The sequence below is a fragment of the Lolium rigidum genome, chromosome 3 (assembly GCF_022539505.1).
Source record: "Lolium rigidum isolate FL_2022 chromosome 3, APGP_CSIRO_Lrig_0.1, whole genome shotgun sequence".
In the NCBI taxonomy this organism is placed as follows: Eukaryota; Viridiplantae; Streptophyta; class Magnoliopsida; order Poales; family Poaceae; genus Lolium; species Lolium rigidum.
The window spans coordinates 15,401,071-15,545,249 of NC_061510.1; the positions used below are offsets into that span (position 1 = coordinate 15,401,071).

At 45.8% G+C, this 144,179-nt stretch overlaps 8 protein-coding genes and 2 pseudogenes across 8 annotated transcripts; all 10 read right to left on the reverse strand.

Annotated features, from left to right (window-relative positions):
* Positions 1-21,604: 21,604 nt before the first annotated feature.
* On the reverse strand, positions 21,605-23,542 carry LOC124694748 (remorin-like). Its single transcript, XM_047227698.1, has 5 exons — positions 23,256-23,542; positions 22,680-22,712; positions 22,497-22,584; positions 22,178-22,259; positions 21,605-22,096 (listed from the first exon to the last, which is right to left on the reverse strand). The coding sequence occupies exons 1-5, from the start codon at positions 23,371-23,373 to the stop codon at positions 21,896-21,898; spliced, it is 522 nt and encodes a 173-aa protein (XP_047083654.1). The 5' UTR covers positions 23,374-23,542; the 3' UTR covers positions 21,605-21,895.
* Positions 23,543-33,963: 10,421 nt separating this feature from the next.
* LOC124694749 (non-specific lipid-transfer protein 2G-like) lies at positions 33,964-34,254 on the reverse strand. The gene has a single exon (XM_047227700.1). It carries the CDS (start codon positions 34,252-34,254, stop codon positions 33,964-33,966), a length of 291 nt encoding a protein of 96 aa, XP_047083656.1.
* Positions 34,255-35,830: 1,576 nt separating this feature from the next.
* LOC124694381 (quinone oxidoreductase-like) lies at positions 35,831-38,148 on the reverse strand. Its single transcript, XM_047227374.1, has 4 exons — positions 37,968-38,148; positions 37,064-37,290; positions 36,280-36,537; positions 35,831-36,142 (listed from the first exon to the last, which is right to left on the reverse strand). Exons 1-4 carry the CDS (start codon positions 38,146-38,148, stop codon positions 35,831-35,833), a joined length of 978 nt encoding a protein of 325 aa, XP_047083330.1.
* A 7,834-nt stretch (positions 38,149-45,982) lies between these two features.
* Positions 45,983-46,262, reverse strand: LOC124694382 (annotated as a pseudogene).
* Positions 46,263-49,680: 3,418 nt separating this feature from the next.
* Positions 49,681-49,974, reverse strand: LOC124694751 (non-specific lipid-transfer protein 2P-like). The gene has a single exon (XM_047227702.1). The coding sequence runs from the start codon at positions 49,972-49,974 to the stop codon at positions 49,681-49,683; it is 294 nt and encodes a 97-aa protein (XP_047083658.1).
* A 7,310-nt stretch (positions 49,975-57,284) lies between these two features.
* On the reverse strand, positions 57,285-57,578 carry LOC124694752 (non-specific lipid-transfer protein 2P-like). Its single transcript, XM_047227703.1, has one exon. The coding sequence runs from the start codon at positions 57,576-57,578 to the stop codon at positions 57,285-57,287; it is 294 nt and encodes a 97-aa protein (XP_047083659.1).
* A 9,039-nt stretch (positions 57,579-66,617) lies between these two features.
* LOC124694753 (non-specific lipid-transfer protein 2P-like) lies at positions 66,618-66,911 on the reverse strand. Its single transcript, XM_047227704.1, has one exon. It carries the CDS (start codon positions 66,909-66,911, stop codon positions 66,618-66,620), a length of 294 nt encoding a protein of 97 aa, XP_047083660.1.
* Positions 66,912-82,759: 15,848 nt separating this feature from the next.
* Positions 82,760-84,171, reverse strand: LOC124694755 (heavy metal-associated isoprenylated plant protein 39-like). The gene is made up of 3 exons (XM_047227706.1): positions 84,062-84,171; positions 83,820-83,898; positions 82,760-83,260 (listed from the first exon to the last, which is right to left on the reverse strand). Exons 1-3 carry the CDS (start codon positions 84,068-84,070, stop codon positions 83,016-83,018), a joined length of 333 nt encoding a protein of 110 aa, XP_047083662.1. The 5' UTR covers positions 84,071-84,171; the 3' UTR covers positions 82,760-83,015.
* A 4,738-nt stretch (positions 84,172-88,909) lies between these two features.
* LOC124694386 (peroxidase 2-like) lies at positions 88,910-90,034 on the reverse strand. The gene is made up of 2 exons (XM_047227378.1): positions 89,831-90,034; positions 88,910-89,731 (listed from the first exon to the last, which is right to left on the reverse strand). The coding sequence occupies exons 1-2, from the start codon at positions 90,032-90,034 to the stop codon at positions 88,910-88,912; spliced, it is 1,026 nt and encodes a 341-aa protein (XP_047083334.1).
* A 52,169-nt stretch (positions 90,035-142,203) lies between these two features.
* Positions 142,204-143,344, reverse strand: LOC124694387 (annotated as a pseudogene).
* Between the last annotated feature and the right edge of the window lie 835 nt (positions 143,345-144,179).

Here is a 144,179-nt window from a genome sequence, read left to right on the forward strand (position 1 = left end):
AATGATCCTTCAAAGAGGAAAGCATCGATTGCTATATTTGTGCTAGAGCTTTTATTTTGAAAACATGAAACAATTTTGTCAACGGTAGTAATAAAGCATATGAGTTATGAAAGTTATATCTTACAAGTTGCAAGTCTCATGCATAGTATACTAATAGTGCCCGCACCTTGTCCTAATTAACTTGGACTACCGGATCTTTGCAATGCACATGTTTTGACCAAGTGTCACAATGGGGTACCTCCATGTCGCCTGTACAAAGGTCTAAGGAGAAAGCTCGCATTTTGGATTTCTCGCTTTTGATTATTCTCAACTTAGACATCCATACCGGGATAACATGGACAACAGATAATGGACTCCTCTTTAATGCATAAGCATGTGGCAACAATTATTATTCTCTTACGAGATTGAGGATATATGTCCAAACTGAAACTTCCACCATGAATCATGGCTTTAGTTAGCGGCCCAAAGTTCTTCTCTAACAATATGCATGCTCCAACCATAAAGGTGGTAGATCTCTCTTACTTCGAGACAAGACGGACATGCATAGCAACTCACATGATATTCAACAAATAATAGTTGATGGCGTCCCCGAAACATGGTTATCGCTCAACAAGCAACTTAATAAGAGATAAAGTGCATAAGTACATATTCAATACCACAATAGTTTTTAAGCTATTTGTCCCATGAGCTATATATTGCAAAGGTGAATGATGGAATTTTAAAGGTAGCACTCAAGCAATTTACTTTGGAATGGCGGATAAATACCATGTAGTAGGTAGGTATGGTGGACACGAATGGCATAGTGGTTGGCTCAAGTATTTGGGATGCATGAGAAGTATTCCCTCTCGATACAAGGTTTAGGCTAGCAAGGTTATTTGAAACAAACACAAGGATGAACGGTACAGCAAAACTCACATAAAAGACATATGGTAAACATTATAAGACTCCATACCGTCTTCCTTGTTGTTCAAAACTCAATACTAGATGTTATCTAGACTCTAGAGAAACCAAATATGCAAACCAAATTAACAAGCTCTAAGTATTTCTTCATTAATGGGTGCAAAGTATATGATGCAAGAGCTTAAACATGAGCACAACAATTGCCAAGTATCAAATTATCCAAGACATTATAGCAATTTACTACATGTATCATTTTCCAATTCCAACCATATAACAATTTAACGAAGAAGAAACTTCGCCATGAATACTATGAGTAGAGCCTAAGGACATATTTGTCCATATGCTACAGCGGAGAGTGTCTCTCTCCCATAAAGTGAATGCTAGGATCCATTTTATTCAAACAAAACAAAAACAAAAACAAACCGACGCTCCAAGCAAAGTGCATAAGATGTGACGGAATAAAAATATAGTTTCGGGGAGGAACCCGATAATGTTGTCGATGAAGAAGGGGATGCCTTGGGCATCCCCAAGCTTAGACGCTTGAGTCTTCTTAGAATATGCAGGGGTGAACCACCGGGGCATCCCCAAGCTTAGAGCTTTCACTCTCCTTGATCATAGTATATCATCCTCCTCTCTTGACCCTTGAAAACTTTCTCCACACCAAACTCGAAACAAACTCATTAGAGGGTTAGTGCATAATCAAAAACTCACATGTTCAGAGGTGACACAATCATTCTTAACACTTCGGGACATTGCTCAAAGCTACTGGAAGGTAATGGAACAAAGAAATCCACCCAACACAGCGAAAGAAGCAATGCGAAGTAAAAGGCAGAATCTGTCAAAACAGAACAGTCCGTAAAGACGAATTTTAAAAGGGCACCAGACTTGCTCAAATGAAAATGCCCAAATTGAATGAAAGTTGCGTACATATCTGAGGATCACTCACGTAAATTGGCATAATTTTCTGAGTTTCCTACATAGAATTAGACCCAGATTCGTGACAGCAAAGAAATCTGAAACTGCGCAGTAATCCAAATCTAGTATTTACTTTACTATCAAAGACTTTACTTGGCACAACAAAATATAAAACTAAGATAAGAAGAGGTTGCTACAGTAGTAAACAACTTCCAAGACACAAATATAAAACAAAGTACTGTAGCAAAATAAACACATGGGTTATCTCCCAAGAAGTTCTTTCTTTATAGCCGTTAAGATGGGCTCAGTAGCTTTTAATGTTGCGCTCGCGAGAAATAGTATCCGGAGCAAAAAGAGAGCATCAAGAAGCAAATCCAAAACACATTTAAGTCTAACATGCTTCCTATGAAGAGGAGTCTTGTACACAAATGAATTCATGAAGAACAAAGTGACAAGCATAAGAGGATAAAACACGAGTAACTTCAAGATTCTCAACATAAAGAGGGGAAACTTAATATTATTGAAATGCATATAACCATATTTCCCTTTCTCATAATAACTTTCAGTAGCATCATTGATAAAATCCACAATATACCCATCACTTAAAACATTCTTATCATGGTTCATATGCATAGAAGTATCATTAAATTTGGCATAAGAAGAGTTATTCTCATTAATAGTAATTGGAGTAAGATTATTATCAAGAATTTGAACATGGTAAACAAATTGCATATTAAGGGAATTGTTTTTAGTAATCCAATCATGACTATGACAAGTTTCATAAGGATAGTTAGAACCTATATCATAGCATTCTTTATAATAATCATCGAGAGATCGGGGGCACGAGTGTCATCATAGGAAATAGAATAGTTATCTCTCACGAGTCGGTTTATCCGTGTCCACACCATCATTGTTATTAGAAGGAGATGTATCAAGAACATAATGACCAGTAGCTAAAGGATTTTCAAACACCTCTTCCCCAAGCTTAGAGCTTTCTATATCATCATGGGAGGAAGCATGGATAGTACTGACACTATGGCAATTATTATCATCATTTTCAGAATTAGTTTCCCAGAGATTTGTAATATCAAAAGTAGTGTGCTCATTCAAATCATGATCGCTAATGTATGTAAAGGGCATAGGAAGATCATCGTATTCAGATTCATTGTCACAATAATCATTAGGAGCAACATACTTACGGTTACCTAGCGTTATCTCATTCACGCGGGTATACGCCGTTACCTCTTTCTTTTTATTCTCCTTCTTCTTCTTCTTCTTCGTTCCCTTCTTCTTCTTCTTCTCTTCCTTCTCCTCGTTCCCCTTGTTAGGAGGGAGAGGCTTGAAGGGTGGCTTGTCCGCATAACCTGATTTACTTTCAGAAACAATAGAAGAAACTTGGGAGGATCCCTCCTTTTCATTAATTAGTTGAAAACACACAGCGGTCCTATCATATTTTGGCAAGGTGTCATCTTCTAAAATATTTTGTATGTAAGTATTTGTATGGCTATTATCAATGCAATAAGAAAAACACCCATGCAGGACATCATCAATATCAAGATCACTCATATGTAACAAAGAGATTTTTCTCGACAGTTCTTCACACCCCAAAAATAAAGTAAGTTCATCATGCTTGATTAGGAGTAATTTCATCATCACAATACAAATTTGCAGCACTTATTGGGTTCAAATTATCATTGGAGGAGCATTGAAAATTAAAATGACCCACTTCATGGCAAACTTCACAAATAAAAGGATAGAGGGCACAAACCTTTTTACCAAGATCATCTAGAGCCCTAAACCACTTTCTAGTTTTTTCATTAGCATGATGGATACAATATTCATCTTTGATTTGATTAATTCCACAAGGTCTATGTATTCCACAAAAATTAACATGCTTATAGGAAATAACATTCTTAGGAGTTTGAGCATGCTCATTACAATAATTAACAACAATTTCATTCTTCATGCAAGCCTCTTTAAAAGGTTCATGATACTTATCAAAATTCTTTTTAGGCAATTCTAAATGAGAAGCAAAGGCTTTATAAAGATTTGCAGCAACTTGAGAGTCAAGACCATAAGTAGCACTCATATTTTGAAATTTATCGGTATCCATAAAAGTTTCAATGCATTCATAATCATAATTTATACCTGACTCTTTACCTTTGTCGTTCTCCCAATCTTCAGCGTTCTCCTTAATCCGATCAAGAAGATCCCTTTTAAACTCTTCTTTGTTGCGCGTGAATGATCCGGAACAAGTAGCATCCAAGCAAGGTCTTATCTTGAAAAGAAAGTCTTGCATAGAAATTATCAATGATGATATTACCCGGAAGCTCATGATTGGGGCATTTGAGCATTAAAGACTTCAATCTCTCCCATGCTTGGGCAATACTCTCTCCATCATGAGGCCAGAAATTATATATTCGGTTTCGGTCTTTGTGAATTTCACTTGGAGGATAGAATTTAGAATAAAATAGAGGCACAATATCCTTCCAATCAAGAGAATGCTCATCTTTTAGCAGTTTATGCCAATGCGCCGCTTTACCAGTCAACGATATAGAGAATAATTTCTTCTTCACTTCATCCATAGAGATACCTGCACACTTGAATAACCCGCATAATTCATGCAAAAACAGTAAATGATCTCCAGGATGCACAGTTCCATCCCCTTCATAGCGGTTATCCATAACACGTTCAATAATTTTCATAGGTATTTTATATGGGATACTTTTAGTAGGTGCATTTAAAATATCACAAGCATAATTAGATTTATCGCATATGGGAGATAAAGTGTTATCAGAGCAAATTTTCTCACCTGAAGATGGGAAGCTAAAAAGATCACAAAAACTAGCTTCCCCAAGCTTAGACTTCTCCATAGCATTAGCAGGTAATTGCATTCATACTAATAACATCGCTACTAGCATGCAAATGAGGTTCCATTGGTTTTTTAATGTTTGCACCAAACAATTCTAAATCAGGAAAAAGATTAAAAAGCTCACTAATTTTTTTGTTGTTTTCCATTATGCCTAACTAGTGAAAATAAAAACAAGAAACAAAAAGATGCAATTGCGAGGATCTAAAGGAAATAGCTTCGAGCACTCACACACCGGCAACGGTGCTAGGAAATAGCTTAGTAGTCGGAGGATGTGAATACCTTTTACCTTACCTCCCCGGCAACGGCGCCGGAAAAGTACTTGATGTCTACGGGAGCTTCTATTCTTGTAGACAGTGTTGGGCCTCCAAGAGCGAGAGGTTTGTAGAACAGCAGCAAGTTTTCCCTTAAGTGGATCACCCAAGGTTTATCGATCTCGGGGAGGAAGAGGTCAAAGATATCCCTCTCATGCAACCCCGCAACCACAAAGCAAGAAGTCTCTTGTGTCCCCAACACACCTAATAGGTGCACTAGTTCGGCGAAGAGATAGTGAAATACAGGTGGTATGAATAAGTAGTAGCAACGGCACCAGAAAAGTGCTTTGCCCAGGACGAGTAAACAAGCAGTAGTAACGCAGACAGTAGTAACGCAAAGAAACAAGTAAACAAGCAGCGATAGCGATATTTAGGAACAAGGCCTAGGGATTAGACTTTCACTAGTGGACACTCTCAACATTGATCACATAACGAACGGATAAATGCATACTCTACACTCTTGTTGGATGATGAACACATTGCGTAGGATTACACGAACCCTCAATGCCGGAGTTAACAAGCTCCACAATAATGCTCATATTTTAGTAACCTTTAGTGTAAGATAGATCAAAAGACTAAACCAAGTACTAGCATAGCATGCACACTGTCACCTTCATGCATATGTAGGAGGAATAGATCACATCAATATTATCATAGCAATAGTTAACTTCGCAATCTACAAGAGATCATGATCATAGCATAAACCAAGTACTAAAACGGTGCACACATTGTTACCTTTGCACACGTGCAGGAGGAATAGAACTACTTTAATAACTTTGCTAGAGTAGCACATAGAATAGTGGTGATACAAAACTCATATGAATCTCAATCATGTAAAGCAGCTCATGAGATTATTGTATTGAGGTACATGGGAGAGAGATGAACCACATAGCTACAGCGGAGCCCTCAGCCTCGGGGTGGATTACTCCCTCCTCATCATGGAGGCAGCGATGGCGGTGAAGATGGCGGTGAATACGGCGGTGGAGACGGCTCCGGGGCAATTCCCCGTCCCGGCAGGTGCCGGAACGGAGACTTCGTCCCCCGAATTGGAGTTTCGCGATGTGGCGGCGCCCCGGAGTCTTTCACGGAGGTTCGTCGTTTCTTCCGATGTTTTTAGGTCACGACGGCTTAAATAGGCGAAGAATCGGAGTCGGAGGGGCCACGGGGTGGTGCCACCATAGGGGCGCGCCCCCTTGGGCCGCGCGGCCGGTGGTGTGGGCCCCCGGCACCCCTCCGACTCTTCTCCGGTGCTCCGGAAGCTTCCGGGAATTATAAGGCCCTCGGTCTTGATTTCATCCGATTCCGAAAATATTTCTTTACTAGGATTTCGAAACCAAAAACAGCAGAAAACAACGAATCGGCACTTCGGCATCTTGTTAATAGGTTAGTTCCAGAAAATGCACGAATATGACATAAAGTGTGCATAAAACATGTAGGTATCATCAATAATATGGCATAGAACATAAGAAATTATCGATACGTCGGAGACGTATCATAGTGCTTAGTTGCACATTCATTATTACTAAGATGCATACCGCCTAGTGGTAAGTTTCATGCCCATAATTGCTAAGTTGTGTACTTCTAATGCAAAGCTGCGTATTCCATATATGGAGTTGCATCTCGAGTACTTAGCCTACAATGGGGATGGCTACCACTTCGTTGAAGTTGCCGCTCACGTAACAACACGCCTAAATTTCCTACCGCTAGTTTGGCTCCATTATCATGAACTTGTGTATCATCATGTCTAAGTTACCTGCTGCTAGTACTAAATCAGCCAGCATCATTGTTTGTATAAATGGTGTACCGTTATTATCCTGAAGTTGCATATCGATGTACCAAAGTTGCGAACTGTTTGATATGAAGATTTCCATTGCTACTAAGTTGTGTACATCGAAAATCAAGTTACTAACAATACTAGAAAGTATGATTGGCAACCAGGAGAGCAAACTTGATGTCTCAATACTAGTGCTGATGACAATTTTTGCTAAGCGAGTATCATAGAAACTAAGTTGGCACAAAATATACAAACAAAAAGTAGTGAAACCAACTCTTTATATGAAGTTGCTTCGCCAGGATACTAGAGTTGATTTTCCGCAATAACTAAGTTGGTTTTCAAAAAAAAATTTGTCAAAACATATACAAATGGGATCTAGTTTCGAAGATCTCGTTGTAAGAGGTCCAACGACAAAAACGGATTGCTATTCGACAAATGGTTTAAAAGTTATGACTTTTTTGAAAAAAATCACATAACATTAAATGCATGTATAATCTTCATGTGCTAAACTTTCTATTTTTAGAGGGAGTGCTTTGGTGGACTAACTAGCACCCGAGTGCTCCCTAGCCGCGTCCATAGAGAATGGGAGCTCCTCGACACCGACCTTTTTTTTTTTTGAGGGGGCCTCGACACCGACCTGGTCGGCGCATGGAGGATGTTGCACACCCCCGCGCGTCCTGGGTAGTTAGCTGGGCCGTGGCCCAACATCAGGTAATACGTTTTTTTCTTTTCTGTTTTTTTTTCTGTTGTTTCTTTTCTTTTTCAAAAAATATGTTTTTTCTTTTCGGTTTATATTTTCTTTTAAAATATGAACATTTATCAAAATTAAAAAACTTTTCAAATTAAAAAGAAATCACTTTATAAAAAATCTGACCATTTTTCAGATTTGAATATTTTTAAATTTGAACAAAAAATGTATTTTGTTTCTATGAACAATTTTCGAATTTGAACATTTCTAAATTTGTACAAATTTTATATTTGAACAATTTTCGAATCTGAACAATTTTCATATTAGAAAATTTTCGAATTTGAACAAATTTCATATTTGAACGGTTTTCGAATTTGAACGGTTTTCAGATTTGAACATTTTTTAATTTAAACATTTTCTCAATTTAAATAATTTTCAAAAATTAAAATTTTCGAATCTGAAAAATATAAACACAACCAAAAAAGAAAAAAAAAACAGAAAAAACCAGAAAAGAAAAAGAAAAAGGATAAACAGACACAAAATGGGCCTAGCCCATACCCGACCGGGGGGTGGTCGGTGGCTGGTAGCTGATACGTCCAAAACGTATCTACTTTCCCGAACACTTTTGCTATTGTTTGGCCTCTAATTTGTGTATTTTGGATGCAACTAACACGGACTAACGCTGTTTTCAGCAGAACCTGCTCCGGTGTCTCGTTTTTGTGCAGAAATCCAACTTTCGGGAAAAACCTCGGAATTTATGCGAAGGCCCTATTTTCCCGGGAAACTAACGGAGCCGGAAGGGCAATTGAAGTGGAGGCCCGAGGGCCCCACACCACCGGCGGCGCGGCCCGGGGGGCCCGCGCGGCCGGGTGGTGTGGCCCCCTCGGCCGGCCTCCGACGCCCTCCTTCGGACTACTTATTCGCCTCGACCTAAAACGCCCGGAGAGAAGTCGAAGTCGCCGGAAACCCTCCGAACGCCGCCACATCGCGAAACTCCGTCGCGGGAGCCGAAGTCTCCGTTCCGGCACTCCGCCGGGACGGGGAATTGGAGGAGATCATCACCGCCATCACCGCCAACGCCTCTCCATCAACCGAGCAATGTTTCCCCCATCCATGTGTGAGTAATTCCCCCGCTGTAGGCCGAAGGGGATGGTAGGGATTGGATGAGATTGGTCATGTAATAGCATAAGATTGTTAGGGCATAGTGCCTAGTGTCCATAGATGGTACTTTTATGATATTGTTGCAACTTGTTACGCTTAATGCTTGTCACTAGGGCCCGAGTGCCATGATCTCAGATCTGAACATGTTATTGTTTCATCATGATATTCATTGTTTATGGTCTTACCTATAAGTTGTATACACATGTCGCTGTCCGGAACCAATGGCCCCGAAGTGACGTAAATCGGGACAACCGGAGGGAATGGCAGTGATGTGAGGATCACATGTGTTCACGGAGTGTTAATGCTTTGCTCCGGTACTCTATTAAAAGGAGTACCTTAATATCCAGATAGTTTCCCTTGAGGCCCGGCTGCCACCGGCTGGTAGGACAAAAGATGTTGTGCAAGTTTCTCATTGCGAGCACGTACGACTATAATTGGAACACATGCCTATTGATTTATTAGTACTTGGACACCGTTTTATTATTATCCGCAAATGCCCCGCTATGATTGTTACATGAGTTTCTCTCATCCATGCAACGCCCGTCATCCGTCCCCGTGCCTACGATATTTTAATCCTGCTCGTTTACTAAAATCACTACCGCTGTCTTTGTTACTCTGTCTGTCGTTATTTCACTATCGCTATCGCTATAAAATCAGTTACTATCGATAAACTCTTGCGAGCAAGTCCGTTTCCGAGTGCAACTGAATTGACAACTCCGTTGTTAAGGCTTCCAAGTATTCTTTGTCTCCCCTTGTGTCGAATCAATAAATTGGGTAATACTTCCCTCGAAGACCGTTGCGATCCCCTATACTTGTGGGTCATCAAGACTATTTTCACGGCGCCGTTGTCGGGGAGCATAGCTTTATTTGGAAGTTCACTTGGATTGATATTGTTCGCTGCAAATTCTCCATCATGGGTAAAACTCGCGATACTAAGATCGCCATATTACCATCCACTACAAGAAAAGGTACAATTCTGAGTACCTCCGCTACACTTGATTCACCATCTGTGATTGATAAACTTGTTTCACCGCCACATGCTTCGCATGCGGGTACATCTGCTGAATCTGAACACTCTCATAATACTCGATAATATTTCTGCTGTGCTTGATGATAGTGGTTCATTGGGAACTTTTCTAGATGCTTCCATTGCTAGGTCTAGACAAATTGAAAATGCTGAAATTCCCGATGTTACTACACTCGTTAATTCACCCGAACTTGAATATTCTAGTGATGATCTTGATGAAGATTATGTGGAGCTTGATGATGATTTTATTGAAAAATGCCATGCTACTACCGATGCAAGAAAAATTAAAAAGTTGCTTGCGTAACACACCGTTAGATATAAACTGTCTCCCGATCCTAAATTTGCCACATCTCCTATAAACATTAGGGATAAAGATTATGACTTTTCTCTTGATCTATCTCATATAGCTATTGTTGAGAAAACACCTTTTTGTGGTACCGAAAAAGAAAGTGCTTGTTGAACACATGACTGAGTTATCTACTTTGAGTAGCTTGTTTTCTGATGATGTTAAGAAGCGTACTTACTTTGTTGCTAAAATATTTCCATTCTCATTAAAGGATGACGCTAAAACTTGGTATAATAATTTGCCACCTGGTTCTATTAAAAGTCCAAAAGAATTGCTTGCTTTTTTCTTTCGGAAATACTTTCCTGCTAGTGCTCAACATGCTGCTTTGCAAAGAGTTTATAGTTTTGATCAGGGAGATGAAGAGAAATTGCCTGAGGCTTGGGCAAGATTTTGCTCTCTTATTAGAGCTTTGCCTGACCATGATTTAGAAAAGCATGAATTACTTGATATATTTTATAGTGGACTAACCATTGATTCTAGGGCATACCTGGATAGTTGTGCTGGTTGTGTTTTCAGGAAAAGAACTCCGGACGTACGCTGAAGAATTATTGGCTAAAATAGGCCGGAATTATGATGATTGGAATACGCCCGAACCAACTCCAACGCCAATAGTGAAGAAGAGGGGTTTAATTAAATTGAATGATGAAGATATGAGGGAAGCCAAGAAGTCTCTCAAGGAGAAAGGTATTAAATCCGAAGATGTGAAGAATCTACCTCCTATAGAAGATATATGTGAGATAATTCCCCCTTCATCCATGATTGAGGTAAACTCGCTTCAACGCTTTACTAGGGAAGATATTCCATATTCGAAACCTCCTGCGCAATGCTTAGATGAGTTTGATAATTATATTGTTAAGCAAGAAAATTTTAATATGAGAGTAGAGAATCATCTAATGGAAAATTCTCAAGCTATTAGTCAATTGCATGATATTGTGGAGAGAACCTCCAATGATGTTAAGATGCTTGTTAAACATTTTCAAATGATTCAAACTCAAATTGATCAACTCACTAAAGTGCAAAATGACTTGTTAGGGAATAATTCTAAAGAGAAACATGCTTATGAAGTAACAACTAGAGGTGGTGTCTCTACCCAGGATCCTCTATATCCCGAAGGGCATCCCAAAAGAATTGAACAAGATTCTCAACGCATTGAACCTAGTGCTCATTCTAAGAAGAAAAAGAAGAAGAAACATAAAAATGTTGTAGAATCCTCTCGAACCCGTTAATGATCCTAATAGTATTTCTATTTCGATGCTGAAACCGAAAGTGGCAATGAACATGATAATAATGAAGATAATGATAAGAATGATACTCCTGATAAAGAAGAGGTTGAAAAGGAACCCGAAAAGCATGCTAAAAATAAAAAGTATACTAAAGAAGATTTTATTACCGAGAAACATGGTAATGAAAGAGAACCTTGGGTGCAAAAGCCAATGCCTTTTCCTGCTAAGAAACTGAAATCAAAGGAAGAGGAACACTATAATAAATTTTGTGATTGGATGAAACCTTTATTCTTGCAAATCCCTTTAACTGATGCTATTAAATTGCCACCTTATTCCAAGTATATGAAAGATATTGTTACTAACAAAAGGAAAATCCCCAATGAGGAAATTTCTACTATGCTTGCTAATTACTCTTTCAATGGCAAAATTCCAAAGAAGTTGGGCGACCCGGTATACCTACTATTCCTTGTTCTATCAAGAATAATTATGTTAAAACTGCTCTATGTGACTTGGGAGCCGGTGTTAGTGTTATGCCTTTTTCTCTTTATAAGAGGCTTTACTTAGATAAGTTGATACCTACTCGATATATCTTTGCAAATGGCTGATAAATCTACTGCTATTCCTGTTGGTATATGTGAGAATGTTCCTGTTCAAGTTACTACTAACTCGCTTGATATTAACTCGATTTTGTTGTGTTGGAAATGCCCGAAGATGATAATATGTCTATTATTCTTGGGAGACCTTTTCTTAACACCGCGAGGGCTGTTATTGATTGCAATAAAGGAAAGGTTACTTTCAATGTTGATGATAAGGAACACACCGTCTATTTCCCCAAGAGGATTGAAAAAGCGTGCGGAGTTAATACTATCTCTCATGTGAGAACTATCAAAGTGGGAACCATCGATTGTCCTATATATGAGCCTAAAGAAGAATATCAAACTCTTGTGATTGGATCCATATCAATACAATTCAAGGTAACATGATTGATTTGAGGTTTATTTCTTCATATGCTATGTAAAATTTATTTGGTGGCAAGACTTGATCAACCTTGTTAACAAATACCTTTTATATGCATAGAGGAGGTAAACAACATCTCTTTCTTTCTTCACTTGCTTTAGTTGCTGTAGCACTTTTACTTTGCAAAGTTTCTTAGTTGATTAGAGATTTCAAAAATTTTCCTGGCCAGTAATAATAAACTTAATACCCAGAAAATGTGCATTTTTCAAAGTTTTCAAAAATTCGCGAAAATTATACCGTTGGTCCTATTTTTCGACGAGGCACTGGGAGCACCGGAGGATGACTCGTGGGGCACCGGAGGGCGCCACACCACCGGCCGGCGCGGCCTGCAAGGTGGCCGCGCCACCATGTGGTGTGGGCTCCCCTCCGCCCCACTTCGTCATCTCTTTCGCCCTGAACACTCTCTCTCCCGAAAAAACTCGTACCAAGTTCATCTCTCTCGCGTTTTTGCTCCGGAGCTCCAGATTTTTCGATCTCTTTGCTCAGCCCAGATTTACGTCCGAAATTTGGCACATTTGCTCTTCGGTATGTGACTCCTCCACCCATCCAAGTAGAATTTCGTTTGGTTGAGTATATCTTGAATATTTTGCTGCTGTAGGTAACATGTTTAGTGAGCTTGCATGCTTGTTCTAATTGGTAGAAATTAGTTTCGATGCATGATTAGTACTCTAGCAAGTTCCTATGGTAGTTTCCCTCAATTATATGTCACCAAATCAAGTTTAATATTGTTTGTTGAAATTTCAGAAAATGGAACGGAATAGATACCACTTGAACCAAGCAAGAGTTGGAAGTCCAACAAGTTATGATAGTCAATCGTGAAGAGGGAGTATACCCCTCTTACTACCCGTGCGCGGATTTCATGAGAAGCGCGGGGATATTTGAAGATGTTCAAACTCTAATTTCTCGTGCAGGGGCTGAGTGACTTTGTTGAAGGAGAACCAAGACAATATGTAAAATTAACTATGGCTTTTGTGCAGGACTTCAAGTTTAACTGGTCGCGATCTAACCCCACGGTCCGATGATAAAATTTACAATAAAACTGTCAACTTGCCATTTAGTGCTTTTTGTGCAAGCAATTAGAATACCGCAATGGGGGTCGTGCGAGAAGATAAGGGGATCGCCGCAAGAACTCTCGGATCTTTACAAGATGATTTGCGATGGAAGGAGTTTCTCAGGTGAAAGTGGTAAAATCACTAGTATTCAACTCCCGGCTATCCGCTACTTTGCTTATTTTATTACCAAATGCGTTCTCGCTAAAAGGATTGGTGGTAAACTTTCTATCCCGGATTTGGCTTTTCTAGCTGCAGCACTGCAAAATAGTAGGTCTTATAATTTGGGGGCATTAATAGCTTATAGACTTGCTACTAACCGTGAGAAAGGTGGAATGTGTGGAGGCCTCATCGCCTCCCGTTTACTAGCTTTTCATAATATAGAACCTCATCATTTTGATATTCCATTCCCCGTAGAAAAACTTGACATAGCCTCTATGATTAAACATGAATTCGTTTCAGATTCCTCCAACTTGGGTAACCTGTATTATAAGATGATATTTTATAAGAAAGTTTGGAGAATAACTAAGAAAACTGAGAAACTAGTAAGATTGCCTGCGCCTGTTTTGTCTAACCTTGATTCCAGGGGAGATTGGTCGGTCACGAAGGTGCACTAGATGCACATATAGAGAGAGGAGGCCAACATGCAAGAGACGACATAGAGGTCGAGGAGCACCTCGACTCATCATCCGATGCAGCAAGTTCCTCGCGCCAACATGATGGATATGCGGAGCCTCCACGCTTTTCTTCACGCGCAGGAGCTTTATTATGACTATTCCACATATGATCCACCGGCATGGAATCCGGACCCTCGATGGGGTTGAACTCCACTTAGGCCAAAAGCCTAAGCTTGGGGGGAGGTATACCGGCATCACTCATTCTTTGCATATTATGATTGCTGGATACTTGCACATACTTGCTTTGTTCGTTTGAGTGGTTTTCTAACAAGAGGAAGATGATATTTGGGGAAGTGCTACCTGAAAACAGATTCTGGGCTGTTACCGTAAAAATTCGTGTGCACAGCCAGAACGTTATTTTAAGTTGAAAATTTTTGTGCATGTTCCCCAGGTTGTTATCTAACTTTCATTAGTTGAACACTTTTTGAACTGAGCAACGTAAGATTTTTGTAAAAATCGATTTCTGTACTGCTGTCAGGTTTTGGCAGATTTCTGCCATCTCGCTTTTCTGTGTTTCTTTTAGTTTGCTATTTCTTGTTTTTGCTTTGTTCCTTTCCAAAACACAAAAAGACCAAAAATATTTCTGTTGTTTCTCTTCACCATTTCTTTATCTTGGTTTTTGCATTTGTTTCGCTTTATTTGCTATTGCTAGTTTGCTATAAGAAAACCCAAAAAGATTTTGCTTTGTTTGCTTGATTCCTCTTGTTCCTATTTGCAATTTGAAAACACCGAAAATATTTGCTGTTCTTCTTTGGTTTGTAAAGTTCTTTATGAGTTCAATGGTCTTCGGTGGCTGGAGCGTGGTTTTCATTTCATATTATCCAAGCTACACAAGTAAAAAGGCAATAATGACGATCTACGACAATCTGATTGTGGTGAGAGGCTGGTATGAACTCTATTCGTTTTCATTTTTGTACATATACTCATTCATGTGAGCATGCTTAGTTGGTTCATGTGAGGTATATGTCATTTAAGAAAGTCTAGTGGTTTATGATCTCTCATGATTAGCTCCAATTGATTAATATGAGTAGCATGTCATGGATGTTTGCTTGCATTGTTTTATTCATAAGTAAGTATGGCATTGTGGTATCCTCCTCTGAATAATTCATTTATATCGACTTGGCACATGCTCACGCATGCATATGACTGAACAAAAAGTCAATTAAGCCTCGATGATCTATATTGCTTCGAGTTCTTGTATCACTTTTATGCCTCTGTTAATTTATTTTGCCGCAAGCATGATTATGACGAGTCATTGCTCTCTTGATTTGTCGCTCCCTAGTCTTTTTGCTAGCCTTCACTTGTACTGAGCGGGAACGCTGCTCGTGCCTCCAAACACATGAAAACCAAGTCATTCCGGAGTGTCCACCATAAATACCTATGCATGGCATTTCAAACCATTCCAAGTAAATTCTCATGCGCTACCTTTAAAACCTTCAAAATGCTTCTTAATTTGTGTTAATGTTTCATAGCTCATGAGGAAGTATGTGGTGTTTAGCTTTCAACCTTGTCATTTACTTTTGACGGACTCTCATATGGAATAGTGGCACATCCGCTTATCCAATAATTTTGCAAAAAGAGTCGGCAATGGGATTCCCAGTCCCGAATTAATTAAACTTAAATAGACACTCCTCCATGGTTTGTGATTGTTGGACGGCACCCGAAGGATTCGGTTAGCCATGGCTTGTGTAAGCAAAGGTTGGGGGAGTGTCATCATCATAATAAAACTAAAATAAAAAGGCACTCCTTCATGGTATGAGATTGTTGGCAGGCACCCGAGGATTCGGTTAGCCATGGTTTGTGCAAGAAAGGTTGGAAGGAGTGCCACATAAATATGCAATAATTCATGGGAGCCGCTCTTGAAAGTCCGGTTGGCAAGGTAGTTAGCGTACCCATTACCATTCGTTGACAACAACAAACACCTCTCAAAATAATTTTACTCCTGATTTATAAAAACGAAAAGCTCTAGCGCATGTTAATCCTCGCTTCCCTCTGCGAAGGGTCAATCTTTTACTTTTATGTTGTGTCTCCATTATTTCTTCGAGTACTTTCTTGAGAGCACAAGCTGTCATTCTTAGTATAATATGCTTGTCTCAAAATATGATTGATTGTGGTATAACTTTGATGCTTTTATCTTTGACAATCACTACTTCTAGTCTTTCTATGAACTTCAAAGGTGCCCGGGCATTTATGTTTTGCCAATCAAATACAGGCAAGCGAGATACCACTTTATCATGCTCTCTTATGAACATTGCAATCCTGCTTATATACATGATTCATGATGCTTATTATTAATTGTTGGTACCTCTCCATGATTGACATAGCTGATCTTATTTGCATGTGTCTCATCATGAACTGCTTAAGTATTAGCCATAGCATGAGAATATATACATCATATGAGCAAATGTGTTCGTGAAAGTTCTTTTATCGCTCAGTTGTTAACTGAATTGCTTGAGGACAAGCAATAAGCTAATCTTGGGGGGAGTTGATACGTCCAAAACGTATCTACTTTCCCGAACACTTTTGCTATTGTTTGGCCTCTAATTTGTGTATTTTGGATGCAACTAACACGGACTAACGCTGTTTTCAGCGAACCGCTCCGGTGTCTCGTTTTTGTGCAGAAATCCAACTTTCGGGAAAAACCTCGGAATTTATGCGGAAGGCCCTATTTTCCCAGGAAACTAACGGAGCCGGAAGGGCAATTGAAGTGGAGGCCCGAGGGCCCCACACCACCTGGCGGCGCGGCCCGGGGGGGCCCGCGCGGCCGGGTGGTGTGGCCCCCTCGGCCGGCCTCCGACGCCCTCCTTCGGACTACTTATTCGCCTCGACCTAAAAACGCCTGGAGAGAAGTCGAAGTCGCCGTAAACCCTCCGAACGCCGCCACATCGCGAAACTCCGTCGCGGGAGCCGAAGTCTCCGTTGCGGCACTCCGCCGGGACGGGGAATTGGAGGAGATCATCACCGCCATCACCGCCAACGCCTCTCCATCAACCAGCAATGTTTCCCCCATCCATGTGTGAGTAATTCCCCCGCTGTAGGCCGAAGGGGATGGTAGGGATTGGATGAGATTGGTCATGTAATAGCATAAGATTGTTAGGGCATAGTGCCTAGTGTCCATAGATGGTACTTTTATGATATTGTTGCAACTTGTTACGCTTAATGCTTGTCACTAGGGCCGAGTGCCATGATCTCAGATCTGAACATGTTATTGTTTCATCATGATATTCATTGTTTATGGTCTTACCTATAAGTTGTATACACATGTCGCCGTCCGGAACCAATGGCCCCGAAGTGACGAAATCGGGACAACCGGAGGGAATGGCGGTGATGTGAGGATCACATGTGTTCACGGAGTGTTAATGCTTTGCTCCGGTACTCTATTAAAAGGAGTACCTTAATATCCAGATAGTTTCCCTTGAGGCCCGGCTGCCACCGGCTGGTAGGACAAAAGATGTTGTGCAAGTTTCTCATTGCGAGCACGTACGACTATAATTGGAACACATGCCTATTGATTTATTAGTACTTGGACACCGTTTTATTATTATCTGCAAATGCCCTGCTATGATTGTTACATGAGTTTCTCTCATCCATGCAACGCCCGTCATCCGTCCCCGTGCCTACAATATTTTAATCCTGCTGTTTACTAAAATCACTACTCGCTGTCTTTGTTACTCGCTGCTCGTTATTTCACTACTGCTATCGCTATAAAACCAGCTACTATCGATAAACTCTTGCGAGCAAGTCCGTTTCCAGTGCAACTGAATTGACAACTCCGTTGTTAAGGCTTCCAAGTATTCTTTGTCTCCCCTTGTGTCGAATCAATAAATTGGGTAATACTTCCCTCGAAGACTGTTGCGATCCCCTATACTTGTGGGTCATCAGTAGCCACCGACCTGGTCGGTGTATAGGTTTCGCCATAGAGAATATCTATCTCATCTCAACATGTTGATCCTAGCCAAGTTGAGATGAGATTTTATCATGTGTTTGGCAGCTCGTATACGTTGAGATATGCTTAGTTGAGATGTTGTTTGGTAGCATCTGTGCTGAGCTGAGAATATTACATAGCAGTTTTGCAAAGAGATCTAGCTATTTTTGCAAAAAAAAAAACCCTGGAGAAGAGGAAAAGAAAAGCAATCGGGTCCCATTTATCTACAGGGTACATGGAAGATCCCACCGGCGGCCAGCGGAGAAGCGATAACGGTCTGCGGCCATGGAAGGGGTAGCAGAGGGCGGCGGCCAGGGGAGCGTTGCCGGCGAGCGATGACCAGGGAAGGAGAGGCACGACGACGGGCGACGACCAGAACAGGCAGGGCAAGCGTGACGGACGGCGGCGGCCATGGGGGCTTCTGCACGGCGGTGGGTGGTCGGCTGGGTCGAGGATATCCGATTCCCAGCCGTCTGGTCGCCGACGAGTGTCCAGGGAAGGGCGGACGGGTCGCTCGTGCCCGTTCCTGCGCGAGGGGGAGGGGCGGCAGGGGAGAGGCGTCCAGGGGAGAGCGGCGGAGGACGGCGGCCATGCGAGGAGCGGCAGAGGCCGACAGCCATGGGTCGACGACGGCCGACGGCTACGGGGCGGCGGTGGGCCGGGGGCCAGAGGAGGGGCACGGGAGTGGGAGCGGGGTGCGAGAGAGATGTGTTGGAGCCTGCGGGAGCAAATGCCAGAGACGGGCGGGGGTCTGGGGTGAGCTGCGGGATTCCCGAGACGTCTTGCGGGATGGACTCAGCCAAGCTGGGTTGTGAAGCTCGATTTGAGCTTCACAACCTTGGCCAGGCTGGGAGCCCTTATTCGCACGATGTGCACTAAGCTCTACTCGCTCCACCCGAGCTAACAAACACAATCTGAGTTGGAAAAGTGGGATGAGAAGAGATTTTCTGAGTTGACTCAGGTCACCAAACACACCCTAAGTTGACGTCGCTTTCGACTGAAGGAGGCGGATTAACTAAGGGCATCTCCAACGGGGCGACGGATTTCGGACGCCCAAAAGTGGTCGCGAGCGTCCGTTTACGTCGCTCCGCGGACATATTTTGTCCGATTGTCCGTTTGCGTCTGGATGTGCGTCCACCGGGGCGATACATTTTTAGATTTGCAACGCATTTAAAAATATAAAAATTAATACATTTTAATGCATAAAAACTATACAATGTAGATCTAGAAGACTAGACTACTTGCTTCCGGATGGGCCGGCACCGTCGTTGCGTCGCTCCATCGTCTGCTTCTCCGCCGCCTCCCGTGCGGCTGCTATGGATTGGTGCGCCGCCACGTCCTCTTGCAGGCACTGCTCCAGCCTCGCGCTCGCGGCGTCGTCCTTGAGCGTCTCGAAAGACTCGACGATAGCCCTCTGCTCCGCCGCCCTCTCCTCCGGCGTAGGCGCATCAGGGTCATCGGAAGACCAAGATATCTCGGAGTCGGAGTCCTCTGCGGCCGCGGCGGCCGCCAGCCTGCGCTGCTCCAGCTCGGCGTCCAACGCCGCGTGGCCCGCCAGCTCCTCCTCTGCTTCCTGCGCCGCGAGTGCCAAGGCCTTGGCGTCCCTGACCGGGTCGAGGAGGTCGCCCGTGCTGTCGTCGGAGTCGAAATCCTCGTCGGAGCTCGAGGCCGTGGGAGGTGGAGTGGGAGGTGGAGGTGGAGGTGGAGGCGTGACAGCCTGACCGCGGCCGGCGTTGCTCATGGTGGATGTGGCGGAGTTTGAGCGGCAGCGGAGGTTGTGCGGCAGCTAGGGTTTTTGTGGGGAGGAGATGAGATGCTAGCGCCCCTGTTTATATATATCAGAGGCAGGGCGACGGCCGCGGCACGCGCGACAATGCCATTACTTCGTGCGCAGAGGTAGGCGACGGCCGCGCGCCACGCGAGGACGGCCGCAGACTGCCGAAGCGACGCCTCGGCGCCAGTACTGGCGGAGAAGACGCATCGATGCTGCGTCACTGCCTGGTGGGCCAGACAAAACGTCCGCCAAACGCGAGCGGACACTTTCCGTGTCCGTGTCCGTGGAGCGTCCGCGGAGACGCATCCCAGACGCATATTTGGGCCAGGTTTGCGTCTCCGCGGACTGCCCGGTCACTTTGCGTCGCCCCGCTGGAGGTGGTGCCAGACGCGTTTCCGGTCACGGCGGACGAAAACGGTCGCTGAGCGACCGTTTGCGTCGCGCCGCTGGAGATGCCCTAATAGTAGCGCACTCATTTCGTTCCCTTCAAAAACTAGCCTACCTCTCTATTTCCAGATTACACATTTTATTTTTAACATTAATTAGTTACTACCAAAATCCACTAGAGAGTAACTTTGCTGGACGAATGGGGCTGGTGTTCTGCATTTCCACAGTGTTAGCCATTGTCTGGTTGATTGCCCTGCTGTTCTTCCAGGTTGAAATTGTTGATTTGATGCACGCCATTCAGGTCTGCTAAATGCTCAACTGCTGATAATGCCTGTTGAGTTCGTCTGCTGTATTTTTAACAACCTCAGCCGCATTTTTTTTCGGCTCTGAATATTGTTTTTGGCACACGCCTACAAAAAAAAAAAAAAAAAAGAACGCGACTCTTCTTCCTCCCCATGGAATATAAGATTCACGATATCTGATAGGTGAATGGTTAGTCGTGCAGCATTTGCACTAGTATCATGCATAGAGGTTTTATTTTTCGGTCAACTGGATTCATTCAGGAAGTCAGATGGGCACTCATCTGTACTAGAAAATAGCAAGTAGGTGTACTTCTGCCATTTTCTGCAATGAGTGTGTTATACACTTGTATGTAGGGTTCCACGATTGGGAATATTTCTCTACATTGGAGAATTTGACAAGTTAATCCATAGAAAATGTCATTTGAGGAAAACAATTCAATCATATAATAGTATGAAGCCTGTTTTACAACTAAATTACTAAAATTATTGGAGCATCTTTGGGAGCCGTGGTCAGACACTGTTCAACTTCCCAAGTGTCTACCCAGGCCTTTTCTTTATGCAGAAGTGTTTGTTAATTTCATTTCTTGTAGCCGGCCATTATTCAGACGCTGTCCAACTTCCCAAGTGCTATATATTTTTTCAATAAAGAAGTGCTATATATCGTCTGGCAGTTTCCTAGGCCGGCCATTATTCTGACACTGGACCTGTCACCATTGGGAGCAATTTGACTCGATAGGCTGCTTCTTGTAGCCATCATTTTGTTATATGTTGTAATTATCTTTGGAAAAAATCAATCTCTATTTAACTTATTTCTTTTGTTTCTATTTCCTTGTTTGTAGGTGTACGAATGAGTGAGAACCTGCACAGAGATGAAACTCACCAGACTCTATCGTGTCAGTGATCTCAGCTTAGAAGAAACACTGTTAACGTGGCAACGGAATAATTGCCGCTACATATGAATTTTCAGCAAGTATGTATGCATGTACTCCACTTTTGTAATTTTCTTTGCATTCCTAATGAATGTTCATCTCTTGCCATTCACCTCTGAAACATTGCTCTGCCCCTAGTTCTCCTAGCTTCTATATTTTTCTCTCTGTCCAAAAAGGACGTCTTAGATTTGTCTAAATTTAGGTGTATTTATACACTAGAGAGTGTCTATATACATCCAAATTTAGAGAAATCTAAGACATCCTTTTATGGACAGAGGTATTAGAAATCTCTTGTGCTCAGGGATGCTTCCTTTCAACAAAGAAATGGGACAAATGGAACAGTACTTCTCAAATGCATATGAACGAATGGTTCAACGAACAAAACTTAATATATCAATCGATCAGACCTGCACTCCTATGCTTATACACAATTACTTTACAAATTTAACCAAACAACAAACCTTCCAACAAATAAAAACACACACCAATGGCCTTCAAAATACATGTACACACCACTAACAAGTCATGCATCAAATCTGTAAGTCACAGACTAGCGGTAACAGTCCAACATATGTACACTCTGCAGAGAGTGTTGATGCCTTCCTCGAATCACAGCTCTCATGCTTTCAAGAGCCCAAAGAGCTTCGTCGGACCCTCTCCTTTTGCACGGTACTTGGCAGCCATTTCCTCTGCGAAGACTATTTCCTCCCCACGCTTCGCCTCTGCCATCGCTCTCTTCTCCTCGGCCGACTTGTGGAGCGCCGCGAGCTTGTTCTTCAGCTTCTCCTTATACGATGCTTTCTTCTTCTCCAGTTGTTCCTGCCATGATAATTGACTGTTAATAACTGTAAAATTTGCTCCAAACTACAGAGATATGAACTTGTCACCCTGTTTGCCTACCTCCATCTTTTTCAGTCCGGCCTCCAACTCGGCTTCCTTGGCGTGCTCCCATGAAGTGATGAAGGAAAGATTCTTGGCGGCCCTGATATTATTCAACAGAACAAGAAAGGGGAAGAAGTTAGTTGCACATAGTACATGATTTTGGTAAGTGTGAAGACTTCATGTAGCAGATATGGAAGGTACGCATTGAGTGCATCATAAGGTAGCTCCCCATTAAATCTAGCCAAAGGCGATGTGCCATCTCAATCATATTGTACAAATCGTACTGGTGATTCTTGTGACTTTTAAGCAAAACTAGTTAGATGCCCTGATTAATCACCTGTTCTCAGCTCTCGCTTTCTCGCTCTCCTCCCAGGCGTGGATCAGCGTCAGCCTCTTCTCGGACATAATCTTGGTGAGATAAGCATCTGAAGAACGGCAAAATGGAACGGTTGGAAAATTAGGACGAGTCAAAGACTTGTTTGCACGGTAGGTTGAGAGTTTAGCTTCTTTTGATTTTTACCTCTTTCGGATGAACCTTTGTGACCTTCAGCATCTGGTGGAATAAAAAGAGACGAGTCAGGATTTTCTGGAAATTCTTTCAGGTGTTTGAATATGATAGTTTTGAGTGCCTAGTCAGTAACTTCTGTGGCTACTTGGATGTTATTTATCACGGTGATTAGTAAAAAACGGAAACAGCAGAAGAATAAATATTGTGCGCCAGAAAATTGTTTCTTCTAGGAAGAGTATTTTTTACTGATTCAAATTGATTGTTGGAGGAACGGGAAATTGTCTTGAATTTTTTCTGTGTAGAGGAAAAATTGAAGTAGAAGCTGCTCTCTTTATGTCTTGTCTCGGAAGACCATATGAAGCAGTGAGATGAAGCCAAAACATCAAAGTAGATAAATGATCCTTGATCTTCTACCTAGACACTTTTAGTCTATGGTGCACCAACTAAAACTGAAATTGGTTGTTGTTGGGAGGGAATGAACAGAACCAATCAAGAGGCACAGTGGGTCGCTAGCTAGTGGCCATGGAAAAACAGGGGATCAGCTGGGAGCTCATCCTAAACACAAATAAACCACAACCACAAACGTACCCTTGGTAACGGCGACGATGGCCTTGGAGTCATCGGCGACGGGCACGATTGCCTTCTCCTCGGCGATGTCCTTGGTGGCTGCCTCCACCTCCACCTTCTTGGCCTCCCCAGCCGCCATCTGCTCTCTCAACTTCGTTTTGACGAAAGGGGCTCTACAGGTTGCTTAAGCTGGTGACGGAAGATGCAGTAGCTCACAGAGGAAGGTAGACAGAGAGGCAGACGCAACCGCTTGTTATGCTCTCTGCACCTGACCGGTCTGTCGACTATATATGTGGTGAGAGAGAGAGAAAGGTGGAGCGAGGTAGCTAGTGTTGTATGATAATCAAGGTGGCTTAGTTAACTAGCAAAAGAGAGGGCGAGAGAGAGAGACACTACACAATCAAGCGATGGATATCGGCTGTTCCAGGCAGGCGGTGAGCTGGTGTGGGTGCAGCAAGCAATGTTCATCGATCGAGTGCGCTGGAAGAGAAAAATTAAGGTGGAATCAAGCTAGGGGTCCAAACCGGACGTGCTGCTATGCGTTTCGGTGAGCAGTAGAGCATTACTATTTGGCATTTGGTGGCTGGTGCGTGTCGATGGCGTCACGGCAACTCATGGCCGTCCGATCGACCCGGCTCCAGTGGCAACCAACCATCGGACTCGTCCGGGCGGGCATGGGTCCGGCCAAGTTAGCTAGCAAGGACGGCTAACTTAGGTGTTCCAGGTTGCCATATGGCCCGCGCCCACAGCCCCATCGTCCTATTATTTTTCCTCCGAGAAGATCCGGATATGTTACAGGAGTCACTGACAGGAGTTCATGAGAAATACAAATCCCTCTAAACATAACAAAAGTAATATGGAGGTCATTGGACCACCTAATTACCACTATAGCGGTCAGAGCGAGACTTGCCGTTGTCGTTGCTCCCCTATCAGAGTCGGCCTAACATTTTTTATGACGGCTGAGATATTTACGTGCATGTGCCCGTAAGGACAAGCGCCTTAGAGCTAAAGTTGTCGACCTTGAACCCTTGAATCGATCTGAATCTCTTTGCACCAAACCTGCAACACACGTAAACAAGACAAGATTCACCGCTCCATGGAAGCAATGAACACACGATTCTCCGCCTTCTTCAACGCCACTAGCAAAATTGCAGCCGATATGGTGAACGAGGAGACGGAGAAACCTTATTCTTCTTCTTCCACATATCATCGCCATAGCCAGCATAACTTCACGCTGCCAGTTGACCAAAAACTAAATTTAGGGAACCAACTATATCACCACGTGTGTAGGTCCGACTCCCCACCCTTTCCCGCTGCCGGAACGGAGAGGAGGTGGGGACCCTTCAAGATGGGCGTTGCGGCTAGGGTTTTCTCCTTTTTTTGAGGCAGGCGGCTGTTTAACACGAGTAAATCTTGTTGGTCCCACGCCATATTGTAACAATACATAATGTGCATCGTTGGTGAAAGCTTTTTCATCAGGTTGCCTTTTTCCCTGTGAGAATCTTCGACCCATGATTAGTGTAAAGATATTTAGGTGAGATATTTATCCAGGTAGTGCTAGTTGCAACTAAGAGCATCTCCAGCAGACGCGCTATATCGCGGCGCGCTAAAACCAAGAATCCGCGCGCGGTAAACAGATATCGCGCGCTGTGACGTTTTTTCCTCCGCCGGACGCGCCATTTTGCAGCGCGCGTTGGCGCGGTAAAATAGCACCTCCGCCGGACGCGCCATTTTGCAGCGCGCGGACGCGGCGCAAACAAGCAAACACACACAAATATGCATCCAAGAAGATCAAACAATATATAAAAATTCATAAATATATTGTACCATCCAAATACAATACATTGTTCACAACAATACTTCACACCAAATACAACACATACAACAATACAACATGGTTTTGAGACAATACAACACATAATTTTCAAACAAATACAACAAATATGGAACTATTGTTGTCCATTCCAATTCCACCATTCTTCCATGAGATCTTTTTGAAGATCATCATGTGTGTCGTTGCACCGAATGGCATGGTATGAGGCAATGAATTGGGCAATCCTATGTGCGGACCTCGTCACTTGCACGGGAACCCCCATCAAGTCGTAGTGGGTATGATCCACATCTTTTCCGCGATCATCCTCTATAATCATGTTGTGCATGATTACACACGCGGTCATGATATACCAAAGGCATTCTTGATCCCAAAATCTAGCCGGTCCTCTAACTATGGCAAATTGGGCTTGCAAAATCCCAAATGCTCTCTCTACATCTTTCCTAGCCGCCGCTTGTGCATTGTGGAATTGAGTTTGCTTTTTACCTCTTGGTTGAATAATTGGCTTCACAAATGTTTGCCACCTTGGGTATATGCCGTCGGCGAGGAAGTAGCCATAGTTGTACTTGCGGCCATTTGCTTCAAACTCCACCAATGGACCTTCCCGCATTGCAAGTCTTGTCATTAGTGGTGACCGTTGAAGAACATTGATGTCATTGCAAGATCCGGGCATTCCAAAGAAAGCATGCCATATCCAAGTCTCTTGGTCGGCCACCGCTTCAAGTACTATGGTGGCATCCTTCTTGTAGCCTTTGAATTGTCCATGCCATGCCGCTGGACAATTCGATATGTTCTCCTCTTCTTCTTGGTCGAACTCGTCATCCGATGAATCATATGAGGAACTCTACAAACATATGTATCATATTAATTCACTATAAACTATTGTAGCTACTTGACGAGTAGAGGCCGGCCGGCGGAGGTTCATACCTTGCGAGCAAATGGGCGAGCACCATGGGCGCGCCAAGTTGCAAGCAAGCTGCTCGAGGACGACGAGGACGACATGTCGACGCCTGCGTGGAGGAGAACGCGACGGCGGCGCGAAGGGGCGGCGGAGAAGGACCGCCGGCCGCAACTCGTCGGCCGACGGCCGCGCGAGCGACACGAGCCGCGGCGGAGCGTCCGCCGCCGCCGGGAGGAGGTGCGGGCGACGCGGATCTACGACGCGGCGGCGCGCGAAGCGGGGGCGGCGGCGGAGTCGACCGGCGGCGGCTGGATTTCGCGCCGGCGGTAGGTGGGGAAATGAGGGCGCGGGCGCGGGGAGGAAATTTCCAGCCGTTGGCTTTTTCGCGCTTGGACGAGCGATGCCGCGCGCTGTAGCCAACGCGCCGGATATGCCGCTCCGGATTGTGCAAAAGCCGCGCGCCCTAAAAATTTACTGGCGCCGCGCCGTTTACCGCGCCTGCTGGAGCGCCTGATTCTGTCCCGCGCGCGCTATATCGGACGTTTTTATGCCGCGCGGCCTATATAGCGCGTCTGTTGGAGATGCTCTAACCAACTCACTAACAGTATCTGTCACACTTTTCTCCTAGCTAGTACTCTAGTTGGAATTAACAAAAAGATAGATGCTTGGCTAGTGCATCTGCCCGCTGGATCATTAGCTGTTAATCCTCGCTTTCTCTTCCTCCTTTCTTCAAAGCAAATGATTGACGTATCCCTAAACAAATTTGACCGAACAGAATACGATTAAGCACGACACGAATCAAAAGCAATGGCATCATTAACTAATTCTACGTATCGATCGACGTCGATCTCTACGACCTATTAGTTGTGGTGTGCGCAGGCTGTTCCAAACTTCCAACCAGTTTAATTAGGAATCAAGCAATGCAGCTGATCAGCATCGGCTAAACTAGCGTAGCTTTTGTTCGCTGTGCATGCACATCTATGCATGGGTGGCCGGCGACAGCGACGCTCGACGGCGACGACAGCGAATCGGAGCTGTACGTGATCGATGATGGCCCCATAGGCCATAGCTCCGCCGCTTTTATGGTGTGGTGGTGCTAGGCTGCTAGCTACTTAAGCTAGCTGTTGGTTGACAACCACATACGGGGTGGCGCATCATACCTTGCTAAAAGTTTAATTAGGAGACCTGTCTCGGCATGATTAATCTAGACCCTCTGACTGATCGATGTGTGTGCACGATTGGCGTATGACATATGAGCATTTTGTTCCTACTAATCCATCGCTACATGAGCACACGTAGTATTATGAAATGAAAGGCAACCATTCGCATCGTAGTTTCTTTGGTTAGCCATTTCTTGCATATTTGTACATCTTCTTCGTCTTCGTGCCTTTGTTTTTCGATAAAAGGCTTTATTATTACTCAATGTTTAAGTAATACACCCGGCCTCTGCATAGCAAGGATGCACACAGCCGCTGAAAGTTCCAGTTACAAAAAACAAATAAAAAGGGAATCACACTCGTACTATGACTGATACAAGCATAAACTAGACTGTAGGAGGCAAAATCCTTGTACTATGCAGCCACCCATGTTGGGTAATAAAATCTTTCGCCGTTTCCTCCAAGCGTGAAGACACCTCCATAAATAGGTCGCGGTTCTCCAACCGCTGAAGCGACGACCATGAACGGGGCAACGCCGTACATCGGTAGATGACCTGCATAAGAGAAGAATTTTTATTATCAAAAACCTTGCCATTTCTACATAGCCAAAGCGACCATAATACTGCTATCGCTGATAAGAACTTTGTACCTAGCATCTACTCCATTTAGCCAAAGTACATCATGTAACTTCTTCGCTGACCCATCTCGCCCCCTATCTCTGTGTTTCCTCCTACTTACAACGCCATCTCGCCATTACATAGGCCACCGACGACCCAATTAATCAAGGCATCTCTCTATAAGATCAGTTGGCTACTCGCTAGACACCTCTTTGCTCTTTCCCTCCCTTTCACCACCTTCATATCCTCCCCACATCGCTTCTTCTCCCTTCTAGTTTTACATGACTGCTCGCCCTATAAGCTAACACGCAAACAACTGATCATTATATTCTTGTTACATATACATATATCTGGGAAACACTCCTCAAGAGAACGTATATTTAGCTCAAAGGATCTATCTCAGATTCTTTGGAAACCAGGAGATTCACATTTTTGGGCAGGTCTTATGGATACAAAGAAGTATTTTTTTCCATATTGATCTTTCTCTACTAAGGATGGGTCGAAAATTCGTTTCTGGGAGGATAAATGGCTAGGTAATGCCACGCTCCGAGAACAATATCCGGGATTGTACAATATAGTGTGCCACAAAAGCGATACTAGCACTAATATGTTGGAAACTTCCCCACCTAATGTGGCATTCAGAAGAAGTCTCATCAGACCTAGAAAACCTCTTGGCATGAATTGTTACATTGTCTTGAGTTAGTTCAGTTGACGCAGGGGTCGGATGTGTTTCGTTGGAACCTCACTGGGAATAGTTCATTCTCAGTGGCTTCCATGTACAATGCTTTAATTCAATATGTCATTCAAATTGATAATAATTCAAAAATTCGGAAGATGAAGATACCGCTTAAAACAAAAGTGTTTGCATAGTATCTTCGTCGTGGGGTCATTCTTAATAAAGATAATCTTGCCAAACACAATTGGCATGGAAGTAAAAAGTGTGTCTTTTGTCATCATGATGAGACTATTAAGCACTTATTCTTTCAGTGTAAGTTTGCTAGGTTTATATGGTCAGCCGTCCAAATGGGGTCTACCTTATACCCACCACGCAGTGTTACCAATATATTTGGCAACTGGTTCAATGGTGTGGATCTTAGGTTTAAGCGTCTTATTAGGATGGGAGCGATTGCAGTTATTTGGTCGCTGTGGCTATGTAGAAATGACAAGATTTTTAATAATATTTCTTCCTCTTTTATGCAGGTCATATACCGGTGCACAGCTATGCTCCGCTCATGGGTGCCACTGCAGCGGGTGGAGCATTGAGACCTCTTTATGGAGGTGTCTTCATGGTTAGATGATACGGTGAGGGATATTTTTTCCCGACATGGGTGGCAGCGTGATCTACGACTGGATCCACCTAGCTAGTCCCTTTTAGTTTTCGAGAACTTTGGTTTTTTTTTTTGCATTCGGATATTAGTGGTGTTTTGTAATAGATATTTGTGAGGCTGTGTGCATCGTAGCTATGCAGAGACAGGATCTATTGGTTAAAGTAATAAAGTACCCATTATCGAAAAAAATACATCTATAAACCATAAATGTACGTATATTTATGTGGCAAAAGGATTGAATTCCCACTAATTAGTTGGACTACAGTGATGAATCACTTGTTTCACCTGCCTTCAACAACTTTATCAATTTACCTTCTGCACATCTATTTGGTGGTTCTAATCGTGGAAGTAAAACCCGTGTAGCTTGATGTCCCCAGACTCAAACTGTGCATCCAATTCAGGCCAGTAGATGAACGACATCACTCGAGAGTCGAGAAAAACATCACATAGGTGGTTACAATGTTTGTTGTATTGTTAACATACTAGAGGCTGCACAGGCTGCACACGACATGGCTGGTGCATGTGCGAAACACACAATGTAGCCTCTCCAACCGGAACATACTAGAGGTTCATCCTCAAATTTGACTCCATCTCATTAGTTACCACTGCGAGTTTTATTTTCTAAAATAATGGACATGAAATAAAAAAAGGAAGTGAGTCTAGCTCACACTGCTTGAGGGAGTGAATGTGTAAACTCAACACCTGAGTTCAAATTTTCATAGATGCAAATTTAGATTCATATTTATACTTGAGGACCACGCTCTCCTGATACTCATGAAATTTATCCTAAGAACCAGGCTTGGTGTATAACCAAGATTAAAAATCATGTTACTCATGTTGAATGGTTGTATCCATCCTTAGTTATCGTAGAGACTGGAGAAGTGAAATTCTCCCCCAGTATGATGGTTGTGGTCGGGTGTTTTAAAATTATGGCGGAGAACTGTTTTGGTTGTGATGAAGACTATGTTAGACAAGATCCTCCTGTATGGTTTTATGTCGGTTGTTTGGTGACTGGTAGCAGTAGCCTTGACCCTCAGCACATGTGGACTGCATTTTTGCTGGTGCTCCACAAGTACCATGCCACGATTTTCAGGGTGAAAACCCAAGGTCCAGCATTCATTGGTAGTACCTCGCAATGGTCTTGCTGTGAGCATTGTCTTGTGAGCTCGGATATTCTCCAAGGTGACAATAAAAATTCTTCGATCGAGCGATGACAACGGTTTTGCATTGTTTCTTTCTTGCATGTGTTGCTTTTGGAGAATCTTTTTTTTTGGTAGTCTGGGTGTTTTCTTTCGTGGTGGTTAGAGTGCCGCTGTTACGAGTGTTTCAACACCGTGATGGGGTCTTTGTTTTTTGGTTTTTGGTTTTTGTTTTATTTTTTCTTGGACGTGTGCATCATAGATCTATGTGGGCATCTTATTGGTGTAAAAGTTGTGTGTAATTGGTATCTTTGTAATATTAATATATTCTATTTATCAAAAAAATTACATGTTCATATATTGTACTTGTTGTTTCCCAAAGTGAGTGCCAGCAAAATAAACTAAAACTAGGAAAGTTTCATGAAAGGAAGGTTGTGCGATGTGCGTGCGCCATGTGGTTGAATGTGGAGCCACAAAACCGATGAAAGGTTGTCTTTGTGCTCGCCGCTTGTCACAAGGAGAATCAATGTGGGGATGGTGGATAAAAGAGAGAGAGAGAGAGAGATGACCACACGGTAGGGTGAGAGTTCTCAGTTTCTTTTTTTGAGAGAAATGAACTTTCAAAACAAAATATCTAGAGAATAGTTTGATCGTCCAAATTACGAACCATTTTTTCTTTCGATATCAGATCTTCAAAATACATGCAATGTTCATAGGTTTTAGAAAACTCCATTTTGTACTTCCAAAACTACAAGGTTTGTATTGTGGTTTTGTTGTACGTGTAGTCGTGTTTCAGTGTTGTTGTACTTCGTACTTTGTATTTTAAAATTTATAGTGTACTTTTACTTTTGTACTTCAGTGAACTTTGACGTATGTCGATACGTCACCTGGAATTAGAAGTACGATGTTGTGTATTCTGGAGTACAATCGTGTTGCGATTGGAAGTATGCCCGCAGTGAACTTGAAAGTACGTCGGTGTCAGACTTGGATGCACGTCGCTCTATAACTTGAAAGCACATTGGTGTTGAACTTGAAAGTATGTCGCTCTATATTCTAAAAGTATGTTGGCGTATAACTTGAACGTACATTGGTGACTTGGTGTTGAACTTGTATTCTCAAAGTGAGTTGGTGTATAACTTGAAAGTGCGTTGGTGTTGAAATTGAAAGTACCTCCTATGTACTATGAAATCACATTGATGTTGAACTTCAAAGTATGTCGCTCTGTATTATGAAAGCACATCGGTGTTGAACTTGAAAATACGTCGCTCTATATTATTAAAGTACCTCGGTGTATAACTTGAAAGTATGTTGGTGTTAAACTTGAAAGTATGTCGGCATTACACTTGAAAGTACGCCGCTCTGTATTCTGACAATACGTCGGTGTTGAACTTGAAAGTAAGCCAATGTTGAACTTAAAAGTACGTTGGTGTTGAACTTGAAAGTATGTTGGTGTTAAATTTGAAAGTACATCGGTGCTACACTTAAAACTTGTAAGTACCTCTATTTTGAAAACCACACCGTGTAGATGTTGAAGTATACAACTATGCGTTTTGAAAGTGAAGCACACCCGTGATACCCAATGAAATACATCGCGGCGCGGAAGTACACTTGTGTGGGGAAAGCTCCCAGTGGCAGGGGCGGGCCCACTTCAATTCAAGGGTATTCAGTTGAATACCTAAATATTTGAAAAATATACCAATATATCAATGTTCTAAGGAATGTATAGAATGCAAAACTGTCGTACTATGTTAAGAATGTTAATCTAGGTCAAATGGTTTGGAAGGGACTGTTTTGTTCAAATCCTGTGCACGCATTTTAATCTTTATTTTTGAAATAATTTTTTTGCATGTATTTTTGTTATAGATAGATAATATAGTGTTTGGTCTACACTTACATTTTCATGTTCACTCCAATTATTAGAAATTTGTAAGGAATTTACATATTCAAGGCACTTTTTTTGTAGATTCATATGTTTCTCAAGCAAGTATCACTCATTATGGGGCTTTTTCAAGAAAATATGAGATGTGTGGGATTCAATATTTCCCTCGTTTGTACTCAAATATGATATATATGTGTGTGATCGTTAGTTTCGTATTCAAAATATTTTATAATCTTGAATACCCATACTCAAAAGTCTAGGCCCGCCCCTGCCCAGTGGGAACATGCTACACCAATACCCAAATGTCAACTCTTTATTATCTTTTAAAACATCGTTTTTTACCCGCGTTGGCTGATAAGCGAATCAAGCCCATATTGTTTCTAGACGGACATCCAAATCCAGCAACAGCAACTGCTTGCTTACCTGCTTGGCCCAATAGAATGCTTGGCCCAATATATAAGAACAGAGGCGCTTGAAATCATAAACCAATAGGCTAAAAGGCCATACTTACGCAGCCCAGGCACCTGAGTGACTGAGTCCTAGACGAGACGAGGCAGTAACTTATACTACTCGATGGATTCGCATATTCGTGTTTCTTTTTTGGTCCGTATGTATTTCGGTTTTGGGATGATGTGAATCCATCGAGTAAGACTTTTTTAAAGTTATTTTTTTTAAAAAAATAATTAAACTTTTAAAAAAATCGTTAACAAGGACAATACAAGATTAACACAGTTAGATGCATCATGAAATATTTTTTTATGTGATAACTATATGATTTTGTAGTTATTGATAATTTTTGCTAAAATTTTGATCAAACACCCCTTAGCTTGATTTTACTTAAAAGAATCAAGCCTTGCTTACTGGAACGGAGGTGGTATTTTTTTTTATTGAACTGAATTTTGGTACCTAGTGCAATCAGGTGTGTTTGGTTACTTTTGATTTTTAGACTTTCACCTAAGCCAAAAAAAATGTTAGGTAGTTCCAAGGGATAATGCAAAAACAACTCAAAAATAGATACATTCAAATTTAGATAAATTTTAGATATTTAAAATAGACAGAGGTAGTACCAAGGTTTAAAATAGCGTGCTAAATGAAATAGCGTCGGCCTCCTTCAAACGCTATGGCCGCTATATCGTGCTAATTGCGTGCTATATTTCAAATAGCGTATTGAAAAAATATTAAATATAGTCTAAAAATATAAGATTTTGCTAAAAAGGTTAGATATTTAGTCCAAAAATAACCGAATCATGCATACATAACCACATGCAACAAATAGATCTGCAATTTTTTAGAAGGCTAACATCAGTATTCCATAAGGCAACAACATATTATAAATTCTTTATTAAGAATCATCGGCATTAACGATATTAAGTTCTAATCTACAAGAGGAATCAACATATTGCAGTTCATTACCACCGAAAAGTGAAAGCAACTTAGTTTGAAAAAATAGCGCGCTAACGCTATGAAGTTTTAGCACGATATATCATGTTATTTCACAAATAGCGCCATAGCGAGAAAAATTACAAAAATTTAGCGTAGACCCTCCAAATATGCTATTGCGTGGTATTAGCGAAGAAATAGCGCGCTATTTTAAACCTTGGGTAGTACTAAACGCTTTTGTTTGGCTTTAAGCTGGCCAAAAAAAAGCAGAAAATAAACCAAAACAAACCGACTACTAGACAAAGATTCAACACAAATTAGAGCAGGCAGAGGCGAGCTGCTCAACGGCATAGCAAATCATCATTTTATTCCAATAATACGAGCATATAGCACGCAACACCACATGCGAGTACGCGCTCACTCACTCAGCTAGGCTTGCTAATCTCGTCACAGACAGACGGATATAGCAAGAGTATGTGGGTGCTAGGCTCAGGCGCCTAGCAGGTTGGGACGGCGATGTGGCAGGACTCGAGAGTCTTGCGGGCGTTGGGGCTCTTGATGTAGCGGCCGTAGGCGGGGTCCTTGGCGTACTGGCAGAAGCACCCCTGCTGCGCCTTCAGGTTCGCGCAGCACACGGTGGTCGGCGGCTTCCCGCCGGTGATCGCCGACACGCACACCGCCAGCTGCGACGCGTCGCACGCCGCGCGCGCCCCGCTCGGCGCCGCCGCAAGCACCACCAGCGCCAGCATCAGAGCCGCCAGCACCGCCTCCTTCCTCAGCACCGCCATGGCCGTCCTTGGTCTCACTCACTCTCAAGTCTCAAGTTGTGGCGATGATGGAGTAGGAGTACTGTGCTGTGCTGTGATGGTGGTGAGGAGCTTACTGGGGTATTTATAGCCGGCCGTGCTCCGAGCTCGCCCTCCTCCATGCGGCGACACGTACATGCGGCCGCCGATGCAGGTGGTGGGTGATTAATGCAGGGGCCGTCGACGGCGGACTGTACGAGGTCCTGCCCAGAGTACTGCTCATTAACGCTGAGTGTTCTTTTTCTTTGTTACTCCTTAATGAGTAATAACTCAGCAGAGTTAATGTCATGTGTAAAGTTGCACTATCTCGTCGATCGCTAAGATTATGGTCAGCAAAGCTTGGATCGATCACCGCTCACCGCGTGGTCGATGGATGGAGTACGTGCTGCATTGAAATGGGATAGGTGGAGGTCAGCCGGGTAGGTCGCCGGTGTTTGCTGCCGGCTGGCTCGCTGGACGGTAGCCAGAACTGGACAATGGCATTGAAGCGAATGATCCAAATTCACCTGCTCCGCTCGTCTATTGCATCGCCCTGATGTTTTCTGTCTGTTGTTTCGACATGGACCTGAGGCGACCATGTCTGGCGCTGGCGCGCGGTGACTGAAGATAGCTGGCGTCGTGTGCACATCGCGAGCTCGGAGCGTGGCCGCCGTATAGCAGATACTCACTCAGTGTGGAACTCAGGACGGTAGTCCCATGCTTCAGACCTGGACTTACTTGATGCCATTCTCAGAATAAATTGACAGCCATCTTCGGAGCTTGGGATCGAAATCTAAAAAAAAAAGACCTTTAATTTGCGAAGGTCTGGGCTCTCTCTCCGCACGATACGCTAAAAGATATATAAGAATCCGATGAACTGCTATAAAGTGTACTGAGCGGGAGTTATTTAGTTTCCTCTTCTTCTCTACCCAACAAAGAAAGAGACAAGTACAATAACACAACGATTTTACCGGCAACGGTACCTTCCAGTGCCACATCTACCATTAACTCCCTGCTTTGAGATTGGTGAGCCTTTTGGAATTTATCTAATAAAACTAATAAGTGAAACATAAGTGAAACTTTTATGAAACTAAAGTGATACATGAAATATGTTGTCAAACATTCTGATAAAAAGTGAAAGTGATGTCGTCACTGTTGACGTCACTTTGGTTTGTTTCACAATAATATTCGTGTTTCAATTATGTTTCCGATTTGTTTCATAATTTTGTGAAAGAGTTGGTCAGCACATGGTTGATGCCACTACTGACATCACTCCGGTATGTGCAGTTGCTGTTAAAAAGAGCTTTTCGACAAGTACAATATATCACATGAGGCAGCCTCTCACCTCGCAACCAACCAATAACAAACCACATGACATATAGATAGATGATCATACACAAAGGTACTTACTCCACACTGATGTGGGCAGCAGGACCACAATTGTACTACTACTGCCACACGCTCATCCTTACTGAATTCAACATATAAACAGATCACACCGAGAGGCTTGCACACACAGATATCATCCCCTGTTTATTCATACGCTATGACACGGAAACTAAAAAAAAAGGATATTTGTTTAGTTGTCCGGGATGAGCAATATAGACCCTGAGGTCTTCCTGGTCTCGAGGTCGGCATGGGCGCGGGCCGCCTCGGACAACGGGTACGTGTGGTTCACGCGGATGCGCAGCACCCCGCTGGCCAGGTTGGCAAACACCTCACCTGCTGACTGGAGCAGCTCATCGCGGGTGCCCGTGTAGGTCAACATGCTGGCCGTTGTTAGGAACAACGACTTGGGAGACAGGTCGCCAATCAAAATTGGATCAGGTGAACCTGAGGACTCCCCAAACGACACCAAGTAACCATGGAAAGCCAAGGATTCCAAAGAAACCTACATACATAAACATATTTGGTGTCACTACTATTAAAATGTTATGCAATTAGCACTTCTTTGCAAAGTATCATTGGGAGTGTACTACAAGTTTGCAATTGAATCAAACATTCAAGGACCTACCACACCAGCCTTACCTTGTATGTATCCTTTCCAACAGAATCATATACCACATGTACACCTTTTCCATCAGTGATCTCCTTGACTCTCGCCACGACATCTTCCTTGGTGGAAATGATCACATGGTGACACCCATCTTGAGCCGCATGCACAGCTTTCTCTTCGTTAGAAACGGTTCCGATGACCGTGGCCCCAAGGGCGTTCGCCCACTGACAAAGGAGCGAACCAACTCCACCAGCAGCGGCATGGAGCAGAATAGTGTGTCCAGGCCCAACCTGCATGGTAATCGTTAATCAATATGTAGTCAAGTTCCCTGCCATGGCAATGAGGTAAATCTTGAAGTAATGTTAAGCCCTGAGCATATATTTAATATACACAAAGAAATAACATGGCATTGTTGAATGTAATTGATTAGTGTCTTCCATCAAATCAGTCTTTTGTTGAACTGGCTAGAGCATGCATTTCACATGGTATCGGAGGTACAAGATTTTGGGTTCAAATCCTAGCCACCGCGGTATTTAAAATAAATATTTGCAGCCTCCCCAATAAAATATCTAACGATACACGTCTAAGCTCCATGCGAGACCCAAAAGGATAGAAGTACATTTTTGAAGCTATATGCTACCAGCAAGAAAATTGAAATACTATCATACTAGATTGCATATGATAACAAATAGATGCATGCGTATATAGCATGCTCCCATGAGATATATGCTGAGACCGAACGGAGTGGTTATTTGAATGAAGCAACTTACAAACGGGTGGTGAGAAACGCGAGGAAACAAGAAGGCTGGATTATACCTTAAATACACGGCGGATCAAAACATGGACAGTCATCCCCTTGAGCAAGATAGCAGCCACAGTGTTATGATTGATTGAAGACGGGACAGGGACGGCGACACTGGCCGGTATGATCTGTTCTTCAGCGTAGGAACCCATAGGCATGCCGGCGTACGCGATAACGTCCCCGACTTTCATGCCAGTGAGGCCAGGCCCTACGGCGGTCACCACGCCAACAGCTTCCATACCTGGATCACAGATCATGAAGCTTAGAGCATCTCCACTCATGCCCCCCGGTAGCCCCCCGGGGCCTCTTTTTTTCATCCGGGCGGACGAAACTGGCCTAGTCACGCCCCCAGCTTCTCGTTTTCATCCGGATTTGGCCTAAATCCGTCCGGACTCCCAAGGCCATCCTTGGTTTCCCGGGGTGTTGCCGGGGACTCCGGATGGAGCAAATTCCGCGATCTGGCCTGCGTGTCAGTGAAGATTCCATGCTCTAGCCCGCGCAAATTCCCCGGGACGGCTGGAACTTCGGCGCTCCCAGGCCAAATTTTCCTCCAATCCGGACGAAAATTTCGCCGGATTTGAGCGTGGGGAGCGCCAACGAGTGGGGATGCTCTTAGACCGTAGAACTGAAACATCAGTACAAGCAACACTCCAATTGTCTGTAGTATATGTCTGGCATGATAAATTGATAATACGACGGACATCAGTTTTGGAGCAATAAACTGAACTGAAATATTTTGGACCTATGATCAGTAGTACTCTGTACGTAGTGTTTGCTAGCATTTACTTACGAGACTCAAGCTAGGTACCGGGCAAGTGTTTCTTCAATTTTACAGGCGTTACTCTCGGAAGCACCATCAGTTCAGTACTTCAGTTGAACAATGTAATTTGTATTTAAGTCTGCATTGCTCTGCTGTACCGGGTGTGAAGGGGAGGGGCGCGGAGTAGACCCCCTTGCGGAAGTAGACGTCGATGAAGTTGACGCCGACGGCGGTGTTCTTCACCCGGATCTCCCCGTCTTTGGGCTCCCCCACCTCCACCTCCTCCCATCGCATCGCTTCTGGGCCGCCCACCTCGTGGACCCTGATGGCCTTCACCATATCCGCCGGAGTGTCGAGGGTGGAGGAGCGGAGGCGGCGGGGAGCAGGAGGAGGTCACGAGTTGAGGTTGAGGGTGGAGAGGAGAGGAGCGGCAGGAGGGTATAAGGAGGGAGGTCGAGTGTGATGATGAGAGCATGGACGTCATCGATTACGAGTTCTCACGACGCCGACCTCCCCGTCTACCATCCTCGTAAATGTAAATTTGATACGCATTGGCAGCTACATCACATTACAAAAAATCGGTCAACGGACGACTTTGTTGCAAACTTCAACCATTCACAGAGTCGCGACTCATATGTCACTCTCAGTTGCAGCAAATGCACTGCCCGACTTCAACTCCAGAAGCGATCTGCGTCATCTGAAAGTTCTAAAATACTGCATTCCAAACGGCCGGTGTGTCGCTCTCATGAGGGCGATCCCTCCTTCTCGGGAGTGCACGCGACTGGGTGATCTGGTCCCTGTTCAATTTGGCAACTCACTGCTTCGCGAGTTGGGACGATGCATCAAAGCACTTGAAAAAAAACAATCATTAAGGATTTTGAGATGATATCGCCATAGTATCGGCTTGATCTTTCTGTCCGTTGCTTCTAGTCTAAGGGCATCTCTAATGGGCCGATGCATTTCAGACACCTAAATTGACTGCATGCATCCGTTTGCGTCGGCCCGTAGCCACGAAAATATTCACGCGTCATTTTGGGTCGGGTGTCTCCAGCGGCCCAACGTATCATAGCTGCAGGCTATTTTTCTGAAATATCAAAAAACAGGAGAAAAAATCAAATTGCATAAACATATGGCCATCATATTGGCTCAAACTGAGATCTCAAATAAGTTCATCATATTGTGGACAAGATACGGCACAAAATGTAGTCCAAAAGATGCCTAAACATGCCCAGAATAGCAAATATAGTCCAAAAGGAGGCCATGGTGCTTGACAATGGCACCGCAGATCAGGTGTCTCGTGTGCAGATTTCAGCACAATTCTTCAGCATGCTGACCAAGTCGACCAGCATGATCGTTGCGTGCTCTGCCCGGATCTTGGCAGCGGCGCCACGTATTTTGGCCTCGGCGTCTGCCCTTTTTGGCCGCGACGTCCATCCTTTGGACCTCAATAACCTCTTTGGTGAGATTGAGGTAGATAACAGATGCGGCCTCTTTTTCCAGACGCTTCTTAAGCGGCTTGAGACTCGGTCATGGTCTTCTCCAAGGTCCGTCTCAACGCAAGGGTTGATGCCTCCCGGACAAGATCGGCCTTGGTAGCCTTTTGGCCCCGCGGACGAGGTGGAAGGAATTTCTGCCCAGGATCATCGTCTTCGCCGTCGACGACCAACGCGGCTGTCCCATTCTTGACAGCTTCATGGTAGGCCGCATAGTCAACCTTCCACTTCGCCGCCTCCTTCAGCTTGTCCCAACAATTCACCATATAGAAGCTCTTCTTATGTGTTGCATTGAACTTCTGCAAGTCCATTTGTACCTAATTGCTAAAAGTTAGGTTTATGATGCTGCAATAGATGGGTCGAATCACAATGCCCGTTACTTACTAGTACCATCACGCCCGTGCCACTCTCTGGGTGGGCAAGAACATGATCGATGGCGGCGCAGAACTTGGAGGTCTCTTATTTGATGTAGTTCTATTTTTTCTGATGGACTCTTTTGTGCGTTCGTTGCGCATCTCATAGGGCTTGTGACGCTTTCTCTCATCGTACTCTTGGACCACCTTGGCCCAGTAGACCTTGCTCTTTTGCTAGCCACCATTATTGCAGTCATGGCAGTTCGCGAGTCACTCATCAGACAAACATTTGTCCTCGTCGTCGTTGAAGCCGCTGGTCCTGTGGCTCCCCTTCCTCTTGCGAGCATCATCCTTTGTTAGGACAGGCATGTTGGCGCCTCCTCATCGACATCGACATAGACGGTTGTTGCCTAGTCCTGGCGCTGCAGCTGTTGCTGCGGCGAATTTTGGGACATGTGGGCGGTACGGCTGCGGTGGTATCATTGTTGATTTTCTCGAAAGTGATAGGAATATTATATTTCACATTATGGAATCAACAATAATACCATGTATTATCATTGTTGATTTTTTTGAATCCACAATCACCGTAATAATATCTTGCATCTGCAATAACTTCTTTATATTCCTTAATTCTGGTTGAAATTTTACTTTACCAATTAGGATAAAACAATAAATATCATTAGAGTACATATGACGTTTTTGTACATGGTGATATTATATCTTTTTTATAGGATTAAATCCATATCGTGAGCTAGCATGTAGATTTTGTGTGTTGTGTTACATTAGTGAATGGTTACAAATAACCTTAAAGATCGTCGATATTAGCTCAGTGGCCTAAGATCTTGGGACGTCGTTTTCTAAAAATATTTGTTGTTACTAAAGGTTTAGAACGTAATATGCATACTATCCCACGATGTTTTCTATACCACCGAGCTATCCTGCTCGTCGGCCTTCTCGCATAGCTCTTGAAGCTTAGCCTGGCATCGCGAGCACCCGGCGGGGATTTGTTTTTTCGACTGGTATTTCAGGTATGTTGCCGGAAACCGGTTTCTCTGGTTAATCAACCGAGAAAATATTATAGTAGAAATTAATCTATAGTTAGATAATTTTCTTAATTTTTTATAGACTCTTGAAGCTTAGCCTAGCGTCGCGAGCATCCGACGGGGATTTGTTTTTTCGACTGGTATTTCCGGTATCTTGCCGGAAACCAGTTTTTCTGGATAATCAACCGAGAAAATATTATAGTAGAAATTTATCTATATTCAGATAATTTGCTCAATTTTTTTTTAGGAATGTCTGATTAATCTTTAAATTTCTTCGACAAATTTTGGGAAATATTTTCAAAATTTCCGAAAACCTGAAATACCGTTGCATGCAATTATTTTCTCCACAGATCGAAAAACCCTAGCAGCTGCCCCGTCGGCCATGAGACTATCGAGTAAAAATATTGGTGGGGGAATTTACATGCATGTACTTAATTTGGCAACATTTTCTTTCTTTTTAATGAATTTTGGACAAATTTCTGAATTGGTTTGACAATTTTAACGATATTTTGGCAAGTAAAAACGGAAATACTATTTCATAGTCTTTTTTTCACTGAGAACAAAGCGTTTGCAGCCAGCCACTGGCGTGAAGGTGATCTATCAACAGAATGCCATGAACTATTGCTCTCTAATTCATAATACATGGCTCATTGATATTTGAAACGTTGTGTATTTTCTATGCTATCGTAGTGTACATACATTGGCCAATCTCCAATTAAACATAAACTGCCTCGTTTGAAAGTGAATTCGCATGGCCTAGTGGATATGAATTCTATCAGTATTAGTGCAGATTTTTGAACAACCGTGGTGGGACCATCTTCCTTTAAATCTCAACAATTAGATAGGAATTCAACAATCTGAATCTGAATACCTGGGACTTTAGGTGGTTTACATGCGAGCCCATCTCATGTGAGAACATGTTTGTTTAAAGAGTTCCTAGACTACACGCCATGATACCTGGATGCGGTCATGTATCTGATTAAGGGATATGAGCGTGTCAAGATGTTAACAATGACTTCTCATGTACACGATCCATGTTACGTAACTTACATAACTTTTAATTCTCGTTAAATCATAGCCGTAAATTATAAATCTAACAGTTAAAATAATTTTAATGATGTGGATTATCGTGGTGTCTCTATTTTAGACCTCCGTATTGTGCTTTTAGTATATAGACCTCTCTGCAAAACTTTGCAAAAATCCTAGCAAACAGACTCCAAGGCCATATCCCAAATCTCGTCCATGGCGGCCAAACATGATTTGTAAAGGGACGCTCGATCTCTGAAAACTTCTCTTATGCGGTGGACCTGCTAAACTGTTGTCATAAAAGGAAAGCGTCTACCACGGTAATAAAACTTGACATTAGAAAAGCTTTTGATTATGTATCTTGGGAAGCGCTACATAACCTGCTAACGATAAGAGAGGCTTTCCCTCGATCTCTATTCTGTTATTGGATACAAAACATTCTTAACACCGGAAAAACCTCAATTCTTCTTATTGGCGTACCTGGCCCATGGATACAGTGCAAAAAGGGACTAAGACAGCTCTGATATATCCTTCAACAACTAACTCACTTTGCATTTACGAAAGGAGATTTGCATCATCCAATTATACATGACTTGCCCCCGGCCACGATTCAGTACGTAGACGACACAATCATCTTAGCCAAAGCTTTGGTACACTCCGCAAAAAACTAAAAGAACTTCTAGATGACTTTGCTCTCGCAACTGGACTATAGATCAATTTCAATAAGACAGCGTTCATTCCTATGAATGTTAACGAACACGAAACGCTTCTTATAGCTTCTCACCTGGGCACATAGATTCACCCCTTCCCCCAAACTTATCTCGGACTGCCACTATCTCCAACCAAACTACCACAATTAGTGTTTCAACCTCTCATCGACAGAATTGACGAAATCCGAGCCGGATGGTGTGCAACTTTTTTTATCAAAAGGAGGTCGGCTTATTTTACTATCAGCTGTCATGGATAGCATGCCAACCCAATTCATGTCATCGCTCCTAATCCCCATCCTGATTCTAGAAAAAAAATGATAGAAGGCGAAGGGCGTTCTTCTGGGCAGGGGAGGAAATATGCTCTGGTGCACAATGTCTAGTTGCTTGGAAAAAAATATTGCACACCAGAAAAGCTGGTGGTCTTGGGGTTAAGAACTTGCAAGTGCAAAATATTTGTCTGCTTTTGAAATTTAGTTACAAAACTCTGTAAAACGTCAATACCCCATGGAGACATTGGATAACTGGCCAATCACCACTACCTATAACCCAAGGGATACACATCTCATTTCTAGCAAAAACAATATTCAAAAATCTAGACACCCTGCGAGCAATTACACAATGATCTGTCCGTAGCGGCAAAAACACATTTTTCTGGTTAGATAGATGGCTGCTCCCAGAACCTCTAACAAAAACACACCTCGCCATTTTCTCACACCACCTCCTACCAAATGCACTAGTCAGTGATATTATCCAAGGAGGGATTCAGCATGACTTGCGGAATAGATTAACCGATGCGGCAGCAGCCGAGGCTTGCCTCTCTTCTGTCGCTTCCATTCGACTCACACAGGACATGGATCAGAGAACTATGATAGATGGCAAGAAATTTACGACCAAGAATGCATACCTGGCCTTACAAGACAGTCAATATGAAGACACCACATCCTATATTTGGTACTCACGAGTTCCAGGACTCAAGATCTTCGGCTGGCTTATACACCTAGACAAGCTAAACACTTGCAAGAATCTACACCATAAGGGAATCATCGACTCACATTTCTGCCCTGGATGCCCTCAGCAGATAGAAGACACAATGCACATATCAAAAAGCCTAACCTCCGGGGTAGACAGGGGGACCCCCTTTCCCCGCTTCTTTTCGTTCTTGGCATTGACCCCTTCTCGCAAATTTTGGAACATGCGACGACATTGGGGCTCCTCCACAAGCTCCGGGGTAGAGGGTCCATTCTTAGGACTTCACTTTATGCGGACGACGCGGCGGTGTTCATCGCCCCCTTCAAGGAGGATATCAAAAACTTTGCGGACATCCTTGGCCACTTTGGGTTGGTCACCGGGCTTCATACTAACTTTGAGAAGAGCTCCGTGGTTCCCATTCGATGCGGGGGCATCGACCTTGATGTTATCCTTGAAGGGGTGCCGGCGGCAGGAACCTCCTTCCCTATGTGATATCTTGGGTTGCCTCTTTCGGTTCGCTCCTTGAGGAGGGTCGACTTCCAATTCCTTGAGGACAAGTGCGCCGGCAAGCTGCCCTCTTGGAATGGCAAATTTATTACCACGGCCGGCCGTACCGCCTTGATCAAATCCGTCATCGCCTCTCAAGCCATCTATCACCTTACGCCGCTTGTGGTCCCGCCCGAGACTATCAAATTCATCAACAAACTCCAAAGAGCTTTCCTTTGGTCCGCCAAAGATACTACTACCGGTGCCAAGTGCAAGGTTAATTGGCAGTTGGTGTGCCGCCCCAAAAGGTTAGGTGGGCTTGGAATCCTTCATACCGACAAATTCGCTACGGCACTCCGCCTTCGATGGCCTTGGTTTGAGTGGAAAGACCCCAACAAGATTTGGGTTAGATACGGTAACCCTTGCAACAAAGATGATATGAATATCTTTTATGCCGCCACTTCGATCACTCTTGGGAATGGGAAGAAAATGCCCTTCTGGCATGCCCCGTGGCTTGGCGGGAGAAAGCCAATAGATATCGCACCGCTCATCTTCGACTCCTCCAAAAGAAAAAAATTGGAAGGTTGCACAAGCCCTCCATGACCGTGCGTGGATCGCCAAGATTGGATTGGGAAGACCTTTTACCGCCGATCACCTTCGCCAATTCATTGAGCTTTGGACGCTACTCAACACCGTCACTCTTAGGCACGACATTGATGATGACATCATTTGGAGGCTCACCCCGCATGGCGGCTACACAACCAAGTCGGCTTACGAGATGCAATTCTTCGGGTCCACCGCCTCGGCCATGGATAAGTACATTTGGAAAGCTTGGGCCCCACCGAAGGTTAAATTTTTCGCATGGCTTGCGAATCAAAAACGTATTTGGACGGCGGGTCGGCTTGCGAGGCGTGGGTGGCCAAACTGCGTTCTTTGCCCACTGTGCAAACAGGTCACAGAATCGGTGGATCACCTCTTCGTTCATTGCCGCTTTACCATACGTCTTTGGACTCGGGTTAAAGATTGGTTGGGCATTCCGGAGTTGACCCCCTCAAATTGGGAGGGACTTTCGATCGAGGATTGGTGGAGAAGAATGTCGTATGATGCTAGGATCAACCGCAAAGCTATGGCTTCCCTCACTATGTTAGTCTCTTGGGAAGTGTGGTGCGAGCGTAATTCTAGAGTTTTTCGTAATAAGCTTGCGCCTTCGTTTGTTGTGTTTGATAGGATCAAATCCGAGTCGAGGTTGTGGGTCTTAGCGGGTGCAAAGTGTTTGGGTGATTTCATGCCGGGAGAGTAATACCTTTGTCTTTGCCGGGGCTTCTAGCCTTTGTAAACTTTAAACTCTTTGCTTCTCCTTAATCAATAGAAAGGGGCAAAATCTATTTGCCCCCCATTTAAAAAAAAAAAACCTAACCTCAAAGAGGACGCCATGTCATGGCGAGATTACCTCTCTGCATGTAATTCTAATTTTCAGACCTAAGCTATATGCTGATCAATGCAATTCAGGTGGAGATTCTCTCCCCCGGTGACAATTTCAAAAAAAAATTACAAAAAAAAAGCTGCCCAAAGAGCAAAGAGTAGGTCTAACCAAAACACCCCTTCAGACTTCAGTAGTGCTAGACGAAATGTGTTAAATTACCAGTGTCTGGCATTCCAAATTTTGAATAGCTCCCAAACGGAAATGGAGTAATCTCTCCTACTCACTTGGCCGGCCGGTTCATCGTCGCGTGAATGGGACTAGGAAGTTTACAGCGACTGGCAGAGAAAACTGCTGAACAGAGGACGAGGAGGGTGGCGTAGGTAGAGAGTGTCGCATCGGTGCCTGTCGATGGAGAGAAGAGTTATTCAGAGAAAACCAAATAGAAACTCCGATCTCCGTTAGATTTCATTTGGGACAAAGATTCAACACGAATTAAGCGGCCGGCCAGAGCAGACAGGGGCGAGCTGCCCGACGGCAGAGCAAACCATCGTTTTATTCCAATAGGCAATAATAGGAGCATAGTCACTCAGCTAGGCTAGCTAGTCTCATACTCTCTCACACTCACGGAGTCAGCTAGCAAGAATATGTGCTAGGAGGCTGATCGAGGCGCCTAGCAGGTAGGTACGGCGAGGCGGCAGGACGGGAGGGTCTTGCGGGCGTTGGGGCTCTTCATGGAGCGGCCGTTGGCCGGGTCCTTGGCGTACTGGCGCCTTCAGGTTCGCGCAACACCCCGCCGTCGGCGCCGCCCCGCCCGTGGTCGCCGACAGGCACACCGCCAGCTGCGATGCATTGCACGCCGAGCGCGCCCCGCCCGGCGCAGCGGCGAGCACCAACAGCGCCAGCATCAGAGCCAGCACGGCCACGCTCGGGTTCTTCTTCATCCTCGCCATGGCCGTCGCTGATCTAGTCTTCACTCTCCCTTTCGCTTTCAGGTGTTGTCTCTTGTCTGTTGTGTGTGATGGAGTAGAGTGCTGCGCCGGTGGTGTGGAGTGTCTCGGAACTCCTGGGGTATTTATAACCGGCCGTTAATGTTGACCTGTGACGCCACTGACGCAAATGCCTCAAACGAGATAGTATTAGAGCATCACAAAAATCTTCAAAGCTAAAAAGGAATGTATTTTATATTTGCGTTACTGGTTCAGACTCAATATCTAGGAAATGGGTCGAGGACACAGACTCAAATAAAATGCGAGATGAAAGGCATGCATGCAACCTCTCTAGTCCTTACATGTCGGACGTGACGTTTCTACACGGTGCCATGGCATCAGCTGGTCTTATACGGTGCCCCCGTCGGAATCAAAAGTTACCGAAAATAGAAAGTGGTCCACCGTGTCTTGACTCTTTTTTCGTTTTCGTTTGTTTAGCAAGACCAGAAAAACGACAAAAGCACCCACCCAAGCATCCCACGACCTCTCTTCCCAGAACCCTACCTCGTGGCCTTCTTCTTCCTCTAGACGGCGGCCGCTCCATCTCATCCATGTATGTAGGATAGTTCCATCCAACACCTCCAACCCGTGGAAAAATTACATCTGTCGCCAGAGAACATGACGGATCTGGTGTTCTACCTAGAAGGTAACAAAATAGACTCTTCTTCATCCCCAGAGTTTGCATAAAACTCCATCCCCTCCTACTCCCCAGAAACTAGCAGATCTGGTAAGGAAACTAAAATCTGTACCCAAAACTTCATCCCCTGATACTGATGTTGCATCAACATCAACCCATCACAAGGCACGAAAAAGCTAGTATGTAGAACAGAAAGTGGTCAAATTTATGCAAAAAGAACACATAGTTTCCTTGCAAAAACAACATCTTTGAACTCTGCCCTTCCTGCAAAAGTTGTAGTTGGATGTCATAAATTGTAAAATCTAGACATTATCCATGCATATAAGGGGGGAACACATGTAGTGTGATGGATCAAGTTTGCATGATCCATTAGATGGATGAGGGACACAGGCACCACAATATCCATGCCAAAATTCAGGGTAGAAATGAGATCTTCAAGCAAAAGTTTCTTACAAACTTTGCAATCGACCATCTTCTATACAACATCATACAGAGCATGTAGTTTCACCATTAGTTTGTTGGATTTGATTGGAAATTGTTGACAGCAGGTGGTTTGCTCCATGTATCTTCATGCTTATGAACTGTACAAAAAATCAGTTCTTTTTTCAGTGACCAGGATCCAAAAAAGGCATGTAACAGACTGAAATTTTGTAGATAGATTGCAATATACAGTAAGCTTTCTATTTTGCACATAGCATATGGCTAATGTTTACATCCTAATGTCCACCCAATTAGAGCATAGTATTAGAGCATCACAAAAATCTTCAAAACTAAAAAAATTGTACTTTATATTTGCATTCCTGGTTCGGACTCTATATCTAGGGAACGGGTGGAGGACGCAGACACAAATAAAATACGAGATGAAAGGCATGCATGCAACCTCTCTAGTCCTTACATGTCATCCTTTTTTTTCCAACTATCCCACATTTTTTTCACCTACTTTTCCCACATGGTTTCTCTTATCAAAATGCATGCATTCGGACGTTGTTTGCAGCATGAGACTGGAAATGGTCTCCTTTTCTGTACAAATTTTATTGCTTCATTTCATCTGGCGCGCTCTCCAAAAGGCTTCTAAATCATCGCGTCGGACGTTTTTTAAGGGACGCGACTGAGTTGCTCTCATGTTACACTTGCCTCGCATGTTAGCAATCCAGAGTTAATTGGTTTGCAGTAATGTAGCTTCATTGTTAACGAGGGTGTACCTAAAATGTATGTATTCATAGTGATGTTGAACGTTGTACTTGTTGATCGAATATTCCACCATTTATAGTAATTCGTTTAATTCCATGTGAAATACTCCCTCCGTCTCACGGAAAATGTCGGACAGGTTGTTTTGCAAAAGCATCCTTGCTGTTTTTCCGACCAAACCCGAGGTCCACGCTGACGACCCCTCTTCCTCGGCCTCTCCTCTCTTCCTCGCTTTCTTGTCGACACCGCCCGCCGACACCGCCCGTGGCCCGCCACCCCGTCTGACCCCACGATGTGGCGGCCTTGCTTCCCCCGCACCGCGCTGCCAACTCCCTCTTCTTCTCGAGCATCGCCGCCGCCTCCCTCTTCCTCCCACCGGTCATCCTCTTCCTCCCCGAGTTCAAGTTTAGTTTTTCCCCTCCGGCGACCGGATCTGCAGCCGTCGAGATGGAGGTGGAGGGATGTGCGAGCAGCGGCGGACGCAGTGGACCTCCTTTCTACGGTGCCGGAGGGAGCTCCTACGGTGAGTCCATGACCTATTTCCCGATCTGTCTAACATGGCTAGTTTCTATTGATGAAGCCGGGGAGGCTGGAGATAGATGCGATCTTTGGTTTCAGAATGAAGGACCCGATCGGAGAAGAATTGTAATTATAAGGGGTTTTTCGTAAATTTACATTTGTACAGAACTCCGACACTTTCCACGGAACGGAGGGAGTAGCATATTTCAATTTTGTGAGGGACATATATGATACAACGGGGTGTGGGTGCAATTAGTTGCAAATGGAAGTTTCCTTAACTTGTTCACTTGGACAACGGAGTTCCTTGCATTTCTGGACGGAGGCACTAACTTTTTTTTGTTAAGTTGATTTTTGCCAGCCACTAAGATCAGAGGGCGTTTAGTTTAGTTGCTTCTAGCTTACATGCGTCTAGTTTGAGTTTGGCTTATAATATCATGCAATAATATCCTGTCAAAAGCCAAAACATGTATTTACTCATAAGCTGCCCAAAGAGCAGGAAGTAGGTCTAACCAAAACACCCCTTCAGGCTTTAGTACTGGTAGATGCAATGTGTTTAATTACTACTGTAGACATCTCAAATTTTCAATAGCGACCATACGGAAACGGAGCAATCTCTCCGAAGCTTTCACAACAACTTTCGGCTGATTCGTCGTCGCGTGAACCCGACTGGTAGGAAGTTCACAGCAAGTGACGGAGGAAACAGAGGAAACAGTTAAACAGAGGAGGAGGAGGACTGGAGTACAGAGAGTGCGCAGTTGAACTCGATCGACAGAAGAATTTTTCAAGAAAAAAAAAGATGGAAACACGACTGATCTATCGACGTGCTGGTGACATGCAAGCATCGCCGTTGGAGTTCATTAGAGACAACAAAGATTCAACCCAAATTAAGCGGCCGGCAGAGCAAACCATCATTTTATTCCAACAATGGGCAATAATAGGAGCATACGTGCCACACGCGAGTACGCACGCGCTCACTCACTCGCTCAGCTAAGCTAGCTAGTCTCTCATGGTCTCACGGACGGAGCTAGCTGCCGGCGCCTAGCAGGTTGGGACGGCGAGGTGGCAGGACTCGAGGGTCTTGCGGGCGTTGGGGCTCTTGATGTAGCGGCCGTAGGCGGGGTCACTGGCGTACTGGCAGAAACACCCCTGCTGCGCCGTCAGGTTCGCGCAGCACTCCGGCGTCGGCGGCGCCCCGCTCATGATAGCCGACACGCACACCGCCAGCTGCGACGCGTCGCACGCCGCGCGCGCCCCGCCCGGCGCCGCGGCGAGCAGCACCAGCGCCAGCATCAGAGCCACCACGGCCGCGCTCAGGTTCTTCTTCATCGCCATGGCCGTCGCTGGAGGCTGGACTAGTCTTCACTCTCGCTCTCACTAGCTGTCAGGTGTTGTCTGGTGTGTGTGATGGAGATGTGTGCTGCGCCGGTGGTGTGGAGGAGTGGCTCGGAACTCCTGGGGTATTTATAGCCGGCCGTGCTCCCAGCTCACCCTCCTCTATGGGGCGACACGTACTACATGCAACCGCCGCAGCTGGTGGGTGATTAATGCAGGAGCCATAGCCGGTGGAGTGTACGAGGTTAGAGTTGAACACATTAACGCTGAGTATTTTTCATCTCAACTTGCAGAGTTACTCCAGCATTAATGCAGAGTACTAAGTTGCACTAACTCGTCGATGGCCATTATTATCAGTATCACGGCCAGCACCGATCGAGCGCGCGGTTGGTGGCCATTGAAATCTGGTAGCTAGAGGTCAAGTTGGGTAGGTCGCTAGTGTTGGTTGCCCGCTGGCTCGCTGGACCATACCCAAAAGAAGACGACGGTGATCAAGCGAATGATCCAAACGCGCTCGTCTCTTGCATCACAACCGTGTGATGTTTTCTGTCCGTTGTTTCTAGCGACATGAAGTTGAAGGGCGGGCAAGCTCGGAGCACGGCATTGTCACCGTCTCTGAAGATGGACCACAGAATGGGCCTACCCAACAGCGGCCCATCCGACAGCACCGCAAGCCGGCCCGGCTTGCAGGCCCAGAATGGGGTTATTAAGGTTGTACCATTTTGCTTAAGGAGGGGCATTGGCTCCGTATTGATTTGGCTTGGACGCAATTTGATTGTAATTAGAACCGACGTGAGGGAGGTTTGAAGGAACAACATGACATCTCACCAGTTACTTGCCATTTTTAGTTGCAATTCAAATTCACACTCCTGAATTCACAATCTCGATCCACCCATGTGAGCTAAATCGTAGATGAGCTCGCAATTTGGTATCAGAACTACCGAGACCTGGATGTGCCGCACCACCACCACCATACCCGGTTTAAGCAGTAGCGAGAAGCAGTGGAGGGGATGTCGAGCGAGCACAAGTTTCTCTTCGATATGCTAAAGAGAAACATCTCGGACGCCCTCGGCCACAAGCTCAAGGAACACTAGGAAGGCCAGGTTGCATCGGTGGGGGAGGAGTTGATCTAGAGCCTCTTGCATAAGCTTGAGAGCTTGCGTGAAGATCTCGGAGTGGACATTGTCGCTTCTGCTAGAACACGCGCGAGAAGGACGACTAGACCTGTCCGTGAAGATCTTGGCACCACCAACTCCGCGCTCAAGTACTTCGTCGTCAGGCATCGTGTACACCGCAGAGAAGGATGTTCGGGAGAAACCTACGTAGGTGTATGTTCCGCCCCAAATTCGAGATACACGTGATGCCAAACCTAGAAGAAAAAAAGAAAATCCCAGTATGAGCCACTTCCTCCCAAGTTCTTCGTCTTAGACCGGGGCCTGTTTTTACTAGCTGCCTATGGCATCAGTTGGCTATGTGTACTAGCATAGAATTGCAGATGAATTTGGCGTATAATCCCAAGACTAAGGGGAAGACTGAACGTCTTAACCAACAAATTGAGTGTTACCTTCATTGCTTTACTAGTGCTCTTCCTAAAAAGTGGTTTCGCTGGTTCTCTTTGTGTGAATTTTGGTATAACACCAATTAGCATTCCTCTCAATAAACCCTTCGAAGTGATCTATGGTCATTCTCACGGATACTTTGGTGTTTCTGCTGATTATGCACTCCCGTCACCTGATATCGACGATTGGTTGGCCCATCACACCCTTGTGAGTGAGCTTGTTCGACAACCTTTGCTACGGGCCCAACGACGTCAAAAAGCTTATGCAGATAAGAACCGCATTGAGCGCATATTTATTGTTGGTGGGAGAGTTTTCCTGAAGCCGCGGTCGTATGTGTAGTCTTCTGTTGTCCACCATGAGCATCGCACGCTGGCTTTCTGGTACCAGGGTCTATATGTGGTTGAGAAGCGAATAGGTGCAGTGGAATATTGTCTCCTCCTTTCAGCTACTAGCGAGATTCACCCGATTTTTCAAGTTTCCCAGCTCTTGCATGTTGATGATCCTACATTGCATGTGCCAATTGAAGTACTCAACACAATGTGAAGCATATCGAGAACAGAAACATCGTGCAAGGCCTGATTCAGTGGAGCAGCTATGATGTTTGTACTACGACCTGGGACGGCCACGATTCCCGGAAACGAGACCATCGTGGATGCCCGGAACTGAGATGTTCTTGACGTAGAACCATCCAGCATTCCAGTACCAGACGGACTCGTGGAAATCAAGAGTCGGAAAGATCCTCTTAGTGCGGAGCACGAAAGACATGTTGCCGCAATTCACCATAGCCTTATCCTTGGTCTCCTTCTTGACTCTATAGAAAAACTGCCAGAGGCGGACGTCCGGCCGGACTCCGAGGTAGCCTTCGCAGAGGGTTGCGAAGTAGGAGAGGAGGAGGAAGGAATTCAGACATATATTATGTGGTTGGAGACCATATGTGCTAAGCACCGACAGAAAGAATTCGGAAGGAGGAAGAGAAAGACCTCGCTCCACCCAAGCTTTGGTGAAGACTCGTGCGTCAGGCTCTAGGGTCGGAGTGCTGTAGTCTTTGTTGAAACTCCAGGTATTCAGAGCTATGAGTCCTTCCTTTTCGAAGGCTCTAAGTTCCGAATCAGTAACTTCGCGGTGCCACCATTGACCCTTCTCCCCTTCACGGTTCCGGGCCTTCGATCCCTTCTTCTGTTCCGCCTCCAGAACTTTAGTAGCCATCCTAGCTTGCCCTTCTAGTTCCGCTTGGATTTCTTCAAGGGTTGGGATCCGACCAAGAATATTGTTGGAAGAGGCGGAGTAAGGTTGAGCTAGCCTAGTATCGGAAATATTGGGCGGAAGGAATGCTAAGGGCTCAACAAAGGTTGGTTCCGTTGAGTTTGGCGGTGGGATATTCGGAGAGCTACCAGTGAACCTAGTTGAGCTAGTGGACATGTTTCCGGCTGCATGCATACGGTAAAAACTTAGGAAGCCGGATCCCGCTAAAGTCTATCTTCTACAAGTCCGGTGGAATTACCGGCAATGGTGTGGCGGTTCCCCGTGACGCCGCGAGGAAGAAGGTCGCAGACTTGACGTGTAGGCCTCCGACGAGACCACAAATCGGCGGCAGAGATGAATTCCCGATCAAACGCGGGCAGCTCGGGTCGAGGAAGGCCTTGGAGCAGCGGCGCTTGAAGCTTTCCAGGAGGAAGTTCGCCGGAGTGAGATCTGTTGGGCGGCGCTGGCGCGAGGAAGAAGATGAAGTGGTGAGATGCGGTGAAAGAATGAAAGTGACCGTGCGAATGGGGTATTAATAGGCCTCGCGTGGAGATTCGTGAGTCGAATCCTACGGTGACAATGGAACGGTCGCACCGTTGGATGATCACCACGTGTCTTAGGTCAAAAACGGTGAAATGGACGTAGTGGTGACCTAACTGCATGCCTCCAAAATTTCCGGTTAGAGATCCGCAGATCCAAAAAGTCAGCGCGGGAAAAGGGGAAGTTATGTGCAACGTGGGCGAAAAATCTGCTAAGTTACCGTTACGAGAAAACGAATGATTCCCGGTTGAATGAAGTCGGAACCGATGAAGTTTTGGAATCTCTTCGAGATTCTCTTCGGATACGGACAGAGATAGGCGAAAGAATTACGAATCTTGAAGAACATCGGCGGCTACTGTTGTGGGTATACTTTATGGGTATATCAACGACGGGGTCTAGATCCGGCAAGCCCGGGTGGCCCACGGATGGTGATGGTTGCGTATGGCCCATCGGGCGACCCAGTTGTTGTTGATAGAAGATGGATGAAGTCCAGCCCAGGAGCAGGAGCCAGATCTCAACCGACCTATGCAGGTAGTCGGATCCGTGACGGCCCATAAAGTATCCGGATCTATTACAACGTATAAGGAAAGGTGGATCCTTGACGTACACGACAATGTAATATTTCGTAGTTAGGCATCTTGTATTCCGGCTAGGACTCTCCGTGTAAACCCTAGATCTTGGCTCCTTTATAAGCCGGATCCCGGGAGCCCTAGAGGTACAACCACAACTCATTGTAACAACGCAAAAGCACCCAGATAATTGCAGACAAGTAGCAGTAGGCCCTGCCATCGTGCAGGTGTTCCGAACCTGGGTAAATCGCGTACCACCGCCCCGAGGACTCTCTGACTGATGGCCCCTACTTCTTCTCCCCCTCGTGAGGGTCCCTCCTCCGAGGTACCGTCGAATAGGTAACGACACGGGCCATTCAGAATATAGTCCTTGAGTTTATCATCATCCACGAGTTTCCCGTCAGCAACAACTTCATAGGTGTACCTTTCATTTTGGAGATGTGTTGTTGCGTTGTCATGTCGGAGCTTCTTCGTGTTGGTGAGAGAACCACGAATAGTGGACACCCTCGACTTGGACTGAGATGAGTATAGCTCGTTGAGAGCATGCCAGACACCAACAACATGTGCAAGCCCGAAGACATGAGGGAGAACATCCTCGGAGAGGGAATTCACCAGGAAGCTGGCAACCTGTTGATCCCGCATGATCCATGTGTCATATGGCGAGTTGGGGACTATGGTCTTCATCTTCTCATCTTCAGCGTCCAGGAACTTGGGCGGAGCCGGATTGGATCCCTCGAGGAGACCCATTACACTTGCACCACAGAGTGTAGGCAGCATCTCAGCCCGCCAATATAGAAAATTCTCTCGGGTGAGATTCGTGGCCGGCGGTGCACCGATTGTGGCCGCAACAGAGGTTGTTGATGATGTTGTCGTAGGGGTTATCGAGGAGATAGGGGCGATCAGGGTTGTAGGCGATCTAGCTTTGATTTTGGCTGAGAGGCGGCTGGTTCCTGGGAGAAAATGGTTAGGGTTTAGGGTGGGGTTTTTATATCATACAAAGCTTGGGAATTGGTAGGCGAGGGAGAGATCTACGTACATTCTAGTTGTAGCGACCTTGAGATCAGGATGTCGTGGCCTGGCGATCGGCGGTGCGAGAGCACCGGCGACGGCTATATGGGAGGAAGGGAGGGGTTTGATACCATGCTAATTTTTTGGTGGAACGATACCTCTTTCGAGCATAGCGGTTGCTTGTTATATAGGCGAGGAATAGCCCCTCGTTTGTCTGTACAAAGGTGGCATACATATACTAGCAGAGTGCCCGTGCGTTGCTACGGGGCCATTAATTTCTTTGCTCTCACGTATAAACATAATTGATGTGTATAGAAATATATCAGAAATTATAAATTTTCACTTAAATTGATTTCAATAAAAATGATAATACAGCGTCTCCTTGTTTAAATCAAGGCTTGGCTGATTTAGTCGCAGCAAACACATGCAAGTAAGTGATGTATTTTTGTAGATGAAAATTTGACTCATGTCCCAACGAACATTTAGCAAGAACAGAAGGATCTAGAAATCTTGATTATGCATGAGCAGGCCAAAACAAAACCACATCAATGCTATGATCATCCCAACCAAAGTTAGTAAAAGTACCGTTCAATAGTTGATCATCCAACTGTGTATAAAGATTTTCTTATAGAACTTAACTGACACTAATGTATCAATATGTAATCAATGAATAAAATATACAATAATTTTCCATATTACATCCCACCATCTCCTACACGCATGTTTGAACTAATCCGAATGCATGTAGGATGTAATAATGTGACATATAATTTAGTAATATATTGCCAAGTTGACATGAATGAATTTTTCTACTGTACGCCAGTCTGGCAGTCAGTTAAAGTATATATCTGCACCTGAAAGCTTCAACCTAGTATCCTCGACTTGTGCATGTGGTGATTCTGTTCTTAGCTCCACCTCTCGCTGTAATAGGCATTGTAGAGGCATCATTACAAGCATTGTATTACAGGTTGGAAGCCTAGTTGTTAAGAACATGGATCAGATCCTTTCAAAGTCGTGTAGGTGGTGATTCTGCCCTTCTATGATCTATGACTGTATAAGCCAACATTACCAGAATTAGTAATTTGGTTATTGGAGATGGAGAACTGGTAGTCCCTAGTCCGTCCTAAGAACATAGAATTGCAATAAAAAAATCATCTAGCTCTGGTCAGTTACAGTGAAGGCGTCATGATCGACCCAGCAATTTGCAAACACGAGTTTGCTTTAAAAACTGAAAGCAAACATATCAGCTAGTTATCTCTCTATCCATCCACCTGCTTGGTCTCACAAAAGCTAGATAGTGTACGCGGGCGGCCGTCGGAATCCATTCACCTGATTGCTTCCCCGCGAGCGTCTAGCAGAGAACGGAGGTTGGCTAGAGGGGAAGGCGGCCTTCGGTACACCAATGGCATCCACCGGTTCGCATGCGTGGGCGGAGCTGTGTGGGAGCGCCGCCGGCCGGAGGCTGCTTCTGCGCCGACGCCAGATCGGGCGAGGAGAAACATGCGGTGCCTGGGGAACGGAGGCTAGCCAGAGGGGAAGGTGGAAGCCACGAGCACATAGAGCATCGGCCGGCCCGCGTGCGTGGGTGGAGCTGTGTGGGAGCCGCCGGAGGCTGATTCTACGCCGGCACCAAATCAGGGCGAGGAGGACCATATGCGGAGGTACTGCGGGTTGTTTTCTGAATTCTTGAGTAGTACAGATGATTGGGGTGCTACCTCGTATCGTATACGTACTGAGGTTACATCTCCAATAATAACATCATGCGGCAATATCCGGTCAAAGGCAAAAACATATGTTCAGGCGTTTTTTACTTATAAGCTGCCCAAAGAGCAGGAAGTAGATCTAACCAAAACACCCCTTGAGGCTTCAGTAGTGCTAGACGTAATGTGTTTGATTACCACTGTATAGATTTCAATTTGTGAATAGCTCCCAAACGCAAATGGAGCAATCACTCCTGAGTTTTCGCAACAATTTCTGGCGGGCAGGTCGTCGCGTGGAAACGAGAAGGGAACTCAATCGATCCTAAGTTATAGGGAGCGTCGGAGGAGGAGGGTAGCCTAGGTAGAGAGAGTGTCGCACCGAGATGCCTGTCGATCCAGATAAGAGTTTTTCAGAGAAAACGAGAAGGGAACTCAATCGATCTATCGACGTGCGGTGCTAGTGACAAGCAACCCAGGAGAATTCCATCAGAGACGAAGATTGAACAGAAATTAACCGGCCAGAGCAGGCAGACGCGCGCGAGCTGCCCGACGGCAGAGACAATCATCACTTTATAATAATAGGAGCATGCAACCAGGTCAAAATAGGAGCATACATACATGCCACACGCGAGTATGCACGCACTCACTCACTCAGCTAGGCTATCGAGTACAGGAGAGGCTGATCGAGCTGCCTAGCAGGTTGGGACGGCGAGGTGGCAGGACTCGAGGGTCTTGCGGGCGTTGGGGCTCTTGATGTAGCTGCCGTAGGCGGGGTCACTGGCGTACTGGCAGAAACACCCCTGCTGCGCCGTCAGGTTCGCGCAGCACTCCGGCGTCGGCGGCGCCCCGCTCATGATAGCCGACACGCACACCGCCAGCTGCGACGCGTCGCACGCCGCGCGCGCCCCGCCCGGCGCCGCGGCGAGCAGCACCAGCGCCAGCATCAGAGCCACCACGGCCGCGCTCGGGTTCTTCTTCATCGCCATGGCCGTCGCTGGGCTAGTCTTCACTCTCGCTCTCACGCTGTCAGGTGTTGTCTGGTGTGTGTGATGGAGATGTGTGCTGCGCCGGTGGTGTGGAGGAGTGGCTCGGAACTCCTGGGGTATTTATAACCGGCCGTGCTCCCAGCTCACCCTCCTCCATGGGACGACACGTACTACATGCGACCGCCGCAGCTGGTGGGTGATTAATGCAGGAGCCATAGCCGGTGGAGTGTACGAGGTTAGAGTTGAACACATTAACGCTGAGTATTTTTCATCTCAACTTGCAGAGTTACTCCAGCATTAATGCAGAGTACTAAGTTGCACTAACTCGTCGATGGCCATTATTATCAGTATCACGGCCAGCAGAGCTCGGACCGATCGAGCACGCGGTTGGTGGCCATTGAAATCTGGTAGCTAGAGGTCAAGTTGGGTAGGTCGCTAGTTTTGGTTGCCCGCAGGCTCGCTGGACGGTAGCCAAAAGAAGACGACGGTATTCAAGCGAATGATCCAAACGCGCTCGTCTCTTGCATCACAACCGTGTGATGTTTTCTGTCCGTTGTTTCTGGCGACTTGAAGTTGATGGGCGGGCAAGCTCGGAGCACGGCATTGTCACCGTCTCTGAAGATGGACCACGGAATGGGCCTACCCAGAATGAGCCTATTAAGGTTGTACAAGTTTGCTTAAGGAGGGGCATTGGCTCCGCATTGATTTGGCTTGGACGCAATTTGATTGTAATTAGAACCGACGTGAGGGAGGTTTGAAGGAACAACACAACGTCTCACCAATTACTTGCCATTTCTAGATGCAATTCAAATTCACACTCCTGAATTCACAATCTCAATCCACCAATGTGAGCTAAATCGTAGATGAGCTCACAATTTGGTATCAGAACTGCCGTGACCTGGATGTGCCGCACCACCACCACCATACCTGGTTTAAGCAGTAGCGAGAAGCAGTGGAGGGGATGTCGAGCGAGCACAAGTTTCTCTTCAATATGCTAAAGAGAAACATCTCGGACGCCCTCGGCCACAAGCTCAAGGAACACTAGGAAGGCCAGGTTGCATCGGTGGGGGAGGAGTTGATCCAGAGCCTCTTGCATAAGCTTGAGAGCTTGCGTGAAGATCTCGGAGTGGACATTGCCGCTTCTGCTAGAACACGCGCGAGAAGGGCGACTAGACCTGTCCGTGAAGATCTTGGCACCACCAACTCCGCGCTCAAGTACTTCGTCGTCAGGCATCGTGTACACCGCAGAGAAGGATGTTCGGGAGAAACCTACGTAGGTGTATGTTCCGCCCCCCAATTCAAGGTACACGTGATGCCAAACCTAGAAGAAAAAAAGAAAATCCCAGTATGAGCCACTTCCTCCCAAGTTCATCGTCTTAGACCGGGGCCTGTTTTTACTAGCTGGCTATGGCATCAGTTGGCTATGTGTACTAGCATAGAATTGCAGATGAATTTAGCGTATAATCCCAAGACTAAGGGAAAGACTGAACGTCTTAACCAACAAATTGAGTGTTACCTTCATTGCTTTACTAGTGCTCTTCCTAAAAAGTGGTTTCGCTGGTTCTCTTTGTGTGAATTTTGGTATAACACCAATTAGCATTCCTCTCGATAAACCCTTCGAAGTGATCTATGGTCATTCTCCCGGATACTTTGGTGTTTCTGCTGATTATGCACTCCCGTCACCTGATATCGACGATTGGTTGGCCCATCACACCCTTGTGAGTGAGCTTGTTCGACAACCTTTGCTACGGGCCCAACGACGTCAAAAAGCTTATGTAGATAAGAACCGCATTGAGCGCATATTTGTTGTTGGTGGGAGAGTTTTCCTGAAGCCGCGGTCGTATGTGTAGTCTTCTGTTGTCCCCCGTGAGCATCGCACGCTGGCTTTCCGGTACCAGGGTCCATATGTGGTTGAGAAGCGAATAGGTGCAGTGGCATATTGTCTCCTCCTTTCAGCTACTAGCGAGATTCACCCGATTTTCCAAGTTTTCCAGCTCTTGCATGTTGATGATCCTACATTGCAGGTGCCAATTGAAGTACTCAGCACAATGTGAAGCATATCGAGAACAGAAACATCGTGCAAGGCCTGATTCAGTGGAGCAGCTATGATGTTTGTACTACGACCTGGGACGGCCACGATTCCCGGAAACGAGACCATCGTGGATGCCCGGAACTGAGATGTTCTTGACGTAGAACCATCCAGCATTCCAGTACCAGACGGACTCGTGGGAATCAAGAGTCGGAAAGATCCTCTTAGTGCGGAGCACGAAAGTCATGTTGCCGCAATTCACCATAGCCTTGTCCTTGGTCTCCTTCTTGACTCTATAGAAAAACTGCCAGAGGCGGACGTCCGGCCGGACTTCGAGGTAGCCTTCGCAGAGGGTTGCGAAGTAGGAGAGGAGGAGGAAGGAATTCAGACATATATTATGTGGTTGGAGACCATATGTGCTAAGCACCGACAGAAAGAATTCGGAAGGAGGAAGAGAAAGACCTCGCTCCACCCAAGCTTTGGTGAAGACTCGTGCGTCAGGCTCTAGGGTCGGAGTGATGTAGTCTTTGTTGAAACTCCAGGTATTCAGAGCTATGAGTCCTTCCTTTTCGAAGGCTCTAAGTTCCAAATCAGTAACTTCGCGGTGCCACCATTGACCCTTCTCCCCTTCACGGTTCTGGGCCTTCGATCCCTTCTTCTGTTCCGCCTCCAGAAATTTAGTAGCCATCCTAGCTTGCCCTTCTAGTTCCGCTTGGATTTCTTCAAGGGTTGGGATCCGACCATGAATATTGTTGGAAGAGGCGGAGTAAGGTTGAGCTAGCCTAGTATCGGAAATATTGGGCGGACGGAATGCTAAGGGCTCAACAAAGGTTGGTTCCGTTGAGTTTGGCGGTGGGCTATTCGGAGAGCTACCAGTGAACCTAGTTGAGCTAGTGGACATGTTTCCGGCTGCATGCATACGGTAAAAACTTAGGAAGCCGGATCCCGCTAAAGTCTATCTTCTACAAGTCCGGTGGACTTACCGGCAATGCTGTGGCGGTTCCCCGTGATGCCGCAAGGAAGAAGGTCGCGGACTTGACGTGCAGGCCTCCGACGAGACCACAAATCGGCGGCAGAGATGAATTCCCGATCAAACGCGGGCAGCTCGGGTCGAGGAAGGCCTTGGAGCAGCGGCGCTTGAAGCTTTCCGGGAGGAAGCTCGCCGGAGTGAGATCTGTTGGGCGGCGCTGGCACGAGGAAGAAGATGAAGTGGTGAGATGTGGTGAAAGAATGAAAGTGACCGTGCGAATGGGGTATTTATAGGCCTCGCGTGGAGATTCGTGAGTCGAATCCTACGGTGAGAATGGAACGGTCGCACCGTTGGATGATCACCATGTGTCTTAGGTCAAAAACGGTGAAATGGACGTAGTGGTGACCTAACTGCACGCCTCCAAAATTTCCGGTTAGAGATCCGCAGATCCAAAAAGTCAGCGCGGGAAAACGGGAAGTTATGTGCAACGTGGGCGAAAAATCTGCTAAGTTACCGTTACGAGAAAACGAATGATTCCCGGTTGAATGAAGTCGGAACCGATGAAGTTTTGGAATCTCTTCGAGATTCTCTTCGGATCCGGACAGAGATAGGCGAAAGAATTACGAATCTTGAAGAACATCGGCGGCTACTGTTGTGGGTATACTTTATGGGTATATCAACGACGGGGTCTAGATCCGGCAAGCCCGGGTGGCCCACGGATGGTGATGGTTGCATATGCCCATCGGGCAACCCAGTTGCTGTTGATAGAAGATGGATGAAGTCCAGCCCAGGAGCAGGAGCCAGATCTCAACCGACCTATGCAGGTAGTCGGATCCGTGACGGCCCATGAAGTATCCGGATCTATTACGGCGTATAAGGAAAGGTGGATCCTTGACGTACACGACAATGTAATATTTCGTAGTTAGGCATCTTGTATTCCGGCTAGGACTCTCCGTGTAAACCCTAGATCTTGGCTCCTTTATAAGCCGGATCCCGGGAGCCCTAGAGGTGCAACCACAACTCAATGTAACAACGCGAGAGCACCCAGATAATTCCAGACAAGTAGCAGTAGGCCCTGCCATCGTGCAGGTGTTCCGAAACTGGGTAAATCGCGTACCACCGTCCCGAGGACTCTCTGCCTGATGGCCCCTACTTCTTCTCCCCCTCGTGAGGATCCCTCCTCCGAGGTACCGTCGAATAGGTAACGACACGGGCCATTCAGAATATAGTCCTTGAGTTTATCATCATCCACGAGTTTCCCGTCAGCAACAACTTCATAGGTGTACCTTTCATTTTGGAGATGTGTTGTTGCGTTGTCATGTCGGAGTTTCTTCGTGTTGGTGAGAGAACCACGAATAGTGGACACCCTCGACTTGGACTGACATGAGTATAGCTCGTTGAGAGCATGCCAGACACCAAAAACATGTGCGAGCCCGAAGACATGAGGGAGAACATCCCCGGAGAGGGAATTCACCAGGAAGCTGGCAACATGTTGATCCCGCATGATCCATGTGTCATATGGCGAGTTGGGGACTATGGTCCTCATCTTCTCATCTTCAGCGTCCAGGAACTTGGGCGGAGCCGGATTGGATCCCTCGAGGAGACCCATGACACTTGCACCACAGAGTGTAGGCAGCATCTGAGCCCGCCAATATAGAAAATTCTCTCGGGTGAGATTCGTGGCCGGCGGTGCACCGATTGTGGCCGCAACAGTGGTTGTTGATGATGCTGTTGTAGGGGTTGTCGGGGAGATAGGGGCGATCAGGGTTGTAGGCGATCTAGCTTTGATTTTGGCTGAGAGGCGGCTGGTTCCTGGGAGAAAAAGGTGAGGGTTTTGGGTGGGGTTTTTATATCATACAAAGCTTGGGAATTGGTAGGCGAGGGAGAGATCTACGTACATTCTAGTTGTAGCGACCTTGAGATCAGGATATCGTGGCCTGGCGATCGGCGGTGTGAGAGCACCGGCGACGGCTATATGAGAGGAAGGGAGGGGTTTGATACCATGCTAAATTTTTGGTGGAACGATACCTCTTTCGAGCATAGTGGTTGCTTGTTATATAGGCGAGGAATAGCCCCTTGTTTGGCTGTACAAAGGTGGCATACATATACCATTAATTTCTTTGCTCTCACGTATAAACATAATTGACGTGTATAGAAATATATCAGAAATTATTAAATTGATTTCAATAAAAATGATAATACAGCGTCTCCTTGTTTAAATCAAGGCTTGGCTGATTTAGTCGCAGCAAACACATGCAAGTAAGTGATGTATTTTTGTAGATGAAAATTTGACTCATGTCCCAACGAACATTTAGCAAGAACAGAAGGATCTAGAAATCTTGATTATGCATGAGCAGGCCAAAACAAAACCACATCAATGTTATGATCATCCCAACCAAAGTTAGTAAAAGTACCGTTCAATAGTTGATCATCCAACTGTGTATAAAGATTTTCTTATAGAACTTAACTGACACTAATGTATCAATATGTAATCAATGAATAAAATATACAATAATTTTCCATATTACATCCCACCATCTCCTACACGCATGTTTGAACTAATCCGAATGCATGTAGGATGTAATAATGTGACATATAATTTAGGAATATATTGCCAAGTTGACATGAATGAATTTTTCTACTGTACGCCAGTCTGGCAGTCAGTTAAAGTATATATCTGCACCTGAAAGCTTCAACCTAGTGTCCTCGACTTGTGCATGTGGTGATTCTGTTCTTAGCTCCACCTCTCGCTGTAATGGCATCCACGTACCGGTTCGCATGCGTGGGCGGAGCTGTGTGGGAGCGCCGCCGGAGGCTGCTTCTGCGCCGACGCCAGATCGGGCGAGGAGAAACATGCGGTGCCTGGGGAACGGAGACTAGCCAGAGGGGAAGGTGGAAGCCACGAGCACATAGAGCATCGGCCGGCCCGCGTGCGTGGGCGGAGCTGTGTGGGAGCCGCCGGAGGCTGATTCTACGCCGGCACCAAATCAGGGCGAGGAGGACCATATGCGGAGGTACTGCGGGTTGTTTTCTGAATTCTTGAGGTGCTTTTTGTAAAACCACCCTGCAAATTTATTAGTACAGATGATTGTGGTGCTACCTCGTATCGTAGTATACGTACTGAGGTTAGGGCATCTCCAACCAGGCGACCCAAACGGACACGCTGGGCCGTCCATTTTGGGGTGTTTGCGTGGCCGAGCGGACGCGCGGACGGAGCCCCGCGTCCGTTTGGGCCGCGCGCTGCGCCCAACGCGGCAGATTTGGGTCGCGGCGCCCTATGGTATGTTTTTCTTGTAAATTCACTAGAAAAACGCAAAAAAATATTGTATAAAATATATAAAATAGTACAAATGCTCAAAATGTATTACACATTACATAGTCCATGTAATCAAGGATAAAGTATCATTCAAATAAAATGAAAAAACGATACAAATGCTCTAGGCTTCAGGATTTCCTTCATCATTGTTGTTTGCAGCATTGTTGCCTACGTGCTGCCACATGTGCTCGACCAAATCAGCTCGAAGCTGGTTGTGTACAGCTAGATCTCGAATTTCATGGTGCGCATGAAGAATGTCCTGGAATGATGCCGGAGCACCTTGATGAGGAGTAACCAACTCTCCTTGGCCTTCCCAGTCATTATCAAAGAGTGAAACATCCCGCTCTACCTCAACAATCATGTTATGCATGATTACACAAGAGGTCATCACCTCCCACAGAGTTTGCACATCCCGAGCTCCGGCGTGGTGTCTGACGATAGCCCAACGAGCTTGTAGGATGCCAAACGCCCGCTCGACATCTTTTCGGGCTTCCTCCTGCTCTTTGGCAAACCTTGCCTCCTGCTCTGAGTTGGGGTTTCAGATTGTCTTCACGAGTGTAGCCCAAGGTGGATAGATACCATCAGCAAGGTAGTACCCCTTGGTGTAGTGGTGGCCATTGATCTCAAAATCCACATCGTGGGACCGACCGTACGCTAGCCTATCAAACACCGGAGAGCGCTGCAGCACATTGATGTCATTGTGCGAGCCAACCATTCCGAAGAATGAGTGCCAAATCCATGTGTCATGGGAAGCAACAGCTTCAAGAATGACTCGTGCACCCCTCGGAATGGCCGCCGTATGCCCCCGCCAACCAAAGGGGCAGTTCTTCCACTCCCGAGTGCATGCGGTCTATGCTGCCAAGCATCCCAGGAAAACCCCCGGAAGCGTTGATCGACAACGGACGAGCTGTGTCCTCTCGCATTAGGTTGCCGGAGGTACTGTTCTCCGAACGAACCGATCAACTGCTCCGCAGAACACCGTACATCGATTCCAAGCCGGTTGACTCACTCATGCGCGTGTACTCATCTACGAAATCACCGGCAACGCGATATGCGAGCATCCTAATCGTCTGTCGCGCATTTCCGGTACGAAGAGAGGCCTACCTTGCCAATTGCATCCACTTTCGCACGAAGTAGTCGTCGTAGATCTTGACGCCATCCATTATCCGGCGGAACAGCGGCCTGGTCATCCGAAAACGACGGCGAAACAAGGACGGCACGAACAATGGATTGGGTTGGAAGTAGTCGTTGTAGAGCTGGTCGTGGCCGCGTTCTATTTTGCGGTCCAAGGCGGCCGCGCCCCCGGCAAGGACCCCGGTACACGGGGATTTGCGAGACAATGTGCTCGTGGATGAGCAGCGCAGCATCCGTGAAAAAATCGTCGTCGGACTCCTCTTCTGACGACGTGTCGATGAAGTTCTTGAAGTAGTATTCGTCGTCGCTGTCCACCATGATCCGAAAAGGGACACATTTTAGTTCGAGCATTTGAACGAACACCTCGCGAGCGGAGGCGATCCAAATGCTTCTATAGGGACCTGCAGGCATGGCCGTCTCAGCCGACTTGCGGTCTGGAAACACGGTGCAGGAGAGCTCACCTCCGGCGCAAACGGCGCAGCTGCGAACGGCGGGAGGTGTCGCGACGGTGAGAGGACAACAGCGCCGGCGGCGGCATCCTCCGACTCTGCTACGACGCGGCGAAAGCAGCGCGGGACCTCGACCTATGCTTCCGCCCCGCTTGCCGGCGTCTCGACAACGATGGCCGGCGTCGACGCGCTCCCAAATCGCCGGTCCGTGGGTGGCGGCGGAGCGGTGGGGAGATGTGTGCGACGGGCTTGTGTTTTGGGAGGCAGACAGGCGGGCCAGGGGTGGACAAGGGGAGGACGCGAGCGACCAGCCTTTCGCGCCCGCGGCCACGCAAACTCGTCCAAGATTTGGGCCGGGTTTGGGTCGTCCCGGACGCCGCGGCCATCCGTTTTAGGGATGAGTCCGCGCGCTGGGACGCGGTTTTGTCCGTTTCGACCCATCCAGACGCGCGGGCGCGGGATGGCTCGCCCGGTTGGAGATGCCCTTACATCTCCAATAATAACATCATGCGGCAATATCCGGTCAAAGGCAAAAACATATGTTCAGTCGTTTTTTACTTATAATCTGCCCAAAGAGCAGGAAGTAGATCTAACCAAAACACCCCTTGAGGCTTCAGTAGTGCTAGACGTAATGTGTTTGATTACCACTGTATAGATTTCAATTTGTGAATAGCTCCCAAACGCAAATGGAGCAATCACTCCTGAGTTTTCGCAACAATTTCTGGCGGGCAGGTCGTCGCGTGGAAACGAGAAGGGAACTCAATCGATCCTAAGTTATAGGGAGCGACGGAGGAGGAGGGTGGCCTAGGTAGAGAGAGTGTCGCACCGAGATGCCTGTCGATCCAGATAAGAGTTTTTCAGAGAAAACGAGAAGGGAACTCAATCGATCTATTGACGTGCGGTGCTAGTGACAAGCAACCCAGGAGAATTCCATCAGAGACGAAGATTGAACAGAAATTAACCGGCCAGAGCAGGCAGACGCGCGCGAGCTGCCCGACGGCAGAGACAATCATCACTTTATAATAATAGGAGCATACAACCAGGTCAAAATAGGAGCATACATACATGCCACACGCGAGTATGCACGCACTCACTCACTCAGCTAGGCTATCGAGAGTACAGGAGAGGCTGATCGAGCTGCCTAGCAGGTTGGGACGGCGAGGTGGCAGGACTCGAGGGTCTTGCGGGCGTTGGGGCTCTTGATGTAGCTGCCGTAGGCGGGGTCACTGGCGTACTGGCAGAAACACCCCTGCTGCGCCGTCAGGTTCGCGCAGCACTCCGGCGTCGGCGGCGCCCCGCTCATGATAGCCGACACGCACACCGCCAGCTGCGACGCGTCGCACGCCGCGCGCGCCCCGCCCGGCGCCGCGGCGAGCAGCACCAGCGCCAGCATCAGAGCCACCACGGCCGCGCTCGGGTTCTTCTTCATCGCCATGGCCGTAGCTGGGCTAGTCTTCACTCTCGCTCTCACTAGCTGTCAGGTGTTGTCTGGTGTGTGTGATGGAGATGTGTGCTGCGCCGGTGGTGTGGAGGAATGGCTCGGAACTCCTGGGGTATTTATAGCCGGCCGTGCTCCGAGCACCCTCCTCCATGGGGGCGACACGTACTACATGCGACTGCCGACGCAGCTGGTGGGTGATTAATGCAGGAGCCATAGCCGGCGGAGTGTACGAGGTTAGACTAGCCACAATGGGAGTATCATAAGTAGTATCATGCATGCCATGTTGGCAAAAATCTGATGTGGCGCACCAATTAATGAGGTGAGAGATGGGAGTGGTATCATAATATGATATAGTATCATAGCACGTAAAACAAGAAAACTTAGTGGCAAACATATCAGACTAGCCACAATGGGAGTATCATAAGTAGTATCATGCATGCCATGTTGGCAAAAATCTGATGTGGCGCACCAATTAATGAGGTGAGAGATGGGAGTGGTATCATAATATGATACAGTATCATAGCACGTAAAACAAGAAAACTTAGTGGCAAACATATCATGTACATCAATTTGCATTGAGATTCTACAAAACATTAAATATGATGATACTATGATACTATCTTATGATACTATGCATTGTGAGAGTACTATCATAAACGAGTATCATGTGCATGATACTAGTGTATGATACTTCCCATTGTGACTATTCTCATGTACATCAATTTGTATTGAGATTCTACAAAACATTAAATATGATGATACTATGATACTATCTTATGATACTATGCATTGTGAGAGTACTATCATAAACGAGTATCATGTGCATGATACTAGTGTATGATACTTCTCATTGTGACTAGTCTTAGAGTTGAACACATTAAGGCTAGCCATAGTGCTGGTATCATAAGGAGTATCATGCATACAACTTTGGCAAAAATCTGATGTGGCGCTATAATTAATGAGGAGAGATATACTAGTGGTATCATAATATGATACTATATCAAGTGAAACTAGAATTTAATGTCAAATACATCCTATACACACAATTGCATTGAGATTCTACAAATAATTAAATATCATGATAATATGGTACTACTAGATGATACTAACCACTATATGGTAGTATCATAGACTTGTATCATATGGATGATACCACTATATGATACTTTGCACTATGGCCAGCCTAACGCTGAGTATTTTTCATCTCAACTTGCAGAGTTACTCCAGCATTAATGCAGAGTACTAAGTTGCACTAACTCGTCGATGGCCATTATTATCACGGCCAGCATAGCTCGGACCGATCGAGCGCGCGGTTGGTGGCCATTAAAATCTGGTAGCTAGAGGTCAAGTTGGGTAGGTCGCTAGTGTTGGTTGCCCGCTGGCTCGCTGGACGGTAGCCAAAAGAAGACGACGGTATTCAAGCCAATGATCCAAACGCGCTCGTCTCTTGCATCACAACCGTGTGATGTTTTCTATCCGTTGTTTCTGGCGACTTGAAGTTCAAGGGCGGGCAAGCTCGGAGCACGGCATTGTCACCATCTCTGAAGATGGACCACGGAATGGGCCTACCCAGCAGCGGCCCATCCGACAACGCCGCAACCCGGCCCAGCTAGCGGGCCCAGAATGGGCTTACTAAGGTTGTACCAGTTTGCTTAAGGAGGGGCATTGGCTCCGTATTGATTTGGCTTGGACGCAATTTGATTGTAATTAGAACCGACGTGAGGGAGGTTTGAAGGAACAACACGACGTCTCACCAGTTACTTGCCATTTCTAGTTGCAATTCAAATTCACAATCCTGAATTCACAATCTCGATCCACGCATGTGAGCTGAATCGTAGATGAGCTCACAATTTGGTATCAGAACTGTCGAGACCTGGATGTGCCGCACCACCACCACCATACAGTGGCGAGAAGCAGTGGAGGGGATGTCGAGCGAGCACAAGTTGCTCTTCGATATGCTAAAGAGAAACATCTCGGACGCCCTCGGCCACAAGCTCAAGGAACACTAGGAAGGCCAGGTTGCATCGGTGGGGGAGGAGTTGATCCAGAGCCTCTTGCATAAGCTTGAGAGCTTGCGTGAAGATCTCGAAGTGGACATTGCCGCTTCTGCTAGAACACGCGCAAGAAGGGCGCCTAGACCTGTCCGTGAAGATCTTGGCACCACCAACTCCGCGCTCAAGTACTTCGTCGTCAGGCATCGTGTACACCGCAGAGAAGGATGTTCGGCAGAAACCTATGTAGGTGTATGTTCCGCCCCCAATTCGAGGTACACGTGATACCAAACCTAGAAGAAAAAAGAAAATCCCAGTATGAGCCACTTCCTCCCAAGTTCATCGTCTTAGACCGGGGCCTGTTTTTACTAGCCGGCTATGGCATCAGTTGGTTATGTGTACTAGCATAGAATTGCAGATGAATTTGGCGTATAGTCCGAAGACTAAGGGGGAGACTGAACGTGTTAACCAACAAATTGAGTGTTACCTTTATTGCTTTACTAGTGCTCTTCCTAAAAAGTGGTTTCGCTGGTTCTCTTTGTGTGAATATTTGTATAACACCAATTAGCATTCCTCCCAATAAACCCTTGGAAGTGCTCTATGGTCATTCTCCCGGATACTTTGGTGTTTCTGCTGATTATGCACTCCCGTCACCTGATATCGACGATTGGTTGGCCCATCACAACCTTGTGAATGAGCTTGTTCGACAACCTTTGCTACGGGCCCAACGACGTCAAAAAGCTTTCTGGTACCGCATTGAGCGCATATTTGTTGTTGGTGGGAGAGTTTTTCTGAAGCCGCGGTCGTATGTGTAGTCTTCTGTTGACAACACCGTGAGCATCGCACGCTGGCTTTCTGGTACCAGGGTCCATATGTGGTTGAGAAGAGAATAGGTGCAGTGGCATATTGTCTCCTCCTTTCAGCTACTAGCGAGATTCACCCGATTTTTCAAGTTTCCCAGCTCTTGCACGTTGATGATCCTACATTGCAAGTGCCAATTGAAGTACTCAACACAATGTAAAGCATATCGAGAACAGAAACATCGTGCAAGGCCTGATCCAGTGGAGCAGCTATGATGTTTCTACTACGACCTGGGACGGCCACGATTCCTTGAAGCAGCAGTTCCCGAGGGCTCTGGCTTGGGGTCAAGCCCCTTCAAAGGGGGGAGAAGGTTCTAAAGATGGACCACATAATGGGCTTACATAGTAGCAGTCCATCTGACAACACCGTAAGACGGTCTGGCTAGCAGGCCCAAAATGGGCTAACTAAGCCTTGTAACCGTTTACTAAAGGAGGGGAATTGGCTCCGTGTCAATTTTGCTTGGATGAAACTGACTTCGGCCCGATTGTAACTACTCTCTCCGATCCGGAAAGAATGTCGGGAAGGTGATTTTGCTAAATAATCCTCGAGCTTTTTTTTTGCGTCAGCCCGCAGTCCCCCGTCGTGACTCCCCCATCCGTCCTACCCGCACGGCCCGCAGTCGCAACCTCACCCGCATCCCTCACCCTCACTTTCTCCCCTCACCTCGCCTCACCGTCACTGCGCCTTGCCGCCCCGTTCGCCTCGACGAATCTCCGGATTCAGCGCCAGCGAGGCCTGATCCGGTGGATGCGAGATCATAAGCGCCGGATCCGGTGTTCGAGAGGCTTCTTCAACGAGATGCGCATCCAGTTATCCGTGTGAGAAGCACGACCAGTACGGCGTCGCTGGCTTCTTCAACGAGGTGACAAGCTAGCTCCTGCTCCAGCCATGATTGGTTGGGCCAGATCGTTCAGCGCTGGAGTGCAGGATCGAGCTAGCTCGATCAGGCCAGATCGATCTGGCCGGCCAGAACGCGGAAAAGCTAGCGCAGGCGGGAGAACGAGTTGATGCTATTCTTTTTTTATTAGGAGGAATGGCTTTTTGGGATTCTAGAAGGACTTATTTGTAAAACGTGAATTGCACTAACCGTGCGATTCTTTTTTCGGACCGGAGGGAGTAGAATATACGTGAGGGAGGTTGAGAGGAACAAAACGGTGTCGCGCCAATTATTTGCTATTTCTAGTTGCAAATGGAATTCATGCACGGAATCCTCATTCTAGATCCACCATGTGAGCTAGTAAATCCTAGACGAGCTCACAGGCCCTATACGGTACACCCGAAAGTGGCACATGTATATGCTATCACGATGTCATCGGAGAATGAAAGGTAGTGATGTGTTTCTCATTGTTACTCTCTTACATTGTCCAGTCTCAGCAGAAATTTTGGGCCTTGATCAGGCCTGCATCAATGCGATTGACAGCCATCTCCAGAGACCATAAGTGGTTCAGTGCAAGCCAACACAAAACATTTTTTAAGGGTCCCACAACCCAAAACTAGGAGTAGACAAACAACTCGTGACAAGGCCAAAGACCATATTTTTGATAAAAGGAATATATTAATATCGAGAGATAAAAGGAATATATTTGCAACAACGCAATATCCTAATGATAGTACGGATGCACACAACAACAAAAAATAAAAATAAAAAATTAAGAAAGCGACACCTGAACTCCCGGTTCTCAAAAAGCGATGTCTCCAAAAAGGGAGCAGTGCACAAGCGTCATCGTCGCCCGATCCAAATATCTTAGGTTTTCACCCTGTAGATAGTCCCCAATGCCTTCAACAATGTCATCGCCAGACACGACCAATTGGTCAGACCTTGGATTTTCACCCTGAAAGTTAAGATTCTGAACTTCACCTGTGTTGCCACCCCACTTGCATATTGCTGCAGCGAAACCCAAAATACCAAGCAAATCCCTCAACAGACTCGAACCTCCATTTCTAGTCCTCTAATCTAGCCTTCACGATATTCTCGGCCTCTAATTCACCATGAACCAGAATGTCATCTGATGGCAAAACAGAACAAAGCTTTGCGCCGCTCCCTCTAGAACCAAGCGGTCGGAATAAAAGCATAATTGCGCACGATCGAATACCACCTGGTCCAGCGAACTCCAGGCATAAGGTGCACTGTTACATTCACCGACGGAGCCTTCCGGAACACATCACTCCGGCCAGATCTAGACGAACATACCCCATTCAGGTCTTCATCTTCGCACAAGAGAGACCCTAGGACCGCCACCATTAGTAAGGTCGAGCCCCAACGCCGCCGGCCATCCCTGGCTGGCCGAGGCAAAGCGGCGACACCAAGCGAATGGGCAACACCTTGCAGCCAGCCAACCCTCCACCGGCGACAACTAGGATGGGCATGCCTTCCTCGGCCATCGCCGGTTTCCACGCCTCCCCATCTCGCTGCTGGGACTCGGTGGAAAATCGTTAGACCCCCCATCCCATCCTCAGGCCGACCATCTCTAGCGAACAAGAGGGTCGCCTCCGCCATCCAACCTAGGGTTGCTGCCCCAGGCGTGCTCGTGCCGCGAGAGAAGCCGAGGAGCACCACCTCGCACCAATGGGAGGCGGGAGATGCTGCAGGTGTTGCGGCACAGATCGACGACCTTGTCCGCCGCCTACTGGCCTTCGCAGCTAGCCACCGTCGGCTTGCCTTCACCAACTTTCGAGGAGGGATCTGCCACCCCCCCAGCGCAGCAGGAGGAGATCCACCGCTGCCACGCCACGTGGGCTTAGCCCGGCAGCGCCACCGGCGGTGGCGGGAGGTTGGTTTAGGGTTGGGGGAGGTTGGGTGCAGAAATCTATGTTGTATGACGATGTGTCTTACCCTTAGCTCAAATGGTTAGGGTGCGGATGTACAAACCTAGCACCTGAGTTCAAATCCTCGCGAACGCGAATTTAAGTTTCTATTTATACTTGAAGCCTAGGCTAGACCTGGTACTCATGCAATTTATCCTGAGTATTATATTTTAATCTTACCAAGATTAAAAAATTTAATACTAGTGCTTAATGGCTGTGTGCATATCTAGTTGTTGCAGAGGCCCGGAGGCGAAAGACCATATAAAAAATACGGAAGCAGAATCAAGACATCGTCGAAGAGACCGCCACTCACAAGATGGAAGAGTCGAAGAAACGTTATTCTTTTCTGCATAGCACCGTAACCAGGGAAGCGAAACCTAACTCTAAGAGGTCATATTACAACGTTGTGACGGAGATCCGGTGTCCCACCCCCATCAGTTGCCCGAGCGGAGGTCATATAAGGAGAAACCGGTGGCTTCCCCGGTAGGATTTTTTTCGATAAAGGGAATATATTAATATCGAAAGATACCAATTACACCCAGCCTTTGCAACAATGCCCCACCCTAGTGGTAGTACGAATGCACACAACCAAAAAAGAGAAAATAAAATTAAGAAACAAAAGTCCCGCTACAGTATTCTAGGCCTAGCAACAACAATACATCCGCCACCAATACAACACCTGAAATACAGACTCTCCAAAAGCGACGCCTCCAAGAAGGAAACAATGCACTAACACCGCCGTCGTCCGACCAAAGATCTTAGGTTTTCACCCTGACAATAGTCCCCGCTCTCAAAACAATGCTTCCAACAAGGTCATTGCCAAGCACAACCAGTTAAGGCCAAACCTTGGATTTTCACCCTGAATTCACATGTGTTGCCGCCCCCGCTTTCATACCACTGCTGCGAAGCCCGGAACACCAAGCCAGTCCCTCAATAACGCGGAGACTTGAACCTCCATTAGCTAGTCCTCCGATCCGGCCTTCATGATATTCTCTTCTTCTGACTTCACCATGGACCAAAATGTCACTTGATGTCAACACAGAATAGAGCTTCGCGTCGCTCCCTCCATAACCAAACGGCTGGAATAAAACATTGGATGCGCACGACCGAATACCACCCGATCCAGCAAAACTCCAGGCAAAATGCACTGTTCCATTCATCGGCGGCGCCTTCCGGAACTCAACACTCCGGCCAGATCAAGAAAAACAGACATCAGGAAAGTCTCCATCTTCACGCAAGAGAAACCCTAGGACCACCACCTTCAAATCGCGAAACAGACGAACAAGCCCCCTCGCCGCCATCTGCTAGCCAGCGAAAACGAAGGAGGAATCAGAGTACGCACCATCCGAGACACACACGACCCAGATCTCAGATCGGGCCTGCCACACCACGCGGTCTTGGACGCCAGTACCATGATGACGCGTGAAGCACACGTCCGTTGGGAACCCCAAGAGGAAGGTGTGATGCGTACAGCGGCAAGTTTTCCCTTAGTAAGATACCAAGGTTATCGAACCAGTAGGAGATGAAGGCCACGTGAAGGTTGTTGGTGAAGGAGTGTAGTGCGGCGCAACACCAGGGATTCCGGCGCCAACGTGGAACCTGCACAACACAATAACAATACTTTGCCCCAACTTAACAGTGAGGTTGTCAATCTCACCGGCTTGCTGTAAATAAAGGATTAAACGTATGGTGTGGAGAATGATATTTGCTTGCAAAGAAAAACAGAGAACAATGATTGCAGTAGATTGTATTTCAGATGTAAAAGAATGGACCGGGGTCCACAGTTCACTAGCGGTGTCTCTCCAATAAGATAAATAGCATGTTGGGTGAATAAATTATAGTTGGGCAATTGACAAATAGAGAGGGAATAACAATGCACATACATATCATGATGACTACTATGATATTTACTTAGGGCATTACGATAAAGAACATAGACCGCTATCCAGCATGCGTCTATGCCTAAAAAGTCCACCTTCGGGTTAGCATCCGCACCCCTTCCAGTATTAAGTTGCAAAAAACAGACAATTGCATTAAGTACTGTGCGTAATGTAAACAATACAAATATCCTTAGAAAAAGCATTGATGTTTTATCTCTAGTGGCACCAGCACATCCGCAACCTTAGGGGTTGCTGTCACTCCCCGCATTCAATGGAGACATGAACCCACTATCAAGCATAAATACTCCCTCTTGGAGTTACAAGTATCAACTTGGCCGAGCCTCTACTAGCAACGGAGATCATGCAAGATCATAAACAACACATATATGATAGATCGATAATCAACTTGACATAGTATTCCATATTCATTGGATCCCAACAAACACAACATGTAGCATTACAAATAGATGATCTTGATCATGATAGGCAGCTCACAAGATCTAAACATGATAGCACAAGAGGAGAAGACAACCATCTAGCTACTGCTATGGACCCATAGTCCAAGGATGAACTACTCACGCATCAGTCCGGAGGCGGGCATGGTGATGTAGAGCCCTCCGGTGATGATTCCCCTCTCCGACAGGGTGCCGGAGGCAATCTTCAGAACCCCCTGAGATGGGGTTGACGGCGGCGGCGTCTCAGTAACTTTTCTCGTATCGTGACTCTCGGTACTAGGGTTTTCGCGACGGAAGGATTATATAGGCGAAGGGGCAGAGTCGGGGGACGCCCGAGGGGCCCACCCCATATGGCGGCGCGGCCAGGGGTGGGGCCGCGCCCCCCTATGGTGTGGCCGCCTCGTGGCCCCTCTCTGTCTCCTCTTCAGTGTTCTGGAAGACTCCGTGGAAAATAAGACCGTGGGCTTTTGTTTCGTCCAATTCCGAGAATATTTCCTGTGTAGGATTTCTGAAACCAAAAACAGCAGAAAACAGGAACTGGCGCTTCGGCATCTTGTTAATAGGTTAGTGCCGGAAAATGCATAAACATGATATAAAGTTTATATAAAACATGTGAGTATTGTCATAAAACTAGCATGGAACATAAGAAATTATAGATACGTTTGAGACGTATCAAGCATCCCCAAGCTTAGTTCCTACTCGCCCTCGATAGGTAACCGATAAAAAGGATAATTCTGAAGTGACATGCTACTATCAATCTTGATCAATACTATTGTAAAGCATATGAGATGAATGAAGTGATTCAAAGCAATGGTCTATAGTTTGTTAACAAATAGATAATGACTAAACAACTGAATCATATAGCAAAGACTTTTCATGAATAGTACTTTCAAGACAAGCATCAACAAGTCTTGCATAAGAGTTAACTCATAAAGTAATAGATTCTTAATAGAAGGTTTTGAAGCAACACAAAGGAAGATTTAAGTTTCAGCAGTTGCTTTCAACTTTCAACATGTATATCTCATGGATAATTGTCAACACAAAGTAATATGATGAGTGCAAATAAGCAAGTATGTAAGAATCAATGCACACAGTTGACACAAGTGTTTGCTTCTAAGACAGAAAAGAAGTAGGTAAACTGACTCAACATAAAGTAAAAGAAAGGCCCTTCGCAGAGGGAAGCAGGGATTACTCATGTGCTAGAGCTTTTTATTTTGAAAACATGGAAACAATTTTGTCAATGGTAGTAATAATTCATATGTGTTATGCATAAAACCTCCTACAAGTTGCAAGCCTCATGCATCGAATACTAATAGTGCTCGGACCTTGTCCTAATTAGCTCGGATTTCCATGGATTATCATTGCATTACATATGTTTCAACCAAGTGTCACAAAGGGGTACCTCTATGCCACATGTACAAAGGTCCACGGAGATAGATCGCATTTGATCTCTCAATTTTGATAGATCTCAACTTGAGGATATCCATACCGGGACAACATAGAAAACAGATAATGGACTCTTCTTTTATGCTTTAAGCATTCAACAACAGATAATATTCTCATAAGAGATTTGAGGATTAATGTCCAAGCTGAAACTTCCACCATGATACATGGCTTTGGTTCGCGAGCCAATGTTCTTCTCTAACAATATGCATACTCAAACCATTTAACTCATGGAAAATCTCCCTTACTTCAGACAAGACGAACATGCATAGCAACTCACACGATATTCAACAAAGGTGTGACAGGTTGATGGCGTCCCCAGAAACATGGTTACCGCTCAACAAGCAACTTATAAGAACTAAGATACATAAGCGACATATTCATTACCACAATAGTTTTTTAGGCTACTTTCCCATGAGCTATGTATTGCAAAGACAAGGAATGAATTTTTTTTAAAGGTAGCACGCAAGCAATTTACTTGGAATGGCAGAAAAATACCACATAGTAGGTAGTTATGGTGGACACAAATGGCATAAGTTTTGGCTCAAGGTTTTGGATGCACGAGAAGCATTCCCTCTCAGTACAAGACTTTGGCTAGCAAGGTTGTTTGAAGCAAACACAAGTATAAACCGGTACAACAAAACTTACATAAGAACATATTGCAAGCATTATAAGACTCTACACTGTCTTCCTTGTTTCTCAAACACTTTTACCAGAAAATATCTAGACTTTAGAGAGACCAATCATGCAAACCAAATTTCAACAAGCTCTACGGTAGTTCTCCACTAATAGGTTTAAACCACATAATGCAAGAGCTTAAACATGATCTACTTGAAAGCTCAAAACAATTGCCAAGTATCAAATTATTCAAGACAATATACCAATTACCACATGAAGCATTTTCTGTTTTCAACCAAATAGCAATAAATGAAGCGGCTTTCAACTTTCACCATGAACATTAAAAGTAAAATTAAGAACACCAGTGTTCAATATGAAAAAGCGGAGCGTGTCTTTCTCCCACACAAGGAATGCTAGGATCCGAATTTATTCAAACACAAACAAAAATAAAAGAACACAGACGCTCCAAATAAATCACATAAGATGTGACGAAATAAAAATATAGTTTCACTAGAGGTGACCTGATAAGTTGTTGATGAAGAAGGGGATGCCTTGGGCATCCCCAAGCTTAGATGCTTGAGTCTTCTTGAAATATGCAGGGATGAACCACGGGAGCATCCCCGAGCTTAGACTTTTTACTCTTCTTGATCATATTATATCATCCTCCTCTCTTGATCCTTGAAAACTTTCTTCACACCAGACTCAAAACAATCTCATTAGAGGGTTAGTGCATAATCAAAAAATCACATGTTCAGCAAGGACACAATCATTCCCAACACTTCTGGACATTACCCAAGGCTACTGAAATTTAATGGAGTAAAGAAATCCACTCAAACACAATAAAGGAGGCAATGTGAAATAAAAGGCAGAATCTGTCAAAACAGAACAGTCCGTAAAGACGAATTTTGTCGAGGCACTTAACATGCTCAGATGAAGAAGCTCAAATTGAATGAAAGTTGCTTACATATCTGAGGATTACTCATGAATTTTTACAGAATTTTTAGATTCTCCTACAGAGAGAACAGCTCAAATTCGTGACAGCTAAAAATCTGTTTCTGCGCAGAAATCCAAATCTAGTATCAAACTTCTATCAAAGACTTTACTTGGCACAACAATGCAATAAAGTAAAGATACAAAGGTATTGCTACAGTAGTAACAAGCACCTTGACTCAAATAAAAAACAAAAATTGCAGAAATAAAATAATGGGTTGTCTCCCATAAGCGCTTTTCTTTAACGCCTTTCAGCTAGGTGCAGAAAGTGTAAATCAAGTAGCATCAAGAGAAGAAGCATTAACATTATTACCAGGGGCTTTGCGCCTACCCTTCTTACTCTTATTCTTACTCTTTTGTCTAGGGAATACATGACCGCATCCGGGTGTAGAGGTAAAATTTAGAGCGCCTTTTCCCACATCTACGGTTGCTCCCAAGAGTTTCAGCAGGGATCTTCCAAGTGTGATTTGTCCTGTCCCTACACATTCAATAAAGAGATAATCAGTGGACACCGTTCTTCCAAGAAAGGTTGTGAACACACCTTCAGCTATCCCCTTAGGAATTATAACAGAATTATCAGTAAGAGTTATTCCTTCTCCACCTTCAGTAAGTCCCCAAAGTTTCAAAGATTCATAAATACTTTTAGGCATAAGGCAAAACTCAGACATAATATCACAACTGGCATAAAAAGTTTCACCACAAATAGCAACCTTAATAGTAGGGACCCACATTGAAGGTTCAAAGCTTACTGGAACATAATCATAATATTCACGAATCTGGCTGTACCCTTCTTTTAAACAAGATATATTTGTTTCGAGAGTGTTTAATCTATTATGAATGCTAGCAAGAGATGAATAAAAATTATTAGCGGAGCTAGAAGATGTAACCAATTTTTTTATGGCATTAAAAGCTTGATCCCCATCGTAGTGAAGGAAATCTCCTCCCACTACAGCATCCAAAGCATATCTATAGCGAAGAATAAGCCCAAAATAAAAGTTACTAAGAAGCAGGCTTATAGTCATTTTAGGTTCAGTTTTACCATAAGAATAAAAAATTCTAGACCAAGCTTCTTTAAAACTCTCCTCGTCCCCTTGTTTAAAAGTAAAGATCAATTCCTCAGGTGACAGAGTAACAAGTACAGGACTAGACATGATAACAAAATAAATTAAATGCATGTAACTAATTTTTTTGTGTTTTTGATATAAAGGAAGCAAAAAAGACAGAAAATAAAATAAAGCAAGACAATAAACAAAGTAAAGAGATTGGAGGTGAGAAACTCCCCTTGCAGCGTGTCTTGATCTCCCCAGCAACGGCGCCAGAAAAATAGCTTGATGACGTGTGAAGCACACGTCCGTTGGGAACCCCAAGAGGAAGGTGTGATGCGTACACCAGCAAGTTTTCCCTCAGTAAGAAATCAAGATTATCGAACCAGTAGGAGATGAAGGCCACGTGAAGGTTGTTGGTGAAGGAGTGTAGTGCACCGCAACACCAGGGATTCCGGCGCCAACGTGGAACCTGCACAACACAATCACAATACTTTGCCCCAACTTAACAGTGAGGTTGTCAATCTCACCGGCTTGCTGTAAACAAAGGATTAAACGTATGGTGTGGAGAATGATGTTTGCTTGCAAAGAACAACAGAGAACAATGATTGCAGTAGATTGTATTTCAGATGTAAAAAATTGGACCGGGGTCCACAGTTCACTAGCGGTGTCCCTCCAATAAGATAAATACCATGTTGGGTGAACAAATTACAGTTGGGCAATTGACAAATAGAGAGGGCATAACAATGCACATACATATCATGATGACTACTATGAGATTTACTTAGGGCATTACGACAAAGAACATAGACCGCTATCCAAGCATGCATCTATGCCTAAAAAGTCCACCTTCGGGTTAGCATCTCGCACCCCTTCCGAGTATTAAGTTGCAAACAACAGACAATTGCATTAAGTACCGTGCGTAATGTAAACAATACAAATATCCTTAGACAAAGCATTGATGTTTTATCCCTAGTGGCAACAGACACATCCACAACCTTAGGGGTTGCTCGTCACTCCCAGCATTCAATGGAGACATGAACCCACTATCGAGCATAAATACTCCCTCTTGGAGTTACAAGTATCAACTTGGCCGGAGCCTCTACTAGCAACGGAGAGCATGCAAGATCATAAACAACACATATATGATAGATCGATAATCAACTTGACATAGTATTCCATATTCATCGGATCCCAACAAACACAACATGTAGCATTACAAATAGATGATCTTGATCATGATAGGCAGCTCACAAGATCTAAACATGATAGCACAAGAGGAGAAGACAACCATCTAGCTACTGCTATGGATCCATAGTCCAAGGATGAACTACTCACGCATCAGTCCGGAGGCGGGCATGGTGATGTAGGGCCCTCCGGTGATGATTCCCCTCTCCGGCAGGGTGCCGGAGGAGATCTTCAGAACCCCCCGAGGTGGGGTTGACGGCGGCGGCGTCTCAGTAACTTTTCTCGTATCGTTGCTCTCGGTACTAGGGTTTTCGCGACGGAAGGATTATATAGGCGAAGGGGCAGAGTCGGGGGACGCCCGAGGGGCCCACCCCATATGGCGGCGCGGCCAGGGGTGGGGCCGCGCCCCCCTATGGTGTGGCCGCCTCGTGGCCTCTCTTCGTCTCCTCTTCGGTGTTCTGGAAGACTCCGTGGAAAATAAGACCGTGGGCTTTTGTTTCGTCCAATTCCGAGAATATTTCCTGTGTAGGATTTCTGAAACCAAAAACAACGAGAAAACGAGAGCCGGCGCTTCGGCATCTTGTTAACAGGTTAGTGCCGGAAAATGCATAAAAATGATATAAAGTGTATATAAAACATGTGAGTATTGTCATAAAACTAGCATGGAACATAAGAAATTATAGATACGTTTGAGACGTATCATACCACACCATCCACGCCTCGCAAGGTCGCTGCCCCCTTCTCGTCGTCAGCTGAACCGACGACGGGTCTATGCGGAAACTAGACCCGCAGCCACCAGCACCACCATCGCCGGAAGGCCATGGAGGGAGCATCCGCCGCCGCTCGCCAAGGGATCTCCGCCCCGGACACCGTGCGCGCCTCCCCGCAGCCGCCGGCCCAGCCGCCACCACCACCCCCCGACTCCCTTTAGCGCCGGGGCCCGCCGCCACCGTGGCCGACGCCGACGGCTGCGGCGGAGGGAGGGACACGAGGGGGGGCGGCGGCTGGCGGCACTAGGGTTCGCCCTGGGGGACGACGCGAGGACGCCTCGTAACCGTTCCCCGGTAGGATTAGATGTGCCGGGGCAACTTTCTTTTCGCACGAGAGAATATGCATATGTTTTTTTTTTTTTGAAATAGGAGGTGGTAATATATTAAAGTAACAAGAGACGGGTACAATATGCATACATGCTCCTATCAGAACTCGCCCTAAAGAACCTAATATTAGAGGATAAGGCCTGTAACTTTACAAAGAACACCCCAGAACAAAATATAGAAAAGCAATCAGGTCCTGGAGCGGCTCCATCGACGCTCGCCGGCATCCTCGAAGCGTCGCCGCCAAGGAAAGGAGAGAAGGAGCTCGAACTCTTCCGTCCGGCGAGAACCCACCCCCACTGGCAACCTGCTCGCCGCCGGGAACGAATCACTTGGCTTCAAGTAGGCGTCGAGCTCCAGTGGGGACAGGAAGTTGCCACCGACTTGGAGGCAGAGAACCAGCCGTCGCGTCGGCTGCAGATCACAGCGGCCATGGCGGCAGCTGCGTGTTTGCGCTTGATGAGAGACCACCAGAGAAAGTTGATGTAGATACGGCACCGCCTCTAGTGCGCAGCAGCAGCGCCTTCGGTGTCCTCTTTCTTGCCTCCACGGCCGACCAAGAGGAGCAGCAAGAGCACTCTGCCGCAGCACCAGAGACAGCGCAGATAAGGCCACCCTGCAGCAATCGCCGAAGATCTGGCGGCACTGTGCTCCTCCTCGCCTCCATGGCCGGCCAGGAGCTCGATGACGCCGTTGGTCGCAAGCATGTACGTCTTTCCCCCCTCGCCGCCGAGGCCGGCCAGGGAAAAACGCCTCCCGACGCAGTCGATCTGCAGAAGGTGGTACGCCGCCACTTCTTTATTGAGCTGAGTGGCTGTCTTCCTCTCTACTCCCACCTCCGACCACCGGAGAAGCAGAGAGAGGAGAAAGAACCCTAAATCGGACGAGATCCAGGCGGGCAGATCTCCTCCACCACTTGCACTACTGGGCATCAAGCCCCCTACTGGCATAAAGCCACTACTCCTAGCTAGACTATGCACTCCGGCGCCTCCCCTCCGCCCATCTCGACCGGTGGCGCCGGTGAGATTGGCTTTGGATCGGCCCGGTTTCTTTGAGGAGGCGCGCAGTTACTGTAGCAGCGCGAGAGAGGGGAGAGGGGGAAATGAGCGATTTTGCATGTGTTTCTTCAGTAATGGCGACAAATCAAATCAAACAAATGAAAACAAAGCCGAATTTGCTTCAACCTGTGGCAACTTGTAGTTAACACAAAGGCAGCACTGCTTTCCTTTTGTCACGCCAAACGGCAAACGCCATTGCATAGACCATCTTCTGCATGCATCAAAAGGCAGATAACAAGTCCCTGTCATAGGCCACCTCAGGTTTGCAGCTACTGCTAAAAAATAAGACCACCATAATTAGAAATGGATGCACATGTATGTATGAGGTATTCTCCGAACTGTACATAATTAACTATTGAGATTTCGGTCTGACGTGGTCTTCATTGTCTGAAAAAATGGCAAGCAGTCCCGGAATATCTATTGGCTCATCGGCTGAGTAGGTGCCATTTCATCAATCAGACAAAGCTGGAGGCGTGTATGTATGCGTACACTGATGTGATATGGTTTCTGTAGAGCTCTATTATATATGTACAGTCCGCAAAGTGATCTCATTTCAAAGTGGAGACTGCCTATCTTGACTGAGAAAATTAGAGCCTCAAGATGTCAAAGACATCTTTTTTTGCCGTTTGCGTGACGATGTTGGGTTTTTCTTTCGCCTCTAGTTTGTTGCTTTCACTTCTTGTCCTCCTTCTTGTCATCTTTCTTCTCCGCCGGCTTCTTCTCGTCCTTCTTAGCATCCTTCTTCTCATCGCCCTTCTTCTCTGCCGGCGCTGGCTTTTTCTCCTCCTTGGCGGGGCCGACCGAGACGATGTCGATCTTGCCGAGCTTCTTGAGCTTCTTGGCTATGGCCACCGTGTCCATGTCGCCGATGATGGTCATCTTGTTGTCCTTCAGGTCCGCAGCTATCGAGTCGATACCTGCACCCACGAGTAGAAATAAGAAAAAGAACTATCATTAGAAGTAGGCAAATAGTTTGCTGAAGACATTGCTATTTTGTGTGAGGAACTGCTGACATCACGAAACACGGGCAATCATCCACCCATCTATAGTTCTTTGTACCAACTTGGCCTCCCATTTTATACGCTGCGGCTGTTCCACGATTGCAGCACTTGGCCACACGGCCAAGTTTGGTCAGGTGTCGCCATTAAATCCCACCTAGCGATAATTATTGGTGGTGCATTCCTTCGTGAATAGCTCGGCTGAGGATTGATCTTTGCCAGAAGCCATGCCCCGAAAAGTAGCAGATGAAATGATCTACGAGAAGTATGACACTGCGTTTGGTTTTCTGACATCCCTTACAGGCTCTCAAAATAATATAGTCTGAAGTTATAGGTTTCTTTTTTTTTGCAGGGCTGAAGTTATAGGTTTCTAACAGAGCCAAAACATAGGCTGCAACTTTGTGTTTGTGTGGGTCTCGAAGAGCCAAAATTACAAGCAACGGTAGAATTCACGGCTTGTGTCTCTGGTTGCGCTTACCGTAGATGTCCGCGACGGCCTCCATGGCTTTCTGCTTGATCTTGTCGTCGGTCATGGTGGGAATCCGGAGCACCACCTTCTGCAATCCAACGCAAGCAACCAGTGACCAAACAATTCCCCAAGAGTACGTTCTTCAGCCGAATTTTTCCAGCGCCGCTTAGATTTCACCGACGGAGACGATTTCCACGACCGACATGTAAAACACCGATGGAAAACACTGTCAAATTCGCATGCGTGCGTACCTGTGCCATCTGAAGCCTTGAATAGACAATAGGTAGCAGCGGAGGAGGGAGTCAGAGAGACGGAAGTTCTTTCCCTGAACAGGAACACGGACGAAACGACGGGAACTTGTGAAAGGGCGGCTAAGCACGATGTCCATGGGGTTCTTATAAAGGCTGAGGCGCAGACGGACGGTGTGATGTGATGTCCACTTCTTCGTCTGCACCTATGAAGGGTTAGCATCATGGCAGCATGCCAAAACTCAAACCACCTGGGTGTTTCCACACGGGGGCCGTACATCGTTCAGGATTCGTTCAAGTTGGAGTGCACGGGTAAATTTTTGGTTTTGCATTTCTTCGCGAATGTATGTACGTCAGCTTAATAATTCTGTCTTGGCATTGGACAATTCGTACTAGACAAACACGTCTGGCTCAGGGAATTTCGCTAGCGTCAGTTTGCTCGTTGTGTTGCCCGGCCGAGTCAACATCGACGGCTCGCTGGTCGCATCGGACGTTCATCTAGTGCCAAACGGACTGAGCCTGCGTCGTAACTAGCGTTGGTTGGTTCTCCACGAGAAAACGAACCACTGCAACTGAGCCTGCGGTGTCACTTAACTACAAAGTTCAGGTGAAATGATACTTTTTTTTTAGAAATGGGGGAAATCCCCGGCCTCTGCATCCAAAGGATGCACACAGCCTTTTATTGCATCATCCAAAAAGAGTAAATAGGTGAAATGATACTTAATTACAAACTTTGGGGTAGAGCGCTAATTTCACGTCTGGCTAGGCTTAACCACTGTCATGTCGGGCGGCCCTATTTGTCCAGCAAAGGCTTTGCCGTGCCAAGTCGCACGACAACGATCACCCGGTAAAGACTCCGACGGCAGGGATCACGTGGCGCTAGATTGACGGACGGACCGAACGGCCGTTAGATCTTAGGCTAGGGGTGAGTATAGACAGGCTAGTCCAGTCCCGTCGCCTCCCACTTCTCCCGTGCGAAAGAAAATGGCAACTGACGGCGGCTCAGTCGGCGGCATGGGTGGCGGCGATCTGCGCGACTAGCACCAACTGCTGCGAGCAGCTAGTCCTTCGCGCCCCACATGGCAGCAGGCGTGAACCATGGAAGGCAACACATCGACCAATGAACCGATGAGCCACTACATCTTCGATGCCGAGTAAGGCCTTGTTTACTTCTAGGGTATTTATGGGGATGAAAGGGAATTATTTCGTATCCCAAAAAATCCCCACTAGTACGTTTACTTCTCCGGTTTTGAATGACATAATCCCGAGATATCCCCTCCCATCCCCTCCCATCCCCACTTTTTTGCCTAAATCAAAAACTCTCCATCATACCAGTGTATTTTTTGGGAGGGGTATTTGAGGGGATTGGATGAACACCAAATCCCCTCACATCCCCATACCTATTGGGAAGAAAAATACGAGAGAAGTAAACAAGGTCTAAGAGAATCGCTCTGAAACTGTTAATTAGGAAGCAAATAAGAGATGGGGATTGCATGTATTTTGTGTCTACTAGGATCCTTACATTTAGGGTTACAACTGATTTATTTATTTGGTTGTTTCGAATGTAGGCACGAGTCTGAGATGTGGGAGCTCTATATTCAGTTTGATGGAGCAAAATTAGTGCAAAAAAACTACAGCGGTTAGAAATAAGATTCCTGAATCTACCGTCAATTATGGGGGCAGAGGGGTATGGATTATGTGACTCCCTCTATTATGTTAAGGATGAAAGCGCATGGACTGCATGGGCTAGTGTTAGTTTACAACAACATAAAGGTTGAAGAAATGGTTAGGATGTATGACAGTTCAAAGAAAGTGGTACCGGCAGTAATGAGAGAAAATAGGAAGAAAGCAATTGTTCTCTCCCCACTAAAGAGGAAAAAATTCAACTCACAAAGATCTTGATCCAAAGGAGGAGGTGTTTCTATTAGCTTATTAGTTTGGCACTAGGAATTTTCATAACAAGATGATGAACACATTCCAACCCAGGTTCGGACACAAGAAAGTCTGTATTGTGAGAGATGGCAGAAGAACAAGGCACGTAATCTAATGATAGATGGGCGTATAGATGTTGATTTGATCCAGTGCATGCAGAAGAAATGAGAAGAAAAGAAAAAGAGGAGTTACAACAGAGAATTGCACAGATGAAGAGAAGTAAGAATGATCCATTGTTGCACTGTAGCGGAGAGATATCTTTGATATTTCAATGGAGTCAAAGAAGGTTGCAGCATCCCGCGAGCGACCGGGCTTTTCCTCCCGCGTCGCTCCCGCGAGCGACCGGGGGGAAACCCTAGCGCCGCCACTCGCCCCCCACCTCCTCCCTCCCCCTCCTCGCCGCCGCCGGGGCGCGCTGGCGGGCAAAGCCCGGTCAGCGTCGGCGGTGGCGGGGCCCCTTTCTCCCCCCGCTCGGGTGGTGGTGGTGCGGGCGGCCGGCCTCGAGCGGCGGCGGAGGCGCCGGCGTGGAGGGCCTCGAGGTGCTGCTGCTGGGCGCTCGCGACGGTGGCGTCCGGCTGCTTTCGGGGTTTGGCTCTGCCCAGATTTGCTGCGGTGGTTGCCGTCTCCTGCATTGGTGGCAGGGCGGCGGCCGCCCAGGCTCCGGCGTTCGTCCGTCTCGGCGGCAGCGGACGTGAGTTGGCCTCCTCGCTGGCCGGCGTGGTGTTGGGCGGTGGAGAGGCTGCTTGCGGGGTGTCGGCCACTTGTGGTCGGACTCACAGCGGCGCAGTGAAGCTTCTGCTTCCTGGCGGGCAAGGTGGCCTCCGGGCGGCGCTTTGGCGGCTCTTGGCGGCGGGCGTCGGCGGAGGGAGCGGCTGCAGGGCGGCGCTTTAGTTCAGGCCAGAGCTAGGCCTGCCGCGGGCCAGGCGGGCCCGTGGTGGGTGGCGTCTCGGCCTTCCGGTTCGGCTTCTCTGAGGCGGTGGTTGTCGTTGCCTGCCTCGGTGGCAGTGTGGCACCATCCCCTAGGCCCGCTGGCCGGCGTGGTGTCGGGTGGCGTGTGCCTGCTTGCGATGTGCCGGCTTCTGGCCGGTGGCGTGGCTGCGAGGGTCGTCGCCTCTTTCTCAGCCATCAGCATGCAGCTGTTTGCCGCTGGGGCTGACAAGTGCCATGGTTCCGTAGTGGCGGCCATGGTGGTGACGCGCTTCCCACGCGGGAAGTCGTCGTGGTTGGGTGTGGAGCCCCTCTGTCTTGCCACCAGTTTCAGAGGACGCTGCTTCTGTCTGTGCTGGTGTGCCCCATGGTGATGCAGATGGCGTCCATGGGTGCGGTCTCCTCTCCGTTGCGAGGTGAGCCGTGGCAGTGGTGGTGGTGACGTCTTCTTGCCGGTTGCTAGGCTCCGGTGTCGGGTTCTTGGTGGGGTTCTTTGGCGTGCGGCGGGTTCTCCATGCGAGAGTATTCTATGGGTGTCTCTGCCTTCGATGCCCTTCGACTTCAGCCGGTGGCACACAGGCGTCGTGGCGTCGTCTCGGCCGCGCGCGACCTTTCGTCCACACCCTCGACACAGGTGGTGTCGGTGCGTAGTGTGGTCTCGGATGCGCGCTGCCCTTCGATTACATCGATGGTGCAGTGCCGGTGCTGGGTCTCGGCAGACCAAGGCCGTTCGACTACTCCGGCGAGTCCTCGAGCTGGGTTGTCCCTCCTTCATGTCCTTGGGGCTCTTCCTTGTGATTGATGTGCCTGGGTCGCGATGAGATTTCTCATCGGCCAACCGTCCCCAGGTTGAGGGGTGGCCACTTTGTTTTTCTCTCCTTAGTCTTGTGTGTTGGTGGTGTGCGTTTTTTTCATTTCTTCTTCTCCCTCGTAACCTCCGTGTACTCTGGTTCATTTGAACCCATGTTGTAGAGGCTGAAAAGCTTCATAAGCAACTTGGCGAATATTTGTTCAGGCTGGCTCACGCCCGCCGTAGTTACAGTCAAAAAAAAAGGTTGCAGCAGAGAAACCTGTGAACAAGAAAATCAGGAGGCAGGGGCCAACTACCAGATGTCACTATCAAGTTGAGATACCATGTGTGCCACAATGGGTTCCTTCTAATGATGAGCAAGATGAGGGTTTTCTGAAAGAAGAAGATGATGATGGGCAGGAGCCAGTACCATTTATACTACCAAGTGGCAAAAACATCAGGGCAAAGAAGGCAATGGAGAGGGTTTGGTATGATGCCCATATAGACAATCTAGAGCAGTAGTTCAAGCTCAAGCTACATTACGAAGATGTATACCAGTTCAACGAAGCACTGTGGAGACTGCACATACATCAGGTCAGAAATTTTCACTATCATAATAACTGCTCTGAGAGGATCATTGTTTCGTGTAAGGAGAAGGACAAGTATGGTTGTAAATTTTATATGAGAGGTCAGAAATTTTCACTATCACGACCAAGCTTGATTGTGTCGAACTAGGACAGGTTTGGAACACTGTCTAAAGAAAGGCCAGACGAAAGCATTGATCCGGACATCATGGACCCAGACACCGCATTGCTGGAGGTTTGAGAGGATTGGGTCGAGCTAGAAGTCATGTCGAACATATGAGCAATGAGATTGGATCTACTAGATAGAGACACCGAAGGAATCGGGGCTGCCTCGATAGCCAAAACGTTACCACCGGATCAGTTCTTATATTGCATTGCACGCGGGCTTGGCATGCAAGGCAAGATGATTACCATCCTAACTGAATCCCATTTGATACGGTTTTGTCTACACGAATATGCATACACAATATTTAATTTAACAGAAATAATGGTTTGATTCAAATTCTTTTTGTGCGAAACATTTCCCCCCCTGAATCAAAACTAAAATCCGTGCCCTTTGATTCCTTTCTCTTGCAGGATCAAAATATAAATGGATCAGCCATTGTCCGGGGATGTTTTCTAGTAAGAGTTGGTGCGCCTGCAGTGCTTCCTGACTTCCGATCTGGGGCCAGGGGAAGTGAGGCTGCTGAGCCTGGCCATGGCGTCGCTGAAGTCGAGGTCCCAATCCGCGGCGTTGTCCCTATACTCGATAAGCTTGTCTCCCGCAAAGTGTGTGGGGTCTTGGTTCAGCTCCCAGTCGGACTTGAAGAGCACCATTTTCTGGAGGTTGGCGGTATAGTAGCTGTTGTCCAGGGCACCCGCCTCCGGAGTGTACAGGTTCACCCCCGAGGAGTTGTAGCCGGAGACTCCCTGAAAAAAGGGGCTCATGTCGCGGATGTTGTTCTTCTCCGCCGGGTTCGGCGTCTTTAGCCCATCAACGTTGACGCGGTACCTGAGGGCCGTCTGGTACTCGGGGTCGATCGGGGTTTGCGTGGCCACGTCGAGGCGGTCCTGGAAGGACGTGCGGTGGGCAACGCCGATGGAGTGCGCACCGGACAGAATGACCAGGTCCTCCACGCTAAAGCCGGTGCGGTTGAAGTTGTCCTTGAGCTCCTGGAAGCTGAAGCTGGCCTCTGGAAGGGTGGCGTCGGCTTCCGCCGCGGACGAGACCACGCCGTCCAGGCGGCCCGGCGCGAGGGTGTAGTCGATGCTCCCCTTGCTCAGGATGCGGGCTGACTCGCGCCCCGCGAAGACGACGATATCTGCGCAGGAGACGTCGTGGAGCCTGGCCTTGATGCTGTCGATCACGTCGAAGCCGGCGAGGCCGATGTTGTTGGCCGCCTTCTTTTCGACGCTACTGCTCGACGGTGTTTTGTCGAGGAGCACGGATGCATCGCAACCCTGATAGCATACAATATTCACTCCTATCAGTAAATCATTTACGTACAAGATTTAGGTTGCAATTGCATGAATGGCTCTAAACTGAATGGACATGCTTACGCGGACCCAGCAGTCGTGGAAGACCAGCCGGACGAGGGCGGCGCCGACGCTGGGGTTGCAGTTGATGGCGTTCTCCACCTCTTGCTTCACAACTGCGTCCATGACAGCCTGTGTCGTCTTAGCCGGCGACACTGCTTGAGCCTGCGCGGCGATGACTGCGAGGACCAAGGTCACCAGCAGTACGCAAAGAGACGCCTTCACCATCTCTTCAGCACGGGCTGCAGGCTAACCTGCGATCTCTAGTAGGAGTATTAGTTCTTGCAAGCTTGGGTTGCTTGAATTGTGGATTGTATCGTGGTGAGCTAGGGGGTTCATATACTGGTGGAACAAAAACAAATTATGCCGCTTCTCAGCTTCCGACCGGGGGAACGTATATCGACCGAATGCGCACATGCGGACATGCCCAATGATACAACCTTCTTCAACTCAGATTCCCAGTCAGGCACTATATGATCAGCTGGATTATTGCTGCCACTTGGTCAACGTGTCCCAGCGGTAGAGTTCAGGTCACCCGGTTCTCATCAATCGTATATGTCACGTCGACCTTTTTTCAGGGTTTGCTAACCACTAACAATTAAGTTAGACCGCAGTGGAACCCTCTCTCATTGGATTTGTATTGTGATTCGTACTAATCGTGACTTGTGAGTGAGTTACATATGGGTTGCAACTTGCAATTCTCCAGTTGTCAAATTATTCGCACCATATAAAAATAGGAAGTAACCGAATTTTTTTCAGTTGGAACTGAGATTTTAAGGTTGCGAAGGGGTTGAGATTTTTAAGGCTGCGAGAAGTTGAGAATTTTCACTTTCAAGTTGATTACAAGTGAGAAAAAGATATTTACTCGATAAAAGAACGTCAGTACTCACTATATATGAGATTTTGAAATGATATTACTTAACTGCGTAGCTTTCAGTCGACCAAGAATCCTAGTATATGTAAGTAAAGCAAGGTGGTAATGGACCAAACTAGTCAAAAGTCATAGCTCGTTGTGCTTTGTTCCTACATAATTCCGTCAGAAAATAAATAGTGGCAACCGCTAGAAATTTGTTGCCTGACATTTGCAAATTATCAGTCGCCACTAGAACCGTTCGATGCATTTAAGTGACTGAATCTCGCGGCGGTAAGATATATGTAGCAAAAACAATTTGTAGTGAGGGGACGGGAGGCGGGCGGTGGGAACTTGACGAGTTTTTTCTAGAGAGATACACCGTTAGTAACCAAGTGTAGCAATAGCCGCCCATCCCCCAGCTGCCCTCCCCTCTCTCCCTCCCCTCCCCCGCCACCACTGGAGGTCGCTGGGCAAAGCCCATGTGGCATGGCGGCAGAAGGCCTTCCGCACGGCGCGATCTTGGGGTGGGGTGGCGGCCTCCTGCCCTCCCCATCGTGGCGGTGGTGCACGGTGGCGGCGTCCGGAGCATGGTGGTGGGTGGTGGCGGTGTGGCCCGATCTCGACCCATGGGGCCTAGAGGAGACAGTATCGGCTGCACATCCTGCGCGCAACGGGCTGCTCCGCCCGCATCATATGGAAGCCGTGGCGGTGGCCCCGAGTACATCAGCGACGACCTTGAGGGGCGAGGATGGTGTGGGTAGGGGCGACCAGGACCGTGTGGCGTGGCGGCGTGACTTCGCCGCCGTCCGCCGGGCGGGCCCAATTTGAGACACTAGGCTCGTTTCTGGGCCGTGCAGGCTTGATCTGGGTCGAGTGGTCCTCGGCTGATGTTTGTCCACCGATCTCTGAACCTTCTTCGTCGTCGTTGGGCGCGGATGGCGACGTGGAGGGATGCTCGTCCGCATAGAAGAATAAAGGTGGCGATCCTATGGTCCCTCTTTTGCGAAGATAGAGAGCTTCCTGAGGCTGGCCCTTCTTGATTTGGACGGAGTGGTGAGTTCCGGAAGGCTCTACCGGGAATGTACCAACGCACCTTATACCTGGAGTTTGCTGGATCGAGTGGTATTCGGCCGTGCGCACTCATGCTTTTATTCCGACTATTTGGTTCTGGAGGGAGTGGCACAAAGCTCTGTTCTTTCTTGACATCAGCAGACATTTTGGTCTATGGTGAAGTTAGAGGTTGAGAATACCATGAATGCCGAATTGGAGGACTAACACTGGAAGTTCCAGTCTCTGCACTATTTAGGGACTTTCTTGGTGTTTTGGGCTTCGCAACAGCAGTATGTAAGTGGGGGGCGGCGGCACATATGATGTTCAGGGTCTTACCTTTCATGGTAAAACTCTAAGGTCTGACTATAATTGGTTGTGCCTGGTAATGATCTTGTTGAAATCATTGTTTTGTGAGCGAAGACTATTTTCATAGTGAAAACCTAAGATCTTTGATTGGATGGCGACGATGCTTGTGCACTATTCCCTTCCTAGAGTCATCGCTTTTGGAGAGACCGGAATTCAGGTGTTGTCTTGGTGGTGGATGTATTGTTCCTGCTAAGGCTGAAATAACGTATCGGGACTTTCATTTTCTTAATTTTTTTAGTTGTGTGCATCCGTATTGCTATTAGAGTATTGCATTATTACAGAGGTTAGTTGTAGTTGGTATCTCACGATATTAATATAATCTCTTTATCGAAAAAGTGTAGCAACAGCCGGTAGTATGTTAGAATTTTACATAAGAATTAGTAAGATAACGATAAATAGCGCAAGTTCGGTTGTTGGCGCCAGCTTTCCTTTCTAACAGGGTCTGTTTATACTAATGGTAGGAACAGCATATATCGTAGCCTCTTTGTTTTGGTTGGCGACGGAACATGGGAACATGCATAGGCATGTAGCGTGCAAGTAGCTGGCCGCCATTGAAAGGTTGAACTGGGCTGACAATACTCTTATAAACACTCAATTGACCTCCAAGATTGGATTATATCTTAGCTAAATGCACAAACAAAGAGGATAACGATGAGCCATTTCAACAAGTGGCAACAATTATCCAGCCCATCTAACTTGAAACTCGCCAATACATGTGTCAATTTTTAGGTAAGTCATCCGAGTAAATAATAGTTGTCATAATAGTTGTCAAAAGTTTCAACGATTTGGGCTATTCACATCCTCGAAAGCAGGATAACGACAGATCCTTGTCTCCAGGACGTGGTCCCAACGCGCGTCCCCTCGCGAGATTCCTCCGCGGTCGTCTCTCACACGTCCCTCTCGTATCCCACGTCGATGGACGATTGGCCTCCTCGTCACGCCCCCTCCCCCTGCTTTATCAACACTGGATAGGGGTGCGCTCGGTGGAAGTATTTCGGAGTGCCTAAGGTATGGGTCCCGGTGCGGTATGGCCGGCCTCTCTCTTACACAGGTCCTCGCTGTGAGGGCCTTGGCGACACGCAAAATGTCTCTCACACACGACATAGTTAGGCTAGCCATAGTGCTAGTATCATGCATCCTAGCCCCACCAAAAATGTTGATGTGGCAGGTAATTATAGATGAGAGAGGAGATTAGAGTATCATAGGTAGATACTGTATCATAGCGCACATCACGAGAAAAGTTAGTATCAAATAAATCTTGTACACAAATTTGTATTGGGATTCTACAAATCAATTAATATAGAAAAACTATGATACTAGTCTATGATACTATGCATTATGGATCTAGTATCATAGAAAAGTATCATATGCATGATACTACTATATGATACTACCCACTATGGCCAGCCTTATGCTCGATGCCATGCCTCACGTACACATGTGCCAATGTCGCATAATGGTAGCGTCTCGGGAGAGAGTAGGCGCCGCATGGCTTTTTTTCACTTCGTCCCATGCCGCACGACTTTCTAACAAACCTAGCCCATGCCTCCTTCCGGGCTTTCACGCCAACAGTTCAACTATAAAACAAGGCTCTCGGTCTCTTATTCATGTGTCACACACTCTTTTCATCATGGCCCTGTCTTTGTGTTACGTTTCTCTCCCACGGTTAGTCGTGTTTGGTCGTCCCGTGACCATACACGGAGCGGCAATTCTACCTGACCACAGGCAAGAGACGATACACCTCTCTGATCCATTGGGCGTGCTGCTGCCGCCTCTCCGGTGAGATAAAATAACCTACAAATCGAGATCTATGGGGCAGAAGACAAACTTAGTCAAAGCACTGCATGCGGCAGCCAGAATATAACCATGCAAGCCCCTAGTACATGTCGGCCGTTGGGATCCCCTATGCAACCTCAAGGGCTTTGAGGAGCGCCTCGATGCTCGCTCGCCGCTCCTCATGCTCGGCCTCGAACCACCAAGCCTAGAGCGGCGAGTCCATGGCTGACAAGGGATTAACTTATCAATGCCTATGGATTGTAGGCTAGGGTTTAGTTAGAAGTAGAGGGCAAGTAGATCTCGAAGGTTTCAGCCGAAAAGTACTCGACGAATATGAAAACTAGGGTTTGCAGACAATGATTCGATGATCTCTTCGTCCCTCGACTCCCCCTTTATATAAGAGGCGGAGCCGAGGGTTTCGTTTTGTACAAGTTACAGAGTCCGGGACGGTTTCTAACTCATCCCGCCAGATTACAAATAACACTTCCTATTACAACTCTTATCTTTTCCTTTAACACATCTTGGGCTTCCGAATCTTCTTACCCTTCGGGTAGTGGGCCTTCAATAAACCCCGGGTACTATATTCGGCAGGCCCATTTGGGATGCCTATGTCAGTAGCCCCCGAGATTTTGCTTGAATCGTAGAGTCAGGGAAAATCTCTACTGTTTATTTTTACTCGAAAGCTCTAACTTTCATACTTTTTCTCATAAAATTCTATATTGTACAGGGATATTGGTAGTTGGGGCTAGTTCATCTGACGGATCAGGTACTAGTTAACTGCTCTAGTGGCAACCCGCAACAACCTACTTCAAAATCACGTCCCTGGACATGATCTCGGGATACTGGTGTGTAACATCCCAAAAATTTCAAAATAAAACAAATGAATTTCCCCTAGTTCCAAATTTTGGAACCAACAAAAACTTTTATTAAATGAAGTATGATACATAGTGATCTTGTTTAATTCTTGTGCTATTGCCATGATTGCTTGCTATGAGTATTTGAAATAATCTTAAACCCTAAAGACTCACCCCTCTTCTCATCATTCTAGTGAAAATAAAATAAAAGGAAATTAAATAAGGAAAAGGCATATGTGCCTATGGCTACCATTATCAACATTTACCCTAGACCTTTCCACTTTACTTAAAGGATTGGAAAAGCTTTATAAACCTTATATAGTACTTCTTAAATCATTTCTAGGTTGAAACCAAAAAGAATAAAAAGAAAACTAAAAATGCCATAGAGGCATATGAGAGTAAAATAGTAAATATGAGAATTTAAGAAAACTAACCCTAGGACTTGTGTGAATGGTTGGATCACCTCCATATATCATTTCAACATTCAACAAAACCAATTGGGTCAAACCAAGTCAAATTAAATATAAAATACCACATATGCATAAAAGCATATGTGACACATAAACTTTTACCAAACATTGACCTAGGTCTCTAAACCTTGACTAAATGATGGGAAACCCTCTCTAAAACTAACATAACACTAAATGGACCCTAACCCATGTCCAAGTGAAGCAAGATAAACCCTTTACAAGTTTATTAAAATTTAACCCCTCATCCCTTATGTATTAAGGCCAAATTTGCAAATCTTTGAGCAAGACCAAATGAATTGGGTTCAATGCTCTTAAAATGTTTCTAAACTCATAAGAACCACCTTAGAGTCAACCAAAGTCAAATCAAATAAAGAGAAATCAAATAGGGAGAAAATTCCCAAATTTCCCTCACATACACATTATGCCAAATTACAAAACTTCAACCAAGGCCACCATTGCTTGATCTCTTGCTTGTAGAATGTTCATATATGATAAATAAACACATTTGCATCAAAGAAACCAAAATTAAATCAAAGAAAATCTCTAACTCAACATACATGTGATAATGGTCATGTTGCCACTTTATAAAATGTTCCCCACTTTACCCCTCTGTATTTCTCAACTCTCAAACTAAACTTGGTCAACTATGACCATGTCATCCAAGACCATGTCAAGGTCAACAACTTTCATGTTGACCATCTCTGCTAATGTTGACTAGGTTGACCAGAAAGACAGGGACAAGTGGAGACTTTAAATCTATGTGAAGATGGCCCCATTTTGGAATTATTGTAAACCTTCACCAAAATGAGCACCACCACCACCACTCCATCACTCTAATTATATAAAAGAGATGCACCAAAAATAATTTCAAAATTTAAATAATTTTCTCTTGCGGGCATTTGATCAAACACCTTGCTGGCCACTTTTGGAAATATGAGACTAGCTACTATCCACCAGATTTTGGACTACACCACTTTTGGTTTGTGATCATTGTGACCTCCTGCATCCCCTGCAGCAGTGCATGTACTTGCTCATGTCGATTAAAGTGAGGGAAACACCTTTTCTTCACCATGCCGTGAGCATGCACACACACACACAACCCTCCTCTCTGGCCACCATCTTGGCGCCTCTCCTTGTCCCGGAGCATCTATACCCCTCCGGTACCTCGACGGTACACGCCCCAGCGACGCTCGACCACGCTGCGGCCGGAACGCGCGCGCCCATACACGTCCGGTACGTGCCGGTGAGCACGCTCACCGTGCGCGGGACACGCCGGAGCGGCGAGCCGGGTCGTCGCCTCGGTCCTCCCCTCGCCTTGCCCTCGTACACGCGCGCCCTACACCGCACCCGAACCCGCTAGACAACCACATAGACTCGCGGGAACCCTCTAGCCATCGCAATGATCCGAGCTCTGCCGCCACGGTGCTGCGAGCACTCGAGCATCGCCGGCCTCCCTTGTCCTTCCCCCGACGTACCTGCACGCTCATTAGCTCCGCCTAGACGACGCCTACGCCCTGCGCCTCCTAGCTCTGCCCCTTGGAGCACCGGAGACGCCACGCCATGGACGACCTCCACGGTACCCCCGCGGCACCTCGACCCCTATAAAAGGAGGCCGCTCTCGGACGATCACAGCACACCGGCCGCCTCCCTCTCTTCTATGATCATCCTCGAACACTTCCCTCCTCAATTAGACGCTAGCTCGCCGGAATTTGATCGGAGTCCGCCGCCACGGCAGCTTGACGAAGACGACGATTCCGCGCACCCCGAAGCTCCCACGACCACCAATCGACTCGCCGTCGTCGACAACGTCGATCGCCCGCCTCGCCAAGTCCTGCCTGAGCCCAGGTACGCAGCCGACGACCCTCGCTGCCGCCGGTAGGGTTAGCTCTCCGGCGAGCTTGGTCGAGGATGAGGACGAACCTCGGCCGTCGATCAACCTTTTAATCCAACGGCGCAGCTTACTCCATACCGCTTCGGCGAGATTAAGCCACTGACGGGTGGCCCCTCACCTGTCAGGCAGCCCGCGTGTGCCAGTCACACTGCTGGGCCGGCCCAGTCTGTTTAGTCTGTTAGGCCCGTTTCGTTTTCCCGCGTGGCCCGAGTATTTTCAAATTTGGTTTAATCCATTTAGTTCAAATCCAATACTGCAGCACACTTCAAATTTGAATAGTTCAAATTCTACAAATCCAAATTTAGCAAATAAAAATGTTCTGGAAAGCTTATGAATTGCCCTAACTAACCCCACTGGATTCAACCTCATATGTGGTGTAGTTTTTGAATAAATAAAATAACAAAACAGATACTTTTCTCGCATTCAAATAAATCTTAAAAATCAACCATTATGACTTTTGAAGTGAATCCAATTGCAATAATTCACATTTAACAAACTCTAATTTAATATGTAGAAATATGATATGGGTTCTGTACATGATCATGGGCTAGAATCAAAATATTGGCTATGTAGTCAATACTAGCTCATTTAAACTATACCCAAATTTTAAGAATTTAAATCTATGAGGTGTAGCACCTCATTTAAATCTTTCTCACAAGTGATATGAAGTAATGTGTTGACCTTTAAATGCTTAGGCTCATACTTGCTCACTTGTAGAATTTAAATCAACATAGTATTTAAATTGCCATGTTTATTTAAATCACATGAGATGATGAATCTCATTTAAACCCCTTTTCTCAAATACTAAGTGTGAAGTGTTGACCTTGGTCAACATGGGATCATCCCTGGTTATTTGAGAAGATTAAATATTAAGAAGAATTCAATGAGAGGAAATTATTTCTCCCAAACTAAATAGAAACCCTAACCCACATTTTCAATGAGAGGAAATTATTTTTCTAATATTAAAGAAACCCTAGCATAATTTATGAATAAATGTTAAGTAGTGATGCTAGACCATTTGAGTGAGCCATTAAGGCTAATTAAGAGTGTTTAAGTATTGTTTGGTGATTGTATCCTCGTATTCGTTTTTAGACGCTAGTACCGAAGACTATCAAGAGGAGGAGGTATTCTACCGGGAGGAAGAGCAAGAGAACTTTGATCACATCACCAATCAAGGCAAGCTAGACTAATGCAAGCTAATATTCGTGCAAGCTAACACTCTTGCAAGGTTCCCTTGTGCAAAGCTCTACAAGAGCAAGGCACCAATATTTTTACTTTATGCTTAATGCTCCTATCCCAAGTTTTTACTTTACAAGTTTTCCTAAATTTTGTTTATCAAAGTTTACCTTTTTGATTCATGTTTCACTTGGTTTAGATATAGAGTAGAACAAGAGTATCAAAGTTAGCCTAGAGCAAGACAAGCTAGTTAGCACCCCTCATGACTAGTTGCTAGTGCTAAACAAATAGAATTGACTACTCTAGATGGGATCATGTGAAATGAAATGACTTTGAAAACCTTGGAATGAGGATTCATTCTATTGAAAGATTTTGAAGGTGAATATGACTGGTGAATGACTTGGTGAATTTTACAAAAACTGATGGTTGGGTTCGGATGCGATACCATTTCAATTTGAAAGTACCCCCACAATACCCAATATGGGTAAGGGCTTAACTAGAAATTTATGTGCTTTAGTATGGGTTCCCTCTAAACAAGCGTCATCGGGGTTAGGCCAACAAGCTGCCTCCACAACAAACAAAACGATGCGATATGACGTGGAATGAGGTGAATGTCCGGCCCAAGCCCTGTGCAGTTCCCGGGTTGACTGCGGTTTTCACCGGGAGGCCAAGCTCATGGGGAGAGGTGCCTATACTAGAGTATGTAAGTGAAAGGTTATGGCTGGTAGTCCGCATACGGAGTATGGTAAATCGGGGCCGATTAACCCCGACGGATTATTGCAAATATTGTGGCACAAGTGTACGACCTCTGCAGAGTGTAGAACTATTCGAATAGCCGTGTCCACGGTTATGGACGGTTGGGAAGGCCATACTGTTCCGTCATCAGACCATTTTCAAAAATGTGACATATGACTTGGGACTTGAATTTGAAAGTTGAATGGTGACTTTGAATTGAATCACAACAGAGTTGTGGGAATGACACTAATGTTCCCACTTGAGTTAGTTTAGCAAATGAAGAGTCTTTTCTAAAATGTTTATGAAATAAACTTGGCTTTATGCAAATAAACCTAGAGCTTAGTACCCCCTTACTATAATTGATAGTGCTTACACTAGTATTAGTTTGCGAGTACTTTAAAAGTACTCATGGCTTTGTCCCCGGCTATTCAAATGGCCGAGACTATGAAGGTGAACAGCGAGTACGAGGAAGATGGACAGCGGGACGTCTACGACAACTAGGACCACTCCCGACGTCAAGCGTTGGCCTCGTGGATTAGATAGCCACTACTACTTCGCTTCCGCTACTTGTGATGTTCGTTGATCGATAGATCAACTACTATTGTAATATTGGATCATGTGATCTACCTTTGTAAGACGATTATGTGTTGTAATAAATGATGACTCTATGATATTCAACTATTATGTCTCGCAACAACAATATTCACGGGATTGCGATGTATGGCATAATAGGCATCCGGACTTAAAAATCCGGGTGTTGACAAGTTGGTATCGAGCCATTGTTTGACCTTAGGAGACCCTAGTTAGAATGGACGTCCGAAAAACTTAGTTTCAAAACAAAGGAAGTGAATATTTCGAAAGCTTATTCTCACCCTTATCTTAAGATCTTTTCGAAAGAATAAATCCATGCTCTACTTTTCTTTATAATTGAACATAAAATTTTGCACACATGATCACTTCATTAACTTACTCATCCTCATTGCTCACGAGATGGAGTACCAATGGGAGTTCTATCAGCTTGGTCACGGAGGAGAACTGCGGTTCGAAAAAGATTTGAAACAACTGGTTGACTATCTAGGACACCCATATCCCGAATTCTTCGGAATACCCCTCAAAGCTCAGTTAGGAGAACCACCTCGGTGGGACGTTTCTACTGATCTACGAAGGAAGCTTGATGCCCCGGTATGGGAAACCATCCGGTTTTCACGTAACGAGGAAACACTTGGAAGGAAGGACTAGACAAAGCTATGCAAGAAGCAATTTCCCGTACTGTGTGGACAAAATGAGGACAAGATCAAGAACACTCGCTTCATCTACTACCCAAGACATGACTCCATGGGAAGACCGATGACCATGCCCCCACCACAACCAAAGATGAACCCCTATGAAGCACCTCGGGACTTCGAGCAATACAAAACCCTCAGGGATTTGGACAACGCCCTCGCCTCTCGCCAAGCACATTACCCGTGAAGATGAAGAATCCCACCCTAGAGAGTAGTATCATTTAAGGCACTTTCGTATGTGTGAGTTGTATCAGGATCCCCCCTTGTATCGTAGAACGATGAATGGTTCTTCAAACCAACGGTGTGTTAGCTTTGTAATGTATGATGCTTGGTATGAATGAAAAAAGTGTTGTTGGTTTTTACCCCCGCAACACTACTCAAGTTTTCAATATTATGAACCTTTTTAAACTTTAACAAAACAAACCATAGAAACTTCCCTCTTATCTTATCATCTACCTCAATGTTCAGATGGCCCCACCAACCCGCAACACCACCCAAGATGCCATGATGCAACTGCCGTGACGATGATGGCGGACCGAGAAGCCGAGAGAGCTGAACGCCAAGCAAACATTGCTGCACTGCAACAGATAGCTCAGAACAACCAAGGCCATGGAAACAACGATCACCCTGGATCAAAGCTGAAGAACTTTCAGCACACCAACCCTCCGGTATTCAACAAGACCGAAGAGCCCCTTGATGCTGATGACTGGCTCCAGACCATGGAGAATAACCTCGAAGTTGCGGGAGTTGAAGCCGCAGAAAAAGTACTGTTTGCCACCCACTACCTGTCAGGACCTGCCAGAGCCTGGTGGACAAGTGCCCGTGCAATGAATGCGGGACAAATGATGACCTGGGAAGACTTCAAGCTGAAGTTTAGCAAATACCATGTGCCCCAAGGACTGATCAAGAAGATGAGAGACGAGTTCCGTGAACTCAAGCAAGGAAGGATGTCCGTGGTGGAATACCGCGACGAGTTTCTCACTCTGTCAAGGTACGCCCGGATGAGACCGACACCAATGAGAAGAGAAAGGAAAGATTCCCGAACGGACTACACGACGAGATGCGAGCTGTGTTAGTGAACATTACGTTCGCTCGACTTAGAAGCCCTCGTAGACTCGGCCATACGGATGGAAGGAAAGCCGCATCGGGCCAATGAGAACCGCAAGCGCGGAATGATGAATCAGAATGGACCCCACCATACCCGAAGTACCGCAATAACTCCTCTGGAGGATTCACACCAAGATACAACAAGCCCCCTGCCCAGAATAATCGCCCCAACTACACCAACAACAACGGAGGACCCCCGAAGCCCGGAGGCAACAACAACAACAACAACAACAGCCACCACAACAACAACCACCCCAACAGCAACAGCAACAATGGAAACAACAACAACACCAATACTGGCCCGAGGACTGGAAGCAATGCCATCCCCGTCAACCCGAAGGACAAGTCAACTGTAAACTGCTATGAATGTGGAGTTGTGGGCCACTACTCCAATGAGTGCCCCAAGAAGCTTGCCAAGATTGCCGCCAATACCGCAGCACCTGCTCAACAACAGCGTCGTTTCGCCGGTAGAAGGAACCAGAACAACAACAACGGCCACCTCTACCACATGATCGCCATCGAAGCTCAGGAAGCACCACGAGACCATGCCAAGTATGTCTTCCCGTAAATAAAATGCTCAATCTCTCTTAGGAACCTAACTTTTCTTAAAATCTCGGGACGAGATTTGTTTAAGGGGGAAGGGTTTGTAACATCCCAAAAATTTCAAAACAAAACAAATGAATTTCCCCTAGTTCCAAATTTTGGAACCAACAAAAACTTTTATTAAATGAAGTATGATACATAGTGATCTTGTTTAATTCTTGTGCTATTGCCATGATTGCTTGCTATGAGTATTTGAAATAATCTTAAACCCTAAAGACTCACCCTCTTCTCATCATTCTAGTGAAAATAAAATAAAAGGAAATTAAATAAGGAAAAGGCATATGTGCCTATGGCTACCATTATCAACATTTACCCTAGACCTTTCCACTTTACTTAAAGGATTGGAAAAGCTTTATAAACCTTATATAGTACTTCTTAAATCATTTCTAGGTTGAAACCAAAAAGAATAAAAAGAAAACTAAAAATGCCATAGAGGCATATGAGAGTAAAATAGTAAATATGAGAATTTAAGAAAACTAACCCTAGGACTTGTGTGAATGGTTGGATCACCTCCATATATCATTTCAACATTCAACAAAACCAATTGGGTCAAACCAAGTCAAATTAAATATAAAATACCACATATGCATAAAAGCATATGTGACACATAGGCTTTTTACCAAACATTGACCTAGGTCTCTAAACCTTGACTAAATGATGGGAAACCCTCTCTAAAACTAACATAACACTAAATGGACCCTAACCCATGTCCAAGTGAAGCAAGATAAACCCTTTACAAGTTTATTAAAATTTAACCCCTCATCCCTTATGTATTAAGGCCAAATTTGCAAATCTTTGAGCAAGACCAAATGAATTGGGTTCAATGCTCTTAAAATGTTTCTAAACTCATAAGAACCACCTTAGAGTCAACCAAAGTCAAATCAAATAAAGAGAAATCAAATAGGGAGAAAATTCCCAAATTTCCCTCACATACACATTATGCCAAATTACAAAACTTCAACCAAGGCCACCATTGCTTGATCTCTTGCTTGTAGAATGTTCATATATGATAAATAAACACATTTGCATCAAAGAAACCAAAATTAAATCAAAGAAAATCTCTAACTCAACATACATGTGATAATGGTCATGTTGCCACTTTATAAAATGTTCCCCACTTTACCCCTCTGTATTTCTCAACTCTCAAACTAAACTTGGTCAACTATGACCATGTCATCCAAGACCATGTCAAGGTCAACAACTTTCATGTTGACCATCTCTGCTAATGTTGACTAGGTTGACCAGAAAGACAGGGACAAGTGGAGACTTTAAATCTATGTGAAGATGGCCCCATTTTGGAATTATTGTAAACCTTCACCAAAATGAGCACCACCACCACCACTCCATCACTCTAATTATATAAAAGAGATGCACCAAAAATAATTTCAAAATTTAAATAATTTTCTCTTGCGGGCATTTGATCAAACACCTTGCTGGCCACTTTTGGAAATATGAGACTAGCTACTATCCACCAGATTTTGGACTACACCACTTTTGGTTTGTGATCATTGTGACCTCCTGCATCCCCTGCAGCAGTGCATGTACTTGCTCATGTCGATTAAAGTGAGGGAAACACCTTTTCTTCACCATGCCGTGAGCATGCACACACACACACAACCCTCCTCTCCGGCCACCATCTTGGCGCCTCTCCTTGTCCTGGAGCATCTATACCCCTCCGGTACCTCGACGGTACACGCCCCGGCCGACGCTCGACCACGCTATCGGCCGAACGCGCGCGCCCATACAAGTCCGAGTACGTGCCGGTGAGCACGCTCACCGTGCGCGGGACACGCCGTAGCGGCGAGCCGGGTCGTCGCCTCGGTCCTCCCCTCGCCTTGCCCTCGTACACGCGCGCCCTACACCGCACCCGAACCCCGCTAGACAACCACATAGACTCGCGGGAACCCTCTAGCCATCGCAATGATCCGAGCTCGCCGCCACGGTACTGCGAGCACTCGAGCATCGCCAGCACTCCCTTGTCCTTCCCCTGACGTACCTGCACGCTCATTAGCTCCGCCTAGACGACGCCTACGCCCTGCGCCTCCTAGCCTGCCCCTTGGAGCACCGGAGACGCCACGCCATGGACGACCTCCACGGTACCCCCGCAGCACCTCGACCCCCTATAAAAGGAGGCCGCTCCTGGACGATCACAGCACACCAGCCGCCTCCCCTCTCTTCTATGATCATCCTCGAACACTTCCCCTCCTCAATTAGACGCTAGCTCGCCGGAATTTGATCGGAGTCCGCCGCCACAGCAGCTTGACGAAGACGACGATTCCGCGCACCCCCGAAGCTCCCACGACCACCAATCGACTCGCCGTCGTCGACAACGTCGATCGCCCGCCTCGCCAAGTCCTGCCTGAGCCCAGGTACGCAGCCGACGACCCTCGCTGCCGCCGGTAGGGTTAGCTCTCCGGCGAGCTTGGTCGAGGATGAGGACGAACCTCGGCCGTCGATCAACCTTTTAATCCAACGGCGCAGCTTACTCCATACCGCTTCGGCGAGATTAAGCCACTGACGGGTGGCCCCTCACCTGTCAGGCAGCCCGCGTGTGCCAGTCACACTGCTGGGCCGGCCCAGTCTGTTTAGTCTGTTAGGCCCGTTTCGTTTTCCCGCGTGGCCCCGTATTTTCAATTTTGGTTTAATCCATTTAGTTCAAATCCAATACTGCAGCACACTTCAAATTTGAATAGTTCAAATTCTACAAATCCAAATTTAGCAAATAAAAATGTTCTGGAAAGCTTATGAATTGCCCTAACTAACCCCACTGGATTCAACCTCATATGTGGTGTAGTTTTTGAATAAATAAAATAACAAAACAGATACTTTTCTGCATTCAAATAAATCTTAAAAATCAACCATTATGACTTTTGAAGTGAATCCAATTGCAATAATTCACATTTAACAAACTCTAATTTAATATGTAGAAATATGATATGGGTTCTGTACATGATCATGGGCTAGAATCAAAATATTGGCTATGTAGTCAATACTAGCTCATTTAAACTATACCCAAATTTTAAGAATTTAAATCTATGAGGTGTAGCACCTCATTTAAATCTTTCTCACAAGTGATATGAAGTAATGTGTTGACCTTTAAATGCTTAGGCTCATACTTGCTCACTTGTAGAATTTAAATCAACATAGTATTTAAATTGCCATGTTTATTTAAATCACATGAGATGATGAATCTCATTTAAACCCCTTTTCTCAAATACTAAGTGTGAAGTGTTGACCTTGGTCAACATGGGATCATCCCTGGTTATTTGAGAAGATTAAATATTAAGAAGAATTCAATGAGAGGAAATTATTTCTCCCAAACTAAATAGAAACCCTAACCCACATTTTCAATGAGAGGAAATTATTTTTCTAATATTAAAGAAACCCTAGCATAATTTATGAATAAATGTTAAGTAGTGATGCTAGACCATTTGAGTGAGCCATTAAGGCTAATTAAGAGTGTTTAAGTATTGTTTGGTGATTGTATCCTCGTATTCGTTTTTAGACGCTAGTACCGAAGACTATCAAGAGGAGGAGGTATTCTACCAGGAGGAAGAGCAAGAGAACTTTGATCACATCACCAATCAAGGCAAGCTAGACTAATGCAAGCTAATATTCGTGCAAGCTAACACTCTTGCAAGGTTCCCTTGTGCAAAGCTCTACAAGAGCAAGGCACCAATATTTTTACTTTATGCTTAATGCTCCTATCCCAAGTTTTTACTTTACAAGTTTTCCTAAATTTTGTTTATCAAAGTTTACCTTTTTGATTCATGTTTCACTTGGTTTAGATATAGAGTAGAACAAGAGTATCAAAGTTAGCCTAGAGCAAGACAAGCTAGTTAGCACCCCTCATGACTAGTTGCTAGTGCTAAACAAATAGAATTGACTACTCTAGATGGGATCATGTGAAATGAAATGACTTTGAAAACCTTGGAATGAGGATTCATTCTATTGAAAGATTTTGAAGGTGAATATGACTCGGTGAATGACTTGGTGAATTTTACAAAAGCCGATGGTTGGGTTCGGATGCGATACCATTTCAATTTGAAAGTACCCCCACAATACCCAATATGGGTAAGGGCTTAACTAGAAATTTATGTGCTTTAGTATGGGTTCCCTCTAAACAAGCGTCATCGGGGTTAGGCCAACAAGCTGCCTCCACAACAAACAAAACGATGCGATATGACGTGGAATGAGGTGAATGTCCGGCCCAAGCCCTGTGCGGTTCCGGGTTGATCTGCGGTTTTCACCGGGAGGCCAAGCTCATGGGGAGAGGTGCCTATACTAGAGTATGTAAGTGAAAGGTTATGGCTGGTAGTCCGCATACGGAGTATGGTAAATCAGGGCCAGTTAACCCTGACGGATTATTGCAAATATTGTGGCACAAGTGTACGACCTCGCAGAGTGTAGAACTATTCGAATAGCCGTGTCCACGGTTATGGACGGTTGGGAAGGCCATACTTGTTCCGTCATCAGACCATTTTCAAAAATGTGACATATGACTTGGGACTTGAATTTGAAAGTTGAATGGTGACTTTGAATTGAATCACAACAGAGTTGTGGGAATGACACTAATGTTCCCACTTGAGTTAGTTTAGCAAATGAAGAGTCTTTTCTAAAATGTTTATGAAATAAACTTGGCTTTATGCAAATAAACCTAGAGCTTAGTATCCCCTTACTATAATTGATAGTGCTTACACTAGTATTAGTTTGCGAGTACTTTAAAAGTACTCATGGCTTTGTCCCTGGCTATTCAAATGGCCAGACTATGAAGGTGAACAACGATGACGAGGAAGATGGACAGCAGGACGTCTACGACAACTAGGACCACTCCTGACGTCAAGCGTTGGCCTGTGGATTAGATAGCCACTACTACTTCGCTTCCGCTACTTGTGATGTTCGTTGATCGATAGATCAACTACTATTGTAATATTGGATCATGTGATCTACCTTTGTAAGACGATTATGTGTTGTAATAAATGATGACTCTATGATATTCAACTATTATGTCTCGCAACAACAATATTCCCGGGATTGCGATGTATGGCATAATAGGCATCTCGGACTTAAAAATCCGGGTGTTGACAAGTTGGTATCGAGCCATTGTTTGACCTTAGGAGACCCTAGTTAGAATGGACGTCCGAAAAACTTAGTTTCAAAACAAAGGAAGTGAATATTTCTGAAAGCTTATTCTCACCCTTATCTTAAGATCTTTTCGAAAGAATAAATCCATGCTCTACTTTTCTTTATAATTGAACATAAAATTTTGCACACATGATCACTTCATTAACTTACTCATCCTCATTGCTCACGGATGGAGTACCAATGGGAGTTCTATCAGCTTGGTCACGGAGGAGAACTGCAGGTTCGAAAAGGATTTGAAACAACTGGTTGACTATCTAGGACACCCATATCCCGAATTCTTCGGAATACCCCTCAAAGCTCAGTTAGGAGAACCACCTCGGTGGGACGTTTCTACTGATCTACGAAGGAAGCTTGATGCCCCGGTATGGGAAACCATCTGGTTTTCCGTAACGGGAAACACTTGGAAGGAAGGACTAGACAAAGCTATGCAAGAAGCAATTTCCCGTCTGTGTGGACAAAATGAGGACAAGATCAAGAACACTCGCTTCATCTACTACCCAAGACATGACTCCATGGGAAGACCGATGACCATGCCCCCACCACAACCAAAGATGAACCCCTATGAAGCACCTCAGGACTTCAGGCAATACAAAACCCTCAGGGATTTGGACAACGCCCTCGCCTCTCGCCAAGCACATTACCCGTGAAGATGAAGAATCCCACCCTAGAGAGTAGTATCATTTAAGGCACTTTCGTATGTGTGAGTTGTATCAGGATCCCCCTTGTATCGTAGAACGATGAATGGTTCTTCAAACCAACGGTGTGTTAGCTTTGTAATGTATGATGCTTGGTATGAATGAAAAAAGTGTTGTTGGTTTTTACCCCGCAACACTACTCAAGTTTTCAATATTATGAACCTTTTTAAACTTTAACAAAACAAACCATAGAAACTTCCCTCTTATCTTATCATCTACCTCAATGTTCAGATGGCCCCACCAACCCGCAACACCACCCAAGATGCCATGATGCAACTGCTGCAGACGATGATGGCAGACCGAGAAGCCGAGAGAGCTGAACGCCAAGCAAACATTGCTGCACTGCAACAGATAGCTCAGAACAACCAAGGCCATGGAAACAACGATCACCCTGGATCAAAGCTGAAGAACTTTCAGCACACCAACCCTCCGGTATTCAACAAGACCGAAGAGCCCCTTGATGCCGATGACCGGCTCCGGACCATGGAGAATAACCTCGAAGTTGCGGGAGTTGAAGCCGCGAGAAAAGCATCTGTTCGCCACCCACTACCCGTCGGGACCTGCCGAGCCTGGTGGACAAGTGCCCGTGCAATGAATGCGGGACAAATGATGACCTGGGAAGACTTCAAGCTGAAGTTTAGCAAATACCATGTGCCCCAAGGACTGATCAAGAAGATGAGAGACGAGTTCCGTGAACTCAAGCAAGGAAGGATGTCCGTGGTGGAATACCGCGACAGGTTTCTCACTCTGTCAAGGTACGCCCCGGATGAGACCGACACCAATGAGAAGAGAAAGGAAAGATTCCTGAACGGACTACACGACGAGATGCAGACTGTGTTAGTGAACATTCCGTTCGCTGACTTAGAAGCCCTCGTAGACTCAGCCATACAGATGGAAGGAAAGCTGCATCAGGCCAATGAGAACCGCAAGCGCAGAATGATGAATCAGAATGGACCCCACCATACCCGTAAGTACCGCAATAACTCCTCCGGAGGATTCACACCAAGATACAACAAGCCCCCTGCCCGTAATAATCGCCCCAACTACACCAACAACAACGGAGGACCCCGAAGCCCGGAGGCAACAACAACAACAACAACAGCCACCACAACAACAACCACCCCAACGAGCAACGACAACAATGGAAACAACAACAACACCAATACTGGCCCGAGGACTGGAAGCAATGCCATCCCCGTCAACCTGAAGGACAAGTCCACAATCAACTGCTATGAATGTGGAGTTGTGGGCCACTACTCCAATGAGTGCCCCAAGAAGCTTGCCAAGATTGCCGCCAATACCGCAGCACTCGCTCAACAACAGCGTCGCTTCGCCGGTAGAAGGAACCAGTAACAACAACAACGGCCACCTCTACCACATGATCACATCGAAGCTCGAGAAGCACCACAGACCATGCCAAGTATGTCTTCCTGTAAATAAAATGCTCAATCTCTCTTAGGAACCTAACTTTTCTTAAAATCTCGGGACGAGATTTGTTTAAGGGGGAAGGGTTTGTAACATCCCAAAAATTTCAAAACAAAACAAATGAATTTCCCCTAGTTCCAAATTTTGGAACCAACAAAAACTTTTATTAAATGAAGTATGATACATAGTGATCTTGTTTAATTCTTGTGCTATTGCCATGATTGCTTGCTATGAGTATTTGAAATAATCTTAAACCCTAAAGACTCACCCCTCTTCTCATCATTCTAGTGAAAATAAAATAAAAGGAAATTAAATAAGGAAAAGGCATATGTGCCTATGGCTACCATTATCAACATTTACCCTAGACCTTTCCACTTTACTTAAAGGATTGGAAAAGCTTTATAAACCTTATATAGTACTTCTTAAATCATTTCTAGGTTGAAACCAAAAAGAATAAAAAGAAAACTAAAAATGCCATAGAGGCATATGAGAGTAAAATAGTAAATATGAGAATTTAAGAAAACTAACCCTAGGACTTGTGTGAATGGTTGGATCACCTCCATATATCATTTCAACATTCAACAAAACCAATTGGGTCAAACCAAGTCAAATTAAATATAAAATACCACATATGCATAAAAGCATATGTGACACATAGGCTTTTTACCAAACATTGACCTAGGTCTCTAAACCTTGACTAAATGATGGGAAACCCTCTCTAAAACTAACATAACACTAAATGGACCCTAACCCATGTCCAAGTGAAGCAAGATAAACCCTTTACAAGTTTATTAAAATTTAACCCCTCATCCCTTATGTATTAAGGCCAAATTTGCAAATCTTTGAGCAAGACCAAATGAATTGGGTTCAATGCTCTTAAAATGTTTCTAAACTCATAAGAACCACCTTAGAGTCAACCAAAGTCAAATCAAATAAAGAGAAATCAAATAGGGAGAAAATTCCCAAATTTCCCTCACATACACATTATGCCAAATTACAAAACTTCAACCAAGGCCACCATTGCTTGATCTCTTGCTTGTAGAATGTTCATATATGATAAATAAACACATTTGCATCAAAGAAACCAAAATTAAATCAAAGAAAATCTCTAACTCAACATACATGTGATAATGGTCATGTTGCCACTTTATAAAATGTTCCCCACTTTACCCCTCTGTATTTCTCAACTCTCAAACTAAACTTGGTCAACTATGACCATGTCATCCAAGACCATGTCAAGGTCAACAACTTTCATGTTGACCATCTCTGCTAATGTTGACTAGGTTGACCAGAAAGACAGGGACAAGTGGAGACTTTAAATCTATGTGAAGATGGCCCCATTTTGGAATTATTGTAAACCTTCACCAAAATGAGCACCACCACCACCACTCCATCACTCTAATTATATAAAAGAGATGCACCAAAAAGAATTTCAAAATTTAAATAATTTTCTCTTGCGGGCATTTGATCAAACACCTTGTCGGCCACTTTTGGAAATATGAGACTAGCTACTATCCACCAGATTTTGGACTACACCACTTTTGGTTTGTGATCATTGTGACCTCCTGCATCCCCTGCAGCAGTGCATGTACTTGCTCATGTCGATTAAAGTGAGGGAAACACCTTTTCTTCACCATGCCGTGAGCATGCACACACACACACACAACCCTCCTCTCTGGCCACCATCTTGGCGCCTCTCCTTGTCCTGGAGCATCTATACCCCTCCAGTACCTCGACGGTACACGCCCTGGCCGACGCTCGACCACGCTACCGCCGAACGCGCGCGCCCATACACGTCCGGCACGTGCCGGTGAGCACGCTCACCGTGCGCGGGACACGCCGGAGCGGCGAGCCGGGTCGTCGCCTCGGTCCTCCCCTCGCCTTGCCCTCGTACACGCGCGCCCTACACCGCACCCGAACCCCTGCTAGACAACCACATAGACTCGCGGGAACCCTCTAGCCATCGCAATGATCCGAGCTCGCCGCCACGGTACCGCGAGCACTCGAGCATCGCCAGCACTCCCTTGTCCTTCCCCCGACGTACCCGCACGCTCATTAGCTCCGCCTAGACGACGCCTACGCCCTGCGCCTCCTAGCCTGCCCCTTGGAGCACCGGGAGACGCCACGCCATGGACGACCTCCACGGTACCCCCGCAGCACCTCGACCCCTATAAAAGGAGGCCGCTCCCGGACGATCACGAGCACACCAGCCCGCCTCCCCTCTCTTCTATGATCATCCTCGAACACTTCCCCTCCTCAATTAGACGCTAGCTCGCCGGAATTTGATCGGAGTCCGCCGCCACAGCAGCTTGACGAAGACGACGATTCCGCGCACCCCCGAAGCTCCCACGACCACCAATCGACTCGCCGTCGTCGACAACGTCGATCGCCCGCCTCGCCAAGTCCTGCCCGAGCCCAGTGTACGCAGCCGACGACCCTCGCTGCCGCCGGTAGGGTTAGCTCTCCGGCGAGCTTGGTCGAGGATGAGGACGAACCTCGGCCGTCGATCAACCTTTTAATCCAACGGCGCAGCTTACTCCATACCGCTTCGGCGAGATTAAGCCACTGACGGGTGGCCCCTCACCTGTCAGGCAGCCCGCGTGTGCCGGTCACACTGCTGGGCCGGCCCAGTCTGTTTAGTCTGTTAGGCCCGTTTCGTTTTCCCGCGTGGCCCAGTATTTTCAAATTTGGTTTAATCCATTTAGTTCAAATCCAATACTGCAGCACACTTCAAATTTGAATAGTTCAAATTCTACAAATCCAAATTTAGCAAATAAAAATGTTCTGGAAAGCTTATGAATTGCCCTAACTAACCCCACTGGATTCAACCTCATATGTGGTGTAGTTTTTGAATAAATAAAATAACAAAACAGATACTTTTCTGCATTCAAATAAATCTTAAAAATCAACCATTATGACTTTTGAAGTGAATCCAATTGCAATAATTCACATTTAACAAACTCTAATTTAATATGTAGAAATATGATATGGGTTCTGTACATGATCATGGGCTAGAATCAAAATATTGGCTATGTAGTCAATACTAGCTCATTTAAACTATACCCAAATTTTAAGAATTTAAATCTATGAGGTGTAGCACCTCATTTAAATCTTTCTCACAAGTGATATGAAGTAATGTGTTGACCTTTAAATGCTTAGGCTCATACTTGCTCACTTGTAGAATTTAAATCAACATAGTATTTAAATTGCCATGTTTATTTAAATCACATGAGATGATGAATCTCATTTAAACCCCTTTTCTCAAATACTAAGTGTGAAGTGTTGACCTTGGTCAACATGGGATCATCCCTGGTTATTTGAGAAGATTAAATATTAAGAAGAATTCAATGAGAGGAAATTATTTCTCCCAAACTAAATAGAAACCCTAACCCACATTTTCAATGAGAGGAAATTATTTTTCTAATATTAAAGAAACCCTAGCATAATTTATGAATAAATGTTAAGTAGTGATGCTAGACCATTTGAGTGAGCCATTAAGGCTAATTAAGAGTGTTTAAGTATTGTTTGGTGATTGTATCCTCGTATTCGTTTTTAGACGCTAGTACCGGAGACTATCAAGAGGAGGAGGTATTCTACCAGGAGGAAGAGCAAGAGAACTTTGATCACATCACCAATCAAGGCAAGCTAGACTAATGCAAGCTAATATTCGTGCAAGCTAACACTCTTGCAAGGTTCCCTTGTGCAAAGCTCTACAAGAGCAAGGCACCAATATTTTTACTTTATGCTTAATGCTCCTATCCCAAGTTTTTACTTTACAAGTTTTCCTAAATTTTGTTTATCAAAGTTTACCTTTTTGATTCATGTTTCACTTGGTTTAGATATAGAGTAGAACAAGAGTATCAAAGTTAGCCTAGAGCAAGACAAGCTAGTTAGCACCCCTCATGACTAGTTGCTAGTGCTAAACAAATAGAATTGACTACTCTAGATGGGATCATGTGAAATGAAATGACTTTGAAAACCTTGGAATGAGGATTCATTCTATTGAAAGATTTTGAAGGTGAATATGACTGGTGAATGACTTGGTGAATTTTACAAAAACTGATGGTTGGGTTCGGATGCGATACCATTTCAATTTGAAAGTACCCCCACAATACCCAATATGGGTAAGGGCTTAACTAGAAATTTATGTGCTTTAGTATGGGTTCCCTCTAAACAAGCGTCATCGGGGTTAGGCCAACAAGCTGCCTCCACAACAAACAAAACGATGCGATATGACGTGGAATGAGGTGAATGTCCGGCCCAAGCCCTGTGCGGCTTCCCGGTTGACTGCGGTTTTCACCGGGAGGCCAAGCTCATGGGGAGAGGTGCCTATACTAGAGTATGTAAGTGAAAGGTTATGGTTGGTAGTCCGCATACGGAGTATGGTAAATCAGGGCCGCTTAACCCCGACGGATTATTGCAAATATTGTGGCACAAGTGTACGACCTCTCGAGAGTGTAGAACTATTCGAATAGCCGTGTCCACGGTTATGGACGGTTGGGAAGGCCATACTGTTCCGTCATCAGACCATTTTCAAAAATGTGACATATGACTTGGGACTTGAATTTGAAAGTTGAATGGTGACTTTGAATTGAATCACAACGAGTTGTGGGAATGACACTAATGTTCCCACTTGAGTTAGTTTAGCAAATGAAGAGTCTTTTCTAAAATGTTTATGAAATAAACTTGGCTTTATGCAAATAAACCTAGAGCTTAGTACCCCCTTACTATAATTGATAGTGCTTACACTAGTATTAGTTTGCGAGTACTTTAAAAGTACTCATGGCTTTGTCCCTGGCTATTCAAATGGCCAGACTATGAAGGTGAACAGCAGTACGAGGAAGATGGACAACAGGACGTCTACGACAACTAGGACCACTCCTGACGTCAAGCGTTGGCCTGTGGATTAGATAGCCACTACTACTTCGCTTCCGCTATTTGTGATGTTCGTTGATCGATAGATCAACTACTATTGTAATATTGGATCATGTGATCTACCTTTGTAAGACGATTATGTGTTGTAATAAATGATGACTCTATGATATTCAACTATTATGTCTCGCAACAACAATATTCCTGGGATTGCGATGTATGGCATAATAGGCATCTGGACTTAAAAATCCGGGTGTTGACATGGTGTAAACTTCGACAGGTGCCGCTTAAGGTCTTACCATTCTGTCGAGTCCCAGTCAAATTTATCGAGTACCTAACGCGTCCGTTAGGATTTTTCTTCGTATCTGTTGATACGGATAAAAGTAGCAGAGCGCAGTCTTTGGCGATGCCACGCCCAGCAGAATAGTTCCGGGGTCTTACCTTCGCAAATTCGCGGCATTCAGAAATTGATCGCAACTTTGGCGTTCCGAGAATATATTGTCGAGTGCTTTTCCGGCTGTTGGAATGGCACATTTTATCGAGTCAAATATGACTTATATTGCTCTCCCGATGGGAGTATATGTAGAGTTAATTATAACTCGAAATATACTCTCTTGCTGTTCTATTTTTCCTTTGTTAATTTCATCGGGCACGCGAACAGCGTTCCCGATGGGAGTAGCCCCCGAGGCTACAGCCAAGAACTTGTGCTTGGCTGTAGGCTCAACATTTTAATCCACCTTGTCGCTATACCGCCATTATCTCCCGATATTCTTTCCTCTTCTTCTTCTTCTCTCTTTCTTTTTTTTTTTTTTATATCTCTCGGGTGCGCGAACAGCGCTCCCGATGGGAGTAGCCCCCGAGGCTACAGCCAAGAGCTTGTGCTTGACTGTAGGCTCAACATTTTCTATATTTGCCATAGTCGAAACTTTACTTTTTTCGAAGTAGCCCCCGAGCATTTGGGCAAAAACTGGTTTCTGACCAAAGGTTCCCGAAGTATGCAAATAAGTCATCCTGTCGCCATTCTCCTTTTATTTTTCTTGTCGACACATTTTCCCTTGGTAAATTTTTTTCAACTCCATCAATGGCCGAGATTTTTCTGTTTTGTGGGTCCATCGTTTCCACCACGTTGACACGTCGTGCAAGTGGGGGACACATGTCCTCCGCTTTTTCTGGCGCACGTACGGGAACGCCTATCCCGAAAAAAATACTTTTTTGCCCTTGTATCTAGAGGATTGATTCTCACCACACGATTTCCTCATCCAACGGCTTTCGGCGACACCCAATTCTTATATAAACCTGTCTTCAACCTCCGTTCATCCCTCGCTTGCGCCGCTCACCTGTTCCTCTTCGCAAAAACTTCCCCTGCGCCCAACTCTCTCTAATTTTTCCGCACTCGCATACATTGCTCGCCCATTGCCGTTGATGCCACCGCGCGTGCGCCTAACTCGCCACAGCACTCCGGAATCCAAGATGGCCGCTGAGGATCTTGAGTGGGAGAGATCGAAAATCTCCAACCAAGATACCAACATGCTCGAAGAGGCTCGGCCTTATGAAGAAAGAGGACGCCATCCGCTTTCCTAGCGAAGAAAGCTACCCCAATCCTCCAATGGAGTACCGGGTTAGTTTTGTTGACCATCTTATCCGCGGCCTTTCGCCTCCAATCCATGATTTCCTCCGCGGCCTTCTTTTCATTTATGGGATTCAGCTGCACCATCTGACCCCCAATTCCATCCTTCATATTTCTATTTTTATCACCCTTTGCGAATGCTTCCTTGGAGTCGCTCCCAATTGGGCTCTTTGGAAACGCATTTTCCGCATCCGCCGCAATGGCTCCCACAACGTCACTTATAACATAGGTGGCGTTGTTATCCGTGTTCGTACCGATGTCGATTATTTCGACGTCAAGTTTCCCGATTCTCGTCCAAGGATGGCGCAAGAGATGGCTTTACATTCACGAAGAAAGCGCCAACTCCGTTGAGCACAACATAATTCCCTTCGACGGGAATGCCAAAATTCAGCGCCGTCGCTCCTGGGATGCCGAAGCTTCTGAGGAAGAGAAAAAGGCGACAGAGGCGCTCATGTCTCGCATTCGTCGAGCTTCAAAATACTCGAGGCAAGGAGCTATCTGGTGTTCAAATCACTGCCTACTTCCTTAGGATTAGAGTGCAGCCTCTTCAGGCTCGCAAAAATCCCCTTTGGACGTACTCTGGTGAAAATGACGCCAACAGAATCTCCGGTGACCTTTCCACCAAAGACTTAGAGAAGTTGGTTCGAAGACTTTCTCGCCTGGGCAAAGATCCAGTTCCTTCTTCTTGTCGCGTGGAACCATACAAGCTCCACCAATCCACTCCCCAAGGTATTTTGTCTTTCCGCATTTTTATCTTGTTGCGCCCTTTTTTCTGCATCTCATTGTATTGTCATCTCTTTACTTTTCCTTTGGTTTCTATTTTTTCAGGACCATCCTAGTATGAGTTCCCTTCCTCCTCTTCCTGAGGGTGGAGAGGTCGAAGAAATGGCCATCATTGCCGACGATACTCAAGGCTCTTCTGTTCCTGAAAGTGAAGTCGCGGGTTCTCACAAATCTGCGGCTTCCCATGAGAAAGAAGTTGAGTCTGAAGCCAGTGAATCAACTGAGTCCCTTCCTCCTGCTGTCTCTCCCAAGAACAAAAGGAAAAGGGCTGATGCCGAGAATTCCGGCATTTCTAAGGCTCGAAGAAGTTGTTCCTTCTCATCCGAAGTCAGCTTATGATCCTTATGTTGAATCCCTCATCGGCTCGTAAGTCAACTTTATCTCTCCCCCTTTTTTTTGTACTCGAAATATTTATATTGTCTTGCTTTTTATACTTGTCGACTTTTTTGTTCACTAGTGATGAGGAAGAAGAAGTACCGAGTCACCGACGTGGCTCCTCGGACAAGCACGTCACGTATTGTACTTGTTTCAGACACGCTAGTTGAAGGAGATGAAACATCGCCTCCTCAACAAAACGTCGCCACCACTACTCCACCATCAAGCCCCCTTGTCCCTTCGCCAAAAAGGGCAAGGGTTGAAATGGTCGTTGAGCCTCCTCCTCAATTGGGCAGCTCTTCGTCGCAGCTCTTGGATGATGTAAGTTTATCGAGATCTATATTTCCTCTATTTTGCTTTTGTGGACCCTTACTTTTTGTAATGCCGAAGTTTTTCCCCTTCTTTCTTTTTTCTTTGACAGCCTATGATCAAGGATCTTATCCGCATCGGGTCCCAATTTATTGGGTACCGCGAGTATGCCAGCAGAGCCGAAGGTAACGACTTTTATACTTGCCGTTTTTCCTTGGTTTTTTACTCCTGCTCGCTTGTCGCTATTTTTAATCTTTCTTCTCTTTCTTTTCCTTTCTCAACGTAAAAACTTGCGAGAGGCTAACAAACGTGCCGAGACACTTGCTCGAAAACTCGAGCAAAGTGAGACGGCTCGTAAGAAAGCTGAGCTTGCCGCCGGCGAAGCTAGAGCTGAAGCCGATGATGCCAAAGCAAAGGCTGCTAGTGTCGAAGAATTGCAAGCAAAGGCTCAAAGATGCTGAATCTGCTTTACACGAGCAAAAATCTGCACAGGCTGCACGTGAGCAAGGGATCATCAAGCGTTTGAAGTCGCAAAGTCGACGTACGCTGAGTAATATCCTCAATTTCTTCTATTTTGTTGCATTTCATGTATCTTGGTTGTCGACTAATGTTTTGTCTCGCGCGGCAGCCCAAACAGACCAGGATTTTGATCTGGAAAATCCCGTCAATGACCCTCTCCTTGATGCACTCTCTCTTTTGGAATTGCATGGGCGTGAAATTCGTGAAGGCGTGGCCAATGCCAGTGCGGTTTTGTCGGCGTTGTTCCCCTATTTCTTCCCGAAGAAAGAGGAACCTTCAACTTTCCTTGACCTCGCCAAGATGTTCAATACATCGGAGGACCTTGGACGGAAAGTGCGCCAAGAAAATATGAAGGTTGCTGTTGAAAACACTGTCGCGTTGGTTGCTGACAGTGGACAGGCTATTGACTGGATGAAGGTTGGCGACACCGAGCAAATTGAGCAATCAAGATGGCGATCGCTGATGAAGGCAGCCAAGCCCAACACGAAGAAGATCTTGGCCTATCTTGGGATCAAACCAGCGTCGACTCCTAGTTCGTCAAGGCCGGAGGTCTAGTTGCATGCCTCTCGTTTTTCTTTTTGCTTCTTTGCTCTTGTCGCCAAGGTAGTCATTTGGCGACACGTATTTCCTTAGCTCCACTGTAATGCCCTTGTAATTATTCCCAAGAGATTAATGAAGAACTCTATCTTTGCCTGTTATTTGATGTTGTCCTATTTAAATTTCAGTTGATATTTGATAACTATACTCCAACTTCCGCTCCTTCCAATGTTTCGCCTTCTTCCCGCGCGAAGAGAACTGTTACTGATGCTGCACCTGTCGATGATACCTTGTCGCAAGAATTGGATGAGCTTCGACAACAACTTCAGCATGCGAAGAAGCAAACACTTGTGATGATGGAGCAATCACGTAAGTCATCTGAAGCCGAAAAACTGCCCTTCGGCAAGCTCGCGAGGCTGTGGCTGCTAAAGAGATTGCTCGCTTCCGAGGCTGAAAAGGCGGTCACTCGAGAAAATTTCATGCTCGAATTAATGAATGAAGCCGGTGCGTATATGTCGGGTATGTTTGTCTCATCCTCGTAATATCTTTCATCTTCATGCTAGTGTCTCTTAGAGGTTTTCCTTTCGTTGTTTTGATAGGTGCCTTTATTGATGCTCGCTTGCCGAGGAAGAGAGGGTAAACGCTAGGACAAACCTCCTTGTTAATCTTTCCTTGGACCATGGTTCTTTGTTTTGGGCTACTCCAGAGAGGACTCGCCAAATTACCAGATTTCAAGATCGCACCTCTCAAACCCGTGATTTCCTTCACTTCTGTACCAAATCCTTATCCATGGTTTACAATTCCATGTTTCCTCGGAATGTCCAACCAAAAACTCTTCCGGAATTGATGGAAAAGTTCAAGGATGCTCGCAGTATCCATGACTTTGTCAAAGCACAACTAGTAGCTGGTGCCAGATTTGCTCTTATCATGCTCCAGATCTGCCACTCGAAGCTTGATCTTACCCAGGTTGTCGAGAAGGTTCACCAAAAGGTAAAACGTCGGAGAGTTGGTGTTGACAGGATTAACACGAAAGTTACGCCTGTAGCCGAAGAAATGATTGAGGACCTGCTTCGGATGGATGCCGACTTTTTTGCCGATGGCCATTATGCCGATTTTCTTGGTGCTGCTCCTGAGGAGGACAGAGTTACTCTTGATGACATACTAAATCAAGACTAGTTATTTTCTTATTGTAGATATTTCTTCTTTGTAATCCGTGACTATATTGTAAAGCAGCCATTATGTTTCTATGTTTGTCTAGCCCCCGAGTGTCTCGGTGATTCTTTACTATATTTGTATATTTGCGAGGTTGTGAACCAAGGCATTTATATATTTGAGGCAAATATGAGCCCCCGAGCTTTTGTTGAGTACTATTTTGTATTTTTATTGACTCACGAGGTATTTGAATACCAAGGTAAGGTTTTTCTTTTGTCGATGAACTATATTGGAATTCGCTCGGAGCGGTGACTTTGGTCATGTTGATAAAGAAGAAAGGTAATATGGCCACTATCTTTATTATATTGCAGCACCGCGAGCCCGCCTCATTAAAAACCTTCTCCGGCCCCACTCGGTGCCCCGAAAAAGGAAAAAGAGTGCGTCTGAAAACTCGCGGGCGTTTCAAGTACATTGAAGTTTTACAAGGACTATATTTCGACTCTAGGCGTAGAACCGCCCGAGTTGCGCCACGTTCCGGGGTTTGGCTCCTCCACCCCCGTCTTCTTGTCCTTTATCCTATATGCTCCTCCTCCGATTACTTCCGTGACGATGTAAGGGCCAAGCCATGGTGACTCGAGTTTTTCATGACTTTTTTGCGTGAGCCGAAGAACTAGGTCGCCCACCTGAAAAGATCTTGGCCGCAAACGTCGACTGTGGTAATTCTTCAAGTCCTGTTGATACTTGGTTACGCGAGATAGTACTTCGTCTCGAGCTTCGTCGAGTGCGTCTACATCGTCTTCCAATGCTATCTTTGAAGCTTCTTCATCATATGCTGTGACTCTAGGGGAGTCGTGCTCTATTTCTATTGGAAGTACTGCCTCCGCGCCATGAACCAGAAAAAACGGGGTTTCTTGTGTCGCCGTATTTGGTGTTGTTCGGATGCTCCACAGCACACTTGGTAATTCTTCAGGCCAGGTATGTCGAGCTTTTTCTAAAGGTCCCAACAGACGTTTCTTGATGCCATTGCAGATGATGCCATTGGCTTTCTCGACTTGCCCATTGGTTTGAGGATGTGCAACTGACGCAAAGTTCAGCTTGATACCCACCTCTTTGCAATAGTCTTTGAATTCATTGGATGTGAAGTTGCTACCGTTGTCTGTGACGATGCTGTGGGGCACTCCAAACCTGAAGACGAGACCAAGTATGAATTTTACTGCAGATGCTCCGTCTGGTGAATTTATCGGCTTCGCTTCTATCCACTTTGTAAATTTGTCGACAGCTACTAGCATGTACTCCTTTCCTCCTGGCCATGATTTGTGTAACTTGCCCACCATATCGAGTCCCCATTGTGCAAAGGGCCACGACAAAGGTATTGGTGCTAGCTCGTCTGCCGGAGAGTGAGGTTTTGCGGCAAACCTTTGACATGCGTCGCAAGTTCGTACTATGTCCTTAGCATCCTCAATTGCTCGTTAACCGGTAGAATCCTGCCCGAAAAACCTTGGCTGCGATAGCTCGACTACTTGCGTGGTGGCCACATATTCCTTCGTGTATATCCTTCGAATTATTCTTCCCTCTTCGGGTGTGACGCACCTTTGCAAGACGCCTGAGATACTTCTCTTATATAATTCTCCCTTAACCACTGTGAAAGCTTTGGAGCGTCGAATTACTCGCCTTGCCTCGACTGGATCGTCGGGTATTTCTTTCCTGAGTATATATGATATGTATGGCTGCATCCATGGTATTTGTATTACCATGACCAGGTCTTGCTCTTCTTCTTCTTCCTCTTGCTTCTCCTTGGTAGCCCCCGAGGGTTTCTTCTCCTTCTTTTTTGATTTTGTCGACTCAGTGGATCTCTCTCGTTATCTCTTCCCAAAATACACCCGGTGGGACTGCAAGGCACCGCGACCCGATGTTTGCCGTAACGTCGGCTTCGTCGTTGCTCAATCTACTTATATGATTTACTTCGCATCCATCGAACAACTTCTCGAGCTCATTGTACACCTCCTTGTATGCCATCATGCTATCATTGACTCGCGTCACATTGGTTCATAACTTGCCGAGCTACCAACCGTGAATCGCCAAAGATTTTTAATCGAGTTGCTCCGCAGGCTTTCGCCATCTTCATCCCGTGTATGAGAGCCTCATATTCTCGCTTCATTGTTAGACGCGTTAGGGAACGTCATTCGAAGGATGTACTTCAACTTGTCGCCTTCGGGTGATATGAGTACTACTCTCGCGCCAGCCCCTTCTAGTCTCTTGGACCCATCAAAGTTCATAGTCCGGGTTCTCGATAAATCTGGGGTCCCGTATTTTGCAACTCCATCCACTCGCGATGAAGTCCGGTAGTATTTGCGACTTTATTGCTTTTCTTTTTTCATACGTGATGTCCCGAGGGGAAAGTTCTATTCCCCAAAGGGAGACACGACCCGTAGCTTCCGGGTTGTTCAAGTATATTTGACAAAGGAGCTTCATTGACCACTATGATCGGGTGTGCCGAAAAATAGTGGCGCAATTTTCGTGCCGTCGTGAACACTCCATATGCTAGCTTTTGGTACCGAGGGTACCTTTGTTTTGAGGGAGACAAGACTTCGCTCACGAAGTATACCGGTCGCCGTACTCCATGGATTTTCCCTTCTTCTTCTCTTTCGACAACTAACACCGTGCTAACCACTTGGGGTGTGGCTGCAATATACGGCAGGAGAGGTTCCTTTTCCTTTGGAGCCACCAGGATTGGTGGTGTCGATATTTTTCGCTTCAGATCCTCGAAAGCTCTATCGGCTTCTTCGTTCCACTCGGAATTTATCTCCTTGTTTGATCGGCGCATAAAATGGTAACGCTTTTTCTCCTAACCCGGCGACGAATCTGCTCAAAGCCGCGACTCGCCCGGTTAGTCGTCGTATTTCTTTCAACTTCGTTGGCTTCCTCATTGTTACTATGGCTTGTATTTTGTCGGGATTTGCCTCAATCCCTCTTGCTGAAACTAGAAATCCTAGAAGTTCTCCCGCCGGGACGCCAAAAGAACACTTCGTCGGGTTCGAGCTTGAGGCAGAATTTGTCGAGATTGTCAAAAGTTTCTTTGAGATCCTCGATCAGCGTTGTCCCCTTTTTTGATGTTATGACGACATCATCGATATATACTTGCACATTTTTCCCGATCCGTGTTGCTAAACACTTCGCATCATCCTCTGATATGTTGCTCCCGCATTTTTTAGACCAAAGGGCATTGTCTTGTAGCAAAACACGCCGTAAGGTGTAATAAACGCTGTTTTGGCTTCATCATCTTCTTTTAATCTGATCTGGTTATAACCAGAGTATGCATCCAAAAAGGAAAGACGTTCACAGCCTGCCGTGGAGTCGATGATTTGATCGATCCTTGGGAGGGGGAAGTGATCCTTAGGGCAATGTTTGTTGAGACACGTAAAGTCGACGCACATGCGAAGGACCTGTCGTGTTTTTCTTCGGCACCATCAACCGGGTTAGCTACCCATGTGGCTTCCGTAGATATCTCTCTCGATAAAACCAGCTTCCTCTAGTCGATTTATTTCTGATAGCATGGATTTGCGGTTTGGTTCCGAAAAACGCCGCAAAGGTTGTCTGATTGGTTTCGCTGTTGGATCCAAATTTAGGTGGTGCTCGGCAAGTTCCCTGGGTACTCCTGGCATGTCAGCTGGACACCATGCGAAGATTTTCCACTTCTCACGGAGGAACTCGACGAGCGCGCTTTCCTATGCGATATCCATGTTGTTTGCAATGGACGTCGTCTTTTTTGGATCTGTCGGGTGAATCTGCACCTCCTTAGAATTTTTCTCTGTGTTGAAAGTTGATTCTTTGTTTGGCCTTCCAACGTCTGGCAGTACGTCGTAATCAGTCATGCTTTTCGACGCCAAGTATTCAGCCTGCATCCCGAAGGTTTCTGATAACCGATGGAAATCCTTGTCGCATTTATCAGCTAAGGCGAAACTCCCTTTGACCGTGATTGGTCCCTTGGGTCCGAGCAATCTCCATAACGTGTATGTATAGTGTGGTACTGCCATAAACCTAGCATATGCTGGTCGTCCCAACAAGGCGTGGTATTGCGATGGAAAATCCACGACTTCAAACTCCAATTTCTCGATTCTATAATTTTCTCGGGTTCCAAACCGAACGTCGAGGTTGATCTTTCCCAATGGGTAACTTGGTTTTTCCGGTGTGATGCCGTGGAACCTTGTGTCCGTTGGCTTCAGTGTTTGCTAAGGATATGTTCATCTTCCTCAATGTATCCGCATACATAAGGTTTAAGCTGCTGCCACCATCTATGAATACTCGAGAAACATCAAAGCCCGCAATAACCGCCGGCAGAATAAGTGCTCGACCGCCCCGGTCGAGGAACTTGCTGCGGATGATCTCGCTATTGTGAAGCCGATATCTTGTCCCGACCAATTAAGGTACTCAACTCGTTGGTGGAGGCATTTTCTCTGCCATGAACACCTGTCGTGAGATTACTTTTTGAGCTCTATTGGATGGCCTTCCCTTCCGAATCATCGACACTCGCTCCGTTGGAGTTAGGATCAACATAGGGTGGTGGTGCGAAGTCGCCGCTATTCTTAGCCGGGTGTCGATTGTCCTCTCGTAATCGCGGGAGGTGGCGGTAGATGAACTTCGCTCCTAGGCTCCCGAGGGTTTCTCCGTGCTGCTCGAGCGTGAGCATTTTCTCGCACATCCGAACATTGCTTGGAAATTTCGACAGTCTTTCCTGCAGGTGCCCCGACCGTCTTTTCCCGTTGCCGTCGAGGAAGAAGTGCATTTGTCACGGTCCGTTCAGCATTTCTTCGGGGGACACGAAAGGTCTTGGAAACCTCGGCCCACTATTTTGTCTATTGCGGGAGTCGTCTCTATTGTCGCTTCTCTGTTCACTACTTCTCTGATAATCATCTCTATTGTTTCCTCCTGCGCTGGCTCGGAATCCAGCCGAAATTTGCCCTGGAGCGTCGTAGTTCTGATACTGCCGAGGAAATCGTCGCTCGATTGATAATTTCGACCACGGTCCTCCTCTGGCGACCTGTGTCGTTTATTGTGGACAGCGTCTTCTCCGTCCGCCCATTTATTTGCTATCTCCATCAACGCGGATACTCGTTTTTGGATTGGTCCTTCCCAAGTCCTCGACAAAATCTCCACGCCTCGATTCCTGCGACAAACGCATCTATTGCTCTCTCGTCAGATATATTTTCTGCCGAGTTTTTTATGATGTTCCACCTTTGGATGTATTTTCTCATTGACTCATCTGGCCTTTGTCGACACGCCCTCAGCTCTTCTAACGACGCAGGCTTCTTGCATGTGGACCTGAAGTTCTTGACGAATACGTCCTCGAAACTTTCCCAGCTGTCGATGGATCCTGGCGGGAGTTTTTTGATCCAAGATCGTGCGGCTCCACTTAAGTGCACCTGAATACTTTGCATCGCTGTTGCTCTAGTTCCTCCAGTTAGCTTCACCGTCTCGAGGTAATCTATTAACCAGTCCTCCGGATCTTGCAGGCCGTCGAACTTTTTGAAGTGATCGGGTAACTTGAATCCTGAGGGGACTCGAGTTTTTCGGACTCTTCTCGTGAAGCACGGTAGACCGCACATATCCTCGTCATTAAGCTCCGGGGACCGCCGATGATCTCTTCTGCTTTGCCTCGCTCTATCGACCCTTGCTTGTGCTCCCGTATCTCTTGCTCCACTTGGTCCTTCCGGAGCTGCCGCCGTTGCTGCTCGCAGGTCGTGGACTATTTTGCCTTGCCGCTTCTTCGGGAGGCGTTGCTACGAACGCTGTCCCCATAGCTCCAACCCTCGCTAACGCCATATTGTATAATGTTTCCCTTGGATCTCCTGGGGTGAGTCTGGATGCAAGGATGTAAGCTTGTGTCGCCATATACCCAGCTTCTGGTGTCTTAGGGATAATATTTCCTCTTGTATCTATCGTCATAAAAGACATGTCGAGGTTTTGAATCAAGTGCTCTCTTTCTGCTTCGGGTATGTGTTGTAACCTTGATCTTCCTCTGTTCCGAGCCTCTCCGTGGCTATCACCCGAAACTCTAGATTGTCCACTTAGATCCGCCCTTCTCCTGCTGGATGCGTAGCTGCCTCCTTTCTCCTCGTTCAACTCAGCCGTCTCGTTTTTCTATTTCTCGGGCAGCTCGTGCGAGCATATATTGATAAGCTTGCAGTTCTTGAGCCGTAGCTGTCGTCGTCATTGGTTCCGAACCATCTATGGCTTTTGCCGCTCTATCCCAGTGCTGCTCGTGGAAGTTGAACTCGACGCGTGGTGTGGGCCCGACATATTTAGTGCCCATACCTCTCCTTAAATCTGAGGGATCGACAAAAGGATTTCCCAACTCGTCGAAAGCCTCCGATGTTTCCTCTTGATTTTCGATAGCATAAATCTGATGATATTTTGTACTCGGATCTATGTTGGGTTCGGTGACATCATTGTTGAGATTGATGAAGACCTTGCCCACCGTGAGAGATTTGTCGATGAAGTCGTAATCGTCGACATCGCTTGAGCCATCGCTTATATGTGAGTCCGCAGATGACTCAAACGATGCGTTGCTCGGAGATCTTGGCGAGTTTCTCTCTTGCTCGATGTCGACGTAACGTGTCGCCGAAGTTTCTTCTTCCGACTCGGTTGACGATGCATAGCTTGAAAAATCGGAATCGACCGCCGACGATCCCGACGAAATCGGAATTTCGACACGATACGACCCTTCCTTCTCGACGCGAAAGTGGAACCTTCCGAACGTCATCTCCAAGGGCTCCGCCAGATACGCATATGCATCCAAACGGGAGGGTGGGTGAGGAACAAAATCAACAAGACCAGACAGCCGATCCGTTTACCTCGATCCATAGTATTGCTTCCGGTTGACGATGTCGAAGATCTTGAACGTGCCATCGAGATCAGCTCCTTACGCCTCTAATTCCCACAGACGGCGCCAATTGACAAGGGATTAACTTATCAATGCCTATGGATTGTAGGCTAGGGTTTAGTTAGAAGTAGAGGGCAAGTAGATCTCGAAGGTTTCAGCCGAAAAGTACTCGACGAATATGAAAACTAGGGTTTGCAGACAATGATTCGATGATCTCTTCGTCCCTCGACTCCCCCTTTATATAAGAGGCGGAGCCGAGGGTTTCGTTTTGTACAAGTTACAGAGTCCGGGACGGTTTCTAACTCATCCCGCCAGATTACAAATAACACTTCCTATTACAACTCTTATCTTTTCCTTTAACACATCTTGGGCTTCCGAATCTTCTTACCCTTCGGGTAGTGGGCCTTCAATAAACCCCGGGTACTATATTCGGCAGGCCCATTTGGGATGCCTATGTCAATGGCGTAGGCCGGGTCTCGCCGCAGATCTGGCGCCAGGCGGGCCGCCAAGGCATGATCTCAGAGCTGCAATATCCCCCTTAAAAGAATCTCGTCCCGAGATTCCAAGGTAGCAATAGAGAAAGTAACAAGAACTACACCGGTCTTCAATGATCTTTTCAATACCAAGACAATCTTTTTCTTGAAGAAGTTGATCCACGACATCATGAATGAAGTTGATCCACAACACTATGAAGAAACTGATCCACAACACAATGAAGAACTCTTCATTTTGCTTTCTTCACTCTAAAGGAAAGAGGGAATGACACTGGACGGTGGATCTTCACAAAGATTAAGTATCTCATGGTCAACTCATGGAGGAGTGTATAAAAACAACTCTTGAGCTAACAGACATGAAACACGTCAAGGTATCGGAGGAGACGGAAGAAGTTTCAAATTTTTGGTAGACAATTACTCCATGCCTGATAAGAATACGAAGGGCAAGGTAGCGAGGAGTTAAATGGCCTTTGATACCATAACGAGGCATTCTTAGAGAGGGTGACTCGTAGAAGGACGAATGATTATACAACGAGAGCAACTTTGGATTTCAAAATCATAGTCACTCTTCGGACAGGATACATGAAACTATTGTTGTCTAATCAAAAGGCTGGGGCCTAGATGACTGACGAATTCACACAACGTGTGAATTGATTAGAACTTCAGGTACAAACAACATGAAGGGAAGGAACACTAGCTAGTGAAGTGCCAAGGTTTGGGACCCTAAGAAAAGATACTTCTCCCAGGATTTGAACTTTGAATATGACAAGAGGATTGTCACTCGGTTAAAGCTTACTCAAAAATACTGTGGTCACATATGGTTGACGAATTCACACAACGTGTGAATTAAAGGGAACTTCAAGTAAAACCAAAGGAAGGAGAAAAGCATTGTCGAACAACGTAGCAAGGATCACCGGGGAGTGAATTTTTTTCCTTACGAAGTTGTTATTACCGGAGAAATGGTTTCGAGTGATTGACCGAGAGACATTTAGCAATGCTGCTTCTAATCTGTTCTCCTTGATGTGCTAAACACCAACATTAGGCAAATGATGAACTTTCAATAGGTCATCAAGTGAAGGTCAGACTTCGGAATTGAAAAGACATCATAAGGGCAACTCCTAGAATAAGTCGCACAAGATCCTTATGAAGAGTGGTTATTCTTGTTGTTTCAAGAGATTATTGATGGGATTCGTAGCATAGAAAACAAAAAAATTCCTACCGCAAGAATGAAAAACAAGCCAAGATCCAATCAAGAAGATGGGAGCAACGAGAAGATCATGAGACTAACCCTCGAAGATTTCCAAAGCCTACGAGATTAGATCTCGTTGTTGCAGAAGATGATCACTTGCCGCTTTCAAAAGCGCGTAGAAGATCTTGACGGTGCCACGATCGGGCAGCACCTCCGTACTCGGTCACACGTTCGTTGTTGATGACGATGTCCTTCTCCCCGTTCCAGCGGGCAGCGGAAGTAGTAGATCCTCCTCGGAATCCCGACGACAGACGACGGCGTGGTGGCGGTGGTGGTGGAGAACTCCGGCAGGGCTTCGCCTAAGCGCTACGGGAGGTGTATGAGGAGGGAGGTGTGCTAGGGTTTGGGAGAGAGGGGGTAGGGGTGCCGACCAGGGACCCCCCTATGGTGGTGCCTCCAAGTACAGGGCTGCCCCCTCCCTCTCCTCCTCATTATATAGGTGCAACCCCAAGGGTTTGCCCAAAGTCTTCGAATAAGACCCCAATTCAAAAACTGCCTTATGGACGAAACCTAGAGGGACAGGGACTTTCCCCTTCCCCCTTTCTTTGGCCGGCCAAGGAGTGGACTCCACCCTCCCACTTGGTTGGCTGGTTGGGTTTGGTGGAGTCCAACCGGGACTCCACCTTCCATGGTGATTTCATCCGGAAGGTTCTAGAACATTCTAGCGCCTTCCATAAATGCACCGGATCATTTCCAAACTTGGAAAGTGACTTCCTATATATGAATCTTATTCTCCGGACCATTACGGACCTCCTCATGATGTCCTGGATCCCATTCGAGACTCCGAACAAACATCTGAACTCCATTCCATATTCCATATCTACTTAAAATGACATCAAACCTTAAGTGTGTCACCCTACGGTTCATGAACTATGTAGACATGGTCGAGACTCCTCTCCGACCAATAACCAATAGTGGGATCTGGAGATCCATAATGGCTCCCACACATTCAAAGATAACTTAGTGATCGATTGAACCATTTACATACGATACCGATTCTCTTTGTCACACGATTATTTTACTTGTCCGAGGTTTGATCATCGGTATCTCCATACCATGTTCAACCTCGTCTCCGACAAGTACTCTTTACTCGTACCGTGGCATATCATCTCTTGTGAACCATTCACATGCTTGCAAGCTAATCAGACGACATTCCATCGAGAGGGCCCAGAGTATATCTATCCGTCATCGGGATTGACAAATCCCACTCTTGATCCATATGCCTCAACTCATACTTTCCGAATACTTAATCCCACCTTTATGACCACCCATTTACGTAGTGGCGTTTGATGTAATCAAAGTACCCTTCCGGTATAAGTGATTTACATGATTTCATGGTCGAAGGACTAGGTAACTATGTATCGAAAGCTTATAGCAAATTGAACTTAATGATGTGATCTTATGCTACGCTTATTTGGGTGTGTCCATTATATCATTCATCTAATGACATAACCTTGTTATTAATAACATCCAATGTTCATGACCATGAAACTATGATCATCTATTAATCAACAAGCTAGTTATACAAGAGGCTTACTAGGGACTCCTTGTTGTTTACATAACACACATGTATCAATATTTCGGTTAATACAATTATAGCATGGTATGCAAACATTTATCATAAACACAAAGATATATAATAACCACTTTATTATTGCCTCTTGGGCATATCTCCAACAATTATGACACTAGACCTTCCGACAAATTGTGTTAACCACGACATCAATCTTGTCAGATTTACAAAGAGACCTATGTCAAAAATCCTTGAGAAACACTAACCATCGTTGCTACTTGAGATTCAGCTTAGGATAGGTGTAAAGATATTTCAAACTTAGCAAGTCCAAATAGAAATTTGCAATAGTTACCACCAAGGTAAAGTTGCTAGATTCTCAAGTTATGGACTACAATGTTAAGCTCCAAAAGATTGAGCTAGATTGCATAACCCATGTGGTTGCAACTGCCAAAGGCATTGCATGCATATGAACTACTTGCAATGTATCGCAATTGAGTCCTGGTGAGGACATCAAAGAAGATATTGAAACTATTAAGCTTCTTCTCTTTTTTGAACAAACCAGTCAGTGGCTTAGTGTGCATAGAGGAATGTTTCAAGCATATGGAGGTAACAACCTGCCTTCTCAGTAATATTCCGCACATGCATCACTGACTTTCCATGATTCCTTAGGAAAACAAAGGGAACTCTACCCAGATCCACGGCAACATCTTTCAACAAATGCACGTGCACCAGAGAAGATCACTTCCAGCATCCAGAACACATACTTCGTGATAACACAAAGATAGTTCTTAAAATTTTCCAACATTAGTGCCAAAGATTCAATATGAACCTCTTTAGAAATGGAGGGAATAAGAATATCATCGATGGAATCAACAACAAACTTATCAAGATAATCCAACAAGAAGGACTCATATGTTACATGAACGAGGAAAAAGTATTGGTCAGACCAAAGGGGCATGAAGGTGTACTCAGGCAAAACACCATTAATAAAAACACCATCAAGATAGTCCTTGGAACTGAGTTTGATTTGATGATAGTCCAAACACAAATCAAAGTTTTGGGAAGATAGCATGTCCATAACAGAGATACTTCTTGACTTCAACACAAACAAAACTAAACATCCCTTTAAGAAGAATCAAGTCGGATAGAGCTCTTGTCTTACAACACTCCAAGTTGTTGTTTAAGCTCAACCAACTAGTCCAGGATATCCTGTACGGTTTCTTGGAGAAGTAGTGATTCAGAGAACCAACTTACTCATGAACTTGACAACACGGTCATGTGGAAACATGGCGATGCTTCTAGAAAGACACATAGAACATCACTTACCACCGATATATCTCTAAGTTCGAGAGCGGAATATTGCTTTACAAAGCATCTGATGTGGTCTTGAGAGCTCTGTAATGAACCTAACTCTTTGACCGAAGAAGGTGTGCCTAGATAACATATTAGGGAACATACTCAAACTTCGCTTAGTGATCGATTAAACAATCACGCTAAGAATGACACAAATGTCCTTGGATTTCAAAGAAATGAGAATTGCTAAGAATCTCGGATGGCCACATCAATACAAACACCTCAACATTCCCAAGCACGGACAGCTCGGAGGAAGGGTGAGTAAATATATGTAAGAGCATCACTTCATCGATAAGTCCATGAGACTTAGCATGACCTATAGATATAAAAGAGTGTGATACTCTAAGGTAGAACAGAACAGAAGGTGCATAAACCCCACATTCTGCGGATTACAACACTTTGACCGGGTCCTAGAAATGGATGAGGTACTGCAGTTTGTTTCTCCCGACATTTCGAAGTGAAATGTCTTGGAAGACCACAGGTGTAACATGCACTAGAAGATTCCAATGCACAAATACCACTTGGTTGCTAACTACCAGAAAAAGGTCAGAAAGCAACTAGGAGGAGGAACATGAACAGGATCGGAAATCCTGAGATGTAGATGCACAATATGACACTCTTGCAAAACTCATGCTGAAAAGGATGTGTGGCAGAGTCACAGACATAGATTTGAGACTCACAAAGAGAACTCATATCGTGATCCATTTGGTTCCATGACAGAACCTCTACCATAGCTGATGGTAGGGAAGGTCTTTGTTGCCGCAATTCAATCACGACTACAACCAGAAGCTTGAAGGATTAATTTGAAGTTAGACATCTTGATGTAATGTTTGACCATTAACAACAAGGATCAACAAAATGGACCTTGGGTGAAAGGCCAGCATCATGTACTAGGTTCACACTAAGAGAACCCAACACAATCCGGGACCTTCGGTTCAAGTCCTAGGTTTAAAACACAAAGAAAGGAGTAACTACTATCTGAGTGGCACGGAGGACACTCCGAGGTAGTAATCACAAGGTAACTTTTAAGAAGTCATACCTAGCTTCCGAAGCAAAAGTAAAGGAGACATCCGAGGTGAAAGGAAACCTCGAAGCCTAGAACAGAATGTTGTGGAACCCACAAAATAGAGAGATCATGATGGAAGGAAATCTCTCGATTGAAATAAAACAAAGAGAGAACAAAGAACACACAACACTTTAGAGAACTCAACTCTAGGTCAACTGGTTAAGAAACGACCTGCCCTTGAGGCACCTAAGTTTTAAAAGACCAGAAGAGATCGTAAAACTTTTTCAAATCAACACAAGGTAAGGTGACTCTGAATTAGAGCGATACCAGATAAGGAGTAAAAAGAATCCTAATCAGATTTTCACAAATACGTTTAGCTTTCAAATAGTTTTCACAAACACTAGACTCAACATCGACCAACAGAAAGGTTTTCATACAGGCAATCCTGCTCTGATACCAAAACTTGTGGGGTCCCCCAGAGGTCGAGGCTAGATAAACCCAAATCTCCATCGGGCATAAGCCTAACCTAGATCTCTAGGGCCTACAGGGTGAGATAACTGAGCGAAAAACCAAAGTATTACAAGCAGAGGTCACTGACCTGATGTTTCACCAATCCACGGAAGCAAAGTTATGCTATTCTAAGTAGCAAGATAGTAAAAGGCCTAAGAGGCCAGGAGCATAAAGTCTAAGTCACACACGCTCCCCGCACGCGGTCTTCGGCGATGCCCTTCTACTTATAGAGGAGTTAGGCTGGTTTGAAAATATTTGGGGCGAAGCCGAAAGCGGGAAAAAACGATGAGATTTCGCTGTGGGGGTCTCTCCTCTGTTCGTTTCAATCCTTCACGGCAAGGATGGATGGATAGACGGTAGGGATGGGTATAGCACACGGATTGCTGACATAGCGCTTCTCACCAAACAAGGAAAACCAAGAGGCGTATCCCTAATTAATAGGTATAGTCAATCAATCCAGTTGACTAATCACCGGATGGACGCCTCATTTTCCCGGGCCCGATGGGACCAAGATCCACCATTTTGCATGCCGGATCAAAGGGAGGGATAAGAGGGATTGCGTTTAATTTTCACGACTTTTTCTCCATAATAACAATTACTTACTATGTTTCTTTCCTAAAATTCAGATACTTCCAGTGTCCCTATTCCCGGCTACAAATCCCGTAACTTTTGCTCCATAGGAACAAATTAATCTTGTTCGTCCGGCTAGGCAAAGATTTGATTATCTCCTCCTTGTGTTTGACAGAGAGAGACGGGATAGACAGAAGAATATATACGCGAGTACGACTAAATCGATTGTTTGTTATACATGCCGATTGATCTATCGTGAGCTGCATAGATCAATCTTATCTAACAGACTAAACAAAGCAGCACCACCTAGTTGCCATCACGGTTACGTCACGCTAAGCTGAATGTGCTTCCTGGCCACGGAATCCAAGCACTACGTACGTAGCAGTCGTACATGATTTTTTCCTTGTCTCTGAATTGCTAGAACAATCATACGATTTCAGGCCACAGGAAAATAGCTAAATACTACCAACTCGTCAAAAATTGGATTTATCATATTTAAGCTGCAACAAAATCAGAACCAATAGACATATCCAATCCATTTCAAATCACACGTAGCTCAAATTATGACGCAGAAATAACGCAAACCAAATTTCAACATCAAGTGCTCTAGCAATATTCTTTCAGCTTCAGGTTGCAGTACAAATAAAAATCAAACAGTACCAAGCTTCTTAAGATCCCGTGACTGATGGATGTATATGCTAACACTACTACAGCAGCTAGATACAGCAAAGCTCTAGGTACCATCCGGTGCTTAGCTAGGAAGAACAACACACAAACTAACAACTTCATATATTTGCACATCACCTCAACTGCTACTACGACACTTGCTAATTAACCAACATATCTAAACTTCCCGAGATCATAAAATGCACCATGTCATCCTCAGGTTATCAAGCACATCGACTCATGTAAGAAAAACCATGTCGGATCTAGGTCTCCCCCCTCCTGGCTAGCTACCAGCTCCAGTTTTCCCCTTGCCGATGCTGTTGCATCAAGGCAGTATGCGTCCACCTCTCTCCCTCCTACACAAGCATCACGGCGACCTGCTGGCAGCTCTGTGTAGCACTCCAACGCCGTGTCCGGTTACCACCAGTCAAACAAGGCTTAGCACCTCGCTCGTCCTTCACCTGCCTGCACAACATGTGACCATGTCAGCATCATACCATGATTCAAACAGGGGTCACCAGCCATTAAGCCGGAGCATAAGTACAACCAATCGCATAGCACATGTGAGCCACATAACAGATAAAGGGTGAACCAGTAGCTCACCAGACTCCAGAAAGCTTGTAGCCAAGGCTGAGCGTCACGGCTGCCACGCCGAGGAAGTAGTCGATGCCAGGGGCCACCCAAGCCTACAGCCACATGAGGAGCGCAGAAGGCATTGGCAAGCCCAGGAACAGCAGCACCGCCATCAACGCACCGCATAGCTAGTCCCCAAGAGGGCCTATCAAACATACATGTTTCAGCAAAAAAAATGTAAGCACAATGTCCACAATAAGCTTTTCTTGAGTGAAACAGTTTTCCATCAAAAAAATGCACTAACAGTTCACATTTTGAAACAACAAAGCCAAGTACGGAAACTCTTCACTGCCATCAGCAGCAGCATCTCTCTCCACAGACTCTGAGTACAAGTGTCTTCATATCAGGCCACACGCAGCGCTCCTGGATAGAAAGACCAAAAGATCCAGGTCCAGCTTTAATTCCCACTAGAGCGCATGCATGGAGCAGTTCATCAGCGTTAATTCAACAAAAAAGGCGTTGGATGCTAACAACCAGAATGCATAAAAAAAGCTGGACTAACACCAGGTAAAGATTGTCTCACATGCTGCATACCTGGATTCTATTTTCTTGTAGCCCAAAAACAGTATCACTTGTCTTCCAACGAGTCACTGTATCAGGTGCCCCTCTTGCATCTCAAAACTTGCTTTGCGGACAACACATGCCGACAGGGGCAGCAAGACAATGGCCCCTCTGCCCTTCACTTATCACATTCTTCAAACTGCAGGGGGAATCACATCAAGAATTGCTCGGATTTGACAAGAACAAGCAGATGAATGGCTCGGCCCTGCACTTCTTGGGTCTTTCATGCCAGCCAGAAATGAGTAGTATATCTTAACCGATTTGATTTTTCGGATGTTTGGTCTGCTTTGCTTGCATGAGCAGGAATGCCCAGACAACTGGGCTAGGCGTAGATTGGCTCCAGCCTCTTGTTGGTGAATCTCTACAACAAAAACATGGCACCGGTCAATCCAGAAGGTAACTTTGAAGAATACAAACCATAATAGTGTATACAACCATCATAGTGTATATCAACAAGATAATTTTTTGTATGTCCAAATATAGAAGCTAACTAACCAATAATAACACTCTTTATTTATGTAGCACTAAAAACACAAAGGAAGTGCCAAGCAATACCATAAGATCCCGTGACTGATGGATGTATGTGCTTACACTACTACATCAGCTAGATAGAGCTAATCTCTAGGTACCATCCGGTGCTTAGCTAGGAAGAACTACACACAAACTAGCAGCTTGATATACTTACACAACACCTCAAGTGCTACGACTACACTTTCTAACCAACATATCTAAACTGCCCAGATCACAAAAAGTACCATGTCATCCTCAGGTTATCAAGCACATCGACACATGTAAGAAAACCATGTCGGATCTAGGTCTCCTCCCTCCTGGCCAGCTACCAGCTCTAGTTTTCCCCTTGCCGCTGCTGTTGCATCAGGGCAGTTATGCTCCACCTCTCTCCCTCCTACATGATCGACACGGCGACCCGCTGGCAACTCCGTGTACCACTCCAACGCCGTGTCCAGCAACCACCAGCCAAAAAAGACTTATCGCCTCGCACATCCTTCACATGCCTGCACAATATGTGACCAGGTCCACATCATCACCATAATTCAAACAGGGGTCACCAGGCATCAAGCCGGAGCCTAAGTACAGCCAATCACAGAGCACATGGGAACCACATAACTGAAGGGTGAAGGGTGAACCAGTAGCTCACCGGACTCTGGAAAGCTTGTAGCAGAGGCTGAGCGTCACGGCCACCATGCCTAGGGGGTTGTCGAAGCCAGGGGCCACCAAGCCTACAGCCAGATGAGGAGCGCGGGAGGCCTCGGCAAGCCCAGGAACAGCAGCACCGCCATCAACGCACCGCATAGCCAGTCCGCAAGAGGGCCTACAAACATACATGTTTTACCAAAAAAAAAGTAAGAACAATGTCGGCAACAAGCTTTTCTTGAGTCAAACACCTTTCCATCAAAATAAATACACTACCAGTTCACATCTTGAAATATCAAAGCCAAGGACAGAACCACTTCATTTCCATCAGCAACATCTCTCTCCGTAGACCCTGAGTGCAAGGGTCTTCATCTCAGGCCACACGGAGCGCTCCCGCTGGGGTAACCTGCATATAGCAGTTCATCATCGTTAATTCAACAAAAAAAAAGGTGTTGGATGTTAGCAACCAGAATGCATATAAAAGATGGACTGACCCAGGTAATGATTGTCTCATATGCTGCATACTAGGATTCTCTTTTACTGTAGCCCAAACAGTATCCATTGTCTTCCAAGGAGTCACCAGTAGCATGTGCCCCTCTTGCATCTCAAAACTTGGATTGCCGACAACACAGGCAGACAAGGGTAGCAAGACACTAGCCGCTCTGCCCCTTCGCTTATCAGATTCTTCAAACTGCAGGGTGAATCACATCAAGAATTGCCCAGGTATGACAAGATCAAGCGGATGACTGGCTCGGCCCTACGATTCTTGGGTCTTTCATGCTAGGCAGAAATTAGAAGTACATCTTACCCGATCTGATTTGTGGATGTTTGGTCTGTGCTTGCTGGAGGAGGAATGCCCAGACCACTCACCACGAATTATGAAAGGCCAAATGCAAGGCTTAGTGCTTGCCAGTTATTTCACCTAATATGTCTGCCAGCTACCGTAGTAGATAAGGTCAGTGGTGACAGCAGGCCAGGCCATTTAGGTGCTCCATTAATACCGATAGATCATAACTACATTGTCACCAAGTCTCCTTGATATATTCTTGCACGATTCTAGTCATCGCGCCATTTGAGCCAAGACACCTTGCCAAACAGTGCACAAAACGTCGACGAAACACCTGAAAATTTTAATCCACAAACCCGCCTTACTTAGCAGAAGCAAACCACCGACCTTAGGTTATCAGTTCAGTACAACCTATAGAGCTATCTGCACCACTCTTCAGTAGAATATAGACTGGACCTTCATAAAATTCGGAAATTGTACCTTCTAGGAAAAGAAACCAGGCTGCGGTCAAGACGGCTTCAACAAGGAAATAAGAAGAATCATATAATAGCCTGTTAATACGTACATCATACATGCCAGTTGGACATGATATGGTTTTCATGCTATGTCGTTGGCATCGGTTAAACAAAGAAAATAAATACAACCAAAGTGGTAGCAGAATGAGCGAAAAAAAAAGATACTCCTGTGAGTAAACCATGGACATCAAAAGCTATAGGCCGTGGAAACCTAGAAAAAAACGGCATACTATTTGCTTCAAGAAAACCAAACAATCTGCTTGAACAAAGATTCTTCATCACAAGGAAAGGGACATACCAATATATCAAAATTTCGATTGTTGTGATCATTCCTCCATTACCCAGCAAGCAGAAATACTTACATGCATGCAAATATGTATCTACTACTTAAAGAAGTAACAGGAAGACGACAACCTCAGAAGTATCTCCAACTTAATCAATAGTGCAAAAAAATTTCATAGCACAACTCTTCTTACAAGATTGATAACACCGTAAAAAAATGACTTAGGAAACTTGAAAAAATAGTCATTTTCAATCAAACAAAAAATCTTCTTTAAACACCACCAACCAAGAGTATGCATATTGTTGTTCTAAGCAATGAACAAGTATGACGCAACACCCATACTCATGAAATGGTAAAGAATTCACAACATGGGCTATATGCATGAACTATCTAGCACTTAAATGATCTGGAAAAAAAAATGCATAGTGCTTGGCTCGACCCACAACTCCATGCAGAACAGTACTTGATAGCATGACAACAATTGATTCAGCACAACAAAAAGAAATTTAACTTTTGGGTACCCACATCAACGAGCTCCCAGATAAAGGTGCCGAGGAAGTCTTGTCAAAAAAGGTCACCCTATCATTTATTCCTCTTGGTTATACACAAACAAGAACAAAACATGACCAGCAAAAGCAAACACAAGAAAATATGTAGACAGTGTTTTAAGTGCACATCCAACTTTTGAGATAGTAGTAAGAAGCAGCACACTCACATTGATAAGGACATAACTGAGTTCATCATTACAAGGAAACCTTGTGTTCAATCCATAAAGAGCAACAACTTAGATCTAGTAGTTCAGATCAGCAACAAGTGCACACTAGTAAAGAGAAGCTCAACACTAAATAAGAATCTGGTTTAAGAACACAGGCTACATGTTTAGACCACAGTGAAATATGTTACCTAAAACTTTATTATTGGTTAAAATAGAATAGCCACATGCGGTATTATTTTTACAGCTTACATTCACGGGGCTATGCAAGCATTCAGTACAAAAAGTGCTTAACAGTGGACTTTGAGAAAGAAGAAACAGGGGCAATTAATTCAATCTTGATGCTGCAATAATGGAGAAATGAAGTAGTGTGAGCTTGGGCCTAGTTGTGTAAAATTTGAATAAACACATGAGCCAGGTGGGCAATGGACACAAATTGTCAAATGAACTTATCAGGTTCAGGGTGGCTGTCCAAACAAATTTTGGACCTAGAGCAGGTTAAATAAATATAATTTACACTAAAGTTTTAATACTTTTCAAATAACTTAATTTTATTATATTACATTATAAATGATTGTATCTTCCCCTCTACATCGTAAAAAGCATTAACTAATATGGAATTTTGTAAATATATTTGGTATTAATTGTAATATACAATCAAAAATACTCTTAACATCTAAAAACAAATGTATTTTGTAATAAAAAAGTGTTAGTTTTTTTATTTTATAGACATTGGACAACAAATCATAAAATTGTACGCCTACTTATTTTTTGCATTTGCATTAATATTAAATATGGTTATTATTTTGGTTGACATAATGACACATTATAAGAAAATATCTTAAAAGCAATTTCTGGTGTACCATCATTGTAATCAAATTTACGGAAATTCTAGAGTATAGTCTGCAGATTAGTTTTGGCCACTTCTACAAATTATGAAGGGGCCCTACTCGACCTGCCTCCGCCCCTTCTGCAGGGTCATTAACGGCTTGACCACAGCATTGAGTGTTAATGCAGGTCAGTTCATCTTCATCGTGTGATGCACCCATGACCTACCTAGCCATGGGCGGAAGCAGCGGGGGGAGGGGCGTGGCCCACCCAGAATTTGTGGATTTTTTTTGACACCCCTTGGATAAAAGGTCCAATAAGCCCAACACGGTCTCACACTCACATTAAAAGTTCCAAGTTCCAATCGCATCGAACGAGAAGCAGAAACGAGGTCATGGACTAGATCATGCGCGATTCCCCGCCGGCAGCTGCCTCGGCGCCACTGGCGCCCGCCCCTCTCTCACTCGGCCCCCCGACGCTCGCTGCCCGGAATCCCTCTGTCACCGCTCTCCCCGGCTGGGTCGCCGTGCTTCCGGCCGGCCGCCGCTCTCCACGGCTACTCCCGCCGGCGCTCCAACAGTTCAGCAGGGCAGCAGGTCCGCTCCCGCACACAGTTTCCATGTGCACTGACTGACTGTTAAGTGTTTTAAGATATAAAATTGTCCCTTTTCAGCTATTCTCTGTGCTAATAATAGAATTAGTAGTTTGACACTCGTAGAAATGAAGTCACTTATATGGTTGAATGTTTCAATTATGTAGAAATGAAGAGAAATAGCTAAATTTCGTTACTTTTCGAGAAACAAGAATCAAAGAAGATTTCATCGTCTTCAACACCGTTGATTGTAGATGATGGAGAAATGATGTAATTTTCTATTTATACTACTCCCTCCGAACCTAAATAAGTGTCCAACCGGTAATGCAAATTGTATTTTACAATTAAACCCTTGCAAAATTGACTTTATCTAACAATCTATGGAGGTTGTGGCGCAATCAACTCCACTCCATGGATCTTGGATGTGTCCAGCGCCGCTCCACTCCGAGGACCCGCCATAGCCGGCGGAGAGCCGCATCGGGGGACCACCCGTCGCCATACAAACCGGCCATCGTGCTCCGGCGCGCCGCCCCGGCCCGTCCCTGCCGAAGTTGAGGAGGTCCATGGGCGCCACCAACAGCTTCGATCTATTCTGCGATAACAACGCACGGTCGGGGCTCCGCCCGCTTCCCTACAACATACCCGATTTCCTGATGGGCTCCTGCATCCAGCGCCTCTGGAACAGCACGCGCAGATCGAGGCCGGCGGGTGCAGCGCCGTCCACCCTACGACAACCCGTCGGCATCCAACGCCGATGTCGAGTCCATGCCGCCCGTAGTCGTCGCCGCGCATCACGTCGGAGCCGACTCCCGCGACTCGCCGTCGAGCTGGGCGCCGAGGCTCGGGAGATGCCCTATGGCCACTGGGGCGGAGGCTGGCAGAGGAGGGGATCGAATGTTGTGTGCGGTTGCGGGTTGGAGACGAAGACGTAGAGCTGTAGTGCGGGTTGAGTAAAAAGAAAACACGAGGATGTTTTCGTAAAATGTCCCGTCCGACAATTTTTTCGGATCGGAGGGAGTATATTCTATCATGTAAGACTCATTTCATATTTTGAACTATTTGGATTGCAATCATGAAAATTTGAGATATATATATATATTGAATTTCAATGTTGACAATCAATATGTCTTATATATTTTTATTTGGCAAACGTTTTTCGCAATTTGGGAGGCGCATTTTTTTGTGTGGAGGTGTGCCCCCCTCCAATTCTTTCCTGCATCCGCCATTGTACCTACTACCTAGCCCATTAAAAAAAGACCTACCTAGCACAACAACAAATATTGATTCTGAATTTTAGTTGACACTAGAAAGGCCCCATCTCAAACCGAAGGTCCTTTCCGGTGTGGAACATCGCTTACACGCCGAAAATTCGACCGTGTTCTAATGCTCCAGGCAAACTCAATCACCAACCCGTGTGTAATACATCGCACACGGCGACACATGTTCCCGGCAACAAACCAAGCAGTGTCACCTAGGCCAGAGCTTCGATGGAGAGGGTGGAGAGAAGACCGGCCATCAATACCTCATCCCAGCGGCTCCATGCTGTGTGCTCCGGATTGACGACCTAAGCAGCGCCACCTTCTTCAGATGTTACGACATACTATGATGGACACTCACACGAGCCATCAACAAAGCAAATCAAATTGGATCCACGAAGGATTGGGATGACTTGAGTTTTCCAAAAGATGTAATGAACTATCAGGACTAAGCTTGATTGTGACGAACTAGGACAGGTTTGGAACACGTACTATGCCAGACGAAAGCATTGATCCGGACATCATGGGCCCAGACACCGCAGTGCTGGAGGTTTGAGTGGATTGGGTCGAGCTAGAAGTCATGTCGAACATTTGAGCAATGAGATTGGATCTACTAGAGACACCGGAGGAATCGGAGCTGCCTCGATAGCCAAAACGTTACCACCGGATCAGATCTTAGACTAGTCACAATGGGGAGTATCATATAGTACTATCATGCATATGATACTAGTATGTGATACTATCTTCACAATGCATAGTATCATGTAGTAATATCATAAGTTAATTATATTTAGTGATTTGTAGAATCTCAATGCAAAAGTGTGTACAAGATTGGTTTAACATTAATTTTTCTGGTTCTACGTGCTATGATACAGTATCTACCTATGATACTACTACCATCTATTTCTTCATTTATTAATGTGACACATCAGCTTTTTACATGCATGATACTAGCTATGATACCCCCATTATGGGTAGTCTTATATTGCATTGCAAGCGGGCTTGGCATGCAAGGCAAGATGATTACCATCATAACTGAATCCGATTTGATACGGTTTTGTCTACACGAATATGCATAAACAATATTTAATTTAACAGAAATAATAGTTTGGTTCAAATTCTTTTTGTCCGAAACATTTCCCCCCCTGAATCAAAATTAAAATCCGTGCCCTTTAATTCCTTTCTCTTGCAGGATCAAAATATAAATGGATCAGCCATTGTCCGGGGATGTTTTCTAGTAAGAGTTGGTGCGCCTGCAGTGCTTCCTGACTTCGGATTTGGGGCCAGGGGAAGTGAGGCTGCTGAGCCTGGCCATGGCGTCGCTGAAGTCGAGGTCCTAATCCGCGGCGTTGTCCCTATACTCGATAAGCTTGTCTCCCGCGAAGTGTGTGGGGTCTTGGTTCAGCTCCCAGTCCGACTTGAAGAGCACCATTTTCTGGAGGTTGGCGGTATAGTAGCTATTGTCCAGGGCACCCGCCTCCAGAGTGTACAGGTTCACCCCCGAGGAGTTGTAGCCGGAGACTCCCTGAAAAAAGGGGCTCATGTCGCGGATGTTGTTCTTCTCCGTCGGGTTCGGCGTCTTGAGCCCATCAACGTTGACGCGGTACCTGAGGGCCGTCTGGTAGTCAGGGTCGATCGGGGTTTGCGTGGCCGCATCGAGGCGGTCCTGGAAGGACGTGCGGTGGGCGACACCGATGGAGTGCGCACCGGACAGGATGACAAGGTCTTCTACGCTGAAGCCGGTGCGGTTGAAGTTGTCCTTGAGCTCCTGGAAGCTGAAGCTGGCCTCCGGAAGGGTGGCGTCGGCTTCCGCCGCGGACGAGACCACGCCGTCCAGGAGGCCCGGCGCGAGGGTGTAGTCGATGCTGCCCTTGCTCAGGATGCGGGCCGACTCGCGCCCCGCGAAGACGACGATATCTGCGCAGGAGACGTCGTGGAGCCTGGCCTTGATGTTGTCGATCACATCGAAGCCGGCGAGGCCGATGTTATTGGCCGCGTTCTTTTCCACACTACTGCTCGACGGTGTTTTATCGAGGAGCACGGATGCATCGCAACCCTGATAGCATACAATATTCACTCCTATCAGCAAAATCATTTACATACAATATTTAGGTTCTAGTAGTAATAGTTGCGCGTGTATAATTGCATGCATGCCTCTAAACTGAAGGACTTACGCGGACCCAGCAGTCGTGGAATACCAGCCGGACGAGGGCGGCGCCGACGCCGGGGTTGCAGTTGATGGCGTTCTCCACCTCTTGCTTCACAACTGCGTCCATGACAGCCTGTGTCGTCTTAGCCGGCGACACTGCCTGAGCCTGCGCGGCGATGACTGCGAGGACCAAGGTCACCAGCACGCAAAGAGACGCCTTCACCATCTCTTCAGCACGGGCTGCAGGCTAGCCTGCGATCTCTAGTAGGAGTATTAGTTCTTGCAAGCTTGGGTTGCTTGAATTGTGGATTGTATCGTGGTGAGCTAGGGGGTTCATATACTAGTGGAACAAAAAAAAAATTATGCCGCTTCTCAGCTTCCGACCGGGGGAACGTATATCGACCGAATGCGCACATGCGGACATGCCCAATGATACAACCTTCTTCAATTCAGATTCCCAGTCAGGCACCATGATCAGCTGGATTATTGCTGCCGCTTGGTCAACGTGTCCCAGCGGTAGAGTTCAGGTCACCCGGTTCTCATCAATCGTATATGTCACGTACGTCGACCTTTTTTCAGGGTTTGCTAACTCATAGTCCACTGATAATTAAGTTAGACCGCAGTGGGACCCTCTCTTATTGGATTTGTATTGTGATTTACTTGTGAGTGAGTTACATATTTTTCGATAAAGGGGATATATTAATATCAATAGAAACAAATTACACCCAGCCTCTGCAACAACGCAACACCCTAATGGCAGTACGGATGCACGCAACCAAAAAAGATAAAAGAAACTAAGAAAGAAAAGTCCCGCTATAGTATCCTAAGCCTAGCAACAGTAATACATCCACCCCTAGATAACACCTGAAATACTCGCCAAAAGGGACGCCTCCAAGAAGGAAATATCGCACCAGCGCCGTCATCGTCCGATCAAAGATCTTAGGTTTTCATCCTGAAGATAGTCTCCGCTCTCAAAACAATGCCTCCAACAAAGTCATTGCCAAACACAACTAGTTAAGGCCAAACCTTGGGTTTTTCACCCTGAAAGATAGGACTCTGAA

Excerpts from the sequence above, each read along its gene's own strand:
- LOC124694748 (XM_047227698.1), bottom strand. The coding sequence starts at position 23,373 with ATGGCGGCTGGGGAGGCCAAGAAGGTGGAGGTGGAGGCAGCCACCAAG. Across the intron at positions 22,585-22,679 it reads CAAAGGTTCATCCGAAAGAG|ATGCTTATCTCACCAAGATT; the intron begins GTAAAAATCAAA and ends GCCGTTCTTCAG. Across the intron at positions 22,260-22,496 it reads AAAGCGAGAGCTGAGAACAG|GGCCGCCAAGAATCTTTCCT; the intron begins GTGATTAATCAG and ends GAATAATATCAG.
- LOC124694749 (XM_047227700.1), bottom strand. The coding sequence starts at position 34,254 with ATGGCGGTGCTGAGGAAGGAGGCGGTGCTGGCGGCTCTGATGCTGGCG.
- LOC124694381 (XM_047227374.1), bottom strand. The coding sequence starts at position 38,148 with ATGGTGAAGGCCATCAGGGTCCACGAGGTGGGCGGCCCAGAAGCGATG. Across the intron at positions 36,538-37,063 it reads TGATCCGCCGTGTATTTAAG|GTTGGGCCTGGACACACTAT; the intron begins GTATAATCCAGC and ends ATTACCATGCAG. Across the intron at positions 36,143-36,279 it reads TTGGAAAGGATACATACAAG|GTTTCTTTGGAATCCTTGGC; the intron begins GTAAGGCTGGTG and ends TTATGTATGTAG.
- LOC124694751 (XM_047227702.1), bottom strand. The coding sequence starts at position 49,974 with ATGGCGATGAAGAAGAACCTGAGCGCGGCCGTGGTGGCTCTGATGCTG.
- LOC124694752 (XM_047227703.1), bottom strand. The coding sequence starts at position 57,578 with ATGGCGATGAAGAAGAACCCGAGCGCGGCCGTGGTGGCTCTGATGCTG.
- LOC124694753 (XM_047227704.1), bottom strand. The coding sequence starts at position 66,911 with ATGGCGATGAAGAAGAACCCGAGCGCGGCCGTGGTGGCTCTGATGCTG.
- LOC124694755 (XM_047227706.1), bottom strand. Across the intron at positions 83,261-83,819 it reads GGCCGTCGCGGACATCTACG|GTATCGACTCGATAGCTGCG; the intron begins GTAAGCGCAACC and ends TCGTGGGTGCAG.
- LOC124694386 (XM_047227378.1), bottom strand. The coding sequence starts at position 90,034 with ATGGTGAAGGCGTCTCTTTGCGTACTGCTGGTGACCTTGGTCCTCGCA. Across the intron at positions 89,732-89,830 it reads TCCACGACTGCTGGGTCCGC|GGTTGCGATGCATCCGTGCT; the intron begins GTAAGCATGTCC and ends GTATGCTATCAG.